We start from the raw sequence: 144179 nt of genomic DNA, 5'->3' as shown, positions 1-144179 counted from the left end.
GATGCTCACACCCCGATAGATTCTCTTGACAAATTTTTTCATAACATTGCAGATGAGAAGTCTAAAATTGCTGAGGCAGTGGTGGACAGGCAAGATTCTGATATTGCGGGATTGGCGAAATGGGCACACCAGAAGGCAGGACATTTCGGAGAGAAGGCCACTAGCAGGTGGGCTGCTGATCGAGGAATTTATATTCCCCTAGATCTAATTAAAAATGTTATTTTACACTGCCCCGTTTGTCAGCATATCAGACAGCGTAAGGTGCCCCAAATTGTTAAAGGTCATTTACATCGCGGGAAACTGCCCGCTCAAATTTGGCAGATTGACTACATTGGTCCACTTCCCCTGAGTAGGAATTGTCAATATGTTTGCACTATTGTTGATACATACAGTGGCCTGCTGGTAGCCCTTCCCTGTAAGCAAGCTACCCAATTGAATACCATTAAAACATTAGAATTGATTATGATGTACTATGGTGTGCCATTCCAAATTCAATCTGATAATGCGTCCCATTTTCGTGGAAGATTGGTACAGGAATTCTGTGCGGAAAATAATATTCAATGGATATTCCATATACCCTACTACCCACAGGCCTCGGGCCTGGTGGAGAGATTGAATGGCCTGCTAAAGGACCAGCTGCGTAAGTTAACAGATGACAAGTATAAAAATTGGCGAGACTTTTTGCCCCAAGCACTATTGATTTTGAATAATCGTCCTTTTTTAAATGCTGAATCTCCACTTATGCGTTTGTTTCCCCCGAATGTTGAGGCTATGCCTAATGAAATCAGAGAAACTGTGATGTATTGGGAAATTACTCCCGGAGCTTTGGCTCCATGTAGAGCGACCCCAGGGTCGGCAGGTTTAGACTTGCATGCTATGGATGACATTGTTATAAAAAGTAGAGATCGAGTCATCATAGAGACAGGTGTTGGTGTTCAGATACCACCTGGAAATTTCGGATTGATCGCCCCTAGATCGGGGCTGGCTGTAAAAGGCATTCAGGTGCTTGGAGGAATTATCGACAGTGATTATCAGGGAGAGATTAAGGTGCTCCTGCTGAATAGCAGTGAGGTTGACTTACTGATACATCGCACTGACCGAGTGGCTCAATTACTCATAATGCCTGTTTTCAGTGGTGTATTAATGAAAGGCACTGCTCCAACGTTGCTAACTGTACGTGGCCAGAAAGGTTTTGGCTCCACGGATAATCCTGGGGCCAGAGTTTGGGTGCAGTCGCCTAAGAATCCCCCTGAACAAGCAGAGGTCATTGCCACCGGTCAGGACAATACCATTTTGGTTATGAGACCAGGGAAAGATAGCTGGGAAGCGGTCCCGGCTGATAAATGTTATCTACGAGAATGATTAATGCCTGTATTTGGTTCTTTTTCAGATCATTCTTTGGATTGTTGCTGCAGGATGTGTCGGAACCGGACTGTTTTCGGACTGGTACGACGAGAAAGGAGGGATCCTATCAACCCGGGATGAACTGGGAACCCGAATGTTGCGTTCCTTCACTGCATGGGATTCATCATCGAACTTCTGGATCGCACTAGCTAAGAGGGTGACTGACGCCCCTCACTTCTGTTTGACACCGATGAGATCTGTACATGACATTCTGGCGACCTGTCTGGTTGCTGTCCCCGCCTCATTGGAAACTTTAATTCATATTTTTAATGTCTCGAAGGCCCGTCCCAATATTCTCCTGGGTGATTTTGCTACCCATGTATATTGCCCCCTATGTATTGAATTGCCGAACGAGCAAACCCCCATCCAGTCCCAAATACTTACTTATAATATCACACAAGGTGATTTGTGCTTCTTTCTTACGTGTAATCCTAGTGCGATCTCTGAATGTCTGCGCCTAAAACTAAAAGGCGCCACTTCGTTTACAGCTCACGAACGGACTTTGTGCTTTCAAAGGACACCGACCACATGTGTTTCAGTTCAGAACAATATGACTTGTAATAGTTTGGTAGTTACCCCCAGTCACTATCGCACGATGTTACTACCTGCCGGATGGCTTTTCTCCTGTGGTAATACTTCCTGGCCATTTGTCCCTGCAAACATTTCCGGAGGCCCTTGTGCCATTACGAGACTCAGTTTGTTGATGTTCGCATCACATCCGAATGCCAACTCTCGTGTGCTTCGAGATACTGTAATGTTACAGGAGGATTGTGACCCATCTTTGCATTTATATTCCAAGTCTGAATACCTTAGCTTAGCTGTTTCAATTATTGGTGTTCCTGCTTTGGCGGTTTATAATGCCAAATCTATTGGGAAAATGGCCTGCTGGATGGTGAAATCTATTAATCATACTTCTACAATTTTGTCTGACATGCTATTAGACGCCCAGGGTGAACGTAGGGCCATTTTGCAAAATAGAGCAGCCATTGATTATCTTTTGCTTAAACATGGACATGATTGCTCGGACTTTGAAGGTCTCTGTTGTTTTAACTTGTCTGACCATACACAATCCATTCGTGCTCACATCGACAAGTTGCGTGACTTAACAGAAGAAGTTAGAAAACACATTGATCAGGGCTGGTTTGACTGGCTCTTTAATTGGTTACCCGATATACACATGCTACGCCAAACATTAGGTGGTATTTTGATTGCTGTTGCTGTTTTGATTTCTATCTGTTGCTTTATTCAGTGTATTCCTTCACTACTTCAATTCTGCACACTTGGTACTAGACATAGATCAGTTAGCTTTGTTTCATATTATTCTTCCACAGATGTTAGCTCCATTTAATGAATGTATAATAGACTGAAGTCAAGGGTGAAATGTACTGCTCGATTTTTCCGGTCTTATTGTGTTGAAGGGTGATTTAGGTGACTTCAGTCTCTTTCCATTCAAGTCTAAGGGTTAGAGTAGTGTATAGAGCCTATTTATTAGGCACTTCGACATGATCCTGTGTTCTTCCCCATAGATCAGGGTTTGCATACATATCCTAGGGGATAGATTCGTTAGCATTAGAGGTAATCTGTTCTGTAGTGAGGGTATTTCATGGAGCCGTGCTGAATTCAGGCTTGGTAGGCCTTAAACGGGAGAGACTCCATCTTTCCTCCTGCTCTGGCAGCTTGGGATGTTTCTAGGTCATAGGCAGTGTTTTAGTTAAGAAGTGTTATTCGCTTGGAGAGAACCGGTTCAGGCCGGCCCTTATCGAAGGATTGTATTTTTCTTCATGCCGAAGACACTACATCAGGCCGGCCGGCTGGGAACGTGTCCTTGGCACGGGGAGGTACAAGAATTTGGTGGGCGGCAGGTTACGGGCTGGAATTTTCCAGGAGGAAATGCACATCTATATTAGTGAAAGTTTGAGGCAGATACTGGCACTTGCTTTTAGACCATAGGCGGCACCTGGCCGTTAGCAGTAAAACTACTAACTATTCCAGGGAAGACAGATGACAAACTTGAAGGTGGAGAAAAACCGAGAAATAGATATTCCAAAGAGAAGGGAGTAGCCGATAAGGAAGAGGTCCCAGTGACTCGGAGAGGGAGACGGGAGTAAACCCGTGATTGTGTGACTTCCAGGCGAAGCCGAGGCGCAGACGAGAAGGGAACCTAGATGACCATTGAGTGCAGGCTACATACGACCAAGGTGATGTCAACCCCTTACTATTAGAGTATACAACTTAATCTTTCACTTTTCTTTGCAGGTCATGTGATATGTATTATGTTCCGAGAGTGTGCATGTAATAACTGAATAAAGTATTAAAGCAATATGTGCTACGTGTTCTTGTGTAAGAGGGTAACCTATTCTTCTAGTCAGCTGTGACCTGACATGAACAGATGTTAATCCTGATCAGGTAGGTGGTAACTGAATAAGGGAGAAAGGAGCACCTCGAACTGGGGAACAAGTTGTGCTCAACTAGCTGTCGGTGTGTGATCTGATATATATATATATAGTCCCGTGTTATATGTCGTGGTAATTATAGGATGAACTCGTGCTAAGGCTGTCGTCTGGGCAGGAAGTCCTGGGTCCGTTTGGGACCGCGAGGCTGTGGCTGCCGTCTGGGCAGGAAGTCCTGGGTCCGTTTGGGACCGCGAGGCTGTGGCTGCCGTCTGGGCAGGAAGTCCTGGGTCCGTTTGGGACCGCGAGGCTGTGGCTGCCGTCTGGGCAGGAAGTCCTGGGTCCGTTTGGGACCGCGAGGCTGTGGCTGCCGTCTGGGCAGGAAGTCCTGGGTCCGTTTGGGACCGCGAGGCTGTGGCTGCCGTCTGGGCAGGAAGTCCTGGGTCCGTTTGGGACCGCGAGGCTGTGGCTGCCGTCTGGGCAGGAAGTCCTGGGTCCGTTTGGGACCGCGAGGCTGTGGCTGCTGTCTGGGCAGGAAGTCCTGGGTCCGTTTGGGACCGCGAGGCTGTGACTCGTAGGTCTTGATATATATATATATAGTAGGAATTCCCTGTCCTTAGGTGGTACATATATGTGGTTATTTAGGTGTGAATAGGCCCTAGGGAGGGGTAACGTTCTGGTTTGGGTTAGAGAGGCTCTGTTGAGCAGGTTCTATCTGATCCGAAAACCCAAGCAGAACAACCAACCACCGCTCACATTCATGCGAATCTCAAAGATGCTGCCGACGATATCTTACGACAAGCACCAAAACACAGCAGACAACTACACCCAGTGTCTTCTACACTGTAACTTGACCTTACGTCTCTTATCCCGAGATCTTAGGCTTCAACAGAGTCGATCACCACTTCAACTTCTCTCAATTAAACGCCACATTGACACATCAACTTATTTCAACTCCATTTGACGCCACATAGCCATTACAAAACACCACAATCTAAGCATAAACAATTGCAGTGAGAAACCCTATTAACACTCACACTGCTTTGCTGCTACAAGTCGTTTCCGCGTCAGTGCGACTCCATTAATCATTGGGGTTTGCACTGGCTTGGTCAGTTTCTAGATCAGACAATGTAACTCTCTCACTTCAGTGGACAAACCATCCAACGTGCTAGCAGATTTGATCCAGCATTTGCTGAGCCCACTTGTTTACTTTTTTGTCCTCCGATTAACCTTGCCAGTTGCACTGAGGGAAAAGAGAGTTAGTCTTATGTATGTCCTTGCCAATCAAAATACATTTAACAGTGCAACCCATTGACTACACAATGAGGACCAGGAGTCATTAGCCAAGTTCAAAAACATTTATTACAAATTAGTAATCAGGTTCAAATAAATCACTCTCAAGACCATACTATAAAGTTAAAGGATAACAACAGAGAGTCCTAGCCTCCTGAAGAAATTGAGGCAGACAAGTATCAAAAAGACAAGTAATTGACTTGCTTTGATACAAAACAATAACATCAGGATCTGATGTTCAGAAAACAATCTCTAGTTATCTTTTCAATATATTAGTAGTCTAGATCTTCCAAGCACAGTTCACAGCTGGGGATTATTTGTTTATCTAAAGTGTCTCAGAAATAAAAGAGTTCCAGGTAAGAAATCGGGTAAAGGTACAAAAGCTTAAGTAAAACAAGCATTAGCATCTCAGAAGTTCGGCCATGAGGCTTCCGTGGATCAGGAATAAGTGTTAGCCTATTACACACTTAAGGCAGGATTCAAAGGGAACATAACTAAACCTCTTAAAGTCCATTCACGGGGCAGGTGGGAACCATATGAGGGATTGGGGAAGGACTCCAAGGAACGTTTTGCATAGAGTCTGCAGATAGGGATTCAGCAAAAATGTCCAAGGGAAAGTCAAGGGTCCAGTCTGCAGTCTCAGTTTCTAAAGTCAGCCAGGATGAACACTATTTTATAATCCAAAAAGTTTGTATTTGACACCCCTATTGGTCACATCATCATCAAATGTCCATTGACTTTGTTTAATTTTCTGGGTGGCAGACTACAGCATCCATGCAAATTCCCACACTAAACATGGGAATGACATCTCTTTCTCACACTCAAGTCCATAAAGAATAGTCCTTTCATTTGCCTGCAAGTTTCCCATGTACTTGTCGTCAAGGTCTGTTTCTCAGGCTACGTATCTATCTCTAGTACAGAAATGTATCTATTCTAAATAGCAATGCATCTGAATACCTGCAAGAAAGCCACATTAGCAGAACTGGAATGTACTTTTTTCTAAAACGCAGCATAGAGAAATACAGGCCTAGACTATAATGTCAAGTTAACCATTAAACGTTATGATGCAAATTTAATATGTGTGTGCGCAATTTAACATAAATTAATACAACTCTTTAATTGCAATTTCGTTCATATTGCATAAAATGCACTGTAAATCATCAACTTATTCATAGTTAAGTATGACTAAGAATTATGCTTCAATGTGCATACATGTATCACAAGTACATACATTGCACATTAATTATCATTTCACTTGCATAGTATCCTACATGTGTAAGGATGATTATTAATGACTTTTTAAATTATTACATGTTTTAAAGTCAAAGTAGTACACGTTTAGGTTTCTTCATCAGGAAAAGTAAATTAGTTGTTAAACGAGAATGATTTCTACATTAGTCAAACTTCATTAAAACATATTAATCAACATGGTTTAACATATTCCAATGAGTAAATTCTCTAATTCTACAAAAAAGCACTCTTTAATAATGTTGAGTGTAACTTTTCTCATTAACCATTAAATGTATCAAAAAATGTGTGTAAGGTGCACGTTCATGTGACAAGTCTGGACACTTTCTGTCATATTTTCTGAAGTGTAAAGAATGGACAGCTTTGTGCTGCACCGATTACATTTATGAGCTGATGGGGGATTGCAGATTCTGGGTGAGTATTGGTGCAATGTTTGATGGCTTTAAGGTTGGCTTTTCTAGGGCATCTAGGATGGGTACCTTTTTGTATTTTGATTATATGGAGAATAGTGTCTCTTAAAATGGTGAGCTGTCTGTCTTTTCTGAATTATAGAGGGGTGGAGAAATTCTGATGTCACTTGAGATGCTACTCCATGTCCCAATAGCATAGATGAAGAATGCCTGCCTTCTGGGCTGTTTTCTTTCTTTGCACATTTTATATCCAATGTTGTGATGCTGTGGCTTTTGGTATGGTGTTGTCAGCCTGAGATGGTTAGTTTCTTAATTAGGTATGTCAGGGATTGTTTCTGATGGCCTATGTTTAAGATAGCAGTCAACCAATGTTTGTACTACTATTGTTCAGTACTGTTTGAGCCGTAAAGACCAATCTCACTGCTGGGGTTGTTGCAAATAAGCAGTAGTCCAACAGACATTCAAAATATACAATAAGCATTTCTATTGGATTTTGCCAATTTCTTTTAGCCATGTTGTACAGCGGCACGCACGGCTGTGCACCATGGCTAAAAGTAATGTTTAAAAAAAGCGCTATGATGTGGCCAGTGCTGGCTGCGTTAAAGTGCTTTTTAGGTCTCGCCTGGCGTAGCTGCGCGCATGCGCAGTCTCGCTGGCGAGATTTAGTGTTAACAGGTATTCTCTGTAAGGGGCATTAAGCCCCGCCCCTCTTTTCCATTGGCTGGCGTCCCCGTTTATGCTAAACGGTGGCCAGCCATTGGAAAAGAGGTGTCGGTGACGTATTTGCTTGGCTTTTCAAGCCGTCCCATTTGGACGGACTCGCTTGCTTTGCGCTGGTCGCAAAAGGTTTCTTATCTTTATGGGGCCAAACACATGGCCCCATTAAGACAAGAAACCTTTTGGCAGGCGAGGCCGGCAGGAAAAGCCAAGCAAATACGTCATGGCGTCTTGGGTGGGGGAGATACGTAGGGCAGGCGGGGGTTTGCTGGGGCCTGGAGTGCGGCACAAGGTGGGGAAGAAGGGGAGGGAAAACACCCTGCCGCCCGACTGACGGCCAGATCCCCCACTCCCCAGGATCAAGCAAGCGCCCAGGCTCCTCACCTCTTTAGCGGCTGCCAGGAAGTGCGACAGTCTGTTCCCAGGCTCACCCCAGCTCCTGACTTGCAGTCACCTCCTAGGAGGGGGGCCTTGTGTCTGGCCCAGGATCCCTGCAGTGGCAGTCCGGCCCCGGCACACTGGTGCAGACCAGCTTGGGGAGGGGACGTGTATGATTGGGCCGCGCAACCCTCTGCCACTGTCTGACTTGCCGTAGGGCCCACCGCCACACCAGGCCGCCAGTCACAGGCCCATTCCGCCGACCCAGTAGTTTGTGTGGGCTCCATCTATGGCAAAGCGGCACAAAAACAGTAGGGGGAAGCAACATTCCTCTCCTTTTGTCACCGCCCGATCAGCGGCCGAGCGTGTATCGACTGTCCGGTGCCACACCTCCTCCAGTCAGGTCCGCCCAGGGCGTACGGCAGGTAGGATCTCTCTAGGTGCTCCCAGCGCCTCACAATCAGGCGGGTGCTCTGCCGGTGCCAAGGAGGGGAGGCGGCACCACTAATTCAGCCGGAGCAGCACCAGCAATTCTCCAGGATCCTCCTCTCTCCGGGGTGCATTAGGAGGAGTACCGGAGTTCAGGGCCTCGGAGCGGGCCGGGAGATCACCAAGGCGGAGCCGTCATCTTGGGATCGCTGTGAGGCCGGAGATGCCGCAAGGGCTGCCCGCGGCATCAGGGTGTCACCCCCACTACTACCAAAGAAGGCTCAGAGGTCAGGGAGAGGCAGGCAGGCGGCGTGTAAGGTGGGAACTCCCCGATGGCGATGTGCGGCACAAGGGGAGGGGGGGGGATCGTTTTGCTTGAGATCAGCACATGTCCTTCTCGGTGACGGTTCAAGGGAACAAGTAGATGAACGGTACGCATGCAGAGTGGCAATCCAGGTGCATAGACACAGCAAGCGGTAAAAGAGTGGGTGGGGCATTCACCACAAGCGCAGTATGGTATATCAAAGCAGAGCTATGGCAGAAGGGAAATAAAAGTTTGTATATATGTCACTCCCCCTAATAATAATAAAATAACATTAAAAAAAAAAATCCATTCAGGAAACCCCCCACCCTGCACAGCACCCAGCAGACAAACCCAGGCGTGGGAGCGCTCCAAGGCCGCAGCTGCAGAGAGGGCTGGCGCGCCCGTGGTGAAAGTGCCAGACTCCACACTACAAAGTGTGCAGGAGGCCTCCGCCTGTAAAATGCAGTACCCTGAAGGTCATGAGTTGAAACTCTACTCAGCCTTCCGTCCTTACGAGTGGTTTAAATTGGGTTACAGTGTCATTGTGTTATTCATAGTTCCTAAAACAGCTGAAGTGTGGCACGTAGCGCTATGCAAAAAAAAGATTATTGTCAGTTAACCCATGAGTTGCCTTAGCATTCAAGCCGTGTTCCAGCAGAGCATGCTAATGGCAGTGATTATGCGGTTATCGGCGTGAGGTGGATTTCCAGCCACCTGCCAAGGATGGTTGCGCTTGGCGGTGTGAGGAGTTAAGCGAGTTATCGCTGTTTTCGGAGCTCCTCTTAATCGTACTATGTGCAGTCGGAGTTGCAATTGGGGCTTTCAGAGAGGCGTGATTTAAACGTTCATTCAACCTGCCTTAGTTATTACGAACGGCTGCAGGGGCGGGCTTAAGTTGATTTATGACCAGAGCACCTGAAATTATGTGGTTTGGCTGAGTAAATTATGCGGTAAAAAGGCACATGATGCGGCTTAATGTGTAAGATTTTGTGATACTATTACTTTATTATTTTGTCCTTTACACACTTCTTAAGACTCGTCTGGGCTTTGGTTGCACCTCATGAGTACCAGTTTAGAACCCAAATGCAGCAATAAGCAACAGAAATGTAACCAGTCAACCTTTGCAAAAGGCTTTCCATTGCGCGCAAAACGTGTCACTTCATTGTTATTAACTTTTGAACAATTTGCGCAAGAAACAACATTTTTGTTTCTTGAAATCTACAGATTATGCAGCAAATGATGAGATGTGTGGCAAATGTGTCAGATCTATAATTATGCGGAAAAGAGCAGTGGCCGCACACTCCCATAATTCCAGTGGCCCTGCTTATAACAGTGTGTTATGCTGTTGATTGATTTTGCGGTTTTCCTACTGGAGACATTACTGTCTGTGGTTCATGAAAGCCCCCATCCGTTGAGCCAAAAGCGCAAATGCGCACATCGATGACGTCTCATTTTTGTTGTGCGCTGGTATTAGAGCGTGCCGTTTGCTAGCTGACATCAACCTCAGTAATAACTTCTGAGGTGAATCTGTTTCATGCACTTGTTTATGTGAGGGAATAGGTGTGGACAAGTTATTAGAGATACATTTCCTTATTAAACAAGCATTTGCAATGCAATAGGTCTCGCATTTACGCGAGTTTAGGCTATTGGCATTGTAAATGACGATGCCTTTTATTTATGTTTTAAAAACGAAAACACAAATAAAAGGCATTGTTATTTGCAATGTGAATAGCTCAAACTCGCGTAAATGCGAGACCTATTGCATTGTAAATGCTTGTTTGTCTTATGGCTGGTGGGGTCTGTTAACATGGACAATTGGAGTGAGGGTGGGAATGTGTAACACGGACAATGGAAGGAAGCGTTGAAACGGCAATGAGATGATAAAAAAGCACAATGATGCGGACAGCGCTGGCCACATCAGTGTTTTTTTTTCTTATGGCAGGTGGGAGGGGCAACAAAGACACCGGGAGGGTTGGGTGTGTGACTGAAGAAGCAACATGGACAATGGGACGGTGGGGGTCAGGCGTGGGAGGAAAGAAGCAACACGGGCAGGGGATTGGGTGGGAGGGTATGAAGCAACATGGACACGGATGGGGGTGATAGGGTAAGAAGCAAAATGGACAAGGGTAGGAGGGGAAGAAGCAACATGAACAATGGTTGGGGGTCAGAGGGAAAGAAGCAATGGGGGTTCTAGTGGAAGAATCAACACAGATAGGAAGAAGAAATAAAATATTTCTTGAATCACAACGAGCAGTGTATGGACAGGGGAAGGATACTAATCAAACTAAATCAATCAGTACCTGGTCCATACTTCGAACGAACAGGATGTGACATCGACAAGGGCTGCCCATTAGAAGGCAACAAATAAGAGTGACAATGAAGCCAATTAATGATAAGCAATGGGCGTGCTCCAAGCCCCTTACATTAAACAGTGCGCCTCACAGTAACAGTGCATGCACTGTCGGTAGACAAGACCTAAAAAGGGAGGGAGAGAAAATCACTATGCCAACTTTGTGTTAGTGCAAAATCACCAAATGTGCTAGAAAACCAATGCAAAGAGTTGCTTTGTTATTTACTCTAAAGCAAGAAAACACGTTTTGCACCAAAAATTTGCATGAAAGAAATGCAAAGATTAATTTGTGCCACTTTGCATTACCATGCATTATGGGAGCGCCCCTTGGCTGGTACAAAGGTGTTCCCATGATATCAGCCACGGTTTTTGATGTAAAGTCCTACTTACTAACATTTGTAGAAATGGTTTGCACCAAACAATTATGCTTCCTCAAGGCAGACACAAAGAAGAAGAACATTATTTTTTTCACCAAACTGTTCTAACTGTGCATGTATATAGTACTGTCAGCACATGTACAAGGTGGTAAACTTTAGAAGTATGAGCATACTACTTCTACTGGAAGTGTAAGCTTCAAGTAGAAAACGTATTCTAGAATCACGCAGACAGACACATTTGCTCTAAAATGCAATGGTGTGTGTATGGTGCTAGGCAGCTTAAAAATGTGCCTGTGCTTGGGAAGACATGGTTCTGTCCTGCGTTTTCCCTTACATGCATTGCCACACCACAACATTGGTGTCTGTGCTATGTTGCAAGAAAATATAGCATACATGCAGCCTAATGCATACAGAACCTCCTCTTTCAATTATTGAAATTACCAATGTAACTGCACTTAGAATATGGTAAGATATATGTGTCTCTTTGAACACATGTTAAAAGGGGAATGTGACTATTGATTTTGATGGTATTAGTTCATTAAAAAAGGATAGGATTCCCACATCTTCTTAGCTGACATACTTCATCGTCAGGCTTTTTCCTGACACCAGTCTTGCCTTGCCGACTGAAGTGAGCTCCAAATAAAGAGCTATTTGAAATCTCTGATGCCAACTGGGGCTTCCAATATTGGGGGTAAGTGGTCCCAAGGTTTGCCTGTTAGGCCGTTTCTTTGGAAACACTATCTCAATGCTTTAAAAAACATTCACAGAGAGATCCAAAGTGATACCAGGACCTTGTAGGTCTATCATAATCAACCTGTAGCCTTGCTGGTGAATTCAGTACAACAGACATAATTATTGTCTTTATTGTGGTCTCCTGAGGCATCTAAAGAGATATGTTGATACTAAACTCGATTCACAAAGATAATGAGAAATGTGCATAATAGAATTCTACGTTCGGAGAAGATAGCCAACTTGAGGATTACTTCTGAGAACCTAAGACTTTTTCAGAGATACAGGAATACCTGCATCAGTAAACAACTTCCCCGTTTAGAACCCCCTTCTATGACACCCCCAACCGGTTTCGTTGGTTTTCGCTCCTCCCCCAGCAAAAAGGGTTTTCTTCTGCTCTTGAGGGATTAAATCTCTAACGGTTTTCGAGGTAGACAACCAAGTTTAGTGACTACCCACAAACTTGGGAGTTAATGGATGTTTAAAAATGTTATGCCGGTGTCCCCCATCCTGATATGTCCACTATCTGACTGATTACATTTACTCATACTTAAAATGACAACCTGACTTGAGTTTTTTCACATATGAGTAAATCCTGTTGCGAGTTAAAATTCACCTTTTAAGAATAACAAAGTTAGCTTTGCACTCCTAAATTATATTATATCTAGGTGTTAATGTTCATATGTTCCAACTAGTTCCTATGCACATACTTCCCTATGTCATATGAAGGAGATGACACATGGGTAATAGTTTATAAGACAAGTTGTAAAAATCGCTCTATTGTCGAACAATGGAAGCAAGGTGAAAGTGCAAAATCCTCTGTATCATCCACAAGGCAAGTAGGGGCAATAGACCAATACACCTTCACTGATGTGCAACACATTGCAATCTAAACAGAAACTCCAAGAGAGCAAACTTCACCGCTCCACATCCATACAAAATGACAAATTATGGTGGGAGATAACTGGGAGATCCTGGAAAGCAATCCATGTTTAAAGGTAAAGCCAAACTCCATGCAATTATGAAAAGGCCTTAAAACTGAACTGTTCCATAATGCATTTACCTGAATTCCTGACAAGCAGGAGAAGTAGTCAAATATATCATACTGAAGACCTTGACACCTGTTACACTCTAACACATGTTTCGGATGACAAGGTGTACATGCAACTGCTATCTGATCCGACTGCATCTTTCAAACAAGTTCTAATAAACATTATAGATAAAGCTCTTCAATCTGGAACAATCAATGAAAGAGACAAAAAATTTCTTATCAAACAAAACCCTAGTACACCCTACTTGTACATGATACCGAAAATACACAAAAATTTACGACATCCTCCATTCAGACCTATTGTGAGCACCCGGAACTCTATTCATGAACCAATTGGAAAATACATAGACCGACATTTGCAACCGATAGTACGACAAATGACAACATACATCCAGGATACAACTGATTTTCTAACAAAACTGGACAAAATCAAATTGACAGAGAACGTTGATCATATACTCTGTACCATGGATGTACAGGCACTATATACTTCAATTCCACACAATTCAGGACTTGAGGCACTTGAATTTTTTCTTTTAAGAAGCAACAAAGACAACAACCTCAGTATTTTTCTGTTGGAGTTAATGCACTTTACGCTATACCATAGCTACTTCACATGGAAAGATCAATATTACACTCAGTTGAACGGCACTTCAATGGGCAATTGCGCAGCTCCTGCGTACGCAAATCTGTTCATGCACCATTTTGAGATCAACAATATCTTATCGCAAAAACAATGAATTGATAATACCATCTTATTTATCCGTTACATTGATGACATCTTTCTTATCTGGAAAGGAGCAGAAGTGGCATTACTAAATGCCATACAAGAGCTGAATGAAACCGACAGTCGAATTCAATTCACACATACCATTGACAAACAGAACATCTCTTTTCTAGATGTTGAAGTCATGATAAAAGACCATGAATTGGTAACTTCACTATACACCAAAAGCACAGACAGAAACAATCTGTTACATTTCTCAAGTTTCCACCAAATGAGTTTGAAACAGCATTTACCATACTCTCAACTGCTTAGAATCAAAAGAATATCATCAACAGAAGAATTGTACCAAGCTAATAAAGACAAAATGATGATAAAATTCAAACAAAGAGCATACCCTGAGTCCGTGCTACACCAAGCCAATGAAAGAGCAGACAAAAAAAATAGACAGGAACTATTAATGGTCAAAAACTTGGGAGTAAGACATGAACACAATGTTTTTGTATCAAAATATTCAACAAAAAGTCAAAAGATCAAACAAACCATCAAAAAATATTGGCCAATGCTACAAGCAGAAACTGAGTTCAACGGCATTTTCAACGAAAATCCTATATTCGCATACCAACGCACAACGAATTTGCTACAACTGTTGAAACAAAATAAGAAAGATGTAACTGCGACACATAAGGGCACTATCCCCTGTCTCAATTGCGGAAGTTGCAATAATATCATGAAAGGCCCTATACTGACACATCCCACCCAGGGGACTCCAATCAAATTACAAGTAACAGCGACCTGTGATTCAAGCTTCGTGGTGTATCTGCTTAAGTGCCCATGCGGTCTTACTTACGTGGGTAAAACGGAACGCAAGATAAAAATCCGAATAACAGAACACAAGAGCAATATAAGAATAAACAACCCTAAATCCGTTATTGCCACACACTTCAACAAATTTTCACACAACATTAGCCAACTTCGATTCCTCATTCTTGAACAAATTCAACAACAAAACGGGAGGGATAATAAAAAATTCCTTCTACAAAGAGAATTGTACTGGATTTTTAAATTGGACTCTTTACACCCAAAAGGGCTGAATGATCGGGTGGAGTACAATTGTTACCTGTAAATTATTATCCATTGTTCACCTGTTAAGCATAATTTTGCATTCACTGCGCTGACATAGCGACCAAGTTTAATTTCTAATCAATGAGTGTACATTTTTTTTTTTTTTTTGTAAATGTATTGAGGCCTTCATTTCTAACAATGTTTCTAGATTTGTTTTTTGGTTTTTAGTTCACGAACATTCATGTACCGTATTGCTATGATTATTTGCATAATAAGTGGGTCAATATTGCGCAATATGTGTGTGACAGTCAATAATGTGTACACGGGTGATAGTCTTTCCTCTTTAGTCTTTCTTCTATAGCCATTAGCAAAGCCCGCGCACGCTTCACTATTTACTTCCGGGTCACACCAGAAACAGTTCAGATTCTAATGAACACTGAACGCGAAGGAGTTACGTCCGTATGGCGGGTTTAAGCAGGTATTCTTTTCAATTTGACCGATACCACTGAGGCTACCAACTTTGCACTGATTTAAGGCATGAGCGATTGACGAGTAATTTTAAACACGCGTTTATCACATTTTACCGAGCACCGCGTCTTTTCCACTAAGGCACCTCGTCTATAAAACACACGCTAAGTCTGTCACCATCCCAAACACTATTTCTGGGTGAGTTAAGCATAGCGTTACATTTTTAACATTTTACCAAGCACCGCGTCTTTTCAATTGAGGAACCTCATCTACAACACACTCACACACGCTAAGTCTGTCACCATCCCAAACACTATTTCTGGGTGAGTTAATTACAACGTCATTTCATGAACCCCGCACAGTCATTATTCCACTCGTTGCATGGCGCAATTTATGTTTTTACAGTTTCCTTTTGCTTCGGTAATCTCGTTTACATTCTGGCGTAGTAATACTAAAGAGAACACATTTTTGTTCATAGGGAGTATCCCCTGAGGAAGGGTGGACCCCGAAATGCATTGGGATAGAAAACCCTGTAACCCGAATACCTAGGATTTACATTTGTAACCCGAGCACCTATGGTGTCAATATGGAACAGTATTCACTGTACAAAACGACAATGAAACGTTGAATTAACATTTTGATCAGCCTACTGTGAAAATAAAACAGTTATGATTGCAGAGATACACTTGATTACGTATTATTAAAGAGTGGAATTTAAAGGAGTGCATATTGGGATAAACCTTCCATTGGAGAGGGAACTTTATTCTGTATTTTTGCCACATCCCTTCGGACAGGGGATAAGATCCCACAGCACCCAAAGCGAGTTAAAAGGATTACTATCTGATTCACAAGATAAATTCAGGAGTGCGACCGACACCTTCACCTCACACTCTAACACCTGCCATTAGCATAGTGTACAAAGGCTTGTTCACCTGCACAGGTATGAAACATATGAGAGGTGATAATAAGAATAAAATGAATAAATAGATCGAACTGAGATATTTTTTCTCTTCTGATAGAATACTAACAACTAAAGAGAGTACAAAAAGCCTCCATTGTGCTAATGTCTTGGGCTCCACTGCCACAAGTCTCCATGATTTATTTCCACTGAATTGAAGAAGTAATTTATTACCATTGATCACTAACTCAGACCTTTTGATCTTAGGAGACTTTAAAATCTAGGCGGAATGGCAAGAAACTTTTCTAGCATTAAAAATCTATAGTAACTTTGAACTCCAATTCGCTTACTCACAAAGCACATCAGATGCTTGAATTATTCTGACAAACTCAGACAGAATTAACGTAGAACACATGTTAGAACTACCATGGGCAGACCATTTTCGAATCATCTTTCAAATCATTGATGTAGAAAAAGTCTACACCGTACATGAAACACAAGCTAACAGTTGCAAATGGAAATGGATAACACCATCTGTGTTTAAAAAACACTTTGAGGAAACTCATGCTAACAACACCTCATTAATTCCTTCCAGGAATGTTGATGCTTTATTATAAGAATGCAATATGTCTTTAGCTACAACTTTAGACCTCATGACACCAGTAGAAGCTAAATTGATAAAAGCTAGAGTTCTTGTTTGACCTTAGTTTTCAGCCACCCTATAGAAGGAAAACGAGAAGTTAAGACAATTGGGAAGGCCCTTGTGCAAACATCATAGTAGCCAAGACAAAATTGAATAAACCAAACACATGAGAATATACAATCAGTTGATAGGAAAAGCAAAACATCCAATTGTTCTCAAAAGATTTTACATACCAATATGTCTATGCAAGAACTCTACACAACCTTGAGCAAATTACAAAATTCCACAGCCACCAGTCTTAATATCTTTCCTTCCCAAGAGTTGGGGGACTCACTTTCCTGTTTCTCCACAAAAATGTAATGAAGATTAGGACTGACCTTACATGAAGTGCACCTATTGTTAAAATAAGGTATTGCCCCCCACATCATCTTAGCCACCTTTTCACCTTATCTCATATCTGAGAAGAAAACTGCCTCAAAGTACTTAATTCTATTAAACCCTGTGGTTACCCATTAGTCACTTGTCCAGCCTCCATCTTGAAAAATGGTAGTGATACCATTGCACCAGCAATTACATAAATTAGCCATGCATCCCTTCAATTAGGTTAGGTTCCATCAGCCTTTAGAAGGGAGATAATTAAGCCAGGTGACCCAGTTAATGGTCAGCGAGGATCGCAATTGCAACTTTTAGCAAAATCTTAGGGAAGGGGGTCACTATCCAATTGTAAACTTTTGTGAACTAAAATAAAATCCTAGACAATTTACAGGCACACAGACCAGGTTTTGGCACAGAACCCGACCAATAAACATCCTAAGAGAGATTATTGACAGGGGAAAGCAGGAGAAGTCATTCTCTTAGAGCTGTCTGCGGCTTTCAATCTCATTGACCACATGAGTTTGGTACAAAAATTGGAAAATCGGAATATCCATGAAACACCACTTTGATGGTTAACATCCCACCTATCTAGTAGGTCACAGAAAGTCCAACTAAGCTTGTTCTCCTCACCTTCTAGCTACTTCGAATTGAGGGGTTCTCTGTGTCGCAGCCCTCTCCCCACTACTGTTTGATCTATGCATTATTCATTTGGCCATCCTACTAGTACTAATGCAAGCCTATGTGATCTTTACGACAATCCGGATCATCCTACAACAAGCTTACCTGTCATGTAGAAGCCACTTGTGCATGGATGAATAGAAACTATCTTAGGCTGAACACACTCAGGTCTGAGTATGTACCTATCTCTAGTAAAGTCAATCTTTTGGAACCTTCAGTGTGGCCTGGCTGCATGGCTTAATCCTGCTTTGCAGCCCAACCCAAACACCAATCTCCTTGGAAAGAAACCTTGGCATGATCCTTCTCCATTGAATATGCAAATGTAAATAGCAGCTATCACCAAGTTTATTTTATTCATATCTGCATGCTTAGAGATGTATTTTCGATATGCTATCTTCACTCACAGGATCATGCTATTCAATGCTTTTGTGCAGTTACACACTGATTAGGGAAAATCAGTCTACCTTGTCCTGCCCTAAAATGCCATCACCCATTTGCAAAAACTGTCCTAGTCAGAGCTGTCTGTAATATGAAAAGATTTGATCCTGTTTCATAACATCTAAAACGCTGGCATTGGCTGCCAATGGGCAAACGTATTATGTTGAAATCAGCCTACATGATGCACTGAATATGAATAACGACAAATGTCGTAATAAGTTTAAAAAATAAAGACTATTTCGCGATCTCAGATCTACAAATAAAGCAATGTTTTAAATCTCTCATGCGAGACATACAAAATGGGGCCTTCCTTGTTCAAGTGCCCCGTGCCGACATCGGTAAAAGCATCCCACTCAAAATATGCCTTGTTTCACCTCTATTAACGTTACAAAAGGCCTTAAAAACTCTCTTTTCTCCCCGGAAATTCAGTAAATTCAGCACTTTCCCTCAGTCATCAGCTGCATCTTTAACTCCAAGAGACTCCAGTCCATACACTTTACTAATATCCTATAATGAATAACTACATTAATGTTGTCAAATGTCAATACCAATTTTTGTGACTATCTACTTTTGTGCATTAAGTGAACTACAAGTAATGGATTTATTTCTCCCATCAAACTGATGTCTAACTTTTTGCCTGCATTATCATACAAATGAAGTGTGCTCATCTATCTCTTCTGATTCTTTTGCACATTTAGTGGCAGCTACCAGTCAAAAATTAGTTTAATTTATTTTTAACTCCGAAGGCTTCCTTTGGGATTACCTGCTGGTACACCAAATCTTTATTCTTGAAACATAGCTGTTGATTGCAATTAATTAGCTGCACTAATTGCGTTTGGAAAATAAATCCATCATTCATTGACAAAATCTTATCCGGTTGTTTGTCACTTCCATTGGATTTGGCAGGCTATTGATTTTTTGGCACTGGCTCAAATGCAAAATAGTGCATTACCCAGGAGAGCTGGACATTCAGCCCTGCGGCTATATAGGATCAAAGATTCTGAGCACAGTCCAATTGCACTGTCAACATGTTCTGAGTACTTAGGGGTTGATCTTTCTCAAGATGGTACAATTCATAACAGCAGTGTAATCAATGCTTTAAATAGCCCTGACATACACATTGGCTGAATCTGAAAAACAAAAACGGTGTCTCTCTATTGTAGGTCATGCTATGTAAATAATCATCGGGAAACGTCCTTTAGGATGAAGCCCCAACCATGCTGTGCCTTTACAGCAATGGCAAAAGAATGAACGCGTCTTTAGCACGCATTCGTTCTGCACAAAAGTCGTTAGAATGACTTGCTTTAGGGAGGTGCATTGGTGTAATGATGTTGGAATTAAAGTCCAACAACTTTCCTGCTCTTGCGCAGACTGGAGTTGGAATAGTAAATTAAACAATTCCAAAATACAGCACTCACCTAAGGCAAGTCGTTATAACTACTTGTGTGCATAATGAATGAGTGCTAAAGACATGTTCGTTCTAATGATAGCGTTCCCTAGGCATGTGTGATAAACGCCTGCGGAATACCGTCATACATTCTAAATAATCAGCATCTCTCATTTTAGAATTCAATCACCATTTCTTAAGATTTATTTGTTTAAATCAACAAAAAGGTGAACAGAAATATAGAGGTGGGCTAATTTGCACAGACAGCATTAACAGAATTTTTCCTTTCCTAAGATTTCATTATGCAGCCTGACGAATCTTTCTTGAACATGAAAACTTTCAGTGACCTTTGTTGGAACAAGATGGGTGGCTTAATTGTTTGATGGCATATTCATTTTTTCAAAATCGTAATGCTTATGCTAAGCCCACAAAAGGGGATCCAATTTTCCAAGCTCTTCTTATTTCTATATTCTAGCCCTACTCTCCTATATGGAATCGGAGATCTTTGATCATAACATTAATGTTCTTACAAGATTTAAGAAAGTATGATTTAGAGAACAGTGACAACTTCATGGAAATAACTGCCTAAAGATATATGGTTAAAAAATAATAATCTAAACTTCAGAAAATGGCTTAAATGTCTTGGAAAGTGTAAGGAGGCACACAAAGGTACCCACACAGAAAGCAAGCAACCATCCCAATGGGAGCCACCCAGATAAAAGGCAGAGGCTCCTGTGGTACATAGTTTGTCTATAAATCGGTAGAAAGAGAGACCCAGTCAGACAGAAGTACTTTGATGAAGTAAAAAGCTAGGGGGAACTAGGGCACAATCCCAGTAAAGCCTATAAAGCAGAGAAATGGAGGGACTGCTAATTGTGGTATTTATTAAGCCTGGGCGGAGTTCGCAGAGTTCTGCTATGTGGAGCTCCACAAAGTGAAAAACAAACTGTGCCGCACTCCGCGGAGCTCCGCAAGCGGCGGAGCGTGTTAGATAAATGCTATACGCAGTGATTTTCAGTGCCAGGTGCTTGTCCGCACTGAGCAATCATCGCAAATGGCCTCATGCACAGTGCAAGTGGGCACTGCTTCCTTTCTGCTGCTCGATTAGATTTTTACTTGAGCTGCAGCTTTCTCAACACGAATGGACAGTTTCTCAACGCAAACGGTTGCGACCACTCGCAATGAGAAATCTGACTGCCCGCATTAAGAAATATCGCCAGGAGGTTGATTTTCCACGCTCACACTCGCCAACTTGATATTGACAATCACAAATGAGGAAAAATCTCACTGGGAGGTGGATTTTCTTCGCTTGCGCTCGCCAACTTGACATTGACGAATGCGAGCGAGCAAAAAACCTCAGCGAGTTTTTCGGAACTTCCTGAGCTCTGCATAACGCGGAGTGTGGAAAACTCCACAAACTCCACAAGCGGAGTAGAGCTCACAGCACATTCTTATCTGGGAAGCCTATATGTTTCAGTTGAAGGAATTCCAAGACCTCTTTGAGAGAAAGAGAGACAAGGACTAACACCTTGGTCTGATGGAACTGTTGGAAGGGAGATCAGGGACTGAAATGGGGAATATGGAGACTGATATAACCCTTAAAGACTGGTGTAACAGTCGCGATAGGACTCTATTTTCAGTACATAGACTTTAATAGTAAATACCTTTATAAGTGTGGGGTGCTTCACGAAGGAAATAAATACTTACTTGACATATTGAATAGAATCCTACTCAAATGCAAAATTCACGTTGTGAACCTGGTGATTCTTTACAAAAGGTAGAAAACAAAAATAGGGCCACAAATAGTAGGTAAGGGGGTGAAGAACCTGTTGAAAAATACACTTTAACTGTTTTGCGATGCAGTAAGTAGCATTTTGTCATGCCTTAAATAATGCTGAACTGGCTCAGGAATTGGCAAACAGGAAATTCATCAGCCATTATGGATTGGAAAAACCTAATAACAGCAGTAAAAGCCACCATCTAAGAATGGGGCTCATGGAAGGTTCGTGTGTTAAACAGGCTGAGACTTGAAACAAGTTTTCAGTTCTTGTTTACTCTTCCCAATGAGGCTCTCAGGTGAAAGTTGCCTGTATCTTGGCCTGTGTTGCCCCACTGATCACACTGCAGAGAAACACTGGTCACACATAAAAGAGACTACTGCATGGTGTCTCCTGAATAGAAAATTAGAACAGTGGGGCATACGCGCTGCAGCCACAATAGCCTTACACCTGACCTGCATTGCTGCAAGTCCTCACTGCCCTACAGAGATTGCAATGCCTTCCCACTTGGCTGAGGCAGCCATGAGTTATGCAATTCATACAGTATAGCTTTTATTAGAAACATTAGGAGTATCACAAGACAGTGTTTACCAATATAAATAGATGTTGCTGTTCTCTCATTGCGAGGATTTTTTAGATTTCATTTCCTCCCCTCTAGCCAAAAGTATTTATATTCGTTTTCAACTCAGCACTCTGCCTCTGAGATCAGTAACGAGTCAATGGCACAAGGACCCTGGTATGAGTACTTCTCCGGCATGTGGCTTGGCAGATGAAGATGAGGCACACATATTATGCTTCTGTCCGAGTTACCATGACCCGTGCCGGAAATGGGTTATTCCTGTATGCGAAAATTGAAATTAACTAAATATATAGTGGCGTTTAGAATATTAAGGAGTGACACCACTCCACTAATAGCCATTGCTACAAGCAAATATTTACAGGCAGTACGGCATAAACGTGGTAGACAAATTATTTTAATGACTGTTTTATTCTATCAAAATTGGTTTTATATAAATATATATATAGCTTTCATGCATTTTTTAATGTATTTATTGCTTGATTTGCACACAGTTTTGTTTGACTTCTGCTTCCATTTTGCAGATTAGTAATGGCTAAAGAAAATGAATTTTTGAACAGCGATGTTTTTTAATTCATTGTGCTGTGACATGTCTTAAAATGGTTTTATGATATATCTTTGTAATGATTTTGTACATGTGCACTTTGATGGTACTCGGTTACCGAATAAAGTTCATTACTACTACTCTCTTAATACTTGGTGTATGTGAGGAAACCTAGTAATATCTCTACCTGAAAAATAAATGTGGTTTGTATCAGAGCAGGTTGCAATGCTGCTTGCAAATGATATGTGAATCCTGATAAAAAATATTTGACTGTACAAGAGCCAAAAAGGTTGGCATCGCCAATGCGTAATACTGCAATAGTGACATGCCATGGGGAAGTTGGCATTTTTTATGTGAATGATTTCTTACGACTGCCCAAAGCATTTTTGTGATGTAGCACTCTGTTTAATGTAGCCTATTTCAAGACAGAAGTGGTCGCGTATTTGGATAAAAACCCACTTACAGGTATGTTTTTCAGTTTGTGGATGTCTATATGGTTACTCATATTGGGGGATGTCTATATGGTTGTACCATTGATCCTCAATTCTGGGACTTTCACAAAGTACCAAATCGCAGTGAGTCACAATTTGACCAATCGCATGAATATTATTGAACGAGGTCACAAAATGCGACCCATTAAGTTTCTTTGCTATCACAGGAAAAGTGGCCTGCGGGGTCAGCTAAATACCTTGTTTGTGAATGCTTTTAAATAAAAAAAAATGTTTTCAGATGCAGCCAAATTTTTTTAAAGGAAAACGAAGTGCTCTCAAAAAAAAGTATAAAACTATTTTTTCAAAGAAGGCAATATACTCCTAAAAAATTGGTTTTGGGCAATTCACAAAGGGGAAGGGGTCTCTTGTGGACCCTACCTGTTTGTGGACGGGTTACCACCTCCTTTAAGGTGTCAGTAATATATTAATGTTTTGCTACCAGATTTCAGTTGTAAAACAATAAAACATACCATAAGGAATCACTATTTGGAAGGAACGGACTAAACACGCCCTTCCCAAATACTGATTTCTTATGAATTCCTAGACATATTTTTCGATTCATCAAGTTACCGAATCACTCTATGGGTTTAGAACATTTGAAAACCACATTTTCTTGCCACAAACCCTGCGATTTACTGTATCGCAAGGTTTCGGAAAAGAAAATGTTTTGGTGTATGTTGCCCTAAGAGAGTATTTGTATGACCACTCTGTTTTATAGACACAGTTATCTCTAAACAGCCTTTCCTAAGAATGTTCTCCCTGGTTAATAATTAAATGGCTTCTTCTTAAACATGTCACAAGACAGTGTCCCTCCTCGACTAAAGATATGCAGCATCTGACTTGTGGTCCTCCCATGGGTATCCAATTGCTTTAACTAGTCTGATTTGCATCAAATGCAAAAGAAGAACCATCCAGCTCCATGTCACTAATTTTCCTCTTCATACACACGAACACCTCAAGACACAGATACACCCTCCCCTACTTGATGCATTAGCACTCAGCATCACTCCCATTCTCATTTCAAACTAGGTCACAGAGATGATGTGTTCCTCCTGTCAATATTACCTATCTCTAGTGGCCTGTCTAGATGGGATGTGATTGGGTTACTGCTCCCTCTTTCTTAAAAAAGAGGTCGTTTTTCCTCTTTCTCTTGTTTGTGTGGGCTCTGGGGACACACTACTGTCCACCTTCCAGACATTCTTATTTTTTATAAGATTTTCTTCCTATTTTTGAGCATGCAAAAACATTATGATAAGAGTTTAAACAAGTATTGGCTAAGACAATAGCTCCAATTTGAATTTTAAGTACTGTGCAAAATATTTTTTTTAAACCTGGTGCTTTAGAAAAATAAATCAAAAAGCATTTACATAATAGCCTTCTGCAGAGTAAAAAGGATAGCGTTCAGTTTACACTTCATCAACAATATAAAAATTGTAATGTCTGACGATTCAGTGTACTTTTGGGATGTGAAGTTTTTCCTCATGCATTGCAATGCCTGTGCTTCGGTGGCGGAATGATACACCAAACATCCAATGGCTTTCAAAGTGCTTTGCTGATAAAGTCTGTGCCCTCAACCCCATGCTTTGACTCCCTTCCAAAGCTGTTCTAGTGTAATATTCCATACGTAAACAGCCCCTTTTTACTCTAGAAATGTTAGGGGCGTATCATCATGGGCCGGCGTTAAAATTATCGCCGCTTTTGAGTCCGTTTTCTGGCGAAAAGCAGCGATAATTTTAACGCCCTATCAGCATGGACACGCTAACGCATGAACCCATGCCTTACCGCCCATTATCTTATCGCCTCACATCGCTAATGAGATACGAGGTAGGCATTCCCCTGTGAAATACAGCAAAAATAATCGCTAACAAAGGTTCTCCCTACCATCAAGGGAATCGCTAAGCAGCTTAGCGACATTAAATCTAGCGCTAACCTGCTATATTGACGGTTTCTTACGCCTGCTAATTTTCCGACTTAGCCATGTTTATCATGGGAGGTGGATTGTTATGCTAAATCAACATCTCCCTATCAGCAATGTTTTTTCAAACGCTGTTTTTTATCGCAGATATTGCTGCTTATCGGCGCTCTTGCCGGGATTTCTATCGCCTCTGCGATGCGCGTTGTAAATATTGCGCTGACTGGGTGATAGAATCCGGCGATAGGCGGCGTTAGGATTATGCACGCTAAACGCGGCCAGCGATAATTATCGCTGCTGCTTGCTGATATGCCCCTTAGTACGGCAATACTGGCCATCACTGAGAAATCAGCAGAGGGAAAGCGATAAGAAGAAAATTACATTTTGTTAAAAATGTATATAGTTCTACTCAAGATTAATACATAAACAAGGGAATCGAAAAAGAGGAAGTACGAAAGCACAATACTTCAATCCACGCTCATTTCGGCGGGTAAAATCTTACACTGTGACTGAGCATGCAGAGAATTCATTCTTTGCACAAATCCAACCAATATTTGGATAGGTTGGAAAAACTGGGCCCTGATTACATTACAAAACAATTTGTCTGACGTCACCATCGATACACTCACCTGCAAACAGATGGCACCATGTGGAAACATGCACCACAAGCAGCAGTCTGCTGAGCAGGCATGGAACAGCAGGCAATGCCCACTGATGGAGCAGTGCTTGTGTGGTTCAGGCATCCCTAATATTGGAGGGGGCTTGGTGGCCGTGGTGAAAGGCCAGGTGCGCACTTGCACATTTTGCAGTCACTGTTACTTAGGCAGGTATTATGAAGTTGTGTTCCTGGCCTAACTCTGGACATGGGCAGGCCCTCTCAGTTGTGGTGGGGAAGGTGGTGCAATCTGGAGCTCTCCATGGCACACCAGACGCCCACCAGGGGTAAAAGACTTCTAGCCTCTTACTCCAGGGTTGGAGGCCATTGATTTAATTAATCAGGGGCTTCATTTCCGACATATCCCTTCATGAGAAGAGCATGCCCAGGGATATTGGTAGGACCTCATTTCCACAGGGCATGAGCAAAGAACATAAGCAAACAATTCCTTTTGAATGTGAAAGCTATATTTCAGAAGACACCCATTCAGTATTGCACCAGGGTCCTGCCGTTTGTGCTGAATCCTGCACCTCAACATATAGAGTGCCATTTGCATAGGGGCCATTATACAAGTGAGAGGCATTTAAGATAGCTGACACATTCTCCAAGTTTTGAGAAGTGAGGATTGTTACATCGCGGGAAGCGTGCCAGGAGCTGGTGGCTTTGTGCAATTTAACACACAGTCATTTTGTGCAATGCTTTCAAGTGCTCCTTCAATGGAGTAATGCAATTCTGCTTAGGTTCTGCACAATCTTGCATACTACGTATTGTGCACGTGCACTGCAAACATTTACATAATAGGCAGCATACCCTCTGCTTAGAGAATTATGCAATTAGTAAAATGGGAGTGCCTAAAGTGCTTGATGCCTTTGCAGTTTTACAACCTGGACAGTATCCATACTCTTCGGTTATTGCATGATTCACACAACTGGATAATATATCAAATTTGTTCAGGGTCAAGAATAACCCGACTGATCAGATTTGGTCTTTTGGGAATATTTACCACGAGCCTGTGACGATGTGCACTTTTACTTGATGAGTAGCATGAAATTTGCTTGGTCATTGTGCAAGTTTTACAAACTCAACTGAAGATGAAATGCTCTGGGCACTGAGGGGCATAATCACAAGGACTTAGCTCCCATTTATCACCACCTTAACGCATCAAAAGTGGAGATTTTTTATTTATAAAGTTTTATATAGCGTGAACATGACCCACGAGGGTATCAGAGCGCTTTACAGTACACAGTATAAAAACAGAAGAAAAAAAAAGAAAAAAAAAAGATGAGGTTGTATATAAGCATTTGATATTTGTTATTACTTACAGAAGGGGTGTATAGTATACAAATAACATAGATGACCCGTCTCCAGCGGGACATTGTCCTATATACAGTTATTGAGCATTAGGTGGTTGTGATAATAAACATACATATGATATTCTCCTTCAATCCACCATAGGTTGCATTAGCCAGTTCCATGTTCCAGAGGAGGAACTCCTGATAACAACAGCAAGAGGAATTAAATCAGGCTCCCCTAGGGATCCTGCACCGGCCAGAATATTGGCTAGCTCTATGAATTTTTTAGCCCCCTATGTTAGACACATACTCTCCCTTCACACTAGCCAATCGGGCTTTCGTGCTCACCACTCCACGGAGTCAGCCCTACTTTTTTCCACTGAGGCACTGAGGAAACATGTGGATGAAGGGCAAGTAGCAGCATTGATACTCCTCGATCTCAGTGCCGCCTTCGACACTGTGGCACATCATACCTTGCTACAGTGTCTGAAGAGAGGAGGAGTGACTGGAAAAGCGTGGCTATGGCTGGAATCATTCCTGACTGACCGCAGCTTCTATGTGGAGCAAGGGGGTAACAGATCTGATGTCTTTGATCTTAAGCAGGGAGTTCCTCAAGGCTCTAGCCTCAGCCCCACCCTATTCAACTTATATGTTACACCTGTGGCGCTTATTGCTGAACAATATGGGGTTGAGGTAGTAACATATGCCGATGACACTCAGCTGGTTGTTGCTCTGACCCAGCCAGCTGAGCAGGCTGCTAGAAAGTTCACTTCCTGTCTCCAAGACCTTTCAGGCTGGATGGCCAACAACTGCCTCCGCCTGAATGGAGACAAGACTGAGGTACTCATCGTCGGTAGACCCCCCTCAGTTTGGACCTCGGCCTGGTGGCCTCAGGCCTCGGGACCTCTGCCGATCCCAAGGGATCATGTGAAGAACTTAGGCTTCTGGATCGACTCCAACTTGACTTTTGATTACCACTCCCGGTGTGTCTCGGGCACCTGCTTTGCTATCCTCCGCAAGCTGAGAAAGACGCTTGATTTGCTCCCGGAATTTGCTAGGAAATCCTTAGTACATGCCTTAGTCACTTCCAGGCTGGACTATGGGAATGTCCTTTATCTGGGAGCAAATGCAAGCTGCCATCGTAGACTACAGTCGATTCAAAATGCCGCCGCTCGCCTGGTGCTCCGGCTACCAAGAAGAGCTCCCTCAAAAAAAGCCTTAGAGAAATTACACTGGCTTCCTATTAAGGAACGCATTGATTTCAAGGCATTATGCATTGCCCACAGGATAGTCCAGGGGAAATGCCCGGGCTTCTTGCGCAACTTGCTCCTCCCCTACACTCCTGCTCGACAGTTGCGCTCCTGTGGAGTTGGACTCCTCTCGGCCCCTAGAGTTAAGAAGGCCAGGATGGGAGGAAGATCCTTCCGATCTCTAACTGCCCGTAGATGGAATACCCTTCCGCCCCGACTACGAACGGAACCATCAGAACTAACTTTTCGGAAAGAGTTGAAGACGCTTCTCTTCCCTAAAGGCTAATGCCCTTTGTCTCTTGGACTTGTTGAGTAGGTGCTGTTGTAATCCTTATAGCGCGGGGACACACTGGTAAGTGTAACCAGGCGCTCTACAAATTCAGAAATAATAATAATAATAGGTATGAGGGCTATGGATAATATAGGAGACCCGTGGCCAACAGAGCCTTACACTGACTATAGTTAATGAGCATCAAGTGGATGTGGTAATAAACATACAACACCCCATTCACAAGCTGGTGCAAACTGCAGACAACGCCAGTATTCCCGCGATAACTGCCCCAAAATGTATCTCCACGGTGGACACCTCCAACTAACCCTAATGAGATGCAGAGTAGGCGTTCCCATGCAAAAACACACAAAAAAACCAGAACACCACTTTTACAACGAACTGCCAGATCTGCGAAGCGAACCAAAAACAGGCGATAAGCCCCGGCAGCCGCAGGTATTTAACACCTGCCTCAAGCAGTTGTAAAGACGGACGACTACCTGCAGTAGGCAACGGAGCCCCGCACACAGCCACACCGAAATACAAACAACGCCATGGAGCTACTCATCATGTAGCTCGGAGCCCCAACAGGGCCACAACACCCACCGCCACCACCCCCAGGACCCGTATCCGACCCCCCAGACCATCACAGAGGCAGCGCAGAGTAAGACAGCGGACCTACCGAAAACGCACCACTCTCACAGACCTAACACTCGAGGAAGTCATTGCTCATTAAAGGCTCAAAAGGGTAACTATCCTCCGCATCATGACCCACATTGCCCACAGGCTGACGGTCCCAACACAGCGGAGAACCAACATCCCTCTGCAAACAAAGCTGCTGGCTGTGCTGCACCTGTTGGCCTCTGGTACCTTCCAACCAACAACTGCCAGAGTCGGAGGGGTCTCACAGCCAGTCCTATCAAAGTTCATCACACCTGTCCTGGGTGCGATTCTCAGCTTCATACCCCAGTACCTTCACTTCCTCAACACTGCGCAGGAACAGCTGGAGACAAAGCAAGGCTTCTACGCCATAGCCGGATTCCGGGACGTGTTGGGGGAATCGACTGCACACATGTCCCACTTGTGCCCCCTGTGGATACTGCACACCACTACCGCAACAGAAAGCATCAGCATTCCATCAATGTGCAGGCAATAGTGGACCACCGGGGACTCTTCACCAATAATGTCGGCAACTACCCAGGCAGTGTGCATGATTCCTTCATCTTCTGACAGTCCATCATCAACCAGCACTTCCAGGATAGCACATATGGAACGGGACTGCTCGTTGGTAAGTGCAAAATCGACACATCACACACCCCAAAGCCACCAACACACAATGCACAACTGTGGGAATGCACACGTGACCAAACCACATACAACATGTCAAACTACATGACCACCTACCAGACACAACAACACCACTCCATGGTCATCCTGGGCTACCCATGCACCCAATACAGACATTTCATGGCACCACAGCCGCACAACAGCTGAACGTGTGGAGATGCTGAATGCAGCCATGTGCGAGGATGCAAGTGACCCGTGAATGGGAATGTACACAAGTGAGGTGTGGATGTGCAGGACAGACATGGGTATGCAAACCACTGATATGTCCATGCAGACCACAGCTGCTGTTGACTGGAGAGTAGTGAGCAGTGGAAGCAACCATGTCACCCCAGGCTGTGGGACAGATAGCAGAAGTGTCGCATTCTGTGTCCCCCCCATGTGTGTGTGAGGGTAGTGGGTTGGCCCTGAGTACGCCAGGGCTGCGCAGGGATGTGGTGAGAAACCCCGTTGCACAGAGCGTGGTTCACGCCCGGGAAGGCCAATGTCACTGAGAGTATGGCGCCGCGTGGCCTGCCACGAGGCCGACGCCATGAGCAGTGGGACTTGCGACCCTGTGCACCTGCAAAACACCCCAGGACGTTGATGCACAGACCAGGCCTGCCCGCCCCAGCGCACCAGGGCTGCACTGCTCACCTGCCGACACCGTTGTGTGTCAAAGAGGGCCCAACACGTGCTGGTGCAAGCTCCAAGCCCCAGTCCCGCGACCTCTGCAGCCTCCGCAGACCATCGCTAGCCTCCCCAACGCTGGTCCACATCACTCCTTACTTATTAACATGCTCCACCGGCGTCCTCTTCGGCCCAGTAGGTTCCACATGTAGAACAGTGTCCTGAGTCCTGAATGGCAATCACCCCAAGTCCGTGGCAGCGGCCACAGCACCAGACTCCCTTAGATCAGTGAGGCATAATTCCATATCTCAGGCCAGCGACACGTGGTGCCACTAACCCTGTGCACCATGAGTGACTGCCATCCTCCGGCGGAATATCGTTGGTGTCTGAGCCTGTGGCCTGGGGGTTGTCATCAGCAACAGACAGGTACAGACTTGGTGTCTGGCTTGGGTCTGTGGCATTCATATCCGCCATGTTGCCGGACACAGCTGGCATGTGCCCTCTGCATCATGCCCTGGGGGTAGGCCTTCCATTCTCCCCTGTGACACTCCGCAGAAGACACCTATGACACATATGACATGCGAGGCCCTGTTTTGCCCTCATGACCCTAACCCAGTCTCCCGCAGGTCAGCGTCCCGTGGTGGTGGACCAGTGTCGGCCACTAGGCATCCGGGGCCACTAGCCCTGTGCGACTCGAGTTATTCCCCCTTGTACTGACATTGCATTTCTGAGTGCCTGATGACTGTTGGAGTTGTTGCCAGCACCAGCTACTTACTGAGGGCTGGCTTACACTCACCCCACACACAGCCAGCACAGGCGTCACTGTATTAGTGGGCCTGCCTTCACATCCCGCCGAATCAAATATTGACTCTTTTCTCCCTGCACTGTCACAGCTGATCAAGGATATGCACTCTGCCCTTGGATGATGACACCCCTCCGAGACCCGGACACACCCGCCCAGAGGCAGTATAAGGCAGCCCACATATGCACCAGGGGCATCGTTGAACGCACATTTGGCGTGTTAAAGTCACATTTTAGGTGCCTGGACGCACAGGTGGTAAGCTCCTGTACAGCCCGCACATCGTGTGCAAGATGATCATTGCATGTTGTGTGTTGCACAACATCTGTGTTCACACCAATGCCCCATGGATCCTAGTTCCAGAGGTACCGGACGATGATGGTGACGATGGGGCAGGTGGCACACATCCCACTTCAGCTGCGGCAGGTATGGCCGGTAGGAACTCCATCATTGACACTTACTTCTCATGAGCACGTCACATTGTAGCCGTCCATGGCAATCATGAGACAATGGAAGATGTCCAAATGCACTGCATGTTTGATTAAAACATATTTGCAGGTTACAGGCTGTACTTGTACATTGTCATGTTACATTTTCCTGCGGTTTCAGATGTGATTTGCCATGTTGTGCACATTTACAGAACCAGTTGAGTCCTGTGTTCTGTTGTGGAGGGATTGCTGTTTGTACCGGGATGTTGTCAATGTTGAGGTGCACTTCTACCTATGTGCGTATGCTGCACGGTGGGCGAGTCGCTCCTGCAGCTCTGATTTGTCTGCCACTGGTCTCTTTCATGCGGTGTGCCTGTCGGTTCTGTTCTTCCACGGTACTTGGATGTTGTGGTGTACATGTTGTCCTCTGCAGTCGGTCAGGGTTCACCTGTGGTACTCCGCTGTTGATATATTTTGTTCTGTGGCATTTTCTGTATGCTGTTCTTGTGCTTTTTCCTGCATTATGCGTGAGTATTGCTGCCCTTGCGCTGATTATTACTGTTTTCTTATTGCGCTTTTGGCCCATCGCAGGTTTTTTGGCGTTGGGGTTTGTGTTTTTATCTCCGTCGAGGTGGTTGTATCGCGGGCATTGGACGCAGTTTCGGCACACTATCGCATGGGGCTGCCTTGTTGTGAATGCCACGTTGACACGGGGTTATTTTCCCACGATAGGCTGTGATGTGCAGAGTTACGTTAACATTTTTTGGTGATGTTTAGCACACGTTCTTGTAAATATACCCATGAGTCTTTTTTTACCAACCATGCAGTATATCATGTACATAGGTTATTGCATAGTTGACTGTTTGCTTCCACCCTGGGTCATTAATTATACACTTTTGATCATGTTCCAGCACCTCCTGCTTGTTGACAGATTCAGAATGTTATTTCACCCTGCCAATGTGCTGAAGTATTCAGTTTTTTTACTGTAGGATTTTGACCCAGCTGAGAGCAACGATCCACTTTGAATATGGGTGCCAGGTGTACAGCATTCAAATTCTCAGCAGTACTTCATTTTCTATAAGGTGATGTTTGGAGTTCTTTGTGTGTGCACTAGTAACTCCTGTAAACAGAAGTCTTCCATCCTAATAAACCACCTCGACGGAGCTGCTCTCTTCACTCCCTCCCATTTAGAGAACAGAGTACATCTACCCTATTTAGGATTATTGTTTACTTTGCTTGTTTTCGTTTGCTGTAGTACTTATGGAGTATATAGTTGCTATATGTACCACATGTATTTTTCTCTGAGATAGGCTCGGCTGCATGCGGCCAGAAGTCTTGAATTCCTGCCTGGAAACCTTTTACCTAATAGGAAAGATACCACAGCCTCTTCTTCACATAGCTTAACAATCTGATTTCTTACATCACTCCCTGAACCAATGAGCCATGTCATGGGCTGCCAGATCATGACAATGGGATTGTGGCCAATACCTAGTATTGCCCACTTATCATGATCTTGCTGCTTGGGGGTCACCACAAGCTGCTGACAAAGAAGCTGTGTGCACCAGAAGCACACTTGACTTCTTAAACACACGCATCGGAAGCACACATTGCTGCATAGAGACATTCCACTGCTTGCACAGGAGGTTCATGTGGCAGCCAGAAGCCTCAGTACAACTTTTAAAACCTCAATGAACATGGAAACATTTATTACGACCCCACAAACTACACGATGAGCTAACTACTAAATCTCATAACATTTAGGGGCATATGTATGAACAAACCGTTTTGCGAGTCCTTAATAGCTATTTTTTGCGAATCGCTATTAAGGACTCGCAAAATACAATGTATTTAAGAATCGAAATAATAATTGTGATTTCTTAATGTTCCTTAATTGCGAATCGCAAATAGCAATTTGCAATTAAGGAATACCATCCCATTCATTCCTATGGGTCTAGAGGCCCATTGGAATGAATGGGATAGACATTCGCAATTTGCGAGTACCCATTAGGTACTCGCATATTGCGAATGCAATTTCAAGGGTGCCAAAAGGACAGCCTGTTTCACCCTTGAAATATGTATGTATACACATGTGTTGCCCTAAGGGCATGTATTTGCGCCATATGCCACTTTGAAAAATGCAAAAAAGTTTTATTTTTTAAAAGAAATCGCAGATTACCACCAACTTGAAGTTGGTGGTAATTTGCGATTTCTTAGGGCAAAATCGCACAACTTGGGTCCTTCCTGCATTGCATTTAAGGAATCGCAATTTGCGATTCCTTAAATGCATTTGCAACATTGGGAATCCCAAATTTTGCGATTCCATATATTGCGAGGACCTTTTGGGATGATACATCCCAAAAGGCTTTTCCCCTTTCGCAAACGGGCCGATTCTGAGAATCGGCCCATTTGCGAACGGGAATTAGGCTTCAAACATATGCCCCTTAGAATGTGTTCCAGTTCGCACACCACCAATGCATTAAACAATGTTTTGGTTTTACAGCCTTCTTGTCTGTTGCCCTCCATGGTCTCTTTCACCACTGGGCAATTTCATCAACCTGGAAATTAGGGTCAAATTTGATTTGCTCAGACACACTCTCCGTTGCCACACAAAAGGCAGGGTGCTCTGTGGCAAAAAAGGGCAATGTACAAATCGCCGACAAATGTTTTCGGGATACTCCACTCCGTCTCTAGAATTTCTTGCCAATACACTAAATATGACTGTTTTTATATATTTGCACTGCAATTCTCTGTGTGATTTTGAATGGGCCAATTTTCTACTTCCTTTGTTTTTAAGGCATGTTACGTGTAAAGTGCCTTAATACGTTGTGGTGCAGGAGCACTTGTTAAAAATGTTAAACAAATACAATGTAGAAAATGGAAATTATCTTCATTTACTGAACTCACAGTGGCAATTGATTCTTAGTGTTGCGGGTCTAATATATTTTTTACAAGGACTTATCGGATGGCTAGGTGTTATTTAGGCCGAAGGCAGTTGGCCTAACACTTGTGTAAGTTCTATGCCCTCTACTTAAGGGTGATGAAAGAAAAACATTTGGGGGCATTTTATCAATAGACGGCGATAAATATCGCAAGGCGCGCTACGCGCTTTTTTTTATTTATCGCCGTCTATTGCTGGAATTTGTCACCCGGTTAGCACGTTGTTAACAACGCGTATCACAGAGGCGATAAAAATTCCAGCGTTAGCGGCTTTAGCGAAGGGATATCGCTGGAAATCCAGCGAAATTACTACATAGATGGCAATAACGTTGCTAATAGGCCAAGGTGCACTTAGCCTTATGATCCACCTGCCATAGGATAACTAGGGTAAGTCAGCATTTAATCAGACGTTAGTTATTGCCGAAAACCGCAGTTTTGGCCAAAAACTAACGTCTGATAAAATGCTGTGGGCCGCCTTGTAAATATCGCGATGTGCACTTAGCAAAATTTTGCATGTCTTTCTGTGTGAGGTACGCCCAGTGACGCCCACTTTGCATCTCATTAGAGATGCAAAGCGAGGCGTCTGGAAAATGGCTGCTAACATGCGCTAATGCATGTTAGCAGCGCCTTGTGAATAGGGCGAAAAGATTATCTCCGCTTTTTTGGCTTTTCAAGACAAAAAGCAGAGATAAGGCCCTTCATTATATGCTCCTTGGAACATAAAAATATGCACTAAATATAATTGCATTTTTCTGACAATGTTCCTCTGCTATTCACACCGGGGGGTTACCCTTCAAAAATACCTCAAATAAAATACAATAAATAAATAAATACATGTAAGAAGTGTTTCGAAGGGGTCATGAACCAGGGCCTACAACATACCCTCACAGTTCTCCTGCTGACTAGAGATAAAACAGATCATTACAGATTGGTGGGGCATATTATCAAGACAGGCGATACAATTATCACCGCTTTAGCGGCAGAAAACTGCCGCTAAAACGGCGATAATAGGCTTGATAATATGCTCTATGGAATTCCAATTGAAGCCCATGTTAGATGTGAAGGACATCTAACATGGGCTTCAATTGGAATTCCATAAAGCATCATATCAAGCCCCTTATCGCTGTTTTAGCTGCAGTTTTCTGCCACTAAAGCGGCGATAATTTTATCGCCTGTCTTTATAATATGCCCTGGTGCTTTGAAATAAACTGTGTCTCATGCCTGGGGCTTTGATATACTTTGCAATGTGGGCAATGACATGTGGTTTAAATTGTACTATGTTATGCGAATTTTCTAAACACGCACAGCCCAAAACACTCTATGAAGTGGAATTTGAAATGCTATCCTATTTTTCCTAAAAGGATCATTAGAGGAGTAGGCTCTATTAAGCGATTTTTAAATAATATCTGATGCGGAACATTGGTGCTGTGCCCTTATTGGTTGTAGGAAAAACCCGCCCAAGGTCACGCAGGGGCATATTATCAAGCATGGAGTTAAAATTATCGCCGCTTTAGCGCCAGAAAACTGCTGCTAAAGCGGCGATAATGGGCTTGATAATATGCACTTGAGAATTCCAATAGAAGCCCATATTGTCACCAAAACATGGGCTTGTATGGGAATTCTTAAGGGCATATTATCAAGCCCATTATCGCCGCTTTAGCTGCAGTTTTCTGCCGCTAAAGCGGCGATAATTTTAACTCTGTTTCTTGATAATATGCCCCTATGTAAGTTACTCGCACATAATAACCCCCTTCCTCAATATACACAAGATTCAATTCTTGTTCTCTGAATTTGATGAAACCCCAAAATGTTGCCATGGCCTGTGTGACAGCGCCGAAAGTGATACAACATAGCGTCATTTGTGCAAATTGCCTGGGAGAAGTTCACTCTTGTTTACCAGTAACATGAGTTTTGAAACCTGGGGTCAATCTATGAAAGCGCTTATCCGGCCTTCTCATGTTCCGTGCTATCTACGACGGGCAGTACATCTTTTGGAGAAATAACCCGCATTTAGCAAGTGGACAAACAGATCCATATTCCTCTGCCCACCATTCTTGCTGTCCTACAATTCACTGTAATGATTACTCCTTGTTTCCTGTCATGATACACAAGTGCTCTTTATTTTACTGGTATGGAATTGTCACAAAATGTTTTTTTTTAAAGTGCACTATTTTGTCAGAGTGACAGTGCAGGACTTGTTAGATGATTAATGGCTGCTCCAGTTTCTTTTCCTTTTGTCAGAAAATGACACAGGCCATTGTATGAAGTGCCTTGACATCTCAAAGAGGACATCAAGCACCCAGAGCACAGACACTAAGTGATGGCGATTGACCTGAGGCTCAAAGGTGACTTTGTGGTCTCCGTTGTGTTGCAGTGATGTGATGGGTGTCTTCGCCTGTAGACCGGTTGGAGAGCCATGTGCTGCCCCAGAGGAAAGTCGCTGCGCTGTGCTTGAGGACAGAAAGCTCGACAGCTAAAATAGCCTCGGTATTTCACGACGTAAAATAAAAACTGAATTTTGAGGGGTCGGCAGAAAGGGGACAAAAGAAACGATTCCCTACGCCTATTTAGCAGCTGACTTTGCAGGACATCAAATGTCATTCCATACGAACACTCGGGCGTCGATGGATATTCATTTAATAAGTAAAGACTTCAATGCATTCCTACCTTAGAATAAAGGATAACTATCAATAATGTTATGAAACAACCCCTACCGTGCAAATTGGGCAACCACAAGTTCTATTTATATTATGTGTTTTTCCATTTTAAATTGCATATGCAAGCTATTAGGTCATCTTAAGTTTAACCAATTGTTAAAATTCCAGTTGAGGAGTCCAACAGTTACCAGAGACATCCATAACCAATGAACAATGCTTTTAAAATCAATTGGAATGTTGTAAATAAAGTAAATCTCATGAAGATGTCTGTGTGCATGCTAGGGCCTGCTGATTTCCAGTACATTTTAGTACTACAAAACTGTGGGACACCTTTACAAAGAAGTTACACAACGCAGTGCTGCAACCAATGTTCCTGTGATGCATTGCTTAAAAGGGAGAGAGCAGAACGGAGTCATAGCTACTAAGATATGGTGCTGTTTTTCTGTCTTCCTGCACTGGCATACTTAGGCTGATTTGCTCTTACACACACGATAGTACAAGGGTTTGTGTGTGTGATCTCAAGCATAGGCCTTGTACAAGATACTTTGCTTTAGCAAAGTTTAACAGTTTTTTAATTTTGTATGTGAGCTGTACAGTAAAGCACACACGCAAAGAGAACCCTGTCCACCAAGCCCTTGGCCCTCCCGATTTAGAGATGGGTGGACCTTCAGTGTTCCTTCAACTAATCCCCTGCCAGCTTTGTCGATGGAAATTTTCCCCCAGCGTCCCAACAGAGTAGGGGCCATCAGAGGAAGGATTTTACACCACCCACTCTATATGGGTGGACATTGTAATGTCTTTATTTCCCTATCCATCACCAATAGGATACAACTGGCAGTGAGGGACAGAATAAACTAACATAATAACCCACACACCCTGGGAGAAGCCCTCCAGGGTGTAGGGGACATTAGTTGTCTCTGAAGGAAACTCCGGTTTCGGGAGTTTGTTTCATAAAAATACAAAACATTTAAAAAAAATTGTGAACAACCATCAAAACTAATTGGGCCGTCCACAAATCTTTTTGTGTGCCTATGCTGCAGTTATGATGGTGGTTACTTTCAATGTACAGAGATAACCACTGGGCTAGAGGTCATCCCTAAACTTAATGGACGGTAGTTTGTTAGAATGGCGGAGATAATGTCCTCCGCCAACCTGACGGTTGGAGCATCATTCGTAAAATCCTAAATCAGACCCTAAAATCATAAAGATTTTTCATATTGTATCTGATAACTTTGTATAACAAAGCAGGGCCCAGTTGTTCTTTCAAGGATAAAAGTTTGATTTGACCTTATAGCCTGTGATCCTTAAATCTGCACAAACCGTACAGTATTTATTTATTTAGTTCATATTTTTAAATGCACTCACTGTGCCTGGGGAATGAGCCTAGGAAGATTTCATATAACCAGAGTTTGATTTAATTAACAGAGGCAAAGACAAGACAATTTGTCAATGGTGTCCAAGATTTCTGGATATTGTTGTGGTCCAGGGCTGTATCACAGCTCAAATTCACCATGGGCATAGGCATAGGACCTGGTTCAAAAGAAATAGCACTGTGTATGGTACTGTATTGTATTATAGCATTTATATAGCGCCTACTACCTCTGTGTGGGGCATTGAAGCACTTACCCACACAGAGAGCGGGCTACTCCATATAGGGTGTGTGATTGGAAGGGTGTTGTTTTTGTCTTGAGTCTAAGTTTTGATGCCAATGTTTCACGTTGTGTGTTGAGGCACGATTATCCTTTTATGGAACTTGGGGCATAGTGGTATGATGGGTGAGGGTATGTTAGAGATAGACACACACATTATAATTTTAATAAGCACTTATCAGCTTAGCCACAGGGGCAGTAGGATGCTTTTTGCCAGTACACCAAACAGATGGGTAATCAGAGAGCACCCCAGTAATTCATATGGCAATATGCCCCAGCCAGAATTATTGGTGAATGAGTAAAAGAATGATAAAAAGGGTGAGAAAGAGAATTGGTGATATAAGCAGTAGCCATGCACTATTTGAATTTATATTTGTTTATTTAAAGACAGGGATACTGCATACTGCTGAGCAAATACACCCCATGAAGGAGGAAAGAAATGGAAGTGCAGTTAAGGCTGGCAACCTGAACAGAAACTACACAAACTTTAAAAGGCTCAGATTCCGTGCACTTCTGCTAGGTGAAAGGAAGCTATTTTGTGGAGCAGGTTCACACCCAAGACTCAGTCAAGCTTCTGAAGGCTCCCAAAGGTGGACAAGCAGCAGCCAGGTGAGCCCATGTTGGGTTGTGGCTCAGACAGAAAAGAGACTGGCACCATGCAAATGCAAGAGTGAGAGATAATGCCGAGGTTGATGACCTCTGAGCACGATGTCTCAGGCTAGCTTTGCTGAGTCCTAGGAAATAGGCAATATCCTGCTGGCGAATCCTGTTATGACCTGCAATCTGCCTTTTTTGGTATTAGAAGATGATAGTATGCTGAGCCCTGCCTACCCTTTAAGGCTGGTCTCAGTTAGTGCACATGCTGCAAACAGGGCAGTTCACTGCTCTCTTTGAGAGCTGTACAGTCTGCCGGCACTGGCATTATTAAGCCCTGCTCCATAAATTGCAACAGATGGAGAGGTTTGTCATAGGGTCTGCTAACAAGTCTATGGGGCACATGTACAAATATTAGGAATAAAGATTTACACATTGCAATTCTCACCGAATCGCAGTTTGGGCATCACAATTACTAATGTACGAAAGAATATATTTTAGAATAGGGATTCCTACACTTTTTGTGACACACCGCTGGCACAACCTCCTGCCCCATATTTACAAGGACACGTAAAGCCACTCTGCGTGGCTTTTCCTGTCCTTGTAAATATGGCCCCTTCTCACACAACACTTTGCGTGAAAGGGGCGTTAAATTGGTGTTGCTGTGGGTGTTCCTAAAGGGGTTGCAAATCGACCTACCCCATCGAAATTAAGGAGGTAGGCCGCAATTTGTAACCCCCTAGGAATCACAGCAATCACAGGGATGGGGGACTGTTGGGGTCTACAGACCACCATGTCCAAAGGGAATGGTAAAATAATTGCTTAAATGCATATGTTTATCATACAAATGAACAAAAAACAAATAGCACCAGCACTCCCATGCGAACACGAAACTATATGTGTACACTAATATGCAAATTAAATGATCAACAGTAAACAAGGAATTAAAATATGAATTAATAGATATAGCTGCCTTGAGAAATTAGCCAGATGGACAATGGTCCAAAGTCCAATCCTCAGAGGTAAATAGGATTTTCCAAGGATGTTTAGGCTGACATTTGGTGGCTGAGCAGAGAGACAATTCCCAAAGAAATTGTATGATTTGCTTTACATGTAATTGCAAATCCAATCAAGTTTAATCACTGTGCAGTTATGAAAAAGAAAAAACCTAAAGTTCACCAAAATTAAGTAAACATATTTCTGATGTTGCTATTTTTTTTATTTATATTTAGCTACATTTGATCCATGTTTTAACATTGATTAGTTGGGAGTGAAATAGTAAATGTAGCACCCCACAGAGTTCAATGTTTTTCTCAATACTAGTCAGTCAGTAAGTCAGTCAATACTTTATTTCGGCTATATGTAGCCATAAAAGTCAAAAATACATGAACAACAATACATATGGGCCATGACATACAAATTACATACAATTGGTAAAGGTGAATATTTCTCCATGATTAAGCAATACCAGATAAAAAATAAATAAGCACATTAAATTAACTAAAAGCCAGAATTCTTAAAATGAATAATACTAAAACTGAGGTAGACTTAATAGAGTGGAACTGTTAGCCAGGGTAATCCATAATTCCTCCTTCTGCAATTACAGTTTATAACCGTAACGTTTCCTAATGATGTACACATTGAATAAAAATCTACTTATGCCATATACCATTACTTGGGACGAATTAGATATTAATATGCGCTCCGCTACTTTGTATGACTCAACCCCCATATTTCTACAAAGGGGTTTAATCCAGGAGGTCCTCGGTTTCTTATAAGCCGGACAGAAAAAGAGTATGTGGGGAATATCTTCCCTAGCCCCAAGGGAACACATCATACACGCATCCGTTCCATTTTCCCCAGCCCACCTACATGTGTAGGAGTTTATCAATAAAACCCCATACCTAAATTGTAGGTAAAGAGATTTTGCTAAGGGAGGAGCAATCTCATCCATAAATTCCTCAAAGTTAGGTGAATCTTTTACGTTTAAGAAATTCTGAGACAAAATACCAATACGAGAGCCCAGAATTATTTCACCATTAACATGGGACCAAAAGGTATCCTTGAGGAGTTTTTTGGAAGACTGGGTCAAATTATGGGGCTCCTCCCAAAAATTAAGGAGCCCTAATCTCTTAAACGACGTGCAAATATACTTCAACCATGGGGTTTTCAAATACACGTCCAGCTTAATTAGTTCGATCAAACCATCCTTGTAAGCTATCAGCTCAGGGGTTGACCATATCCTGATCCAATACAATAGTGGTCTTAATGAAGCTAAGTGCTCTGTTCTTTTAAGATTGATGTCTAAAAACAGGGGGACAACTGGAGTGCGAGTCGGTATTTTAAGTAGACTACGCACACATTTATTTTCTATCAACGCAAATTTGGTAGTGTTACAGTATCCCCATATCTCGGCACCATAAAGGGCTGCTGATTGAGCCTTAGCTTTAAAAACCTCCAGTGCTGGTGTGATGGCTTTGGAACTACTTGCTCCGTGCACCTTTAGGATAGGGAGTGAGTTTTGTTTGAGGGACAATAAACTTTTATTCTGCTGGCCTTGCCAGGTCAATTTATTATCCAACATCAAACCCAAATAGTTAAAGCTTTCTACCTGTTCCAGTGTGCGGTTCTCTAAGAGCAAGTTTTTCCTAAACGATTTGGTTGGATTTATAGCCATGTATTTTGTTTTCGTTGGGTTAATTTCTAACCCCTTTTCCACACAATAATTATGGAAAGAATTAACCAAATTTTGCAAGCCTCTCGGGGTCTGGGAAATAAGGATAGTGTCATCGGCAAAAAGTAAGGAGGTAATTAATTCACCAACTAGCTTCGGAGAGTCGTGGGCACAATTCCTCAGGTATATTGGGATATCATTAACATACAATGAGAACAATGTGGGTGCTAATACGCAGCCTTGATGCACCCCTCTATCTACAGAGATCGCTTTAGATAGTTCTCCAGCTTTTCCCCATCTAATTTTTGCATAGTTCCCTGTATGAAGTTTAATGAGTTCATTAAGTAGCTCGCCAGGGATGTCTAGCTTCTTTAATGTAGACCACAGCAACTTACGGGGAACGAGATCGAAAGCAGCCCTTAAATCTATAAATGCAACGTAAAGACTACCCTGCCTGATCTTTATGTATTTCCAGCAAATACACATAAATCTAAACACCTGGTCAACTGTACTTATTTTTGATCTGAAGCCGGCTTGGTATTTAGACAGTAGTTTTGTCTCCTCAATCCAATCTAAAATTCTGTTTAAAATATGTCTGGCAAAGATTTTTTGTAAAACATCAATTAAACTAATGGGGCGGTAGTTGCTAGGATCATGGCGATCACCTTTTTTAAAAATTGTTATGATTTCTGCCCCTTTCCATGATTCTGGAATTGGTGTACCGGCCACAATTGAGTTACTTAAAAAGTTAATGTACGGCCCCCATACTTTAACATCGTGTTTCAATAAGTCGCCAGGAATTTTGTCGGGGCCAGGGGCCTTACCTATCTTAACAGCTAATAATGCCTGTTCTGTTTCTTCTAAAGTAAAATGTAATGGTGTAGTACTACTAACTGGATTGATTTCTACATTATCTAGGGACAGATCATCCTTACTAATCGTGTAAAGTTTAGAAAAGTGATCACACCAGGTCAATTCGTCCAAAAAGATATCCTTGGGTGATCTACCCTTCTTATTTCCCTTAGTAATTAGATTTCAGAACGTACTTTGGTCATGTAACTTAGCTGCACTCAGTAGGTCATCCCATAGGTTAGCATCCCATACTTTTTTAGCTTGATTCAAGGTGTTTTTGTAAACCTGTCTTGCATTTTTTATGTCACATTGGCTCCCATTTTTTACTGTACGGATCAGCTGTGATTTTGCAACCCTACAGTCTTGGTTATACCACTGATTTTCTAACTCAACATGATCCATAATTTTATTCCCTTCTTTTTTATAGACCTTACTTAGAAGGGGGGATAATGCGTCGACCAACTTCAAATGTAGATCAAGAACTCCCCGGGTGCCTAAGGAGGGTATTTGGGGAGTCCCAATGATTTCACTGAATTTATTATAAATGTTGGCCAGCGCTTCTCTTTTACCCGCAATGTAAGACCATTTTATGGCACGTCTATTGTTAGAAATCTGGATGTCTCCAATCGGGGAATTTAATGGGCCTTCTACAGATAATCTAAGAAGGAAGAGAGCAGAGTCTAACCATAATTGGAGAGGAAAGTGATCACTCTCCATTCTGAGGTCGACCTTAAAATCAATTAATGATCTCCATAAATTTCGAGAGGCCATTACAAAGTCAATATTTGACCTAAGGCTTCCCTTGAAGTAAGTGGGAGCTGATGGAGTATCTGAAGGGAAGCGGCCGTTACATGATCTTAAATCATGTGACACAGTCATCTGTAGGATCTGTGTGGCAGCTGTTGTGCTTTTAGCATAACTTAAGGCCTCCAGGGGCATAATGCCACTAGCAGCATCTTGTTCATCAAACAATCTATCAAGAACCTGAATAGGTTCGTATTTACAGTTAAAATCTCCGCAAATTAAAAAGTAAGCATTGTCTCCCAATCCATCTAAAGTGGAATCCAGAATTTCTATCACCTTGGATTCTCTATTAGATGGATATGGTCTATTGTATATGTTTAGTAAATAAATAACACTTTTGTTACAGGTCACAATTTTTAGTCCTAACAAGTCCGGGCAAGGAATAGACAGCTGGCTAACCTCTATTTCTAGGGAAACTTTAACCCAGATAACCAGCCCCCCAGATGCCCTTCCCCTATTAGATGGTGTCGCTTTAGAGCCGAAGGTTTTATATCCTACTCTGTGGGGGGGTTCTACCATCCAGGTTTCTTGAAGGGCAATTATATCATGTTTTTCAAAAAATGAACATACTGCCGCATCCATCAGGTTCCTAGAGAGGCCAGCAATGTTCCAGGACAATAGGCTGACATTAAAATTCTCAATTATCATTGAAGGAAATTCCCTTAATCCAATGTCATCACTAGCGGTATCAGACACTGGAGAGCTATCTGGTACCACTTTATGGTCATCAATGACAATTTTATTGCCTAATGACTTTACCCGTGCTGTAATTAACTTTGGAACTATATCTAAGCCAGCTTCAACTTGCACTCCCCGCTTATCTCCAGAGGACCCAGCTATTTGTGACTGCCCATCCAGTGGAATGAATGGAAACCTCAGTGCCACCGTATTTTTACAACCAAGGATTTCACTACCGTTAAAAGTCTCCATTGGGTGAGTAACCAACAATGGGACTAGGCTTTTATTTTTGTCAACCTCTGGGAGTCAATCATTTTCGTCTAGGTCACTCAACACTGCATATCTATTTTCCATGGGGATTTCAAATTTTAATGGATTATTAATACAAGTGGGGCTTCCCCAAGTTGTTTTTTGTAATAATCTATCTGGGTGTCTATAAAAAAAGCCCAAAGGGTGTACACGCACAGCATTGTCTCCTGATACAAGAGAAGCTGCCCTTAAGAGGGTAGTTGCCACATGTTGGGGATGTCTGAAGTTTATTATGACACAATCCCCCTTGCATGTTTTCCTTGTATTACCTAACCAGGCGACTCGTCTGGTGGACAATATTTGGTTTGAAAAATTCGTGGGAAAACCACAGTTTTTATTTAGCCAGGCAACTGATTTCCTCTTAAGTGAATCATGCGATTTAACCCGAAGATTTAGGAGTTACAGGGACAAGTGGAGGAACATTAGACAAAATAACCACATATGGTTCGCAGGCTGGTGGGAGATTGACACAATTTGGTTTTTGTGCTATAACTCTAGGACCCTTGCTACTAGATGGATCTATATTAGTTCGAATGCACCACCAACTGGTTGCAGTGTTGTCGTACAACCAGTTAATGTCAATGTGGGCCTGAATCGACAACATGGCGGCCCAGCGAGCCCACTGATCGCCGCTACGCAGCGGATGACAGGCGTAGGTGTCCGTAACTAGTGGCCGTGCCAGCTGGTGAGTGCGTGGAGGGAGGCTAGGCAGACAGAGCAGTGCTGCCGGGGCCGCGAACAATTCCCCTCCCCCGCTGGCTGGTGTGAGGATTCTGCGGCCAGCATCAGGGGCGGTTCGGCTCCCTCCCGCAATCTGAAGAGGCAGCCAGAGTGGTGCTGAGGCCACAAGTGATTGCAGCAAACTGCCCGTGACTCGCTGAGTGAGTGCTGCAGCGCAGGCAGAGGGCAGCGAGGAGGATCCAGGCTGCCAGCACCTGTACTCGGACCCACAGCTGCTGCACGGCGAGGCCTGCAATCAGAAAACAGCGAGTGCCCTGGCAACAACGTGAGGTAGATCGCGGTGCACCCCTGTGGCAGGCAAGGTTCAGAAACGGCCATAAACGGTAGAACGCACTGGATGTGCATGAGAAATCCTCCCACTGCACTAGATTATGGACTGACTACTTGAGCCAGGCTGTTGACTATCTAGATGGTTACTAGGCACCCCCCATGCATTTATTATGGTTAGCACTGAAGAGGCCACGAAATATAAGGGCTAACTGGGTGGATATCTTGGGGCCCCTGTTGCAGTGAGGGCCAGTTACACATAGTACAGTGCCTTTTCATGTGAGGATCCTGATTGGTAAGACACTTGTAGATGTCGCTATCCCTGCCAGCGCTGGGGTGAGAGAAGAAATTTTCAACACTCAGGGGCCTACTACGTATCCTAAGCTGTTGAATGGAAGACTGACTGTACACGGTGCCGTCGCTGATATACAATACTAGTGGGGGGGTCTCTTAGGAGCAGTGGTGCCAAGCAGTCTCTATCTTACCCCATTCTGAAGAGCACGATGTGCAGCGGGTGAGCCTAGGTGGTGCACACTAAGAGGGTTTACTACTGTTCGCTCCTTTAGTAGGGCTGAGTCTCCAGGCTGAGTGAGAGGGGTCCTGGCACTGGGAGGATGATGCTTTGCTGTTGGGGTGCGAGTCCTCGATACATGGCAGTCGTGCACTGCGGCACAAATATGGGGAGAACCGAGTGCAGCCAATCACGCCTCACGGTTGAGACATGGAAAATTGGCACATCGCAGCAGCAAGCCGCCTTTGATTCAGAACTAGAGAACCCCGGTGACAAGTTAACCTCCATTGAAAAAACGCTCCAAGCCATGCAGACCAGCCTGCAATCCATTGATGGTAAAATAGACAGTTTGAATCTAAGGATGGACCACATGTCAACAAAGCTGGACAAGCATGCAGTGCGACTGAGCAAAGTGGAAACACGCATATCGGATGCGGAGGACGGCTTGCAGAAAATGGCCTCAAAGACACTCGACATGGAAAATGTGCTGGCTGTTTTTCAAGCAAAAAATGAAGACCTGGAGGCCAGAATCAGATGCAATATCCTACGGAAAACTAGCCTTCCGGAATCCACCAACACTGGTCTTCTGGAGACAAATATAGAAGCACTTCTACTAGAGATTTTCGGGACGGAACATCTGTCACAAGTACTGATTGTGGAGCGGGCACACCGCTCACTGGCTGTTTGCCCTCACGCGCCCCATAATCGCACGACTTAAATTACAGGGATCGGGACGCCATTCTGCACTTGGCAATAGAAAAAGGCACAATAAATCACAATGGGAACAACCTGGCTTTCTACCCCGATTTTACCGCAACAGTGCAAGCGGCAAAGAAAGAATACCAGTCTGTCAAGAAGCTTCTAATGGATGAGAAGGTCCCCTACACCAGGCTCTATCCGGCACAGCTGCGCATTGAAGTGGAAGGAAAGTCAAGAATCTTCACCACCCCAAAGTCTGCAATGGATTACTCCAAGTCTCTCATGCGCAGGCACAGAGAGTCCTCCAGCACCATGGAGAACGAACATTGTGAATCCCTAAACAATGCGGACAAAGGATAAAATGGTTGTCTGGGAGTTTAATCTGAATCCTGCCTACTGCCTCACGGACAGCACGAATGAATGAGACGGCTGCGACATCGTGCCGTTGCTCACGTAGGGGACTGGGATATGGACTCTAACCATTCAGATAAGATATCACATAACTGTTTAAATCAATGTTAGCCACTGCATTTTACTATTATCTATAGTAATCAAGATGGGAACTTTTGTCATTGTAGTTTGGCCGCCTCCCTTTGTACCTGGGAGGTTAACTGTGCTCCAGCATTCCCCCACAGGTGATCCCCACCGTACTTATAGATCTGTTTTGCATTTGGGGATTGTGTTGAGAGGTATGGGATGGCTTTAGCAAGTTGGGGTTGCTGAAGTGGGTGGGGGGTTCGGGAGGTCGGGGACTGAGAGATGTTTTTACATGGCTAGATATGACTCAGATGTCAAAATGATTTTCGTTTGTATGTCTCACACCTCAGATATAACATGCATAATGTACAGTACAAATATATGTCATAACTAGACTGTGAAGTAATCAGCTGCTTGATGTGGAATGTACGTGGGTTGAATTCGCCCAAAAAATTACGACAGATGTTTGCCTATTTAGATCGACATGATATAAAGATAGCTCTTATTCAGGAAACACACTTTACGAAGCAAGTGCGATTGGCGCACAATGGTCCGGGTATAGATTGGCATCTTTGTATTCTACATATGCTAGAGGGGTGATCACTCTGATAAAAAAAATCTTCCTTTCCCTATGATCAAAAGTTGCACAGATGCGAATGGACTATATGCAATTGTACATGGTAAACTAGCGGGTAAACTACTGACTATCATGAATGTTTACGGCCCTAACACAGACAATCCAGACCTATTTGAAAACATACTATCTATACTGCAGGACTGGCCTGATGCTGAAATACTCTGGGGTGGGGGACCTCAACACACGCTTAGACCCCAGTAAGGAGAAGTCGAGCGAGAGGGGCGGGCAATCACCCAACACAGCTATGGTCATCAATGAGGGGATAACTGAACTGGGCTTAATAGATGTGTGGCGTCTGCATAATGCGGAGAGACTAGTAGGAACTCACACATTCACGGCACACAGTAGCTGGTCGCGACTGGACTACTGGTTGCTGACTGAGGGCGCAAATGCCTGGATTTCTGCAATTGAGGTGCTGCCTAAAACGTTATCTGATCACAACCCCGTTCAGCTTAAGCTGGGCATCCCACAAACTGTACATCGTCAATTTAAATGTCGCTTTTGCTCCGAAGCGTTCGTCAATCCACTGCATGTTTCAACAATAAGGGAAGCAATAATACAATATTTTGACCAAAATAAGGGCTCTGTAAACAGCGCTGCGACTCTTTGGGAAGCTTTTAAGGTCACTATAAGGAGCAAATGCATTGGCACATCAGCAGGAATACTAAAGGACATCCGGGGTCAACTGTCCAAAGTTGAAAACACACTGCCCCGGCTTGAGTGGGAATATGAGAACCTACCCTGCACACAGACGTTAGCAAACATCAAAGATCTGATGTTGTAGTATCAGGAATTGGTGGTGGGAGAGATACGCTAGCTATCAGAAAGGCATGTAGCTCGCACATATGGAGAAGGTGGCAGACCAGGGCATAACTTGGCCAACAAGATCAAAATCCGAATAGAGAAGCATACAATCACTAAGATAATGGAAGTGAGTGGAATAGACCATTACACCTCACAAGACAAGACATTGTGGCACAGTTAAAAAATACCTATGCAGAATTATATCCATCAAAAGGGGGGGCTGCTGTAGCAGACCTTGACCACTACTGATTGGACTTGGCTATCGCGTGGCTGTCTGACGGGCAAAGAGAGTATCTTTGTCAACCAATTACTGCAACTGACATTCGTGAAGCGATTCGATCCCTCCCAAATAAGAAAGCACCAGGCCCGGACGGCCTTACCTGTGAATTCTATAAGGAATTTGCAGACAAACTGATACCCATCTATTAGAATTGTATGATGAAGCCTATGAATCGGTACAACTACCACCAACACTTAGGGAAGCCTTAATAATCACCCTATTGAAAAAAGACAAGCCACCTTCCTGATGCCACTCACATCGGCCACTGTCGCTTATTAATATAGTTGTGAAAAGTTTAGCAAAAATTCTGGCCACGAGACTCCAACCCCTGATGCCAAACTTGGTCCATCCTGACCAATCCGGATTCATCCCTGATAGGTCCACATCATATAACATACGGACACTCTTTGCAATGTTTCACATACTAGATCCCAACTAACAGGCTGCAGCTGTGATGCTTGACACAGCCAAGGCCTTTGATTCAATAGAGTGGAGCTACTTATTTCATATACTACAGAGGATGGGGTTCCCTCCCATGTTTAGCAATTGAGTACGATTGCTATTCACTGCCCCCACTTCCCGCATTCGCATGGAGGGAAACACATCGGACCCTTTTCAGATATGCAGGGGAGCAAGGCATGGATGCCCCCTTTCATCGTTTCTTTTTGCCTTGATGCTGGAGCCTCTCGCCTGCATTATTAGGCAATGTCATAGAGCTGCGGCGTTGCATTTTATACACCGGCCCGTGAGCATATCACTCTATACGGATGATATGTTGCTTTTTATCAGGTAGCCGCAAGCCTACATGGCACCAGTACTGAGGGGATATATCCAGTTTGGACTGTTCTCGGGCTTAAGCATTAATTGAGCCAAATCAGTGGTAGTGCCGCTGATGGAGAATACTCCCCCACATACACTGGATTTTTCTCTTCTATGGTCAACAGAGCCTGTAAAATATTTAGGGGTGTGGGTACACCGAGACCCCAAAACAGTTATAAGAGAGAATTACGACACAGCGTGTACTGTGCTGGAGCAACAGGTGGTCAACACTGCCTCTATCGCTGGCAGACTGCATAGCCCTCATCAAAATGTTTGTCTTACCGTGTTTTTTATATTTGATCAGCTACATACCTGTAAAATTGAAAAAGAAATTTTTTTAACACGGTGCGATCACTGCAGATCCGGCTGGTCTGGGGGGGCAAGCAAGCCCGAGTGAGCTGGGAGACCCTTACATTAGATTACAATTGGGGCAGTTTTAGCGTGCCCAACATGTACATATATTACCTCTGTGCTCAAGCACAGTACGCACACTACCAAAAGGGAACTCAATACGATCGACACCACAATAGCTGCATGGCAGCGCTAGGCTGAAGGACTACGACTATATGCCCCCCTATTACCAATTGCATGTCATGCGCACTTATCAGTGACACAGGAAACGGAAGCCTTGCTCACCCTGATGTTAGCAGGAATGAATAAAATGCAGGATGTTTACCCCAACTGCGTTTTTCTCTCGGAAGACGGCTTAACCTATGTCCAGAACAGGACCCCACTTTTTGTCTGTATTTTTCACAGATTGAAAAAGGCAATGCAGGCACACTACACCACATATCCCGCCGAACCACCAGCGCTACAGTCTCTTGAGACACTGCTGGTTAGCCCAATGCGACACAAACTGGTTACCAAACTGTATCGAACAACCAGGGATGAGAATCACATGACCCACAACAAGAGCATGGAGCAATGGAACACGAGACTGTATCCGTAGCTTACGCTCAAAGAATGGGAACATTGTTGTCAACTCACAAATGCACTCAAGCCCAACGGAAACTTGCGCATAACCCACTTCAAATATATCCACCAGGCTTATCACACACCTCACAAACTGTTTAAATTTGGTCTGAGAGATAACGATGCTTGTAAACGTTGTGGTACACACAAAGCTGACATCTGGCACTGGGCCTTGGTGTGCAGACGGGTAGCTGAGTTCTGGGCTGAGGTACCTCAAAGACTGCACGTTATGACTAACATTGAAATAGAGTGCACTCCGCACATATGTTTGCTGTGCTATACACCATTCCTGAAAGGTGGTATGGGTAAATTCGTGAGAATTGCTTTACTGTTAGCCAAGAGGCGGGTGGCCATGAAATGGGAGAGTACAGCTGCCCCGACCCCTGACCACTGGACACAGGACATAGTATATTGTAGGGAAAATTTTGTATTACACGCAGAAGAGCTACCTGCCCTTTCCAGGCCCAAGGACATTTGGGAACCCCTACTGCAATATTTACGTTCCACTACACATATCACGTCATCTGACAATGGAGAACAGTAGTACTGGAGATGTAAGATGCCATGGATGGCATCCCACCCCACCTGTATACGTGGGTATCAGAGGGCAAATGACTCTGTGTAAAGTATTGCCACGTGTTGTTTATACTGTTATGTTTTCACTGAATTATATGCAACTGCTTTGATTCTGTAACTCATGTCTGCATAAGAACCAATAAAACCAGCAGACAATGGAGTTTGTGCATATGGGAACACCCATAGTCCACCCATGATACGCCTCCCAGGGGAGAGTGAGGCACGCCAGCAACTTCCACTGCCTTGCCTTACTCCACATGTACTAAGGCATGCAGGGCCATTCTAGATGGCCTTGTGTGGCTTGGTAAATGTCATTCTAGGCTTTGCATCGCCCCTGTGCCCCCTTGCGTAGCGCAAGGGCAATGCAAATCGATGATAAATATGACCCTAGAGTTCTTTTAAAGGCCTACCAGGTCCATGATTAGGTGCCACTGTGGCCCCATTGCATCACATTGCATCTGGTCTAAAACATATCTCATGGTTTCCACTATATTGATAGGAATAACAATGCTTCCTAATTATCAATCTGCTTAAAATCCTACACTGTAAAGAAGTGCCTTTTTTGGCTTCAATCTAGAAGGCTGTTAACAAACAAAAATTAACTTGAGTAAAGAGTCATTTTCAGAACAATGATACCAAAGGTAGGCAAATGAACTACCATTTAAAGCGTTCATGTCACGCTGATTAGTCAAATCCCTGTGATCAAATGTTTCTCATGTGTGTGTAGATGTAATAGACCCAAAAATTAAACCTTTACTGGTCAATAACTGTCATTCTTCCAACAACAAAATCAATTCAGCAATTTAAGCTGGACATTCACTATATTGTCTATTTATTCATAAATCATGTAAGTTGCCTCTCCTTACATGAAAAAGACATCCCAAAGAAGACAAAAATTGATTATAGCAACATGGGTTGGTCTAAATAAAATATCCAGGCAACTGTTTGCATTGAAAAAAATATCAGCACATTGTAGCAAGCTCATTGCATATTAGAGGTTGGTGGATTGAACACCTGCTGCAGGGATTTGTGTGCAACATGCAGCTCAGACTTTCAGATCCTGCAAGGTATAGTGCAACTCCAAATCCTCCAAAAGAAACCAGAATAAGCAATTTTGAGTTGGGCAAATTAGCCCTTTTTGTACATCGAAGAAGAGACAAATCAGTTTTTAGCTAGTGATCTGTTTATAAGCAATGCAATGCTGTACTTTAAAGCACATGTGCCACTGAACAATAAACATGTTCAGAGACAAATAATATTAATCTCTGTCCTCTCATATCACAGTGAAATCTGCTGGTAAAGTGTATTGTACAAACATCCTCATAGACATATATATATATCTTTTTATTTATTTAACAGAGTTTTATATAGCGGGAACTTGACCCGAATCGGGAATCAGAGCACTTTACATAGCACCAGTCGCATTACATGATAACAGAGTCATTTTTTGTTAGGCACGGGGAGATTAAGTGATTTGCCCAGAATCACAGGATGTTCAGCATCATTGCTGAGACTAGAACACAGTTCTCCAGATTTGAGGTTGACCGCCCTAGCCATTAGGCCAACTCCTCTCCCCACATTAAGTATCTAGAGTAACAGAGAGATTAAACATTGTTCCTTATTCCATTCATTGTTCCTTCTTGGTGGAGAAAAGTTAATTACAATCTGCTAGCAATCTTCAACAAGCTTTAACATAACAAAGGTGGATGAGAGTTATAAAACAATCTCACATTTACATTGCTAGATATTGGGCAGTTAGGGAGTGAAGCTAAAGAACATGAATTTTAGGGCCTGTCTCAGGAGCATGAGTTTTCAGTTTCATTTTGTTACTGGCTGGAAAATGTTTCTCTTACAAAAGCATATATATGACGCTTCTCTAGTTGTGGCTTGTCATGAGGGAGTGGAGGGTTTTACTAAGCCTCAAAGGTATTGACAAATCTTATTTTTCCTGAATAGCTGACAATAGAATATTTTGCTTTTCAGTGATTCAGCTTTGCCACACTGTGCTAAGGATTGTAACTCAACTCAAAGATGCCAGAGGACTAACCCACTAATCCACCCACTCTGGGTAGCTTACAGGAAACAGAGGGTGAACAGAAGGATTCCAGGACCAAGAGAATTTGATGGAGATGAGAAAGAGAAGTGTCTAAAAACTGCAATTTACAAAACTTGACCAGAGTCAAATGCTTGCCAGAATGTGTGCAGGAACGTGAGAAAACAAAGTAGGTAAAATGGAAGGGGTGGTGGATGCAAACATCAATGTACAGGTCTCTTGCATTGTTCTGACTCAGTACAGCCTAGCAGGGGAATGTGGTGTGGATAATTGTGACCTCCATCCAGTGTACAATGTCTGCTGCCCTCTTGAAACAGTTATGATACAGACATCCCAACCTCCATCTCCTGAGCAATCAAAAATGATGTCAAGGGCCGTGTGTAGAGAGGGTCTGTTGGGTATCCTTTTCGATTGCCCAAGGCAACTACTCCCACTATGCCACTCTGCATAGAACAATATATATTAAAGGTGACAAGCATCTCCTTTAGAGAGTCACAGTATGAATAACACATAAATGAGAAAAAATTGCTTTGCAAATCTATTAATTATTGATAGAAGATGACGGTAGCACTGGAGGAAATCTGCAAAGTACCAAACTGTTCCTGACATCATGACATCAGGAAGGATAAAAGAGTTAAGCTATGCCATGTAAGGATCCAGAAGGAGAATGATTCACCTTTTTAGAAGCAAAAACTATGGATAAATATGTAAATAAACTCACAGCAATGGATGAAGATCACAAAAAAGGCTTTGTGGCACATCTTTCTCTTATAAAGCCTCCTTTATATATGCTTTAAATAGGGACTGACGCCATAGAAACATGTTTTTCCTGTGACACCACAGGAAACTCAGGCATTCTCCTACGGACAGACCTAAATCTTGGAAATGGCTATTTATAAGATTTCTGTCTGCCACTTTCCAGGTACTCATACACACATTCAACTAGGAAGAAGATCATCAAGTTTGACATCCTGCATTCTTCCTAGAATTCCTAAGTTCCATCACATCCCTTCATGCTCAGCTCTCCAGGCAACTGGTGGAGTACCTCTCTGCTGCACCCCAAATGTTGATATGTGCATGTGTCTCACAACACACTAATGGAGAGCACATGGAAAGATTCCTCTCCAGTCTCCCGTAAGATCTTGGAACTGCTCTCTGCACAGATCTTGATATGAAGGTAACAGATGCCATTATACAATCACACTCTGTCACAGACTACTTACTCCCTTGCAGAGAGGAAATGGAAGTATAACACTACCTCATTTCAGAACTAAGGGGTATATTCACAAGAACGGGTGATAACTACCGCAAGAGTAGCGTAATGGAACTTTCAATATCGTGGCACATCGCGGGAAAATAACCCTGTGACAACGTGGGATTCACAACAAGGCGGTACCATGCGATAGTCAGCAGATGATGTGCCAAATGTCCGCATCAAAATCAATGCCACACAGCATAAATGCGATACGCCAATGCAAAAAAACATGCAATGAGGCCAACCGCGGTACAAAAAGTAGCGAAAACTGGCCACAGTCCTGCAAATCCCATGTGTCTGGCGGAACTATGTCCTAAAAAAAACACAGAAAAAAATACACCAAAAACAATCAAAAGGCGTACCAACATGGATGCATCCTGACACAGTGCAGGGGCCAACCCGAACCCCACAATCCCCACAGACTAGCAGCAAGGAACAATGGGGTCTGGGAAGGCCAAGGAGATGAGGGAGAGGAAGACGGGGTTCAGAATGCAGGAAAACTAGACCAGCGCCACAGAGGTGACAGAACACTACCAGCAACTGACCCACTAGCAGACCACCTGGATTGCAGTCGGAGTGCCCAGGAGACCAATCTAGGAGGCCAATAGGCGCTGGCATGACATGACCACCTAAACCAGGCACAAACCCGCTGTGAACTGGAAGGCAGCAACTGCGACAGGAGGTGGCAGTCCAGCTCCACCGGAGGAGCTGAAGGAAACCTGGTCTACAGTCATCAGTGTGGAGACAGTGCAAGGAGTAGGGAGTATGGACACAGCTCGAGAGGACCTGACACAACATCAACAGGGATTGGGGGAACGGGGGGAGTGGGGGGAGTGGGCATAATGGCATACAGACAAAACGAGGTGTAGCACATTGCACACCCACAATCACCCAGATCCATGTGCCTGATCCCCTTGGCACACTGCAGCACACACACATAGCACGAACAGCACACCCACATTGATGATAACGAGGAACAATGCACATAGCCGACACTGCAGAACAGAGGACACAGCTGGCACCGCACATGCACAGAAACATGCCTACTACATCTGACGGAGCCGGAAACTGTGAAATGGAAATGTCCGCGTGCGACATCACATCCGTCATGTAGATTAAATGTACACTGTCCCGCAGAAGAATCCAGCACCCCCCAAAGAGTCACAATGTACATTGCCATACAGTCAGCATGCAAACCTGCACAATGCGCCAACATATATGTCAACGCAAAGTCAATACGCACCTCCCCTTCACATCGCAGAGGGGCACACAACACCTTCAGCAGAGCACAGAATACAACACATCAGTGATGCCTGAGAGGACCACCACACCGTCGACACCGACGCCCTACAACAGCACATGGATATTGCTCGCAACCCCCCACCAGGACCCGGACTGCCAAGCTACTCAGAGGAGAACACCCAGCCTGCAACAGACCACACAGCAGGAAGCACCTGCAAGCACAGCTGGCTCACGACACTTCACCCACCCACACATCGCACCCCAATGCCATGTTCCTGCATGCCAAAAGGAGGTGTCCCAACAGGTGTGGGTGGGGGCTGAACCCATGGAATGTGAACCAGGACACATACGTAGGTGTCCATCACCCTTCAGGGGCCACCTACACCCCAAAACGGAGACCCACACTGCCATAGAGACACATGCAGTTGCACATTCACAGTACAGAACCACGTGCAGGGGTGCTCAAATTCCAGTCACACACCCATTTTGGCTCTGCGTACGATGTCCCTGGCCACTCCCCTTACGAATTGAGTGGGGGATGACAAAGCTACAAGTCCAAGCTCCAACCCGCTGCCTGCGGTGACACGTCTGCATCCGATGTACCCAGCACAATGTAATGTTGTCTGGCCCAGGGCCCTCATGCATACAAGACCACAGGGACACATGCAGATACCATGTTGAACTGGCTATGGGCACATGCGCCCAGCCCCTTTATTGGCAGGGCCACATGTACAGTGACGCCTGTGCTGGATGTGTGTGGGGTGGGTGTCAGCCATTCCGCACGGAATGCCTGCTGCTGGCAACCACTTGAACATTAGACACCAGTGCTACGGAAACAGAAAACACATGCACAAAAATTCAACTGCTGAGCAACATGGAGGCAGCCAGAGAAAGTCCAGAGGACAGCCAACATGCAAACAAAAGTGTCCATGAGTTGCCGTGCACTGGGGATGGGACACTAGAGATGAGCACACACATGTGTAGAAAAAGTCTCGGATCGTGTCCCTCAGACAGACACCTGATGCAGATGCAGTGGGGTGTGTCATACCTGCATCATCTTCCCCATCAATGTCTCAGGGCCCCCATACTGTTTGAGGTGACATAGCTGCGCAACCTCTCCACAGCTCATAACTCAATCAGCAACGGACAATGGCCTGCGGTGCACTGAGTCACTGGCACCTGGAGTGCTGAGCAGGGTATCAGGCCAATGATGGCATCCACAACAGGTATGAGCAGCTCCGCAAATCTGTCAGGACCACCGTTTTGACTCTGGCAGATGGCTGTTGGAGGTGGTCCTTGCAGTGGTGGCATGTGCCACCTGCGGTGATGCCACGTCCGGGCCGGTCAGGAGTCGATTTGGTGAGTGAGCCCTGGTGGGACACTGTTGGTCCCAGAGGCTGCGTACAGCGCAGGGCCACAGAGAAATGGTGTTGATGACCCCAAGGCCAACGCTTCAGGGGCCATCCAATATCTCAGAAGAAGGGGTCCCGGACCTGACTAGCACAGAGTTAGTGGCCCCGGATGCACAGCAGCCGGCACAGGCACCCAGCCATAGGACGTTGACTTGAGGTGCAGTCAGATGGGTCATGCGACCTGAGCGGGTCACCATCAATGTCCAAGGTGTATGTTGCGGAGGGTATCGGGGGATAGTGGAAGGTGTACTCCAGGGCGTGACGCCGAAAGGTTTGATTTTATCCGGAAGCAGCAAATGGAGGAGTGGAATGCGACAGCCTCGTTGCCACCACCAATTAGGTATCAGCTACATGAGGATGAAAACTCCCCCCTTGGCCATAGGCTCAGACGCCATCAAAGTTTGACCAGAGAGTGTCCATGAATGTCAGGGAACAGACTTAATGGCACCGGGGCTGAGAGGGAATGCTGTCAGCGATGATGCCGGTACGCTGATATGAACTCAGCCATTGCAAAATGAAGACTCTTTGACCTACTAGACTGCAACACGTAATGATGATCTTGTTCCCTCTGGACTGCAACACGTCATCCTCTTACGCCTCTCCGTGCGTGCGATGACATGTTTTCTGCCTTTTGAATGACCAATGTTCGGTTCCAAATGTGTGACCTAACTGATCGTGGTGTAGGCCTGACGCAGCGGTCAGCACGGTCCATTCACCGAGTGTCGCCGGCATAGGTTGGATGGCCCCACCGGCCTGCGTAGTTCAGGTTCAGTGGTGCCAGTAACCCTGTTCAACGCCAGATGGCGTTGAACAGGGTTACTGGCACCACGTGTCGCCGGCTGGCATTGAACAGGTTTAGTGGCACCACGTTTTATAAGAAGCCTATATGGAACTATGCCTCACTGATAGATGGGAGTCTGGTGCTGTTGCCGGTGGCCCGGATTTGGGGTCACTGCCATTCATAACTCAGGACACAGTTTCATACATGGGACTTACTGGGGCGAGGAGTAGGCCTGAGGCGTCAGTAGAGTACGTCAACTAAAAATTAGTAAAGCGGGCCCGTGTCATGGAGACCGTGATGGTCTGAGGAGGCTGCCAAGGTCGCGGGACTTGGGCCTAGAGCTTGAGCCGGAACTTGGTGGGCCCTCCTTGACACACGCCGGTGTCAGCAGGTGATCAGTGAAGCCTGGCTGCGCTGGGGCGTGCCTGACAGGTTCATGGTCAGGCAGGCGCACAGCTTCGCAGGCAGCTCCACTCTAGAGGACGGTGTCGGCCTCGTGGCGGGGTGAGAGGCGCCGCCCTGGCAGAGACGTTGGGCTTTCCAGAAGAGGACCATGCCCAGGGCTATGTGCTACTTATTCACACCCCTATGCTGGCGAGGCGTACGCCTGGCCATCCCACTCCGGTCAAGCTTAGGGGGGCATAACAGGCAAGATTTCCTTGAGGTCCCCCACTGGCTGTGGTGACATGGTTGCATCCACTGTCCACTACACTCCATACACCAGAGGTGTATGTCGCCATGGCTATGGGTGTGTGCTGCATACGTCTGTCCAGCACATCTCCGCCACTCTTGGCATTGTGTACTTTCCCAATCATGGTACTACTGCATCCTTCACACATACCTGTTTGCCACCTCTCCCCACATTAGGCTGTTGTATGGCTGAGGTGCCATGCCATCGACGGCTCATGTTCACGGCTTGGCCAGGTAACCATTGTGAGTTGTTCTGTCGTGTCTGGTGGGTGGGCATGTTGTTGTGCATGTTGGTTGTGATTTTGTGACGTGTGCATTGCCAGAGTTGTGATTTGCATGGTTGTGGAGTTGAGGTGAGTGGGGTGTTCATTTGGAACTTGCCAAGGGGCTGTGCATTTCCTTTAGTGCCATCCTGGGAACGCTGGTTGCTGATGGACTGTCGGAGGATGGAGGAATCATGCACACTGGCTCTGTATTTGAAGGCGACATTGTTGGAGGTTCCACGGTGTTCTGTTGTTGCCTCCACATTGGGGTGGGACGTGTGCTTTCTGTTGTGGTGATTGTGTGCTGTGTCACCAGGGGGCACAGGTGGGACATGTGTGCTGTGGATTGCCCCCAACACGTGCATGCATCCTACTATGGTGTATGATCCTTGCTTGGTCTCCAGCGTGACCTGCGCATTGTGTTGGACGTATAGGGACTGGGGTACCAGGGTGATGGTGATGTCCAGGGCAGGTGTGAGGGACTTGGATGTGGCTGGCAGTGAGACTCCTCCAACTCTGGCGGGTGTTGGTTGGGGGGTGCCAGGGGACTACAGGTGCAGCCAAGCCCACAGCTTTGTGTGGGGTGGGATGTTGGTTGTCCACTGTGTTGGTGCCGTAGGCCTGTTGGGCGATGATGGTCGGGATGCGTGGGGCGGTTGTCCCTTTCAGCCTATGGTGGACGGTAACATTGTCAGAGGTTGGGTCTGGGCGGCTAGTACGCTTCCTGATGTTCCGCTATCTTTGTGGTTGTCTGGGGGGGGGGTTCTGGGTGTGGGGGAGGGTCCTAGGGTGGTGTCAGTGGGTGTTGTGGCCCTCTTGGGTGTCCGGGCCACATGATGAGTGGCTCCTTGACATCTGTTGCACTTCCGATGTGGCCCTGGGCTGGTCTCCCTTTTGTGGTGCTGGCCGCCGTCCGACTTAACACCAGGTCAGAGCAGGTGTAGATTTCCTGCTGCTAACGTGCCTTATCGCCTGTTTTGTGTTTTTATTGCAGATCTGTCAGGTCGTTGAGAATGTTGAGGAGTGGTGTGGTCGCTACTTTTGGCACGGGAACGCCCACTCTGCATCTCATTAGCGATAGTTCTGGGGGGCCTCGGTGGCCATGTTTTCTGCGGCTGCTATCGCGGGTAAACTGGTGCTGTGGGCTGTTAACAACAGCTTGTGAATGGGGAAGTAAATTTATCACGACTTTGGCTGCGATAAAGTGCCGTTAATTTGGTGATAGCTCCTTGTGAATATGGCCCAAAGTATTCAATCTGTAATGTGACAAGCTCTAGTCAAGTATAGAGAGTTAAAAAGCATTGGATCCTCCTCTCTAGTGATACTATGGTATGCTACAATGGCAATCTTAAAGTCGGATACAGTGTTATAATGGTCATGATTCTTTCCGTCTTCTAGATACATTGCTATTAAACCATCCAAAGAATGGGACCCATCACAACATATTCTGAGCAAAGCAACACATGATTACAAGATTTGTCTGACTTTTACAGAGGCTCATTTCTGCCTTCATCATGGCAAAGTTTCTCTTTAGAGAAGATGGTAGTCACTTTAAGTTTCTTGTTATTAGTAGGGATGGGCGAACAACTCCGTTCCGCCCATGGAATGTGCGGAGATTTGCCCCTTCCGCCTTCCGCGATGTAGGCGGAGAAACAAGGCAAATCTCCGCACACTCGGGCGGAACGGAGTTGGCTTCCCGCCCACCTCCCGCCCGCAGTATTAACAGTTTACAAAACCTTATAAATAACAATTTAAATAAACTTACCTTGCGCATGCGCAGTTGCCAGAATAAGACGCGATGGAGACATAGGGAAGTCCGGGGACGCTGCGGATAAGGTAAGGTTATTTAAAATGTTATTTATAATGTTTTGTAAACTGTTAATACTGCGGGCGGGAGGCGGGTGGTGCGTAACGGAGCTATGCGGAGAGTTCGGAGATTGGTTCCATCTCCGTGCCTCTCCGCATAGACCTCTTAAGCAATTTCCGCCCACCCGTAGTTATTAGAGCTATTGTAGAAGGAGATGACTATAGCATGACAATAGTGTTGTGTTCAGAGTTGTGTAGATGCAAGTTATTTTTTGTTAGTGTGGGACATTCATTATGAGTTTTTGAGTACTCAATAGATTAAGGAAGGTATACCAGTCAATATTGCACTGACAAAGAATATTCATCGGTAGCTAATTCCAGCCCACTTGAAAAGGAGTACCCATGGATCCCTCTTCGCCAACATCTATAACCACCAACCAAAGGCTGTAGTGTGGCACAACTTGGGTCACATAAAGAACAAGGTGGCAAAATGAAAACTTCCAATTGGAAGGAATTGACAGGTATTTTCCCCTGTTGATCCCTGCACCTTGTGGCAGGTACCTTGAGTGCAGGTATGAACAACACCTCTCATTTCTCAATGGGAGCTTGTGTTTCGGCTGTATGAGAAATGGGAAAGTGTTCAGTCGCATTGTAATTGGCTGGTCTGGACCGCTGACTAGAGGTCGGTCGGTCCCAGGACTGAGTCGGTGTTGAAACCAGCCACTCAGTGTTCCAAGTGTAAGATATATGTCAGGGAACATGTAGCCCAAGGTTGTCAAGCCCCTAACTTCTTACAGATTATGACCCATCGGAGTCTGATGGATTCCCTGGCCTTGTACTGTAGTTCAAATTTATTTTACTTTATTTAGACAGTCAATTCTGCTTAAGTACGAATAGGTTTTGAAAAGTATAGAAATGAAACATGTTTCTCATTTCCAATGTGCTAAAAACATATGAAAAGTAATTGCAATTACCAGTACAAAGTGCAAATACGTAATTGCAATAACATAATTATCAGAAAATGATTTAACAAATAAAGTGCAGCATGTCTGCAGTTTTGACCCAGAGTTTCCAAGGCTGATTAATAAAATTTATCAAATCTATCGTCGCCTGCAAAAAAGGCATATGTTGATGCTGTTATTTATAGTATTGCAGTATTTTGTAAAGTGCTGTGCTCTGCAGAAAGTAAATTGCTATGTCAAGTGCAAATCAGAAGATAACAACAAACATTTCACAAGACAGTTAACTGTTCTAAGTAAACAGTGGCTAAAAGGTTTAAAAAAAGATTGGCTAAAAGTTACTTACCTGCACCTATTTTTGTAAACAAAACATTATAATTGTGGGGCATTGTGCTTTCTATACCGTTCAATTTAAATAATAATATTTTTTTTTAAACCAAAAAACGAAAAAAATGGAAAATGTACATAGAGGTGTCCCCACATCAAAGTGTGTATCCTTGTCCACCACTGACATTATTGTGTGAGCATGTATAAAATTACAAAGTGTGGTGTGCTTTAAACTGTCTTTGATCAGAGAAGCTATGAAGACAATTGATGTGAAAAAGATTTTTAAAGGATTTTAAAGCATTGTTGCACTAAAAGATATGCAGACTGAGAGGAAAGTAATCGCTCAAATGCAATAAACAGCTGACTGTGCGATGTGTTGCTTATGACGACAGGATAGTTAGGGTCATCAATTTGAAACTGACATCAAAGAAATTCTTTATGAGTAGGATGACAACCTTCCACAAGCAGCCTGAATACTATGTCCACATATGCACCTTTGTTCAGAGAAGGTCATCTGAGCCGGGATGTACTAAGTTCCTGCAGATAAGTTGGCAAAACTGCATTCCTTAGTGCTCTTTCTGCTGTATTCAAAATCTTATGAGACTTACTATCACTTGAGGGTGTGCTCTTTATAAAAGTAAGTCAATGGTCGCCTGAACCAACTGTAACCCCTGATTGATGAGGGGCCATCAACTGAAATTTAAGCATTCATTAATTAAATACAAACAGATGCAAAGGAGGCGTGGCAGCATCTCCTGGTACAAGCCGTGTAGACTGCACATTTTGGAGGCTGATTGGGTCACCCAAGGCGGCAAAAGATCTAACTAAGAAAAACATCCTATCTATATCTGGCCTTGTACTGTAGGAGAAGCAGAAGATGTCAGTATTTAAAGACAATTGTTTTAGAAGGAGACGAGAACACAGTTTCATTTGCTTGGAGACACATTGCATCCGTTTTTTCAGCCGCTTCCACTGGCTCACCTCCTCCATCATAACGACAGACACATGGACAATGACAGATAATGCTGCCCACTGTTTTCGATGCCTCAGGATGATACATGTTCCTGCTGGGAGTGACTCAGCTTGATGCAAGATTTTAAATCCAAACAAACACTACAATGCTTTCCAAATTTCAATACCCTACGTTTTTCCTATACGTGTGGTAACTCTTGAACACTATGAAAGGACACCTCCACCTTCAGAGAAATGCATCACATCTGTGCTGCAGTTTAGGAGCTCCAGCTCATCTCTTTTGTAGCCAGTGTTTCTGCTACACTAGTTCTCTGCCTATCTTTTGGTCCTGTTTCTGATGATTTGGCTATAATGCATGTTTATTTCCTCTCTTCATTGTGACCCCCACCTGTATTACTACAACCTTTTGCTACGTACCTCCTATTCCAGTGCTTAATCTACAGTCTGCCTATTGCAAATTATCCTGCTGTTTTGCATTTATTTTGTCTTTCTTCCTATGCAATTCAATGTGTCTCTGCAATTGTATCTTCCTTGTCAAGGCATTTTCAACCAGAATCAAGTCACAATCAGCTGGAACCCCACTTTCTTTAATTTAGGCTGCCATCTTCCTTACAGAACATGCATTTTGTTACCGGGGGGATACTCAACCTAAGAGTGAGGGTTGTTGTACTCTCGTAATCAATAGGGGGAGAGAGAAGCTGAGATCCATTTGGCTACCATTCAATAGGCACAGAATCAAAAGGGGAATGGATCACTTGATTAATAAAGTGGTGACCTCACTTTGATCCATGCAGACCACCGCAGAGTGGCTGATAAGACCCGCTCCATAGAACACACCTTAAATGACCTTACTCCCAAAGCTCATGCACTGGAATTCTCTGTGCAGACATTAATGGAGCATGTGAACGTATTAGAGTACAGAGCAGGTGGCGCTGAAGGACGTTCCAGGAGGAATAACATCCATATGGTGGATCTGCCGCAGGGCGTGGAAGGAGATGGTGAGATGGATTCAGGAGCTGACCCATCTGAAGCACTCACGCAGTTTTTTTCCATCGAGCAAACCCATCAGGTGCCGGCTCGCCCCCAACCGCCTGGATAGAATCCAAAATTGCTAAGATAATGATGTTCCGGAATTACACTATTACTTTGCAGAAGTAGAGACGCTCTTTCATGTCCATGAAGTGTCAGTTGCACACCCTCAATTTGAAATACTCTTTTCTCTTCCTTGCACGACTAAGGGTTGTAGCCCAGGGGAAAATACAATTCTTTGACACCCCTGAGGCTGCCTGAGAGTGACTGGACTTGGCCGACCTGGCCCACCATGCCTCGGTGCCCAGGGCCCCAAGTTGATAAAAGGAGCCACTGCCCCACTGCTCCCGATGAGGGGTCGCAAGCGTCTGACCTGGAATAAATCATCCAAGATCAACGGAGGGCCTTGCAGACAGCAGCAGCTATCAAGGATGTGGTAAAGACTTCAGACCTCGATGGGGGCACTGCCAGGCATGACGACTCTCTGAGTAATGCCCCCCCTTCCAAGGCTAATTCTGCAGTCCATCCTAATGTAACACTGCAAACAGCAGATTATATTATTGAGTTGACTGTTATTTTAGAACTCCAAATGCATATGTTGGCTGATATCTTCTGTTGATAATGATTCTTCGTAGCTGTGCTTGTATTCTATTACTATATAGTCAATAGTGTTATTCTACATGTTAAATGATTTGCCTAAAATTCCATCTCTTTTCTACTTGTCCTTTCTCCTCCTCCTCCTCTTCTTCCTTCCCCCTTCTCTATAGTGTTTGCAGCTAATGCTGGACTTTGTATTTATCCAAGTATCATGCCAAGACATATGCTAAGTTTAATATTGTGTGTTTGCCTGTGCATCTGTTGTATCAGGGGCTTCTGGCATTGGGCTCCCCTTGACCTGCCTCTCCCGTAGGTAATTTCTTCCTCCATCTTTCGTTGTAATGTACTATATAGTTTGGTTGTCTGGGTGGATACCTGTTGTCCCTCCACTCTGCGGGAAATTCAAATCTTTGTTTTATGGTTTATGAAGTGTTTTTGGTCGCTATTAGATGAAGCCTGACTTCACCCACCATGCCAGCATGGACTGTCTGGCAGCTGCACGTAATGCTGTGGTCAGGGTGTACTTGTTCTTTTCTGCCTTGCAACACTTGCATGTCTGATTAGATAGAATCCTCTGTACTGACAATCTGACAATCTGATACCCATCATATCGCAATCCGAGTACTTGGGGCGGAGTCACTCCGATCAACATCACAATTTTTGGAAATGGCATGGGATAACACCACTCCTGTCATTCCCACTTGGCGGCTGCTGTCAGAGGCGCTGGAGGACTCCTCCTTCTGTGCATCCCTTGGAGCTGCCGTAACTGAATATCTTGATCATATTCATGACACAGCATACACAAGACTACTTGAGTGGGATGCATTCAAAGTCACTATGCAAGGACATTGCTTGGGCACGCAAAGGAATATGCACAGATCTACTGAGTGCGAACTTACCCACATTGAAAGCCCACTTGTACACCAAGAAACCCACACGGTACACGATCCCGCAGAACGGCGCTGGTTGGTGGTTAGACACCAGGACCACCTGGCACTACTGAAAAAACAGCATTGCCTCAATTATGCATCCCACTCAGCCCACACACATCCTGCAACCGACAGATCGGGCTGTTTACTGTGTTGGCTTATTCACCAGGACCAATCTTGCTCCCCTATATCATTATGGCGCTCCACCGCCGGCTCACTGCTTCACATCCAGAGTGAGATACACAACAAACTCAGGCTCCAGTATGCCTCCTTATTTCAATTGACAGTGATGGCAAATCCAGAGGCTCTTGGTGCTTTCTTTTCCTCACTTTCATTTCCCCGCCTCACATCTGAGGAGCGGGAGCAGTTGGAGGAACCTATTACTCTGTTTGAAATCCAGGAAAGTATACATGCACTTGCTACTGGTAAGACACCGGACCCTGATGGCCTACCCGCCAAAAGTTTATAAAACTTATACCGCCCTGGTTGCTCCCCACCTCTGCCATTGCCCTACCCGCCTCCCTGTGGGAAGCCCTCTTGATTATTCATCACAAAAGAGCTGCTCCTAGTGTGATAACCCAAGCGAGTTACAAGAACGTCGTAGGTGTGGGCATCTCACAAAAAGATACGGACTGGTCTCACACACCTCCTGGTGTCATGCTTCATCATTGACCAGTCCTCGCCCTCCAAAACCTTCGTTTGATGGAGGGCGGGCATACACTTGATGACAAGGATGCACTTCTAAGTGGAGGAGTGGGGGCCCGTGACTATGTGAGTGAAGTTAAAAATCATTATAGTAAACAGTAGCAATTCTTTAATGTGAGATGAATACTATATGATATTAAAATATAGGTGTGACGGTAGTTGGGACGGTTATTGTTCCCAACCGTCTAGTGAATGGTCTAATGGATGGTCGACATGTTTCTGCCTGGATGACCCCGAAGGGTCCGTGGCATTCATCAGGACCTAGAAAAAGAAATAAAGGGCTCCGTTCTTACCAATATAGGTAATGTGATACCACTGCGGGAGTGTGGCAAAAGGCACACTTCACCGTCTTAGAGCTGCTTCCAATAGTGTAGCCTGAAACAGAGGTTATGAGAGACAGTAATGTAACTCGTTGGGTCATTTGTACCTGTAAAGGAAAAAAGGAGAAAGAAAACAATGCATGCATTGATTGTCGTGCGTGACAAAGATGTGTACGTGACTTGGTGGCACTCTATTTGTGTACACTGGTGCGGAAATGTGGTGGCAGACGGTGCTGCTACCAAGCTTACCCTAGTAATTTGGACAACTTGTCCCATGGGGGAGGGGGCGGGGGGGAAACCACAGTTGTGTTTCCTCTGTAAGAGAAAACATGAAAGAACAGTTCTTTGGTAAAGGCGTTTTGGTTGAGAAGGAATATCACAGGACGAGTTATATCAAGAAATTCACCAATCTCATAAGGTAGATAAATATTGTTGCATCTTTCCACATCCATACTGTCTCACACGCTCCACCATCATTCAATGCACCCACACTCTTACTGTAACTTGAGGTCAATGCGTCCCGAAGCCTATACGTCCGCTCCCGGTCCTCCCGAATGTAGAAATGGCAGGGAGCGGGCGGGGTATTTAAACGTTCCTCCCGGGTGCCTAATTACGGTAGATTGGAACTAATTATGAGAATTGCCTGCACGTGGGCGATTCCCGGCGTCCCAGGTTACTGCTGCCTGGAGAAAAAATGTCCGTAAGAGGCGTGTGAAAGCTCGGAGGAACGAGCTTCATTCGTGGAGAGAAAGGCTGGGTGATGTTAGCCAATGGGCGGGACCGGACGGTTTGTGCGAACAGTGGTGCGCTTATTCGTGGAGAGAGAGGCTGGGTGATGTTAGCCAATGGGCGGAACCGGACGGTTTGTGTAGGCAGTGGTGCGCTTAGGAGGGTAGCCGTCATAGGCTGGGCCGTGAGCGGGATTGTTAAACCCGCTCCGGTTGGAAGAGCAACTACAGTGGGTGTTGTCAAGAAATGGATACGGTCCTGGCTGTATCGTTGGCATGGTTACGTCTGTCTAGTTAGTATTCGTGCAATGGTGGCGCGATCATCCGGATGGTGGGTTCGGAGTAGAGATATCTCTGTGCTCGGTAATTAATGAGACAAGGATAGTATTGGTCTTTTGCTAAAGCGATTAAAATGGACATTTTACACCATAAGGGTAAGTTATGCAATAAGTTAAAAAGAGTCATAATAGGAGGGCAAATTCCTTCCGTCCTCAGATGCATAAGCCCAAAACATACCTCTATGCCATGAACATTCTATGGCCTCAGATAAACACTTCCATACTAAGGGAAACATTCACCAGCCTGAATGCGCTGTGGTGAATAAAGACCCTTTGACCTGTATTCAAACAACTGTTTCATAATGTATGGTCGTACATCATTCAGTGGGCTTAGAGTGTGTGTGTCCCACAAATTTTTGAAGTTCAAACCAGGTATATAATACGAGATTCTAACGTATTAGGTGTGGAAGGAGGAACAGTAGTATAGTTGTAGGCTCAGGCCGTGATATCACGTGAGTCAGTGTGAAAAAGACGTGTATATCATGGTTGAAGAATGGTGTATTATCAGTTCATCGTCCTTTTATCGTGTCAGCTGTAGCCAGGGGATATCATCGTTGAGACCTTTCTCGTGGGTATGGAGGCGATAAACCCATCGTTGCTCTCTGAAATGAAGGTCTTTTGTAAGGTCAGACTTCTCTTTTTTCATGACCTCAAGTATAGTCCAACTGAGGTCTGTTTCTTTGTGGTTTGCCTCGGTGAAATGGCGAGTCAGCTTAGTATTAGTTTTTTTACACCTGATTGTACTTCGATGTTCGTTGATACGGGTTCTTATCTTCCTGGTTGTCATGCCTACATACTGCAGCATGCATGGACACGTTAGGAGATATACAACATTCTCCGTATTACAGTTACTGAATGTTTTTAGTTTCCAAGGTTTCCCAGTGCCTATGTTTACCTCTTTGGTGTTCTTAGTGAGGTTACATAAGTTGCACATACCACAGGCAAAATGTCCCACTACACGTGGTTGGTCCCAGAGTCTTGGTTGTTCAGTGTCGTCCATTGTGGTCATCTGGGCATGTAGCAGCTCGTCCCTTAGGTTTCTGTTGCGTTTAAATGCAAACATGGGGGCTTCCCATTGTTTCCCAGCGCTATTCAGTATATGCCATCTCTTTATGATGATTTTTTGGATACAGTTTGATGCTGGTGTGAATGTGGTGACACATACTTGTCTATTCGTTTTTGTTTGTTCGGTGTCTTCCAATAGGGCTTCTCTGGGGTTATTGCTTGCTCTTTTATTGGCCCTCTTCACCATCTTTCTAGGGTAGTTACGTGCGATGAGTTTGTTCTCAAGATGTTGCGCTTGTTCTTTGTAGGACTCTTTTTCGGAACAATTTCTTCTTATCCGTAGAAATTGTCCTACAGGAAGATTCTGTCTGAGGGCTTTTGGGTGGTAACTTTCATATAGAAGTAAGCTGTTCTTATCTGTAGGTTTATTATGGACCTTGGTTGAAAACCCTGTACCAGTGAGTGTAATGTCCAAGTCCAGAAAGACAGTGTGGTCCTTGTGGATGGAATGGGTGAACTTGAGATGTCTGTCTTGAGAGTTCACCCAATGTACGAAAGCGGTTGCATCTTCCTCTGTCCCATTCCACACAATCACTACATCGTCTATATACCGTTTCCAAATCTTGAGATGACTTAGAAACGGGTTCACCGGGTTGTTGATGAAGTCATCCTCAAATTGTTGGACGTACAGACAGGCCATACTGGGGGCAAAAGTGCTCCCCATCGAAGTACCTGTTATTTGGTGGTAGATGGTCTGTTCATACTGAAAAAAGTTTTCTGTTAGAGCTAATTCAGCGCATTCCATAACAAAGTGTTGGGGGGTGATGAAATCCCATTGCCTGCGTAGAATGATGTTCTCTACGACTTCCAGTGTTCGTTGTTGGGGTATACTCGTATACAATGCTTCGATGTCCATAGTTATAAGCCAGTCGCTGGCGGGATCTATCTCCAGGTCTCTTAGGAGGCAGAGGACATCTTTAGTGTCCCTTAGGTAAGACGGGGCCTCCTTCACAATCGGCCGCAGGAACCAATCACAAAATTGTGATAGAGGTTCTAACACGGACCCAATCCCAGATACGATGGGTCTCCCTGGGGGGGCATCCGGTTCTTGTGGATTTTTGGGAGGATGTAGAATCTTGGCATCCTTGGTTCAGTATTGGTCAAGAATTCTGCTTCTTGTCTCGTGACCCAATCGTTGCTGAGTGCTTCTTCCACTATGTTCTTTATTTTAACCATGATTTGTTTAGTGGGATCTGTTTGGTGTATGGCATAGCTGTTGGTATCTGCTAATAGTCGTAAACATTCCTCCTGATACATCGTGCGATCTAAGAGGACTGTGGCTCCCCCTTTATCCGCTGGTTTTATAACGATGTTGTGGTTATTTTTGAGTTTTTGTAGAGCCGTGCGTTCTCTCCCTGTCAGGTTATCAAACCCTTTGATATTTTGGAAGTTTATGTTCTCAATGTCTCTGAGTACAGCCTGTTCGAATGCAAGTACTTCACACAAGATATTCTGCATAGGGGGTTGGAAGGTAGATTTTTTACGTAACCCTGTTGATCTCCTACCGTGTTCAATGGTTTCTGTTGTGTCGCCAAAGAAGTCGCGGAGTTTGAGTTTGCGAAAGAATTGGGCCAATTCCATGTTTAGGCTAAAGGGGTCATTTCTCGGTGTGGGAACAAAGCCCAGACCTTTCTCAAGGACGGATTTTTCTTCAGTTGTGAGGGTGTATGTACTGATGTTAACAATATTTGTTAATCCCTGCTGGTCGAGGGCATCTCCGTTCTCCCTCTGCTCCTTGTTGTCATCCCTTGTGGTTGTTGTTGTTGATCTTCCCATTGGACCCTCGCGTTTCTTCTTTTTTGTCGTCCTCTCCCTCTGCCCCTGCCCTGGAATAAAAAAGAAGGGGGGCCGGGAGGATAGCCAAAGCCTGGTGGAAAATAAGGTTGTTGCCAGTAACCAAAGGGAGGGTGTTGCGGTTGTTGAATTGGCATCAGAGGTTGGTAATGGGGTTGTCTTCCGAAAGGTGGTCCCGAGCCTTCATCGCTGCTGGAATCACTTCTTTCATCTCCTGAACTGAACGTCCAGTTCTGGGGGGTTGGTCTGAGAAAGGTCTGGGCTTTGTTCCCACACCGAGAAATGACCCCTTTAGCCTAAACATGGAATTGGCCCAATTCTTTCGCAAACTCAAACTCCGCGACTTCTTTGGCGACACAACAGAAACCATTGAACACGGTAGGAGATCAACAGGGTTACGCAAAAAATCTACCTTCCAACCCCCTATGCAGAATATCTCGTGTGAAGTACTTGCATTCGAACAGGCTGTACTCAGAGACATTGAGAACATAAACTTCCAAAATATCAAAGGGTTTGATAACCTGACAGGGAGAGAACGCACGGCTCTACAAAAACTCAAAAATAACCACAACATCGTTATAAAACCAGCGGATAAAGGGGGAGCCACAGTCCTCTTAGATCGCACGATGTATCAGGAGGAATGTTTACGACTATTAGCAGATACCAACAGCTATGCCATACACCAAACAGATCCCACTAAACAAATCATGGTTAAAATAAAGAACATAGTGGAAGAAGCACTCAGCAACGATTGGGTCACGAGACAAGAAGCAGAATTCTTGACCAATACTGAACCAAGGATGCCAAGATTCTACATCCTCCCAAAAATCCACAAGAACCGGATGCCCCCCCCAGGGAGACCCATCGTATCTGGGATTGGGTCCGTGTTAGAACCTCTATCACAATTTTGTGATTGGTTCCTGCGGCCGATTGTGAAGGAGGCCCCGTCTTACCTAAGGGACACTAAAGATGTCCTCTGCCTCCTAAGAGACCTGGAGATAGATCCCGCCAGCGACTGGCTTATAACTATGGACATCGAAGCATTGTATAAGAGTATACCCCAACAACGAACACTGGAAGTCGTAGAGAACATCATTCTACGCAGGCAATGGGATTTCATCACCCCCCAACACTTTGTTATGGAATGCGCTGAATTAGCTCTAACAGAAAACTTTTTTCAGTATGAACAGACCATCTACCACCAAATAACAGGTACTTCGATGGGGAGCACTTTTGCCCCCAGTATGGCCTGTCTGTACGTCCAACAATTTGAGGATGACTTCATCAACAACCTGGTGAACCCGTTTCTAAGTCATCTCAAGATTTGGAAACGGTATATAGACGATGTACTGATTGTGTGGAATGGGACAGAGGAAGATGCAACCGCTTTCGTACAGTGGGTGAACTCTCAAGACAGACATCTCAAGTTCACCCATTCCATCCACAAGGACCACGCTGTCTTTCTGGACTTGGACATTACACTCACTGGTACAGGGTTTTCAACCAAGGTCCATAATAAACCTACAGATAAGAACAGCTTACTTCTATATGAAAGTTACCACCCAAAAGCCCTCAGACAGAATCTTCCTGTAGGACAATTTCTACGGATAAGAAGAAATTGTTCCGAAAAAGAGTCCTACAAAGAACAAGCGCAACATCTTGAGAACAAACTCATCGCACGTAACTACCCTAGAAAGATGGTGAAGAGGGCCAATAAAAGAGCAAGCAATAACCCCAGAGAAGCCCTATTGGAAGACACTGAACAAACAAAAACGAATAGACAAGTATGTGTCACCACATTCACACCAGCATCAAACTGTATCCAAAAAATCATCAGAAAGAGATGGCATATACTGAATAGCGCTGGGAAACAATGGGAAGCCCCCATGTTTGCATTTAAACGCAACAGAAACCTAAGGGACGAGCTGGTACATGCCCAGATGACCACAATGGACGACACTGAACAACCAAGACTCTGGGACCAACCACGTGTAGCGGGACATTTTGCCTGTGGTATGTGCAACTCATGTAACCTCACTAAGAACACCAAAGAGGTAAACATAGGCACTGGGAAACCTTGGAAACTAAAAACATTCAGTAACTGTAATACGGAGAATGTTGTATATCTCCTAACGTGTCCATGCATGCTGCAGTATGTAGGCATGACAACCAGGAAGATAAGAACCCGTATCAACGAACATCGAAGTACAATCAGGTGTAAAAAAACTAATACTAAGCTGACTCGCCATTTCACCGAGGCAAACCACAAAGAAACAGACCTCAGTTGGACTATACTTGAGGTCATGAAAAAAGAGAAGTCTGACCTTACAAAAGACCTTCATTTCAGAGAGCAACGATGGGTTTATCGCCTCCATACCCACGAGAAAGGTCTCAACGATGATATTCCCTGGCTACAGCTGACACGATAAAAGGACAATGAACTGATAATACACCATTCTTCAACCATGATATACACGTCTTTTTCACACTGACTCACGTTATATCACGGCCTGAGCCTACAACTATACTACTGTTCCTCCTTCCACACCTAATACGTTAGAATCTCGTATTATATACCTGGCTTGAACTTCAAAAATTTGTGGGACACACACACTCTAAACCCACTGAATGATGTACGACCATACATTATGAAACAGTTGTTTGAATACAGGTCAAAGGGTCTTTATTCACCACAGGTCATTCAGGCTGGTGAATGTTTCCCTTAGTATGGAAGTGTTTATCTGAGGCCATAGAATGTTCATGGCATAGAGGTATGTTTTGGGCTTATGCATCTGAGGACGGAAGGAATTTGCCCTCCTATTATGACTCTTTTTAACTTATTGCATAACTTACCCTTATGGTGTAAAATGTCCATTTTAATCGCTTTAGCAAGAGACCAATACTATCCTTGTCTCATTAATTACCGAGCACAGAGATATCTCTACTCCGAACCCACCATCCGGATGATCACGCCACCATTGCACGAATACTAACTAGACAGACGTAACCATGCCAACGATACAGCCAGGACCGTATCCATTTCTTGACAACACCCCCTGTAGTTGCTCTTCCAACCGGAGCGGGTTTAACAATCCCGCTCACGGCCCAGCCTATGACGGCTACCCTCCTAAGCGCACCACTGCCTACACAAACCGTCCGGTTCCGCCCATTGGCTAACATCACCCAGCCTCTCTCTCCACGAATAAGCGCACCACTGTTCGCACAAACCGTCCGGTCCCGCCCATTGGCTAACATCACCCAGCCTTTCTCTCCACGAATGAAGCTCGTTCCTCCGAGCTTTCACACGCCTCTTACGGACATTTTTTCTCCAGGCAGCAGTAACCTGGGACGCCGGGAATCGCCCACGTGCAGGCAATTCTCGTAATTAGTTCCAATCTACCGTAATTAGGCACCCGGGAGGAACGTTTAAATACCCCGCCCGCTCCCTGCCATTTCTACATTCGGGAGGACCGGGAGCGGACGTATAGGCTTCGGGACGCATTGACCTCAAGTTACAGTAAGAGTGTGGGTGCATTGAATGATGGTGGAGTGTGTGAGACAGTATGGATTTGGAAAGATGCAACAATATTTATCTACCTTATGAGATTGGTGAATTTCTTGATATAACTCGTCCTGTGATATTCCTTCTCAACCAAAACGCCTTTACCAAAGAACTGTTCTTTCATGTTTTCTCTTACAGAGGAAACACAACTGTGGTTTCCCCCCCGCCCCCTCCCCCATGGGACAAGTTGTCCAAATTACTAGGGTAAGCTTGGTAGCAGCACCATCTGCCACCACATTTCCGCACCAGTGTACACAAATAGAGTGCCACCAAGTCACGTACACATCTTTGTCACGCACGACAATCAATGCATGCATTGTTTTCTTTCTCCTTTTTTCCTTTACAGGTACAAATGACCCAACGAGTTACATTACTGTCTCTCATAACCTCTGTTTCAGGCTTCACTATTGGAAGCAGCTCTAAGACGGTGAAGTGTGCCTTTTGCCACACTCCCGCAGTGGTATCACATTACCTATATTGGTAAGAACGGAGCCCTTTATTTCTTTTTCTAGGTCCTGATGAATGCCACGGACCCTTCGGGGCCATCCAGGCAGAAACATGTCGACCATCCATTAGACCATTCACTAGACGGTTGGGAACAATAACCGTCCCAACTACCGTCACACCTATATTTTAATATCATATAGTATTCATCTCACATTAAAGAATTGCTACTGTTTACTATAATGATTTTTAACTTCACTCACATAGTCACGGGCCCCCACTCCTCCACTTAGAAGTGCATCCTTGTCATCAAGTGTATGCCCGCCCTCCATCAAACGAAGGTTTTGGAGGGCGAGGACTGGTCAATGATGAAGCATGACACCAGGTGGTGTGTGAGACCAGTCCGTATCTTTTTGTGAGATGCCCACACCTACGACGTTCTTGTAACTCGCTTGGGTTATCACACTAGGAGCAGCTCTTTTGTGATGAACATTTAGTATTGGAGGCTGCTGCTCCTAGAACCCCATGCCTCTCGTTCCCTCCTCCACACATCCAGTGGAGCTCTCTTGTGATTGAAGCCCTCTTGATTGCCCTTCCCAAGCCCGGTAAAGATTCCACAGAGCTGAGCTCATACATGCCTTTAGCGATACTTAACACAGATTATAAGGTCCTGGCTAAACATTTTTCCCAACACTGGTCCACCCGGACCAGAATGAGTTTGTCGCAGCTCGCAGCACTTCCTTGAACCTCAGGCGTTTTTTCTGTGTCATGGCATACTCCACAGTGCTGGCTGGGAGCTGGCTGCCTTGTTCTTGACCTAGAAAAGACCTTTGATTCACTGCAATAGCCATTTTAGCTTGAGGCGCCGGGTCATTATGGCCTTGGACCTCTATTCCTGAGGCAGGTGCAGCTGTTGTATGTGCAACCTGTGGTTAGGGCCAAAACCGGTTCCGTCATCTCCGGGCTGATATTGATTGGCAGGGATACCCAGCAGTGATGTCCCCTCTCCCTGCTGCTCTTTTCATTAGCAATGGAACCACTGGCAGCAGAGTTTTGCCATCAGTGCAAGGCATGGGGTATTCAGCTTGGAGCCGGGATGCACATTGTGTCACTCAATGCGCATTACCTTCTTCTATATTTCAGAGATATCCACAACATCCCAGGTGAAGTCACTGAAGTGCTGCATCGCTTTGAGTTACTCTTTGGCCTCCGAGTCCATTGGGCCAAATCATGCTCATTCCCTTTTACACTGGATGTGCTACACCCAGGACACTTTCTCTCCGAGATGCCCATTCCATGGTAGTCGCAGACATTTCGCTATCTAGGCATCCGTGTATATCATACTTTGGAAGATTTGTACAATGGCAATCTCACCTGTGCAGCTGCATCTCTTCGAGCCCAGATGGCTTTTTGGCAGACACTCCCATTGCCGGTGATAGGGTGTGTCACCCTTCTAAAAATGGCTGTCCTACCCAGACTATTTGTCAGGACTGAGGCTGTAATGGTAAAATTCCCCAGGTTAAGTATCCAACCTAGGAGTTGGTCTAAGCGTCTGGTGGGAAGGCGAAGAAGCGTTTCAGTGAAGTCGCTCTCCGCTCTCCTACGATCTTTCCAGTTCTAGGCTCCTTAGTATTCTCTCCCCCTCCTCTCCCCTCAAGATGGCCGCTGGTTAGGTCCTCACTCCCCTTCAGTGGTTCAATTGGTTAGCAGTGCAGTTTACCTTGGTTGATGTGCGTGCGCGCGTGCAGAGCGCAGCGCACTTCAACCGTCTATTTTCCTGTGGTGAGTCGGAGTTTGTCGAGCTCCATGTTTTAGAGCAGGTTTCCAGTCAGGGAACCTTCCGTTTTCCAAGCGGTTTAGCCGCTTACCTGTTGGAGCTGAATTCCGTCCCAATATCTAGGATTCCCAGCATATTGCTTCACAACTTTGGTAGGTTTGAATTTCGAGTCTTCTGGAGGGAGACAAGCCTACAAGTTCGACGTGAAGCTGGTGCAGAGAAAGCTAAGAGGCAGGTCAGCTAAATCTCAACAGTGAAGTAAGTGAAGCATTCTTTTTTCCCGTTGGTAGTCTGCATTTTGACTGAAACTCGCAGACACAAGGCTATTTGAAAAAACGACAAGAGGAACTCCCAGTTGTAGAGTTGGATAAAGAGAGTCTCATATGAACTAATCTTCAATTCCAGTAAACTACAGCGGCAGGAGTATTTCAAGCAGCAAGAACAGAGTTCTTCATAAAGAGACTTAAGAGAAAGGAAAAGGAAAAAAGACTTTCTAGAGCGCAATTGGAGTATATGCTGTAGTATACATATATATATATATTTATACATAGGAACTTTCCTTCTAACCTTCGTCAGCAAAGTTCTGGAACTAGCAAGAAGAATAGTCAGCAATTGAACACAAGTATTTTACACAGAAAAGACTATAATCTTCTAAGTGGTAGTCAGGTTGGTAGACATAAGTCATTCAGAGTAGCAGGAGGGGTATTTTGGCATAAGAAAAAAAAAGGGGTTATATGTATTTCTATTTTGCAGGAGTCCTAACACGCTTACAATACAACTACTTCCCCACTTAGAAGTTTGCCACAGAACGAATCCAGAGAGCAGCTACCCACTGTGTCAGGACAGGTATAGTTGAGTAAAGAAAGAAACTCATTAGTGAAGAAACGTTAGAATTGTTGCTGAGTAACTCTCATTGCAGGAATCAAGAGGAAGAAGCTCTGAGTCCAGTCCCAAAGAAGACGCAGTGCAGTCTCTCTTTTCTGTCCAATTCCCCTTTCCCCCACTTTGCTGCGTGCGAGCTTTAGTTTGCGGTTGCGGAGTGGCGGAGTGGAGATCAAGCATCGGCTCCTGTGGAAGAGGCACGTTCAGCTAAGGTATTGACAGATTGAAGTGCCAAAAAAGTAATTTCCACCCGAGCTCGATGGCTGAGGGAATTGATGTCAAGGCTCTAGCCACTGTTTTAGATAGCATCCAAAAGCAGTTAAGTGATGCCCTGGAAGATAACAAGTCCCTTAGAGAGGAGGTTAGGAAGTCAGCCCAAGATGCTCATTGTTTGCGTCAACAGTTTGAAGAATTTGCCGGGGGTTCTCGTCCTACAGTAAAGGAAGATAAACCTCCCTCTTTTGCCCCAGCCCCATCTGCTGCAGAACTCACTACACAGATGATTCATGAAATCTCCCCAACAATTCCGTTAGCAGCTCCTGAAAGATTTAGTGGGGATCCAAACAAGGCCCAAATTTTCCTCACACAATGTTCCTTACACTATCTCTGTCGGCCCATCATTTTTAAGGAAGACCAGTCTAAGGTGGCGTTCATGCTGTCGTACCTGAGTGGAGATGCTGCCGCTTGGTCCATGCCGTTGGTGAACAACAACGATCCCATTTTGTATGAATTCGAAGGATTCAAAAGAGAATTTCTACGGATTTTTGATAGAAGGTCAATTTCTCAATCTACAGACAATGAGCTATTAGACCTTAAGCAGGGGAATCGTGATTTAGTGGCATACCTGGCTCAATTCAACAAACTGATTGTGGAGACAAGTTGGCCTGAGGCTAAGCGAGCTGCAATTTTTTATCGCGGCCTGAAGGATGAGCTCAAGGATGGTTTATCTCAAATCCCAAGGCGTCCCACAGAGGTTTCTGAATTAATTGACTTAGTATTACAGATTGATCAGCGACAAAGTGAAAGAAAGAACGCGAGGCGAAAGGAAACTAGGTACTTTCCACCCCGTTTTGACAGAATGAAACCAGAAGGATCTAGGCCCAAGGAATCTGCATCTGAAGATGAGCCTATGCAGATTGGCTCTGTGAGAGGACCTTTGTCGAAGGAAGAAAGGGAGAAGAGACGTCTGGGCAAGTTATGTATGTACTGTGGGAGCCCGGGTCACTTTGTGAAGGAATGTCTTAAGAAGCCCAAGAGCAACTTTGGGTTAAAAGATCGGCTCCACCAGTAGAAGGGGTTGCCCTGGTGGAAGCGAAGGAACAGTCAACTCCAGATCCAAAACTAGTGGCTAATACCTTGCAATCTGCGGCCCCACATTTAATTTTGTCTGTTCAAATAAGATTTGGAGGTCGAATCAAGGAAGGGATTTCGGTCATGATTGATTCAGGGGCTACGGGAAATTTTTGCGATATTGGTTTTGCCAAGGCTCTCGGAATTATCTTTTTGAGGAAGGAGCGGCCAGAGCCAGTGCGTGCAGTGGACGGAACGAGTTTGACCTCTGGGCCGATTGTCTTTGATTCCGAGGAAATCTTGTTGTGTGGACCCGGTCAACATCTTAGTTCCTTGCAATTTAGTTTGATCGATGCTCCACAATTCCAACTAATCTTGGGTCTGCCTTGGCTCACCGAGCATAATCCTCAAATTGATTGGGCCAAACGATCAATTCGCATGAACTCTGATTATTGTCTGCATCATTGTTTTCACTCAGCTTCTGGTCCATCTGAAGTTTCGCAATCCCAACTTTTGGCAAGTTTTTCAAAGACAATTTGTACTTTAGACACACAAGAAATTCCACAAGAATATGAAGATCTCGCCTCGGTATTTGATGAAAGAGAAGCTGAACGTCTTCCTCCCCATCGAGAGTATGACTGTCGAATTGAGTTGGAGCCTGGAGCCTCCTTGCCTTGTAGCCGAATTTATGCGCTGTCGGAAGCTGAAAATGTCCATCTCAAAGAATATCTAAGCAGATATTTGGCCAATGGGTTTATACGCCCTTCCCAGTCTCCAGTTTCATCGCCACTCTTTTTCATTCCAAAGAAAGATGGCCAATTGAGAACTTGCATAGACTACCGCGCTCTTAATCTGGTGACCAAGAAGAATCGATATCCTCTACCCTTGATTTCGGAGCTTTTGGACCAGGTCAAGGGAGCAAGAGTATATACAAAGCTGGATTTGAGGGGGGCTTATCACCTAGTGCGCATGGCCGAAGGAAAAGAGTGGAAGACGGCTTTTCGTACACGCTTTGGGTTGTATGAATATCAAGTCATGCCCTTTGGTTTATGCAACGCACCGGCAGCCTTCCAGCACTTTGTAAATGATGTATTGCGAGAATTTTTGGATCGTGTCGCAGTGGTTTACATTGACGACATCCTCATTTTCTCGGCAAATTTAGAGGAACATATCCAACACGTTAGATCCATTTTGAAAAAATTGCTTGAGAACCAACTTTTTGTAAAATCGGAAAAGTGTGTGTTTCATACCACTCAAGTTGAGTTTTTGGGGTTCGTTTTGTCCCCAAATGGGGTAACCATGGATGAATCAAAGTTACGGGCAATCAAGGAGTGGCCCTCTCCGCGTTCTGTGAAGGAAGTACAGAGTTTTCTTGGCTTCGCCAATTTTTATAGGCGATTCATAATCAACTTTTCTGAACGAGTATGTCCGCTCACTCGATTGTTGAAGAAGAAGACTAAGTTTGAGTGGAATGCAGAAACAGAAGCTGCGTTTAATGATCTCAAGAAAATTTTTGTATCATCCCCAGTCCTGCTCCATCCGGATCCGGGAGAACCATTCTTTGTGGAAGCTGATGCTTCCAATTTAGCCATCGGAGGAATTTCGTCTCAGCGCCATAAGCAGACAGGCCAGTTACATCCAGTAGCCTTTCGTTCAAGGAAATTGACTGTGGCAGAGATTAATTACCCCATCGCAGATAAAGAACTGTTGGCAGTAAAGGATGCGTTCACTGAGTGGAGACATTATTTGTTGGGGGCCAAGCATGTGGTGACAGTTTTTACTGATCATCGGAATCTCCAGTTTTTGAAATCCGCCTGTACCCTTACCCCACGCCAATTGAGATGTTCTCTATTTTTTGCAGATTATGATTTTGTCTTAACTTATAAACCTGGATCGGCAAATGGAAAGGCAGATGCCTTATCTCGCCTGAATGTGAGCGCCGAAGTCAAATCCACAGAAAGAGGGGTAATTATTCCAGTTGATCGAATCATCGGAACACTCTCCTACACAGACATTGAACAGAAGCTACCGAACTCGTTGTCTCCAGGAGAAGAGAGGGATTGGATCGCTAAAGGAAAAGAATATCAAGTCAAGAATGGAAAGCCTTTCTACCAAGACAAGTTGTTTGTGTCAAATGTGGAACTGCAAAGACAAATTATAGAACACTTCCATGACGAGCCACTGGCTGGACACAAGGGTGTGAAGAAGACTATGGAGCTGATTCGGAGAGAGTTTTGGTGGTCAGCAATGGAAGCTCAGGTGCGGCAGTATGTAGCCACTTGTGAGTTGTGTATCAAGGGAAAGACTCCTCGAAGGGCTCCTCAAGGGTTTTTACAACCAATGCCCCTAGCTCCGTACCCATGGCATACCATTTCCATGGATTTTATTGTGGATCTTCCGTCCAGTGGAGGCCTTTCCGACATTTGGGTGGTGGTAGACCATTTCTCCAAAATGAGCCATTTTGTCCCTTTAAAGGGCCTTCCAAATGCTACACAGCTGTCCAAATTGTTCACGCAGCACATAGTAAGGGCCCATGGTATTCCAAAGATAGTCATCTCAGACAGAGACCCTCAGTTTGTTTCTCGTTTTTGGCGCTCCTTTTTTTTTTTTGAAAATCTTTTTATTGAAAAATGTCCACAACAAATCAACATACATTGGCATTGAGTTAGGCAACAGTTCGGCCATTGGCGTGTGTACAGACAGTCAGAGAGCAGCTTAACAATAACTTAACATAGCTGTTATGTGGGGCGCCACAATGGCCTTCCGTTGCATCCCGGAGTATACCGACAAGTCTCAATCCACCTGATGGTCAACGGTTTAGTATCAGTCACTTAAGTCCGAATCTGAGGTTTCACGTGGGGGTTCACATACATTCCCTCTGTACGTATTCCACCCTCCCCATACCTGTGCCCACTTTTTAGGACAGCCTCTATGAATGTACACCGTTTTTTCCACGACCATTGTGGTATCCATATCCTTACACCATTGGGAAAGGGTAGGGGGCTGCCTAGATCCCCATCTTTGAGCTATGTTGCGCTTCGCCAGTAGTAGTCCCAGCGTCACCCAGAGTTGTGCCGTGCGGCTAAGGTCTGTAGGTTCCCATACATTGAGGAGACACCTCCTCGGCTCCGGAAGCGTTGCGACTTTAGTCACCTGGGAGAGTGTGCGCAGGATCGCCCTCCAGTACTGGGCTATGATAGGGCATTCCCACAGGGTGTGGAAGAGACTGCCATCTGCACCACATTGCCTAAGACATAGCGGCGAGTCTGTCCGTTTAAGTTTATATAGAAGTGTGCGTGTATAATATGTGCGGTGCAGTATCTTCAATTGGACCAGCTTCAGTTTTGATGAAATCCCCACCTCCTTAGGAGAGGAGAGTGCCGCCTGCCAGTCTGTCTCGTCGAACATTCCCAGGTCTAACTCCCATTTAGCCCTAAGGGCTAGGAATGGATCTGGCTGATTATTTATCACCTTCCGATAGGTCAGGGACGTAGCCCTCTTAGTCAGATGCTCCATGAGGAGCCTATCCTCCAGAGGCGAAGACTCCGCAAGCCGGGTCCCAGGCGAGATTACCGCCTGGAGTGCGTGCCGGATTTGCAAATAACGAAAATTCTCGGTATCCGCCAGATCATACTCCGCCTGCAGGTGGGCAAACGTGACTATGTCCTCCTTTTTCCAGAGATCACCAACCCTCGATATTCCAATCAAATCCCATTTTTGAAACCCCTTGGTAGTACGCAGCACTCCCAGCTGTTTCGAGTCCCAGAGCGGTGTGGCCTGAGTTATCCTTCCCTCCCAGCCAAGTGCACGCTGCGCCTCGAACCACACCCGCAGAGTATGCGCCGTCGGACCTGTAGGGCCGCGTCTCCGAGTGCGGTTATAGAGCGCCCCCATAACTCCTCCAGTCCCCAGCAGCTGACGATCCATACGATAAGCCGGATCAGTCCCCGGCGCATGCAGCCATTGATTGATTACCATAAGCTGTGAGGCCCAGTAGTATATCTTAATATTAGGGAGGGCGATACCTCCGTCGTACCATCCTCTGGTCAGTTTATGAAGCGCTATCCGTGGAGTCTTATCATTCCACAGTAAACTAGTCACCTCTGCGTTTATGGCCGTAAAGTATGCAGGAGCAACCGGAAAGGGCGTATTCTGGAGCAGGTAAAGAAATCTGGGAAGGGCCATCATTTTAAAAAGGGCAGCGCGTCCCAGCAGTGTCAGAGGCAGGGAACGCCAGTGCTTAACATCGCGCCGAAATCGAAACAGGGGTTGCGTTAGATTTTCGGCGACAAATTTCGCTTTGTCTGCCGTCACATATATTCCTAAATACTTAAAACCGTCAGCTGCCACCTGAATTTCACACCCCCTGGGGAGCTGCGGCGGGGAGCCCTGGAGCACATACAGATAGGATTTTTCCCAGTTTATCGTATAGCCGGACACCCGCCCGTACGACGTACAGATGTCCAGGAGGCAGCGTATCGAGCGCGCCGGCGAAGCCAAGTATAGAAGGACGTCGTCCGCGTATAGAGAGATGCGGTCCTCCCATTCCGTCGTCCACTTTAGGCCACGGAGGACCGGGTCCTGTCGCACCCAGGCCGCAAGCGGCTCTAGAACAAGGGCAAAGAGAAGTGGGGAGAGGGGGCAGCCCTGCCGCGTCCCCCGCCCCAGAGGGAAGGTGCTCGAGATATGTCCATTTACGACCACCTGCGCCATAGGCCTGGTATATAAGAGTTGGATCCAAGCGCAGATCTTGGGGCCAAAGCCCAAGTGGCGAAGAACAGCAAAGAGGAAAGGCCATTCCACCAAGTCAAACGCCATCCGCGCATCCAAGGAGAGAATGACCGCGTCCTCCTTGATCGAGGAGCGGTGCGCCAGCACGCCATGCAGCCGTCGCAGGTTAAGGGCTGTATTCCGGTTTGGCATGAACCCGGATTGATCAGGGTGTATAACAGTGGCGAGGTGGGGCTGCAGCCTCGTAGCTAAGACTTTTGCCAGAATCTTTGCCTCAGCGTTCAGGAGTGAAATCGGACGATAGGAGGCGCATTCATGTGGTGGTTTATTAGGCTTGGGGATGGCTACTATGGTGGCCAGTCTCTGATCGTGGGGTAGCATCCCGTTCTTCAAGCTATCCGCGTACATGCCCAATAGATGTGGCACGATGTAAGGTGCAGCTTTCTTATAGAATTCCACTGGAATTCCATTGGGTCCCAACGCCTTCCCAGTACGGAGGGAGGCGATTGCGAATGCAATTTCCTCCGTGGTCAGATCTTTGTCTAAGGCCTCCATCTCGGACGGGGCCAACGTGGGCATGGCAATATCTCTGAGGAACGCCAGATTGTCCGTAACAGTGGATGTGGCCTCCGGAGTATAGATCTTTTTATAATGCATCGCCAGGGCCTCTGCAATACGCTGAGGCTCAGACGTAGAACCACCAGTTTCTAACTGTATCCGTGCCACCCATCGGGCTGCACGCTCCTTTTTCTCCAGCCAGGCTAATAGTCTACCCGCTTTATCCCCTAGTTCGTAGATCGTATGTTGCGTTGTAGCGTGTCTGGTTTTTGCCGCCTCCCAAACATAGGACTTATATTCTTGTTGAGCCACCAGTAAGCTATGTGTAGTGTCCTCCCCAATGTGTGCTGCGTGGTCAGCTTCGGCCCTCGCGACCCCCTGTTCAAGGTCGCGTATCTCGCGTTGCTGGTTTTTCTTGTGATCGGCCACCATCGAGATGGCCTGCCCCCGAAGGACCGTTTTGTACGCCTCCCACAATGTCGTTGGGCTAGTCACTGAGTCTTTATTTTCTGCAAAATACCGTTTTGTTGCTACAAGGAGAGCTTTGTTAATTTTGGGAATTTTAAGGTATCCAGGGTAGATTGGGAATACCCTACGTCTCTGTGGGGTGAAGGTGGCATACGTGATAAGGACTGGGGAGTGATCTGAAATGCCCCTGGGTAGATGCGTTATGTCTGTGATCCCCCTCAGCCCTGTCGCCGGTGAAAAGATGTAGTCTATTCGGGAGAGACTGTTGTGCACCCCTGAGTGAAAAGTGTACTGCCGCTCCTCTGGATAGTGGGCTCTCCAGGTATCGACGAGGCCCAACGCCTCCATAAAGTCAAGCAGCTTGGGGGTAGTACTACCAGGATCCCTGGCGGGCAACCTGTCAATTGCCGGATCCATCGTCGCGTTAAAATCCCCGCCCATTATTAGTTCCCCTTGCGGCAGCGTCAGCAGAAACTCTCCCAATGCCTGGAAAGTAGCCTGATGGAGTGTAGGGGGGACGTACACTGTAACTAAGTTATATATGGTCCCCTCCCACTGGCAGGTCACCGCCGCAAAGCGCCCGTGATCCCCTCTGCGTGAGTCGACAATGATTATGGGGAACCGTTTATTGACTAGTATGCCCACCCCACGCGAGCCCGATGTATATTCAGAATGTACAACCATTTTATACCCCCATCTATCCAGTGCCTTTGTAGCCGTACCCACTAGATGCGTTTCCTGCAGGAGTGCCACTGCTGGCCCCCTGCGCTTGATATATTGTAAGACCAGCCCTCGTTTGATTTTATCACCCAAGCCATTTACATTCCAGGACAGGACTTTAAACACAGGGCTGGACGAATGTGGACTCCCCACTTCTGAGCTAGTATGAACTTCGAAAGTGGGCGTTTGCGCTCTTGTCGCCATACAGGGTAACATGAAATTGCATGGAATGTACACTTATCCACTGGCCCATAACAAACATAGCATGCATCAATCGCCAATGTGTAACCGTAAAACGAAAAACAAAACATAGAACGACTTCCTCCTGTTGCCCCCAAACCACCACCCCCCTCCCTGCCACCCTGCCCAGCGGATTTCGAACTACCCGCCACCCCAACTTAGCAGAGCGCTTAGTTCCCATAACTTGGTACTTGCGTATAGGGGATGAGCTGCTCCCGGCCCGTCACCCTCACCCTTTATCCAATTGTGGGCAATGCGAGAAACCAGTTTTTAATGACAGCAAAAAAGGTCAGTCATCCAAAGTCCTGAAGGATGCCCCCCGCTCGCGGCCCCAGGGATCCCCCCAAACCCTTTACCTCCAACACCGTTTAGCAGTCAAGTATGTCCCCTTCAATTCAGTCCAGCGGTGCGCTCTCCAGGTCCTCTGGGCCAGCGTTCTCCGGAGCTCTTGAGGATCGAAAATGTTGTTTAGGGTCTCGTCCTCCGCGGCTAACGTCCCTCGCAGGGCGCCACCCCTCCAACCACTCCGTAGCCTCCGCCGGTGTGTTGAAGAACCATGTTCGCCCCTCCGCCTCTACCCGCAATTGGCGCTCCTTTTTAAAGAGGTTGGGTGTGGACTCCCGTCTGTCTTCCAGCTTCCATCATGAGACGGATGGACAGACGGAAAGAGTAAATCAGGAATTGGAGCAATATTTGCGCCTGTTCCTGATGGATCAGGAGGGAGAGTGGCCAGATCTGATTTGGGCAGCAGAGTTCGCTTATAATAACGCCGAGCATGCCTCCACTGGTTACTCTCCGTTCTATTTAAATTCAGGTCGACATCCTAACACTTTGTTAGATAAGGAGATCAGTGATGTGCCTGCAGTGGAGACTGTAGTGCAAGACTTACATGAGGCTTTTCAATTAGCTTCCAGAAATCTGTCTAAGGCTAAGGATTCCTACAAGAAGCAGGCAGACAAGAAGAGACGTGCAAATCCCGTTTATGAAAGGGGGGATTTGGTTTGGGTTTCCACTAGAAATTTACGTCTGAAGGGGAATCGGAAGTTTCAGCCTAGATTTGTAGGCCCCTTTCAGGTAGAACGAATGTTGAATCCAGTCAGTGTAAAGGTTTGTCTTCCCCCCAGGTTGAAGATACATCCAGTTTTTCATGTTTCTTTGCTCCAGCGTAGTCCACAGGGACTTAGGGCCAGAAATTCACCCTCCTCAGTTTTGGTGCAAGGGAGGGAAGAGTTTGAGGTTAAGAGAATTCTTGATTCTAGGTTTCAAAGAGGGAAAATATACTATCTAGTGGATTGGAAGGGTTATGGGCCGGAAGAGAGATCCTGGGCGCCACAGTCCCACATTCATGCTCCACGATTGCTCCGAGAGTTTTATCGCACACATCCCACTAAGCCCAAGGTGGTGAGGAGGGGGGGTTTGGTGGGAGGTACTGTCAGGACTGAGACTGTAATGGTAAAATTCCCCAGGTTAAGTATCCAACCTAGGAGTCGGTCTAAGCGTCTGGTGGGAAGGCGAAGAAGCGTTTCAGTGAAGTCGCTCTCCGCTCTCCTACGATCTTTCCAGTTCTAGGCTCCTCAGTATTCTCTCCCCCTCCTCTCCCCTCAAGATGGCCGCTGGTTAGGTCCTCACTCCCCTTCAGTGGTTCAATTGGTTAGCAGTGCAGTTTACCTTGGTTGATGTGCGTGCGCGCGTGCAGAGCGCGGCGCACTTCAACCGTCTATTTTCCTGTGGTGAGTCGGAGTTTGTCGAGCTCCATGTTTTAGAGCAGGTTTCCAGTCAGGGAACCTTCCGTTTTCCAAGCGGTTTAGCCGCTTACCTGTTGGAGCTGAATTCCGTCCCAATATCGAGGATTCCCAGCATATTGCTTCACAACTTTGGTAGGTTTGAATTTCGAGTCTTCTGGAGGGAGACAAACCTACAAGTTCGACGTGAAGCTGGTGCAGAGAAAGCTAAGAGGCAGGTCAGCTAAATCTCAACAGTGAAGTAAGTGAAGCATTCTTTTTTTCCGTTGATAGTCTGCATTTTGACTGAAACTCGCAGACACAAGGCTATTTGAAAAAACGACAAGAGGAACTCCCAGTTGTAGAGTTGGATAAAGAGAGTCTCATATGAGCTAATCTTCAATTCTAGTAAAGTACAGCGGCAGGAGTATTTCAAGCAGCAAGAACAGAGTTCTTCATAAAGAGACTTAAGAGAAAGGAAAAGGAAAAAAGACTTTCTAGAGCGCAATTGGAGTATATGCTGTAGTATACATATATATATATATATTTATACATAGGAACTTTCCTTCTAACCTTCGTCAGCAAAGTTCTGGAACTGGCAAGAAGAATAGTCAGCAATTGAACACAAGTATTTTACACAGAAAAGACTATAATCTTCTAAGTGGTAGTCAGGTTGGTAGACATAAGTCATTCAGAGTAGCAGGAGGGGTATTTTGGCATAAGAAAAAAAAAGGGGTTATATGTATTTCTATTTTGCAGGAGTCCTAACACGCTTACAATACAACTACTTCCCCACTTAGAAGTTTGCCACAGAACGAATCCAGAGAGCAGCTACCCACTGTGTCAGGACAGGTATAGTTGAGTAAAGAAAGAAACTCATTAGTGAAGAAACGTTAGAATTGTTGCTGAGTAACTCTCATTGCAGGAATCAAGAGGAAGAAGCTCTGAGTCCAGTCCCGAAGAAGACGCAGTGCAGTCTCTCTTTTCTGTCCAATTCCCCTTTCCCCCACTGTGCTGCGTGCGAGCTTTAGTTCGCGGTAGCGGAGTGGCGGAGTGGAGATCAAGCATCGGCTCCTGTGGAAGAGGCACGTTCAGCTAAGGTATTGACACTATTGTATTATTTCTCCAATCTACCTCTCTATGTCCCAACCAAATTCTTTCGGGACCGCGAGTTCCAAATCAGGGAGTTCATTTGGAACATGGGTTGCTGTAATTAATAATTAATTATAATTCTATTTGTAGAGTAACGCTGATGATATACTCACCCCTAGATCAGGGCGGCCTTGCTGTGCCAAATATCAAACACTATTATCTAGCCTCTCATTTGCAATGGGTAGCAGATGACTCTCTGTGTTGCAGCTATCTAACACGGCCACCACTCTACTTCCCTTGATGCTGTCTAATATACTCCACCTGTTTCATCAGTTTACACAGGCTAAGGCACCGGACTCCTTGCTGTTAGGTGTTGCGCACCACTGTTACCGTTGTAGCCTCTGCCTTACGCGTGCAGTGGTTCCTTATGCACCATCACTCGTGGGTCCCTTGCTCACTTTGCCACTGGATTCAAACTAGCCTGGCTGACGAGGGGTGTTACCCCGAAACCAGTCCCAGGATGCTTGTTTCCGGTCCAAGGAAGACCTGGTTTGGCAGTTCAGTCTGGACTTTTCCCATGAGGCACAGGGTCAAGACTGATTTGCATATGGCTGGTTCTGAACTGGGGTGGCAGAGTGAGCTAAAGAACGATGATCGATTCAACCCTGATCTGTGACAGGGGGTGAGTGTCTGAAAAGTTTCAGTGGTCCGTCCATCATCTCCTTGTGTTCGTTTTAAGTTGGCAGGGATTGCCAAGACATGGGTCCCTTGCTAACTTTGCCACTGGATTCAAACTAGCCTGGCTGATGAGGTGTGTTACCCCGAAACCAGTCCCAGGATGCTTGTTTCCAGTCCAGGGAAGACCTGGCGTGGCAGTTCGACCTGCACTGTTCCCATGAGGCACAGGGTCAAGACTGCTTTGCATATGGCTTGGTCTGAACTGGGGTGGCGGAGTGAGCTAAAGAACGATGATGGATTCAACCCAGATCTATGACTGGGTGTGAGTGTCTGAAAAGTTTAAGCACTCTGTCCATCATCATGCTTGCTTTGTGCATCCTACTAGGCACTCCCAGAACAGCTACATCTGCATCTGAGGTGAAGTTAGAAGCCTGGCATGTGGTGGGACTGCACACGCTAGGTGATCTTTACAGTGATGGTACCCTGATTCCACATGACACTTTGACAGCTGGCACTGGTCTATCGCTGGGACAGTTCCTCTAATATAACTCCTTGCTAGTGGCGCTGACCCGTTGCTGGGGTGACCTGGTTGGTGAACCACTGACTCTTTTGCTGGTACAATATTTGCATGTCATGGGGATGGGCAGGCGATTGGTGCGATGGCTAGCTCCTTGTGGACACATACTACACTCTCACATGCAGCATTGCATGCTCACTGGGAGGGAGACCTTGCCTGACCCTGTTCTGATAGGAAGAGGGCTGCAATTCTGGAAGGCCCCACTAACATACCAAGCAATACGGGGTTACGCTTGATACAATTCTATCTAATACACAGGGCCTACCTCACTCCCACCAAAACCAATCGATATTTTGGCCAAACTGATGCGGCCTGCCCCAGATGTGGCCTGGTGCAGGCAGATATACTTCATATGCTATGGTCCTGTCCCTCCTTACACACCTACTGGCAAGGTGTTTAGACCTGGCTGGCGCTGTGCACGGCACAACCCAATTTGCAGACCTGAGGGGCATGTATATTGGGTTTGTTCACTAGGGCCAAGAAATATAAAGCAACCTCCAGGTTCCTTGATTTGAGCTTCTTGATGGCTAAACGTCTTGTACATCCAAGGAACGCCCCATCACTTGATGCATGGGCGCATTCCTTCCTGTGTGGGCACAGACAGAGGGGGTGGCACTGCGGAGGGAGGACACTATGGGACTGCTCAAATATTTGTTAGCTCCCATCTGGATGGTATGTTTTCTGCTCTTAGAATGTTTCTGCATGGGTAGGGTGATGATGCCCCCTCATCGTGAGGCTCTTGGGGACGCCATAGGGGGTGACAGACTTGTAACATGGCCAGTGATATGTCACTTGGCTATGCCTTCTCTCCTTAGAATTAGTTTGGATTTTGCTTAGCCCTGGCGCACTGTTTTCACGATGTTGTATTCTGCTTGACAGTGCGGGATGGGGGGGCGGGGGATTGTTATGATTTGAAGACATGGGCTCCGGTTGTTTTTGTTCTTATATAATGGAATCTTTTATCATTTTCTGCAAAGATATGTATTATCAACCCTTGTAGAGTTTGTCTGCCCTCTTTGATGCATTGCATGGTTAAACGTCCAGTTAAATGTTTACATGCGAAAGTCATTTACTGTTCCCAGCATTAATCAACCTACTGCCCCCCACACTTGTAATCTGATTTCGGCTATTCTGTAACAACGCTTGCTTACTTTTTTCTGACTGTACTTGGGACTGCGATCCCACTTTGCTTTGTTGCTGATATTGTGGAATAATTGTACTTACCTTAAACACGAATAAAAATAGTTTTTTTGAAATGGGTACTGCCTATATTATTTATCGGCATATTTTATCAGTACTAGTCCTAATTTTCTTCATCATGATTTTGATCACGAATCCAATTGCAAGCCAAGCAAATTGTTTATGCAGATGTACTTCTACTGCCAGAAGCCATGCGGTGGGACATGAAACTTGAATGAAGCTTTCAAATTCTTGTCCCAGGGGCATAGTAATGCTGGGTGTGTCATGTGACCAACAACTTTGTGATTGTGGAAACATTTCTATATTTCTCTAAACCAGAAATTGTGTATATGGCAATGTAAATGTTAACTGCCCTGTGTACTGTCACAAGTACATTTGTCGATCCTCTACCACTCTAATGATATTGTTGGTTTTGTAATCTGCTTTCAAAAGACTGTCCTTTGAACAGCACTTTCAGGTTGGAAATAATCTTGCTGATATACAAATATTCTTAGTAAATGCTCTACTGGAATTAGGTTCCCACCATAATCAAACATAACAAAAAACAATTTTGAGATTTATTTATGGAAGTACACACACACCTTCTCCATCCCAGTATTGAATGGAAAGATATGTCATCATTTACAATTAGACAGCGCTTTCATTTAAATGTGGTACTCAACTTGTGGTCATCTATTATGATATCCCCTGTTACTTTCCACATTTCCAGAGATTGACAATCACATTCTGATCCTAGTCAAGGACTAAGGGCCTTATTATGACTTTGGTGGTGTGGCAGCAGGCCTCCACGCCAGCGCCCCGCTGCCACAAAGCCAAAGCTGTTCGCTTGCCAGATTAGGAGTTTTCTCCTGGTCTGGAGGAGGGTGCTTTGGCGGTCCCCGTCGGTGAGCCTTAGAAAGGCACTGCAATTGGAACGCCAAAGCATATTCCTGCACGGACAGAAATGTACAATAGTGTGCATTGTGTTCCATGCAGAAGCGTGGGGGTGCATACAGACAGGGGGGCATGTCATGTGCCCCCCCTGGATGCACTCCATGCACAGAGGCACCAGGGGGCCCTATACAGCCCCCTAAGTTTCCTCACTGTAACCCTTTTCATGGCAGGCTCACCACCATGAAAAGGAGGGCAGTGAGGAAACTCATGCTCTGTCAGCATATTATGGCCTCTGACCTCTGTGCCACTACAACGTGATCAAGGATCGTGGAGGTAGCAGCAGTCGTGTGGCGGTCCAACCTCATAGTCTTAATTCGCGGGTGGACTGCCAGTCTGGTGGTCCAAGGACCACCACCACAGGTTCAAACTCACAATTAGGATCTAAGTGCAGTGGTCCTTAATAAGTAAAAATTCTAGCTACATTAAATGACAAACAATATTTTAAGAATAAAAGTATTAAAATAGTTCCATTTGAGGATTATAGTCCCTAGATCAGCCATATATAGGGTGACCAGACGTCCCTGTTTTCCCAGGACGGTCCCCGTTTTTGGGGAAGTGTCCCCGTGTCCCGACACTTTTCTCCAAGTGACTCAAATGTCCCTGTTTTCAAACAGTGTCCCCGTTAAACACAGAAATGTCCCTGTTTTTCATTGTTCCGGTTGAGCATGCGTGCGCATGCTCTCTTTGCACTGTTTACGGCATGTGTCGTCACTGAGGTGAGCGCTGTAGCAAGAAGGGAAATCCTTTGAAGAGAGACATTTTACACGCAGCGCCACCTACGTCATCGTGCCAGCCAAAGTTTCTACTTTGGATAAAACAATATTTCTTCATCCTGTAGCTTGTATTCATAGTCATACAAACTTTTCAGTAGCCCTTATGCATACCGTGCAAGGATTAATGCATTGCTCATTGCATGTTTTATTCATAACCAATTGATGCATGCTTTGTGTTCTCCATATCAAAGCTATGACTTGACCTTTTGACTGACCTTTCAGATCACGGCAAACTGTTTAGCTGGAAAGGACTTAAAGGAGCAGGGTTAACGCCTGTGGGAGAGGCGAGCAGCGCTGCTCGAGCTTTTTGCTCAGGTCTTCACACTATTGCATTATGAGATGATACCAATGGTTAGAGTGCACTATACATACCCCAGTAAGGTAACATGACATCTCAGCAGTGACTACGCAAATGTGGGAGGACAGTGTGGTCGGCCAACCTTTGCCACCCTTAAGACCCTAAGGCAGTAATACCTGGAGAGAAGTTTTTTTTTTGTACATTGGTCCATGGCTGCCATTTGGCAATTTAGCATTCCGCAGTTTACCTCCCATGCTTTTCTGTCATGAGCAACTAAGCAACATTGGTGAGTTGTACTTTATGTGGTGCTGACGTGCAGCTATAGAAACGAGCATTGATAAAGCTAGTAAATCTGGCGTTTGCTAGCCTGTGATGTTTTATTGATTTTTGGCAAATATATGCTATAGTCCTTAAAAGTGTAAATGTAATTAAAAGTACTAATGCTGCTATGTGAAGGAGAGGGTTGCCAATAAAAGACCGCAGATTTGTTGTCTGTAATGCTTCATCTCGGTCTGTGGAGGGAGCTGTAATTGTAGTCCTTTTTCTATGTCTATGACAGCTGTCAAATAGTCCTACTTTTATGTCGATGGTTACTGCAAACCGTAGTCCTACTTCTATGTCTATGACCTGTCCCCGTTTTTTATTTTGAGAATCTGGTCACCCTAGCCATATAGTATGAGTTAATTCTACAAGAAAATAATTCTCAACACACCATGATATTATATTCATTCTGTAATTATTGATATTAAAAGAAACTGCAAAAAAGTTTCACAAAATCTTAAATTAACGTAATGTTTGGAATTGGTGGTATTTAGACAAAATATTGATTTCGAAATATAAAGCTACAGAAATATTGATTTTTAAATATTGTTCCACATAAATATTATGATGCAGAAATGTCGTTGACAGGATATGGATTTTTAGGTAAGTAATTTTGTTTTCAAGAATATCTGTGTGTTTAATAACACTTTCAATGGCATAGTTGTAAAAAATCGTTTTTTAAATTATCTTTATTTGTTTAGTTCATATATTAATTTTAAGTGTTAAATATTGTTTCTATAATTGTTGAAATATATTTTTTAAATATAGTTTGTGATTTAAGTAATTTATAATTTTTACTTTAATTGTTAATAGTAATTTAGAGTGTTGTACCGGGTTCTGATATTTGTAGGGGTACAGTTTGGGAAGTTAGTTAAGTATAGTTAATGAGAATTAATTTTTAATTCATTAATAATTATTAAATTGATAATTGATTATGTACTTTAGGTCTGGGTTTTTGGGTTTGCAAGGGTATGGGGTGGGGAGTTAGTTAAGTAATACTTGATTAATAATTAATTTATTATTATATTTTTAATTGATTTTAATTATGAAATTTGTGTAATTATATTTTTCAGGGTATTTGTTAGGTTCGGGTTGTTGGGTTTGTAGGGGTATAGGGTGGGAAGCTAACTAAGTAATAATTAATTGATAATAACTATTATTTCATTATGAATTTTTATTGAATAATAACTATGTAAACTGTTTGATAATTATATTTTCCACATTTTATTTTAGGTGTGGGCTGTTGGGATTATGGAGGCGTAGGGTGGAAAGCTATTTAAGCAATAATGAAATAACAATTAATTCTGAATGTATTAATCATTTTTTAATTGATTATTAAATATGTTAATTGTGTTATACTTCTTTATGTTAGTTATATTTTAAGTGTGGACTGCTAGGTTTGTGGGCGTATACTGTGGAAGCTTTATTAAATAATACATTAATAAAGTTTTTTCTACATTAACTAATAAAATATTTAATGATTATGTAAATTGTTTAATTGTTTTTTGAATTTTATATATATAATTTTTATATTCAGAGTTTTATATTTCTGGTAAACTAATAGGGTTATTAAAATATGTTATGTGTTTGAAGTGAAGTTCTTTCCTTACTGCTGCACAGACTTTAATGGGAATAGTAAATATCACCCATCTGGATTCCAGCACTTTCCCTACTGTTGCACAAACTGGAGGGGAAATAGTCAACGTAACCCCTCCGAAGTCCAATGCTTTCCCTACTGTTGCACATACTGGATTTAGAATAGTAAATGTTGTCTTTCCAAAGTCCAACAAATTCCATACTGTTGCACAGACTGGAGTGTGAATTGTCAATTTAACCCCGCTGAAGTCCCACGCTTTCCTTACTGTTGCACAGACTGGAGTGGGAATAGTACATTTAACCCCTCCACAGTCTAACACTTTCACTACTGTTGCACAGAATGGAGTTGGAATAGTAAGTTTTAGCTCTCTGAAGACCAACGCTTTCCCTACTGATGCACAGACTGGAGTGGAAATAGTCAATTTGACCACTTTGAAATCCAACACCTTTCTACTGTTGCACAGTCTGGAGTTGGGATATTAAATGTTACCTCTCTGAAGTCCAACACTTTCCCTGCTGTTGCACAGACTGGAGTTGGAATAGTGCATTTTACCTCACCAAAGTCCAACTTTTTTCCTACTGCTGCACAGACTAGAGTGAGAATAGTAAATGTAACCCCTCCAAAGTCACACGCTTTCCCTAGTGTTCAACAAACTGGCATGGGAAAAGTAAATTTAACCCTTCGGATGTTCAACGCTTTTCCTACTATTGCACAGACTTGGAGGAAAACCGTACATTTTACCCCTTAGAATTTTAACGTTTTCCTTACTGTTGTACAGACTGGAGTGGGAATACTAAATTTAACCCCTCTGATGTCAAACACTTTTCCCACTGTTGCACAGACGTGGGGGGGGGGAATAGTAAATTTTACCGATATGAATTCCAAGCTTGCACTACTGTTGCACAAACTGGAGTGGCAATAGTAAATACAGGTCAAAGAGTAAATATAGTTAGTAGGAATATTTTTATATTTTTATATATATTTATATTTTATTGAGGACTTGGTAGCTCTAAAAAAAGAAGTTCAAATATCTAGAGCATCTCTGGCACAGAGAGTATGACCTCACTTGTTAATAGGACTATAAGGCAGCAATAAAAACGTGTCATTGTTGCATTAAAAAGTCTTGTTGTGATTACTTCACCAATAAAATGGAGGCAGCCCAAAACTCTCCTCGTGAGTTATTCACTGTTGGGGTCACTATCATCCTGAGCTGCAGTCTCAGCTACGACCACTCCAACAGGGGATGAATACAATGTTTTGGCGCAGTTATTCCTGGAAAAGGTAGCTAATATATATTACTCCTTTCCTGCAGGAGCAAGAGACACCCCTGCTTGAATATTTGTTTCAATTGATCTGACCATAGCTCTAGACAGCTCAGCTACACGCCCATTGAAACTGAAGAGCTGACCGCAATATATGCTTCTGTGAAGTCAGGTTCTCCATTAGATCCAGCTTCTCCGTCCATTCTGCAATGAGTACTGGAGATGAACCACCCAGTTTTAGGTGAACTGATCTACAACTCCCTTAAACATGCAGTGGTGGTTCCACTTCTAAAAAAGCGCTGCTGGATCCCACCAAGAGGGAAAAGTTTCATCTGGTTTTGTTACTGCCATTATTCTTCAAGATTAAAGATAGAGAGCCTTGACCTATTACACAGCACCCAATCATCTTGGTTTCCGTCCCTCATACAGCAGAGACTGACAGCCTTACTGCTGGTGACAGAGTCAATTCGCCAGATCCTGGATGCTGGGAACACTGCGGCACTGTGGTTGTTGGATCTCAGTGCCGCTTTTGACACTGTGTCCTACAATATATTGTTAGAAAGACTATGGAATTGAGGGGAAGGACATAAGGCACTGCTATGGGTTGCTTCTTTTTTGCAAGGCCGCACCTTTTAGGTGTTATAAAAGGTCCACCGGTCGATGGTGCTCCCTCTGAAGCAAGGGGTGCAGCAGGACTCCTCTTTGAGTACAACCGTGTTCAATGTATATGTGTAACCATTGATGGATGTAATTGAGATCTATGGGTTCACAATCATGCCATATGCAGATGACACACAGCTCATCATTATGCTGTCAAAATATTCCACTCATATGGTCACCTCCTTATGCCTCTGCATAGCAAAGGTGGCTAAACAGATGGACTCAAATTGTCCTACGCTCAACACTGGAAAGACAGAGATTCTGATCTTGAGCAACCATTCGGACATCTGGTCAACTGCATGGTGGCCTGTGAAGCTGGGTCCAGCTCCTGACTCCAAACCAAAGGTCGAGAGTCTCGTCCTTTGGATGAACAAAAAACTGTCCTTCGACAGTCAAATTACTGCAATGGCAGGACAATGCTTCAGAATTCTTAAAATGTTGAGGACAATTCTTTGCTTCTTGCCTGATGCAGCAAGAAAGACAGTAGATCAGTCCTTGATAGTGTTAAGACTAGACTACTGCAATGTCCTAGATCTTGGAGTGACACAGTGCAGGGCCAACAGACTACAAAGAGTGCCGAATGCTGGCGCTAGACTCATACTGAATCTGCCTAAGCGAGCATCAATGGATGCTGCACTGAAGCATCCCTGTGGGACACAGATCCTCATTTAAAGCCTTGTGTTACTGTTGAAAAGCCCTGAATAACAAAGGTCCATGAGATCTACAACCATTTATCAGACCTTATGTACTGCTGAGGAACCTTAGATGAACAGACAGATGCTGACAACTGTAACCAATTGGGCGTGAGATCACTGGGCTACCAGGCATCTAAATTGTGGAATGCTCCTTCGTCAGTCCCAGTCGGAAGACCTGTGTAGAAAAAAATGGAAAGAGCCTGTTTTATTAACCTCAGGATGTAGGATTTTGATAACTGCATTGAGATGGTGGACACTTGTACCTAGCGCTGGTACACATCAAATGAGGTAGCTATGGGCTTTATAAATCGCATTATTACTGTTATATTTATGTTTTTTTTAATAATAAATCAAAAAATAATCATTACATTTTTTTATATAAATTAAAATATTTATTTTTATTAATAGTGTTACATTATGTATATTTAAACATGTATATATCTATATATGTGTGTGTTTTTGTATGCGTACATTTTTATATATATATATTTAAATATTTTACATTATTTATTTTACATTATTTTAATGTTATATGGTAAAATATTTTAGATTTACTATTTTATACTATATCTACATAATGAAAATCAATACTTTTTATTGGTTCTTAACAATATTAGTGTCAGCGATATTTTTGTTACAATATTTTTGTACTCACCATTATAGACGATAATTTTGTCATCAATATTTTTGACTCGATATTTGTGTAGCACGATATTTGTTGTTGCGATATTTTTTGTCAGACATCCGAATTGGCCTCAGCATCCACAAGCGTGGTTTTCTTCTTACCATACAATCAATTCATTTAACTTGCCTGAGAGGTACTGCCCTCACAATCTTTGAAGTGTTGCCCGCCTGAATTTGAGAGAATATTACCATATTTCAGGCCACCACATTTTATAATATAATGACATAAATATGAAGATTTCCTTGATTGGTCTATGCATTAGCAGAAGCATTTCGTTGAAGGCACCGCTGTTGAATGTGGCCTTTAGGCGTGCATTGTCCCATCTTCTCTCTCATGTATTTAAAGAGGTGAAGCCAGGACAGGCCGGTCAAGATGGTGGTAGCCTCGATGTCAAAGCCGAGACGGATGAATGGCTGTGAAAAGGGAGAAAGGAAGCAAGTGTCAAGACCACTAAAGACACCACCGACAGGACGAATCTGGCAACAGAGGAAAAAGCTGTGGAGAGAGATGGCACTCATATGCTTCTGGTAAGGAAACAGCTCTTCTGCAACAAGAAAACACAATAAGTTATGTTAAGTCTAGCCAAACCGGCACGCAGTGTTATTCTGGCTTGCCAATGAACATCTAACACTTGCAATACTCTGACTCACAAAGCGTTTTGAACACGTCAATTCTACAACTAAACAAACACTTATCACTTCACCCTGCGATGCTTAGCAAGATCATTACGTGCAACGTTAAACAAAATGATTGCTTGATACCACAAAGGGTAAGGCTCAGAAACCAGAGGCGTTCTCGACTCTCAACTACAATCTCAAAAGAATCACCTCAAGATAAAAACGTGAACATGTGGCTTGATACAGCAAGCCTTCACCTATATGTATAATTGGCAACAAATGTTCCTTCTCCTTTGCCTTGCCTGAAAGCCGATGCAATGGCCTAACAGTCTGTGGATGCAAGAGTAGGGTAATAGTAGGGCCGCACATTCACACCCTCACATTTAATGACATCGCCACAGCATGTAGAATTACATAGAACATGATAAACAGACAGATAGAGATGGATGGATGGATGGATGGATGGATGGATGGATGGATGGATGGATGGATGGATGGATGGATGGATGGATGGGTGGGTGGGTGGGTGAATGGATGGATGGATGGATGGATGGCTGGATAGAGAACTGAAATAAAGTGGATGGCTAAGTAGCAAATATTACAAAATAAAAGACAAAATTGTTGAAATATTATAACCATGCTACACAGGATGAGTCTACTCTGTCTTTTGGCAGGCCCATGCTCACAGAATATTATGTTCCGTACAAGTAAGCGCATTATAGCTTCAGCGGTAGGTCAGTGCATAATTTGTAACAATATAAGTAGAGGGACACAAGGTTTTTTTGGGAGCCTACCTCCACCTTCACCAAATGCCCCAGTTGCCTAAAGCTATGGTTGCAAAGTCTAATTTGCATCTCCTGCTTCTTTCTTTCACCACTCTACATGCCTCTTTATGCCGCTCTTGACGCTTCCATTTCATCCCTGCTTTATTTCTTTTATGCTGTGTTCCTATTTTACTCTTCCTTGCTCCCTTTTCTGCCTTTCCCTAACTCGCTCTTATTCTACATCTGCAAATAAAATATGAGGGTGTGCACCACCTGCAACCAGTGGCACAAATGAAGCACTGATGAACGTGAGTCAAGCAGAGCGGGAATTCTGCTCTGCCTGATCACTAGTGGGTCAGTGTTCCCGCACCTATTTTCCTCAGGTGCCTGAACACCAGACCCAACTTCACTGAGCAGTAATTCCACCCAGAAACATTGCATGAGGATTTTGCTACAGCAGAACCAGAGCCTTGTTCTCAAATGTTTTACTAGCTAAGGGCTGCATTCAGTGCTCCCCACTGCCAAACCTTAACCTCCCATTCCATCTCTCACTTCCCACATGCCCAACCCTCCTCCCTTACCCCGCACAGAGGCCACCACATACATTTACCACCTGTTTAGAGTTGCTGGTGTGGAAGCATTTTAATGTAATTAGTTCAGCCTGTAACTTACAAGAGTAGATTCCAAATCCGCGCCTTGTTTTTCTTCAGTCAAATGTATCTTTCCCACCATTTTAGAATGGAGCATAAATTGAAAACATCTCAAAACATCATCAATTTAGTTATTTAGTTCAGTCAATAATGAGAGCTTTGGATGAGTTTGAAAACCTTTATTTTATCAATAAGAATTTAGAATATTGTTCTTTGGCTCCTTATTCAAATTAGCAAATCAGACAAATCCATTTACAGAAATATCACAAAAATAAGGGTTAGAGTCAATTAAGAAAATAACAGTTTGTTGCATAAAGGAAATTAAGTAACTATTCTACTCTAGCGGATCCTAACATACGCAAACCCATAAAGAGTGCTTTTGGAAAGGAGCAAGATTTAAAGGAGGATTGAAATAGAATCAGATTGAAGTCGAACCCCTCATGAAGTGTAGAACTAGAAACTCGTCCAAATCTCTTCTCTTTAACACCATCAGCAAAAAGTCACAGTAACAACTATTCAAATTGAGCTAAGAAAATTGTCCCCGCAGTAGCCATATCGTTTTAAAAAAACCTGATACCTACGAAATAGTATGCAGAAGGAGCAATTGATGGACAGAATGCGGAACAATGTCATACTTTCACCCCAGTACAGAGATCTGGGCCTAAATCCATCATTTTGTGGTCCCCATGCTATTCCAGTTTGAACCCAGCCACTTCTGCGGGCTTTAAGACTATATGAGAATGCGTAGCTTAGGAAAAGAAGAAATACATTTTAAAGTCAGCATATGTGAATCATTTATCAATATACTATTGCACAGTTTAGCATTTCCTAAAAGCATTTATCTATTAAAGAAGAAATGTAACTGCAAAATAGAAAGATGAAAGAAAAATGATGCCTAGTCTGATCTGATAACGTAATTACGATAGAAATAAAACAATAAATCACGCTACATGTTAATTTGCACATTTAAGAAAAGGCACATTTTCCTACATTTCATTGTTTTAAGCATTTTCGTGTTAATGTCTAGTGTAAATTATTACACTTATTTTGAGCAAATTATCCTGCTCTATCAGAGTGGTAAATGTATGCATTAAACCCCACTGAATTGGGAATTCTGAGTGGTATTATGACTTAGTACTGTTGTGATGTTACCACATGGAAACCTACATTTTGCATGCAAATTTACCACCGACATTACTGTTACTCATATCCGTCGCTTAGTGGCTAACATAATGCTGTTTTCCTATAATGATTTTAATAAGAAATATGTCTTTCAACCAGGAAAATTGGCAACTTATTCAAGAAGTAAATTCTTGGTTTAGCACAGCACAGGACAACACAATGTGCAATTCACACAGTTCAAGCTGTTAACAAGTGACAAGCACAGACATGCTGGATAGCATCACTTCATCCGAAAGGGTTAATCCTCATCAGTGGGGAGCTGAACATTGGCATGGTGATGTACATGTCTGTGCAGTACACGGATTAAAGAGCCATGAGTGCTTGTAATTGACATAACAATAAACCATGTTTGTCTTCTCACAATTAGAAAGGCTGCAGTCTATTTTTCAATAAATCTCTTGAGAATGTGTATTGATTTGCATCTATTCCTGTTAACCTAGCAACAGACCTGTCCTTCAGCAGTCTCAGCAGCAGTGCAAAGACTTTTGACAAATCGAATCCTCTCAAAAAGCTGGCTCTGCTAATTGGAGAGCTATGAGAGAATGCTTTTGCTCTGGTGAAGTAAAGCCCGTGTCTACATGTCACCACACACAGAAAAGGCCTCCAATGGGCATTCAAACGGACCAACCAAATAAAGGATGACAGGTCGTTCTTTGCATCAGGTCAAATTTTACCAACTTAATTTCATTTAACCAACTACCGCCTGCATAGCATTATGATTGCCTGATGCTTTGAAACTTTTCTACTGGCGAAGATTCTTGAGGCAATGGATTTTTTACTTCCACTTCCCTTGTATTAAATAATGCATTTTCAAATAACAAAATGCATGTGTAGAAAAACGAGAACTGCCTCATGTAATATCTGTGCAAGAAAAATGATCTCACATTTTCAAATTCTCAAAGATGCATATATTAAACTCAAGGGCCAGAGGGTCTGCTTTATCTGCCAAGTGGTCTGTCTTAGATTGTCTTGCTTCTTTACCTATAGCGCATTCCTAAACAGATCACATGTTAACTTGCAGTTTTCCTTCCACTTGCCTTCAGTTTCCCCTGGGTACCATATCTTCTCCCATGATCTTTAGTCTGTAGAGAAAGCTTTTGGGAGTCCCACGTAAAGAAAAAAACAGTGATATACACCAGTATATCAGTGGCATAAACCTTTCCATGGTAACTTTCCCCAAACTACACCCTTTACCTAAAAGTATGCATTTCGCTAATTCAACATGGGATTTCTTCAAAAAATCTGAAATGAAACCCCACAAAACCAAGGGCCAGATTTACTAAACCGTTGCCTTGCCCTTTTATTATGCAAGGTGACGCAAGGCAACGTAAAGGCTTAAGTGAGATTTACTAACCCATGAAAAGCCACCTGTGTGGCTCTACGTGGTTAGTAAGTCCAGAGTAACGCATGTGTTACAAAGTGGGTTTCTGGTTGGCAGAGGTATGCACCCTGTCCAAGCAGAACCCACAATCCTTGTCAGGATAAGTCAGAAACACACTTTAAATTAACCTGTGCTCACCCTCTGGTAGCTTGGCACAGACTAGGCAGGCTTAACTTAAGAGGCAATTTGTGAAGTATTTGTGCAACGTTTCAAACAGTAACATAGTGAAAACACCACATCCAATAAGTAGAATTCGAGGTATTCATTTTTGCACAAAAAAATTGAAAATTGCGCATAAGCAGTTAGCGCCTATGGGATTATTCTGGTCATGCTGAACTCCTGTAAAGTAATGAGTTCAGGCTGACTGCGATGGGGCATAGGCCGGATACAAGAGCCACTCACGGCCAACTGAACAAAGTACCTTGATCCTGGTTGCAACAGCGAGATGTGGGGCACAGCCGAGTGGTGTCGGCAATGATGGTGATGCGCCGGTGATGAAGTGCAGAAGCTGAGATGCCTTGGTTCCAAAGCCTATACAATGGGCTCCTCCACGCAGTTGAGGGGATGTACCAATCTTCTCAAACTGCACTGGTGGCAATGCGGCCATTCCAACTCATCGATTTCTTGAGGTGATGCCCTGCTTCAGAGTGCAATGTACCAAGTGTGTGCCCGCAACAGCGTGGTTCTGCTTCACACAACAGAGGATGCATCAGTTGCATTGGAGCAAGCACCTGCATCCACATCCAGTGGACCAGGTACAGGAGGAGGAGGTGAGACTTTGATATCCCTAACTCTCGAAACAGGAGTCAAGACAGCATGCCCTTGGAGACCACTCTGGGTTCAAGCAAGAGTCCAGTCTTCCTCAGCAGAGGCAGAGGGTAGCAGGCAGCAGAGCGGAAAGGCAGTTCTTCCAGAGCAGCAGTTCAGCGGAGTGGCAGTCCCTGTAGCAGCACAGCAGTCCTTCTTCCTGGCAGATTTTCTTTACAGGTCCAGAAGTGTCTGGTTTGGTGGGGTTAGAGGCCCATTACTTTTTCCCTGGTGTGCTTTTGAAGTGGAGGTGCCTTCAAAGAGGGACGCTGAAGTGCACAGGGATCCCCCTTCCCAGATCTGGCTCCAGACTCACTACAGGGGGGTAATCAACCATTTGTGTGGGAACCGGACACTGCCCTTTCAGATTTAAGTGGCAGCTCCTCCCTTCCATCCTGCCTAGGTTGAGCCATCAGGATGCAGATGCGCACCTGGTCACACCTACCATTCCTTTGTGTGTGGCTGTCTAGAGGGAATGCTCAAAGTCAAGCTTTCACTGACCCCAGACGTGTATTGGAAACAGGCTACAGGCACACATAGCAGAGCGATGCTATTTTTCTAAAAGTGGCATTTCTAAAAGAGGATTTATCATCACCTTTCCAATGATATTAAACATGACAGAGTTGGTCCTTAAAAGTGTAATAAGGAATTCCCAGTGTTAACCTATGAGATGGGTAGGCCTCACAGTGGTGAAAAATGAATTTATGTGTATTTCACTACCAGGACATGCAAAACTTAAAAGTAAATGACCTACTTTTATTTACACAACACCCTGCCTATGGGCTATACAGGGCCTACCTTAGGGATGACTTATATGTATTAAAAGAGGAGTTTACGGCTTGGCAAGCACTTTTAAATCCCAATTCGACATGGCAGTGTAAAGAGCACGCACAGGCTCTGCAGTGGCAGGCCTGAGACGTGTTTTAAGGGTTACTTGTGTGGGTGGCACAATCAGTGCTGCAGACCCACTTGTAGCACATAATTTACATGCCCTGAGCAAATGTAGTGCACTCTACTATGGTCTCACAGATAAATTAAATATACCAATTGTGGATAGGTCAATGAAACCATGTTTCGGGGAGAAGCACATGCATTTTAAGCAATGGTTAGCAGTGTTAAAGTGCTCAGAGTCCTAAGGCCAACAAAAAGAAAATAGCAAAAAGTGGAGGTAAGCAGGCAAAAAGCGTGGGGCAGACCACCATAAGGCTGTCCGGTCTAGCAGCAGGTAGGGAAAATCACTGCCTTGTGTTACTCTGCATTGGGAAGGTGTTTTGTGGGTGGACCAATGCCATTCTCATGCATCCACCCAAGGATTTTGATGCAATCCCACATTTGCTCAGTGTAGTAAACCTGGGATGCATCAAAATGGTTCATCTTTCCAACAGGGGTGCAACAAAGAAAGCTTTCTTAATTTCTCCTTGTTGTTTCCTCTTTCTACATGTGCTGCATTCTGCAGCACACATAGAAACAGTAAAATGCCTCTAAGGATTAGTTTTGTGCAGGAATGTGTCACTTCCTGCAAAGAAATAAGCAGGCACCCTTGGACCATGTCAAAAGGGTTCCTGTGTTGGCGCCATGTAACACTCGGTGTGGCAGCATGGGGAGAGAGCTGGGTGCATCATATCTTACGAGACATGGTACATTCCTGCTCCCTAACATGCAGCCAAGCGAAGTGCAGCAAGTTGTCTTGTAGCATTGCGTTGTGTGACATTTTAATAAATCTGCCCCCAAGTTTGGTCAAAATGCATAAATCTTGGTGGAATCTCAACAAGCATCGTATCCTGTTCCAAATCCTTTGCTTTCTGCAATGACTCATGCCTCTACGTCAAAGTCCATGTTAATGCAACCTGTGTCAGCCACTTAGGGGCATATGAAGGAAGGGGCTTGCATCGCACTTGCATCACGCATTTCTTTGTGCAGCATAAGAATGATACTCACTGGTGCTGTTACATCATGATAACCCCCTCACCGTCATTGTGTGTTTCACTACTGCACAGGGCAATTTAAATGCACATGGGGCAGTAAGATTATTCCCCACACGGGGGGTCATTTATGAGCCCCTGCGTCACTTTTGCTCCACTGGTGCATCACCTTTTGTGACGCACCAGTGGCGTAAAACATGTGCCATGTCGCGCCATATTTACGAAGTGACGCATCTAGGTAGATGCCTCACTTCGTAAACCCCTGCGCTACATTATACCTGCGCCAGGTATAATGTATGCAGGGTGGGCGTACCCCCGGAAGAAAGGGTCGTAGGAGTGGCGCAGCGAAATCTATGAGATTTCGCTGCGAGACTACTAGGACACCAATGCGTCAAAACCTTACGCCTGCCTCATGGCAGGCGTAAGGGTGACGCAGGCCCTTTCACATGGGGCTTGCCCCATGTGAAAGGAACATTGCTGGAGTTGCGTCAGGCTTCCGACACAACTCCAGCAATGCGCCACTTTTTGCACCGACAGATACGTCAGTTATGCTGACGTATCTGTCCTTCCTTGCGACATGATGCGGCATATTATAAATATGACGCATCATTGGTGTAGCAAGGAGCGCGCTCTGAGAAGTGACACATCGCTGCTTTCACGCAGCGATGCATCACTTCTCATAAATGAGGCCCACAATGTTTAAGCATGTGAGCCCAGGATAACGGAAGACAGACAGGGCCAAAGTTACTAAATGCTTATGTTGCCCTTGCGTCATTCAAGTCGTTGCGAGATAACACAAGTCCTTTTGTGGAATTTGCTAAGCCACCCAAAGTTACTGTGTGTGGCTCTGTGTGGTTTAGAAGATCCAAAGTAATGCAAAGCAGCGCATTTTGCTGCCTTGTGTTACCATGAGGTGTTCCATGGGTGGAGTATGGGCATTACCACGCATCCAAACGTGGATTTTGACACATTCCCAAATTAACAAGAGTTGTAAACCTGGGAATGAGTCAAAATGATACAGCTCCCAGCAGTGGCAAATGCCAAATGGTGCCCCCCGCACAATGTGAAGAGGAGCCTCTGAACCTCCTATATCTCTTAGTCATTGCCTTGGGCTGAATGGGGGTCCTCGGCAAATTAGGGCCCCCCTGCACCACAGGGACTGCATTGGCCTGCATGACAACCCTTGCTCCCAGAGCCATGCGTAACAAGGAAAAATATCTTTAATTCTCCTTGTTGCTTTCTATGTGCAATACATTCTGCATCACAAATAGTACAAGGAAAATGGTTATTTATGTGAAGAAAGATGTTCCTTACTGCACAGAAAATGCAGGCAGCCTTGCACCATGGAGCCAAGGGGCCTGCATTGTCACTAGGCAGCACACAGTGCGCCAGTATAAGTAGGCAGCAGAAATGCACCATATCTTTGTAAATATGTTCCATTTCTGATGTCTCCCTTTCACACAGCGCAGCAAGTTGCCTTGCTGCACAGCGCTCTTTTGCATAAAATGTTAGTAAATCTGGCTTGAAGTGTCTGTACTCCTCCACAATCACAGGTAGCCCAGCTCCTGGTCAGAGAGAGACTTTGAAGTATGTTTTTGCCTGAAAGAGATGATTTGTCCATACTGTTCTTGATGGTGACCACATTGATAACTTGGAGTTGTTTGTGAGTGAAAGAAAGCAGCATGGCCTCACCGCTCAGTATTACCCAAGGCATAAAACCATAATAAAAGGACTTTTTGTACACCAGACCTTCTCCCAGAATAGGCCCACACTTCACCTTAGTCATATTGCTTAGCATTTTCCTTACAAGTATATCACCAAGTGTTTTTCTCATATGACCTCTAACAACGACCTCTTTTTTCTGCCTGATTACCTTGATCGGGGATATTGTTTACAGTATGAAATCAAATATTGCCAAATGATTGCAGCATGCAATGAAGTAGAATGAAATGCGAGCAAGTGCTACTGAATTATTTACAGAGCATTTACTTTGCATCGGTACAACAGGAGTGAATGTATGCTTCAGCAGCTTTGTCTTCTGTTCTGCACGTTTTGTTGTGCCCCACATGTTTCCTTTCTTTGCATTACCAGCTTTTGCTTAATTTTATTGTTCACAGTGTTTTTTCTCCGATTTGGTTTATTTTTTCGAATGCATGCAGCTCATTGGTCTTTTTCTGCATGGTCACCACAGATTTGTTTGCCGTTTTATTGACTTTATGTTTGCCGGAATTATGACTGTGTGTCTTGTAGCACTGCTATTCACAGCCACAGTGCATGTGCTCTGGCCCTCAAACGCTATTGGTAAATTTACGTTCCCCAAATCAGTCTAACTAACTTTCAAGTCAGTTCATGGTATATGATGCAGGAATTGCAAAAGTGGCATGGGCAGCTGTGTTTATTTACACCACCGTATATGTCAAATGTGTATAGCTGCCTGGAACACCTCTGGCTAGCCTTCAGTTTGAAGGAACTACAGTAGTATGACAAAAAAGTGCCTTTGCCGTCTAAGGAAATGTATTCTTATATATTATTATGTTATCTCTAACATGCACCTTGTAAGCCTCAAAGTGCACACTATGGGGCATATTATCAAGCACGGCGTTAAAATTATCGCCGCTTTAGCGGCAGAAAACTGCAGCTAAAGCGGCGATAATGGGCTTGATAATATACCCAATGGAATTCCAATAGAAGCCCATTTTCACACCAGAACATGGACTTCTATTGGAATTCTCAAGGGCATATTATCAAGCCCATTATCGCCGCTTTAGCGGCAGTTTTCTGCCTCTAAAGCGGCGATAATTTTAAAGCCGTTTCTTGATAATATTCCCCCAAATATTTTGAAAGTGTGCTTTCACAGTGGCTAAAGGCCTAGATGCCAATTACATTGTGTAGGCTCAGCTACATGTTTTAATAGGAAAGGCCTAGGTATGATTACATTATTTATTTCCAATATTCGTTTGGGTAAATTCAGGCAAAAGAATTCAATGTTATTTTCTGCTTAATTTTCAAAATCTGATTTAATGGTGAAGTCAGATTTTTGAAAAATGTACATGATAAGTACCTGGGTATCTATGTACTTTGGTCTGCCTGAGCCAGAAGTGCCTTGATACCAGTACTGTCACTCATCACACCTTCACAGCTGGAGTATACATCTTGGGCTGGAAGAGTTAACAACATTGGCTCAGAAGACAATAGTCTGCCTGTGAGTCCCAGAATAAACAGGGTGATGTTAACTACTGGGTACGTAGCAGGGATTAGCCATCTGGGAGGGGGTGTAGTACAGCTGAAAGAAATCCCTCATTTTGTTTGTCTACTGCAGTATCCTCTGTGGGAAATTCCTTTAAAATGTACAGCTTTAATTCCATCAAGATGGATGTTAGGGGGTGTCATACTTTTGTTATAGATACAGATCTAGTTGTTCATTAGATATCTGGGGTGAAGCTTTAGGGCTCTAGTGCTCCAATGGTTGGACTCCTGAGTACCTGTCACGTGTCCCTCGAACTGCCATTATGGCACAGAAGTTCAAGGTGGACAATCGGGGGATGGAAAGGAAGGGAGCAGCGGGGAGGGAGATCTGAGGAAAGAAAAAACACCTTATTGTAACTATGCTTGTGGCACACATCGTAAAAGTGGTTCTACATTCTCTCAGGGTGCATATCTCTCTGTATATGTAAAGAAAAATAAACACGCTCTGGCAGTAGCTTCAAGAAGGACGATTTAAAGACATCAATACTCTTCCTAGTGGCTAAAGCCTCTTTCAGAAAGTACTGTGAACATAAAACAGAGGATTAGGCCAAGTATAACAAACAACTGACAAAACACGATTGATAGTCTTATCATTCAGTGAGAACCCACCAACGTTGGTGTAAAGCCCCACGTCACAAGGGAGGAAGGATAATGCCTTGTTTCATCCTCTCACTGACCCCTGCTATAATGGGACAAACAAAAAACACACAACATGTAACATATACTGTAGTCAATAATTGTTCAGTCTGAGGATAGCTATGTGTGCATTATTGGATTCATAACACACCGACACGTTAGTAACAGCAGTTACCTCAATTGGCAAAGTACTTGGTAATTGTTATGTAGCAAGCAGATAATATACCACCTGGTATATTTCAAGGTTTACCGTACTATAGTTTCATTTACGTGCAGATACACCAAGATAGACCCCTCTTGGCATACCCTCAAGTCGAGAGTTACAGTTACAAGGTCACTCTCATTTTAACACAGGGTAGGTTTGCAGAAACGTAAAATACGGTTTGCCCCATCTACCGGCCACACAGGAAGGAACAGGGGAGGCGGTGTCAGTGACGCGACGCCCTTACCGCACCGGACACTCAGCAACACCAAATTCTACGTCCTCAGCATCTCATGGAACTGGATAATCTGCGCTGGTTTCTCCTCAAGTGCCGGCTTTCATAGACCTCGGCGTTAAGGATCGACGTCAGTTCCTGGGCGCGCGTGCACGATGCACTGCACAGGTTTCTGGGGACTGTAGTTACTGCTGCTCATTTACGGATTACGGTCGTCTTGTCTTCACGGCCACCAAGCTCGCAGCACCCGGTAGACTGCGGCATATCTTCTCCAGGTTCCCACCTGTCTTTCCAGCTGGTCGGACGAGGTGTCAGTGTCCAATTAAGGTATGTGTGTAACAGTAATGATAATCATACAAAAAGAGGGTGGAATAAGAGCAAAGTTAGAAAGCATGAGGTCCAGTATCCATGCTCCATGTGTGTAACAGTACCACTTCCCTCTCATTAGTGGTTATTCCCCATTCATTATAGGTAGCATTCAGGCTAAGACCCACTTGTGGTACAAGCCTCACAAGTCCCACTCCAACTTTAATTGAAGACAAAAGTGTTCCAGCTGTGAAGCACTATATGGCAGGAAAGTTCCCCCAGGGCCTTCTAGCCCTTCAATCAGTCTTAACCGCATCAGCAGAACCTGCATGAACAGAGTCTCCATGAGTGACCCTTGTTTGGGTGCAAAGGCTGCAGCAGAAGTCTAGAGGGTGAATGCAGGGGCAGTGGTCGGGTGTCCTCAAGTTCCTCACATGCGGTCCTGCAGGGGACAGAGGCCAGGTGTCCTTATCACTCCTCTGATGCTGGTAAGTTTTCTTGGATCCTCCCCACAGGTGGGAGGAGGGAGAAAGTTGAAGCTCCTAGTGCAGACCCTTAGTCAGGGCTGAGCCCTGACCAGGTTAGAACGGTGACCTCTTCCTCTCAACAACAGTCTCGACCACACCACGCTCTGTCTTTTTCCCAGTGGCCCCACCTGCATATGAGGTCACCATTGTACCTCTGCACATGGGCTGCTGCCTGTTTGGCACAGCAGTACTATTCACGGCGGTCCCACCTGGTGCACAGGGTTGTCGACTTCCCTCTGAACAAGGGCTACAATCTGATTGGTGCAGACGCTGGCTCCTAAGATCTCATTTCAGAGGTGTAATCACCAGGATCCTCCACTGGACTTCATTCCCCCCAGCACCCGCCTCTTCCTCACAGGGAACACTGGTCTTGGCAAGCATGTGGGCACTGGTGTTCCATGTTCCAGGGGCAGGCGAATGTGGAATCGCTGGTTAATGTCCCCTCACCCAGTTGGAAGACTCTTAGGGCCCGATTCACAGAACTAACTTAAGACAAAATCCTAAACTTACTACCATTTTGGTATTCACAGAATGCACTTACTGCTTTTGGTATTCACAGAATGCACTTACTACTTTTGGTATTCACAGAATGAATTTACGACTACTAACTTTACGTCCGCACTCGGGCCGGAGCTTCCGACCAGGAGGCGGAGCTTCCGACCAGGAGGCGGGGCTTCTGGGCCGGAGGCAGAGCTTCCGGCCCAGAGGTGGAGATTTTGGTCATGGCTAAATCTCCGCCGCTGGCCGGAATCCCCATCTCCGGGCCGGAATCCCCACCTCCGGGCCGGAAGCTCCGCCTCCGGGCTGGAAGCCCCGCCTCCGGCCCGGAAGCTCCGCCTCCGGGACGGAAATTCCGGCCCGAGTGCGGACGTAAAGTTAGTAGTCGTAAATCCATTCTGTGAATACCAAAAGTAGTAAGTGCATTCTGTGAATACCAAAAGTAGTAAGTGCATTCTGTGAATACCAAAAGTATTAAGTTTAGGATTTTGTCTTAAGTTAATTCTGTGAATCGGGCAGAAGTCTTCCAGAGTTTCTCCTCCAGGCACAGCAGACTTGAAAGGCTCAAGCTCCCCGTCTTATAGTCCAATTGAAGGCACCAAATGTGATTTAGGCTCTGAGACTTTGAAGTGTATGTTTGGGGTCTTCTTCCTTTTGATGTATCCTCTCCTTTGCCCTGCCCTGCCTCAAAAACGCAGTCTGTCACAGCAGGAGTGGCTCCAAATCTGATAGCCCCACACAACAGGCCATGGGAGTGACTAGAGGTACACACCGAGATATCAGCCACAGTGATATATGCGTCAAAACGCTTCAGCCCTACTCTTCATGATTCCCTTATTAGCCCTTCCTTGTTCCTGGGATGTGTCCATGCCCACTTCCAGTGGCTTCTCTCTGAATCAAAGAGCACCCTCTCTTTGAAGTATACTGAAGAGCCAAACTCTCCTGTTCTCCAATGTGCCCCACCCAGCTCACAGGAATGAAGCAAGTCACGAATATGTCTGGCGATTCTTCTTCCTCCTCATGCTCCTTAAGTTAGCCCTGGGACTCCCATAATGAAACCCTGAACCCTCCAGGTATTGCACCACTCACAGGCACATATACAGCCAACACACACATATAACACATATACACTGCACAGGAGTGAAACTTTCTTGTACTGCACCATTTACATGGAACACACACACTCAGCACATGCATATAAGACACAGGCACTGCACAGCACTGCATTCTAACCTGATATCGGCCAAATGTGAGTTAATCCCCCAGCAGCAGATCTTTACATGAGTGAGCTGTGACACTTACAAAAAGCTTCTTCACTTATATTAATCATTACATGATATGCTGTTACCACCTCACTCGTGCTACAGAACTCCTGGCAAAGGCTGTGGTCTTTAACCACTATGAGGGTAGAGTTTTGGGTGCCCCTTTTAGGTCCAAAAAAGGCTAAGGAGTTAACTGACAGACTACTGTTGGTCTTGGAAGTACATATTTCGGTCTGCATTTCAGAATGCTTCGCTGACCTATGACGAAGATTCTTTTATGGAGAAGGTCTGTGTCATGGACCACATACATAATTTGTGTTCGACCATAACAACAAACATCACCACTAGGGTTTGAGACATCATTAAAGATGGGGCAGTAAGGGCAGGGGTACACGTCCATCACCATCTGTGGGACTTTCCCGTCCCAACATTCATATTATCAGACTATATTCTCCTTTAATGACTGCTACAGTCCACTACCCTAAGTTATAAATGTGTATTAGGGCTTACCCACTGCAGGTGGGTGTTACCAACATTGAAAACTCACTCCCTTGTTATAGACATTCTCTTTCGACACAGATTCATAACATTGGAGTAGGCCTTTAATGGCTTGTATAGCCTGGTAAGTATATATGCATTCCGCTGTCATGGGCCAGGTTGTTCTAACATCATTGTGGCTTGCTGTCACTGCATTTTGTGTCTATTAAAGTGCTAATCCCTTGTTATAGGTCTTTGCATGTAGGTTGAGCCCATAACATTGAACTGGGCCTTTAGTGGTCAGTTTCTCTGTTACCGCAGGCTGTAAGGCTCTATTAACATTATGTTTGCTTGGCCCATAGGAACAATGGGCAGCAGGAGTAAACAGCAATTGTGCTACCTCTAAATTGGGACCAGCTAGAAATATGATAAAACCACCCTTCATGATATGTATTAAAAGCGCAAATTAATGGTAAAGTCAGATTTTAATTAAATATAAAGGAAAAGTAACTTTTAGAAAGTTACCTTTTGCCTGTCTGAAGCCCCTGGACACTAATCCGCATTAGCTCTCCAGCAGTAGCCAGTGGGTGATTATCCCAGATGAAATGTGAAAACTGCGACCAGAGTAGAGACAATGGCTTTGGTGTATGATGGTGCTTTCTCTTCCCCTGGCAAGAAGACCAGTTGGAGTGTATACAGGAATTCAATTTACTTCAAAGGTACCTTCCCTGTCACAAATAAATATTAGCTGACACCGTGAAAGGCCTAGCATTTGTCCTTCCAGTGAGACAGGAACCAAAGGATGTGGTGGGGTAAGCTGCCCCAGACCTGATTGGGGGTGATCATAGGGGAGGGGACAGTTTATTACCCTGGTCAAACCTCTGGATGGATACACATGCTCAGCACAAGGGGAGAAAGCTTTCCACATCTTAGATTTTAGCAAAAAAGGATAAGAGAATCCCTGAGTCATGAAGGCGTTCACCTTCTCCCTTTTGTACCCAGGACAAACAAATGAAGTCGGTTGCCTGATTTCATATATGGCTAAAGAGCTACAAAAATCTGCAAGAGGCCTTTTTCCTAAAGTGCTGAACTAGTGAGTAGCAACTGGACCTGACCTGATTCCTGCTGCGGACCTCTGCTGGAGTGAGTCTTGACCCCCACAGGTGATGTTGCTAACTTGAGTTTTCCTACCACCACCGAAAAACAGGAACTTAGTAAATATTTGGATTTCCAGACCTTAGAGGAACTGGGGTAAACCACCCCAGTCTATTTGTCCAAGGCATGACATTTATGGGCTAAAAAGTCAGATTTCACCCACTACCAGCATCTCTGTAGCAGCAAATCTGATCCAGTGGACGCTAGGCGAGAAGGTATATCGTCTTGTGGAACTCAGGATCGAATACAGCTGTAGCAATTTCTCATTAAAGGATTCTGAGCTCCAAGAAAGAGACTAAGTGCCAGATTTACTGAGCCCTTAGCTTGCCCTTGCATCACACAAGGAGATGTAAGGCAACACAATGGTTTCCATGAGATTTACTAAGCTATGCAAAACCACGTTGTGTGGCTCTGCATGGGTTATTAAATCCAGAGTAGTGCAAGGTAGTGCAAAGCACTGCCTTGCATTACTCTACATTGGGAAGGCGTTTCATGGGTGCAACATGAGCATTCCAAAGGTGAAATATCTTCAGTTCTCTTTAGTTCCCCTTTCTTCTTATGCTGCATTCTTCACAAAGAGGAAAATGCCTCTAAGTTTTGTTTTTTCCATTTGTGAACAAAAACAATCCTGCCTGTAAAGCAGGCACCCTTGCATCTTGGCTCAAGGGTGCCTACATTGGCACTAGGCAGCACTCAGTTCAGTAATGCTTCTGTCGGGGTTGGGTGCAGGGCTTTCACCCTGCAACATGCTGTACACTTTCAAAGGCTATGTGTGGAAGGGTTTGGGTCCCTGCGGGGTTTAGGCACCAGGGATGGCTAGAGGCATGGCCCAACCCCACACAGTGCACAGTGATGGAGATCCTAACTTACATTACAAAACACATTGAAATTCACTGAAAAAAACAAGGTTGAAGTGATGTTATAGTTAAGAATTGCTAGAAAAGCTTACTTTACATTAAAAAATATATCAGAAATCCACTGAAAAAACTAAAGGTTAAAGGGACATTACACTTAGGTGAAAAGGTTGGTTAAAACATACTTGGCCCGATTCTTAGATGTTTGGTCTATATACGAGTACTATCTTTATGTCTGCACTCGGGACCTGGGACCCGAGTGCAGACATAAAGATAGTACTCGTTTTCCAGTAGTATCTTTATGAGTGTGAAGTCTACACGCATAAAAAGATAGGACTGTTCTATCTTTTTGTGTGCGTTGACTGCACATTTGTAAAGATGCTACTCGTGAAGTACCTTTATGAATAGCAAACAACGTAAACTTACACTTACCATACCTAATTAGGCCCTTGCTTTTGTAGTACTCCAGGACATAGAGCCTGATTACGAGTTTGGCGGTGCGGGTGGCATGCCACCACCCCACCACCACCCCACCCCCTCACTGCCAAACTCGAACACCAGCCACCCGCCAGATTACGAGTTCGCTAGTTGTCCGGTGGGCAGTCCTTAGGCATTCCCATGGTTGTGCCTTTGCAAAAGGCACAGCAATGGGACTGCTAAGCTCTTTTCTGCACAGCATGAACTGTTAAGGCTATGCCATGCAGGAAAGGGGGTGCATGGTTACAGAGGGGCGCATAATGTGCCACCTGCATGCACCCATAGCCCAGAGGCAAAAGGAGGCCCTGTAGGGCCCCCTTTGTTTCTTCACTGCCATGAAATCCTGGTTTAGAGGAAAACTCGTAACATGCTTGGTGAACTGCGGTGGTCCCGCCAAGTATATTGCGGCCTCAACACCGCTGCACCACCGTGCGGAGGTGCAATGGCGTCCGACTGCCCAACTTGTAATGGGGAGGTCAGACTGCTGGTGCGGCAGTGGCTGCCCACCGCCGCACCACACAAGTCTGACAGTCCTTGTATTGCCAGCCTTGATAATCAGGCCCTTAGACAGGTGTAATGAGGAGTACTAGAAACAGGTCAATCACTAGCATTTTAACTAAAGCAAACTTATATCTAGTATCCAGTAGTACTTCAGCACAATTTGGCTCAAATCTACTACATGATTTGGAGTGAGTAACATGCCACACCTGTTTGAATAAAACCACCAGCAAAAAGTCCTACTTCTAAGAAGATAATATAAATAATGAAAGAAAAACATGGTCATATTACTTTTGACGTTGCAAACATCATATAAAATACATTGTACAAAAGATTTTTTTTTTAACAAAGTAAAATAAATTACATAAAAATACAATAATAAAACATAGGGGTATATTCACAAGAACGTGTGCTAAACATCACCAAAAAATGTTAACGCAACTTTACACATCGCAGCCTATCGCGGGAAAACAACCCTGTGGCAACATGGAATTCACAACAAGGTGGTACCATGCGATAGTCTGCCGAAACCACGGACACTGTCTGCGATACAAACACATCGATGGAGATAAAAACACAAGCCACAATACCAAAAAACATGCGATGGGCCAAAGCGCGAAAAGAAAACAGTGACAACCAGCGCAAGGGCAGCAATACACACGCGCAATGCGGGAAGAAGCACAAGAACAGCATACGGAAAATGCCACAGAAACAAAATATCAACAGCGGAGTACCACAGATGCACCCTAACCTACTGCAGAGGACAACATGTACACCACAACATCCAAGTGCTGTGGAAGAATAGAACCGACAGGCACCCGCCTGAAAGAGACCAATGGCAGACAAATCAGAGCCGCAGGAACGACTCGCACACCATGTAGCATATGCACATCAGCAGAAGTGCACCTCAACATTGACAACACCCGGTACAAACAGCAACCCCTCCACAACACAGGACACTACAGGTTCCGCAAATGTGCACAACATGGTAAATCACATCTGAGACCGCAGCAATATGTGACATGACAATGTACAAGTACAACCTGTAACCTGCAAATATGTTTTAATCACACATGCAGCGCTAGTGGACAGCCTCAATTGTCCCATGATTGCCTTAGATGGCCACAATGTGACATGCTCATGAGACGTAAGTGTCAATGATGGAGTTCCTACGGGCCATTCCTGCCGCAGCTGCAGTGGGATGTGGGCCACCTGCCCCATCGTCACCATCATCGTCCGGTGCCTCTGGAACTGGGATCCATGGGGCATTGGTGCGAACACAGATGCTGTGCAACACACAACATGCCACTATCTTCTTGCACACGATGTTCGGGCTGTACAGGAGCTTTCCACCTGTACCATCCAGGCACCATAAACGTGACTTCAACACGCCAAATGTGCATTCAACCATGCCCCTTGTGCATCTGTGGGCCCATTGTACTGCCTCTGGGCGGGTATTTCCGGGTCTCTGAGGGATGTCATCATCCAAGGGCACAGTGTATATCCTTGATCACCTGTGACAGTGCAGGGAGAAAAGAGTCAATACTTGGTTCGGCAGGATGTGATGGCAGGCCCACCAATACAGTGACGCCTGTGCTCGCTGTGTGTGGGGTGAGTGTAAGCCAGCCCTCAGGGAATAGATGATGCTGGCAACAATTCCAACAGTCATCAGGCACTCAGAAATGCTATGTCATTACAACAAGGGGGAATGACTCGAGTTGCACAGGGCTAGTGGCCCCAGATGCACAGCGGCCTACACGGGCCCACTGTCACAGGACGCTGACCTGCAGGAGACTGGGGTAGGGTCGTGAGGGCATAGCAGGGTCTCGTATGTGTCATAGGTGCCTTCCACGGAGTGTCACAGGGGAGAATGGGAGGCCTACCCCCAGGGCATGATGCAGAGGGCACATGCCAGCTTTGTCTGGCAACATGGCGCATACAAATGCCACAGACCCAGGCCCGACACAAAGTTCGTACCTGCCCGTTGCTGATGAAAACCCCCAGGCCACAGGCTGAGACACCAACAATGTTCTGCCGGCGGATGACTGACACTCATGACGCACAGGGTTGGTGGCACCACGTGTCGCAGGCCTGCTTCATGGAATTATGCCTCACTGATCGAAGGGAGTCTGGTGCTGTGACCGCTGACACGTACTTGGGGTCACAGCCATTAAGGACTCAGGACACTGTTCCACATGTGGGACCTACTGATCCGAAGAGGACACTGGTGGAGCATGTCAATAAGTAAGGAGTGATGTGGGCCAGCGTCGGGGGGCCAGCAATGGACTGCAGAGGCTGCTGAGATCGGGGACTGGGACCTCGAGATTGCACCGGCACGTGTTGGGCCCTCTTCGACACACGACGGTGTCAGCAGCAGAGCAGTGTGGCCGTGGCACGCTGGGGTGGGCAGGCCTGGTCTGTGCATCAGTATCCTGGTGTGCAGCAGGCACACAGGGTCACAGGCCCCACTGCTCGTGACGTTGGCCTTCCTGGGAGTGAACCACGCTCTGCGCAATGCTGTTTTCCACCACACCCCTGCGCAGCTCTGGCGCACTCAGGGACAACCCACTACCCTCATGCACACAGTGGGGGATGCAGCGTGCAACACTTCCGCTATCTGTTCCACGGCCTGGGGTGACATGGTAGCGTCCACTGCCCACTACTCTCCAGTCACCAGCAGTTGTGGTCTGCATGGACATATCTGTGTTTTGCATAACCATGTCTGTCCTGCACATCTTCGCCTCACTTGTCATTGTGTACATTCCCACTCAAGGGTCCCTTGAATCCTCGCACATGGCTGCATTCTGCATTACCACACGTTTAGCTGTTATGTGGCTGTGGTGCCATGATATGTCTGTATTGGGTGCAGGGGTAGCCCAGAATGACCATGGAGTGGTGTTGTCGTGTCTGGTAGGTGGACGTGTAGTTTGACTTGTCGTATGTGGTTCGGTTATGTGCGCATTCCCACAATTATGCGTTGTGTGTTGGTGGCTTTGGGGTGTGTGATATGTTGATTTTGCACTTACCAACGAGCTGTCCAGTTCCATATGTGCCATCCTGGAAGCGCTGGTTGATGAGGGACTGTCGGAAGATGAAGGAATCATGCACACTGCCTGGGTAGTTGGCGACGACATTGGTGAAAAGTCCCCTGTGGTCGGCTATTGTCTGCACATTGATATAATGCTGATGCTTTCTGTTATGGTAGTCATGTGCAGTATCCGCAGAAGGCACAAGCGGGACATGTGTGCAGTCGATTGCCCCCAACATGGCCGGGAATCCAGCTATGGCGTAGAAGCCTTGCTTTGTCTCCAGCTGTTCCTGCGCAGTGTTGGGGAAGTGAAGGTACTGGGGTATGAAGCTGAGGATGGCATCCAGGACAGGTGTGATGAACTTTGATAGGGCTGGCTGTGAGACCCCTCCGACTCTGGCAGTTGTTGGTTGGAAGGTACCAGAGGCCAACAGGTGCAGCACAGCCAGCAGCTTTGTCTGCAGAGGGATGTTGGTTCTCCACTGTGTTGGGACCGGCAGCCTGTGGGCGATGTGGGTCATCATGCAGAGGATGGTTGCCCTTTTGAGCCTGTAGTGGGCAATGATTTCCGCAGGCATTAGGTCTGTGAGAGTGGTGCGTTTTCGGTAGGTCCACTGTCTTACTCTGTGGTGGTCCGGGGAGGGGGGCGGGTCTGGGTCCAGAGGGTGGTGGAGGTCCTGGGGGTGGTGGCGGTGGGTGTTGATGCCCTGTTGGGGCTCCGAGCTGCATGATGAGTAGCTCCATGGCGTTGTTTTTTCTTCGGGTGTGGCTGTGTGTGGGGCTCTGTTGCCTACTGCAGGGAGTCATCCGTCTTTACACCTGCTTGAGGCAGGTGTTAAATACCTGCGGCTAATGCGGCTTATTGCCTGTTTTTAGTTTGCATTGCAGATCTGGCAGTTCATTGTGAAAGTGGTGTTGAGTTTTTTCATTTGTTTTTGCACGGGTACTCCTACTCTGCATCTCATTAGTGTTAGTTGGTGGTGTCCACCGTGGTGTTAAATTTTGGGGCAGCTATCGCGTGAATACAGGCATGTCTGCAGTTTGCACCGGATTGTGAATGAGGTGTTAATTCTATCTCCACTTTTGGTGCATTAATGTGGGGATAAATCGGAGATGGGTACTTGTGAATATGGGCCATAGTTTCTAGATTAAATACACATATATATATCACTTTGCACAAAAATCGAAAAATAATTTTAATACAGTTTATTACTTGTTGACTCGTTTTAATATTCAGGACACCTGCTATTTAGCTCGATTATATATTGAGACTCCAATCATCTCAACTTTTTTTTTCGGACTCCACATGTTAGGCAAAACTCTACCCTGTCAATGCCAAAAAAACCTAACAGGTCAGGGCTTTGTTGGTGTACTTTCCGGAGATACATTGGAACTGGGTAAGTTTGATAAGCTTCCATTATGGCTCTTAAATGATCTAGAATGTATTTTTGATGTGAAAGATTGTACTCTCCACATACTGTAATTTACATGTACACTCTAGAACATATACAGTGACCAACTGTTCAAGAAATCAATTTATTAATAGTCTGTTTTCCCATTTGGGAAGGTGTATGTTTTCTGATTCTGAGCAAACTGTACAATTTCCACACTTGTAGAGTCCATCTTTCAATCCCAACCAGTTATCTCCATCTTTTCAGGAAAAATGATTGTGTACCAGGATGTCGCTTAATAATGTAGATTGACGACAGTTCGGCTAAACAGGTGGGCCGACAGTTTTGCCTATTATGGGCCCAATTTTCAAAGAATTCATGCAATGCAGCGCAGCAATTAAAGTTTCTGTGCTGAATTGTGTAAATGGGAGAGAGCAGACCTGCGCTTTATTTACTAACAAGTGGTGCAGTTCTCCTCTGTCCTTGTGCTGGCACATTATTAAAAGTATTAACAGGATTAACAGCATCCGTGCACCATAGTGAAAGGGTTTCTGCACTGTGGTAAGCATAGCTTGGGTGCAGGAATATGCTCTTAGGCATTTTCTACTTTGTATGTGTGCTGTAGAATTCAGCACGCATACAAAGAGGAGAACATGAGGAGAAATGAATTCACTTCTCCTTGTTACGCCTGTCTCAGGGGGGTACCTTATTTTTGCACAAATCCCTGTCTACAATTCTTTTTAGATAGGAATTTGTGTCAAACCCCATGGGAAGTTGCAAGGTAACACATAGTAGCACATTGAGCTGCCTTGTGTTACTTTGGGTTACAATCCAACAAAAATAATGATTTGGATTGTAAATTCCACAGGTAGACTTTTGTTTCAGGCCTGTGTTAAAAAAGTAACACAAACCTGATGCAAAGTCTTTGTAAATTTGGGGTCAAGTTGTCACTCTTTACTAGGTGCCAATGCTTGCCAATAATACTTACGTGGTTCATATTTAAAGGTAGTGATGAATCTGGCCTGGTCCTGATTTCCTTCTTTATCCCTCATTAGATTATTTTTTAACAAGAATGTTTCCCTAGTTTGTGTCCTAACCTTGGCACTTGCAGTTTTTAATACTTCATTAGGTTAGCCTTCGGCTTTAATTACAAATTCGTTTGGCTTTTAAAAGTGCTCCATATGGGTACTCCACTTTAATCTCTTGAATAGTTAAGTGATTATATAATTTCGTCTGGCTCTCTAAAGTGGCCCATATGGGTTCTTCACTTTCATATCCTGAGATGTTGGCTATGTGATTGCGAGACACTATTCCCCAAGGTCTCCTTATGACAAGGTTTGGTTATGTGTCCTTCCTTTATACTGACTTTGATACCCAAAACGTCTACTTCTATCCTACTCATTTTATGTGTAAAGGACAGTTTAAGGGTATTATTTCCTAGAGATTGTCGAAATGTGTTCGCAAAAATAGCACTGCCTTCCCATGATATGAAAAGGTTGTGTAGTGAGTTCGTGAGACAATATGCTGTGTCATGTTATACTTTCCTTATGTCCACAACACCAGGTTCTCCCACCAAACCATGAATTAGTTTGAGTAGCTGGGGACGAAGCAGGTGCCAAACATGGAACATGCAAACTGAATAAATGATTAACTCGTTCCATTTATAATACCTTGAGACACCTGTAAAATATATACATTATAAAGTAAAAGCAAAGTCGATCTAAGAAACTAAGATGTACATCTAAGTATATGTATGGAAACTCTGGTATTATCAATTACCATTTGTTATTATGTTGTAAAAGTCTTGCTTCCATTTCCATTAGTGTTCGGATAACAACAGTGAACTACATTTCGTGCCCTAAGGTGACCAGAACTCGATCCCCCACCATGCACAGTTTTCTCATCAATAATTTAACTGCAAATGTTGCAGTGATATTAACAATGCTGTCACAGAAGCTGTTTGAGTTTGGTGATGCCAATACATTTTGTTATTCTGGAGTCCCCTTGAAGTGCAGCAACACACTTTGTTGTTTGGAGTTGTATTTTCTTAGGGAAAGGTGGTCATATCCCTAATGCTCGCACCAGCAGCCAGAGTGTGCCATTTCTATGTTGCAGTGATATTAACAATGCTGTCACAGAAGCTGTTTGAAGTTTGGTGATGCCAATAAAATCTGTTATTCTGGAGTCCCCTGAAAGTGCAGCATCACACTTTGTTGTTTGGAGTTGTATTTTCTTAGGGGAAGGTGGTCATATCCCTAATGCTCACACCAGCAGCCAGAGTGTGTCGTTTCTATGACTACTTTGCTTTGGGATATATATATATACTGCCCAGAACTGCCCAGAGTTCTCTGCTTCTTTTTTGTGTGTGTGTATATATATCTATATATGTATATATCTATCTATCTATATATATATCTATATATATATATATATATATATATTCACTTAAAAAACCATAGGTTTCACACATGTTATAGTTAGCTGGGCATTTTCCTCATGAAAAACCAATGAAATTCCCCCGTTATAATTAGTGCAGGCAACTATAACTCACGTGACCGTAATCCGCTGCTGATGACGTCAGATATTACATCACTGTATTTACACATTTATATACCCATGTCTTCTTCCTTTTTTTTTAGCTATACATATATATATTTTTTTTTTTTCAGAAAGACACATATGTCATCAGTGATGTAATATCTGACGTCATCAGCAGCGGATTACGGTCGCGTGAGTTATAGTTGCCTGCACTAACTATATCGGGGGAATTTCATTGGTTTTTCATGAGGAAAATGCCCAGCTAACTATAACATGTGTGAAACCTATGGTTTTTTAAGTGAATTTGCAAGGTTTTTTAAATGCTAATTCCTAACTATAACGTGTGTGAAACCTATGGTTTTTTCAGTGAATTTGTACGGTTTTTTAAATGCTAAGTTACTTTACGCCGTTCGTGCCGTGCGCGCACGATGCGCTTCGCGCACGTTGCGCTCACGGTGGGCACACGGTGCCCTTTGCGCACCGCGCGCCCACTTCACGCAGTTCGTTCCGTGCACGCACGGTGAGCACGCGGTGCGCTTTGCGCACCTCGCGCCCACTTTACGCAGTTAGTTATATACATGTGTGAACAAGGGCACAGGGTGCTCGAAACGCGTCGCAGAGGGAGTCAATAAAAAGATCTTACCTGCCATATATCCGGATCCGTCTCTCTCTGTTCACCAGCAAGGAGCGTGGAGGTTCGGAGAGTGTGTTGGGAGGGAAAAAAATATGGATTGCGCATTGGAAGCGGAATATTAGGACATATACATATATATATACACACACACACACACACACACAAAAAAAGAAGCAGAGAACTCTGGGTAGTTCTGGGCAGTTCCCAATTTTAGGTACAGACCAGCTCCTGTATAGAGCACCCCACAACATCAGTTACACTCTGAATTTACTCACCTCAAATGTATGCTTTGCTATCAAAGTTTTCAAGCATAGGATTAGCACATTTTCATCCATGCAGAGATAGATGGGGACAAAGTCTCCTGCCGATTCAACAGAGAAGTCCTTAAGCATAGGATTTTCACTGTGCAATCCATGCCGAGCTGTAAAATGACAAAAGCCTTTTACTACTCCAGGCACAGTATTACAGCACACAAAATAACAGATACTGGAGTTGAAACGTCAACGTAGTATTCTCTCATCTCCTGAGTCACTGTAACCATAAACTCATAGACATTGCGGGTTACTGTTGAAATCCAAAATAGGACAGAGACTATTTATGTTTATGTTGTTGTCCTGTTTTGTGTGAATTTCACATAATTTTGTTTGTTTCACCATTTGCCACACCAGTCACCAATTATTGTGTTATTGTTATTTGGTTATTATATGTTGAATTTTGTTTGTCAGCTGACTTGAAAATGTAATATATAAAAAATTATTTTTGACTAAAAGCCAATAAGGAATGTTCGTTTATCAGGAATTCTTGTGTGCATATTATGGTAATTGATTTATCATTTGAATCCTTCTCAAGAATTATTGAGCTCACAAAAGTAATTTTTGGTTCTACTCAACGGAACCACTTGTAGTTTATATCATTATTACCCAGGTTCCGAGGGACACAGGGCTCCTCATTGACTTCAATATTATATAGGTTTTAGAAATCTGGACACTTTACCACTGCTGATCAGTGCTAAAGTGCACATGCTTCCTGTGTAAATTGAGAATATGATTGGTTATTCATTATTGGCATGTTTTACTTCCTGTTATGACCCTAGTAAAGTGCACTCTGTGTGCCCAGAGCCTGTAATTAAAATGCTACTAGTGGGCCTGGAGCACTGATTGTGCCACCCACATAAGTGAAACCTGTCTCAGGCCTGCCACTCCAGTGTCTGTAAGAGCAGTTTTAAACTACCATGTCGACCTGGCAAGTGCACCCACTTGCCAGGCCCAAACTTTCTCTTTTACTACATGTAAGGCACTGCTAAGAGAGGCCCAAGGTAGCCCCATGGGCAGGGTGCACTGTATTTGAAAGGTAGGACATGTACTGATGTGTTTGATATGTCCTGATAGTCAAATACTGCAAATTTTGTTTTTCTCTGTTGCAAGGGCTATCTTCCGCAAAGGTTATCTTTGGAGCTGCCTTGTAACCTCTTATCAGTGCAACTTCCAATCGGGAAGAGTTCACGATTTGAAGGTCCCTGAACTCACAATTTAAAAATACATCTTTTAGTGAAGTTGGTTTTTAAATAGCATTTTTTAAAATGTCACTTTTAGAAAGTGGGCATTTTCTTGTTTTACCATACTTTGCCTCTGCCCTGTCTGTGGAATCCACATCTGAGGGATGGTGACAGTTGGGCTGTTTGTGCATTCACTCTAGACAGTCACACAAAGGGAGCTAAGGTGTGCCCTGCATATCATGATGGCCCATGACCAGGCTGATGGACCTTCCTGAGCTAGAGTGGTGGGAGGAGTTGTTACTGACTCCTAAATAGGGCCATTCCTGTCGTAACACAAAGCTGCCTCCACCCCCTGTAGGGTATCGGGCACCAGGCCAGGGAAAGGCGGGGTCTTGTGCACTGCAAAGATTTTCATTTGACATTTGCCTACTTCAAAGGCAGAAGCTGGTTTAAGAACTGGAGCTGTGACACGATAACATCAGAACACTTCTTGACTAAGAGGACATTCTGCCAAGAAGAAGAGCTGGAGAAGGTGTCAGGAGGGACTACCACTTTGCTGTGTGCTTTGCTGAGTTGGCCTGCTGCTAGCTGCTTCTGGCTTGGACAGTGAAAAGACTGGACTTTGCTTTCTACATCCTGCTTTCCAAAGTTCTCCAGGGGTTTGTTAGGAAGTCTCAAGGCTATCAAACACTTCATCTGCAGCCCCTGAACCCCTATGCTGGGAGTTCTGACCTGCCAAGTGGTGCCAATTCCAGTTCTGGGCCCTTGGAGGTGGCTTTGCTGCAAAGAACCAAATACTATCCATGCATCAACTCTCAACTCTTGTTTTTCCTGACACAGCACCGCTGTGCAGCTGAAAAATCAATGCATGGCCAAAGAAGTGACACAGCGCCTGCCATGCGGATAAAAGATCACTGCAACCTGAGTCCCAGGCACAATGTCACCACTGTCCGTGGTGCCCGCTTTGACTCCTACGCAGGCCCTGATGCAGAGCTGAAGAAAGAATTGCATTACCTGCTTCGCAGCTGGGAAATTGACACAGCGCTGGTTCCTACATATCGACCCAGCACATCTCGTTTTCGATGCATCGTCCCTGTGCGTCAAGTTCTTCATCGATGTAGACCAACAATAAGGAACTGAGACCACGGGTCCAGAGATAGATGCATCACCTCCCCTCACAGTAAAGAATCGACGCATCACCTTCCCTCAAAGTAAGTATTCGACACATCACCTCCCCTGGGAGGGAGGAATTGGTGCATCACCTTCCCTGGGGGAAAGGAATTGTACCGCTTTACTTTTCCAGCTTCTCACCTCCCCTGTGCCTGTTTTTGTCTTTGATTTTGATTAAGGGTCCCAGTTATCCATTTTTACTGATGTTTGCAGATAAATACAGACAGAAAACAATGTGTTTCCAAGCTGTAGTTATTTTTAAAAGTAGAAAAATACAGAAAATACAGAAAATAGTGCTTTTTTTGAATCTCCATGGTGTCCTTCATGAATTCCAGGACGACAGCTGAGCAGATATACAGCTTTGGCAGTTAAAACACATGATTAAATTTCCTTAAATACAGGCATATCTTAATATATATTTGTATATAATGTTAATATTTACCTTTGGATGTAGAATTTTGTTGTATTTGTCTGTCTGAGTGCATGTTTATCAATTGAATAAATATGGAAATACAACATTTTTCCCACTTATTTAATTCTGAAAACACAAAATAAATATTCAGATACACATTGGTCATTTTTCTAAATTGTCCATTTGTAGTGTTTTCACTATGTTACTGTGTGTGTGTGTGTGCATGTGTGTGCATGTGTGTGTTTGTGTGTGTGTATGTGTGTTGTGTGTGGGTGTACAAGTACTTTAACATTGCCTTTGAGATAAGCCTGACTGCTTGTGCCAACCTACCAAGGGGGTAAGCAGGGGTTGTCTTGGCCATACAAAAGAAAAGAGTACGTCCTCTTCTTTCATATACTGTATTGAAGAATCTAATCATAGTTGTAGTGTTCCATAGTACAATAAATCCAAGATAGCTTGTAAGACATTTTGTTTAATTGTGAGTTTTATTCACAATGAGAAATGTTCTCAATTCATCATTATTAGAATGTTCATCATCATAATAAGTGCCAAGACTTTCCAGAGCAGCCTACAAGTGCTTCAACCCCTTACGACCCTATTGCCTGGGGCTTTTTCAAGGCTTGTAATACAATGAGCTTTAAGTTTTCATGAATCCTCATTTAGATATTCACAGTAATCAGTAGCAGGTTTGATGAGTTCCATCCAGTCCCGGGTTCAATCCCTTATTTGTGTCAGTACCATTGGAGTTGTCTTAGCTTTGTAATTCCCTTAGCCTGACTAGAATAAGGGTTCCTACTTGGAAAGGGTACAAACCACTGCCAACTAGAGACCCACTTTTCTAACACTTACTTACAAAAACACTCACACACCTATATAGGGACTGATACAGTCATTCAGATATGTATTTAGGTACAAGCATACCCAAGTCACTCATCCAGATAAGTAGCCATTTATTCATGTCTCGGGCCTGCTACTGTAGAGCTTTTGTGTGCAGTTTCACTGCCATGTCAACTTGGCATTTAAAACTCTTTGTCAGGCCTTAAACTTCCCTTCTACTACATGTAAGTAAGGCTTAAGGTCAGCTGTAGGTAGGCATAGGACAGGGTGCTATTTGCTTAAAAGGTAAGACATATAGTTAAGAGTTTCAGAGAGTTACATGCACACTTACAGACACATATGCTCAGTTATACATCCCCTCTCTCACCCACGCTGCATTTAAAATATGCCACTTTGATGACCGCCATGTACAGATACCAGCAGCTAAATAACGGTCAATCAGAATATACTCAGAGGATCCAAGGTTTCAGCAGTGTATTCCCTATATATTCCATCTTCAGTTTGAGAGCGACTTGTCTGGAATATGATATGCTGTTTACCACATACTGAAGACAGGAGCTAATCTTCAAAATCTCTCTGCAAAGGAATTCATTGACAAAGTTCATGCCAAGTATGAAAATTTGGAGTGCAACTTGATTAATTTGATGACGTGCCAACGTGGCACCAATGAGTATTGGTAGCACCATCATGGACAACAAAAATGTATGTCCACCTACTTGGTTTCTGACACTCAGTTGCGGTGCGTACACCTGGGATGACCTGCTAGAATTTTTGAGCGATACGAACTCTAACATTAAGGAAAGTGAAGACAGTCAGAGAAATTTGCTTTTTGGAAGCCGCAAATGTTTGCAGATATTGTAACCACAGGTTTCATGCTATGATGTCTTTCATTTGCATCAAAAGAAATCCTCCTCTTGACGAAGTAACTGATTTCTTTTGGCTAAAAGATCATCAAGCAATAGGTTCTCCTCATATTCACATGCTGTTATAGATAAAATATACACCTGAATTCGGAATAGACAGTGATAAGTCTGTCTTGTCTTTGAAGACAGTATGTGACATGCACCATCCCAAAAGACAGTGGTGAAAAGAGCTTGAGACAACAAGTTCTACGCTGTCAAGCTCATAGATGTGGGAAGTGCTGTTGTGAAAATACAGATACAAAGGAAAATTTTACACATGATATCAATTTAGATTTACACGACCTGTGATTTCTCAAGGAAAAGTGAACAGAGTTTTGTTTGCAGTCAGAAATACACTGACACGGAAATCACCGAAAACACATACAACCCGAGAAGAACTTCTTCCAAGTCTATTCATAACTACAATCCTGTGATTTTGAAGATGTGGAATGCAAATATCTATCTTCAATTTCTTGGAGACAACTACATCGTTGTTGTTTGGTATGTCACTTCATACATTACAAAAACAGATAAGATAGAGATGAAGGCGATACAAGAGGAGATTTCTGCAGAAAAGAGTCTATCTAAAATAATGTCCAGCTTCAGCTTGAAAATACTTTCCCATAGAGAGATGGGATCCTATGAGTACTGTGACCAATTTAGCTCTGCCACTTTTTTCTCAAAGTCAAGGGGAATTGTATGGGTAAGTCTAGGAATAGCAAGGACACAAAATAGAGTGTTAAAGACTTTCCTAGAAAATCAAGACATAAAAGCATTTGACCCAGAAAGTACAGAGATTGTAAAATCAAATATGTCAGACACATACTATCCAAGAAGGAGTCCACATCTAGAACAGATATACCTTTATGAAGTACTTCAACACTATAGATACAAAAGTAATGTAATAGAAATCATGGAAAAAGGAAGAAAGGAAATATGCTGTAGTTGGATGTGATAGTTGTTTGGTGAAACATGCAAAGGGAAATCGAATTAACCACAAAAAACTTGGTTGCCAAACTCCAGATAGAAGAGAGTTTTTCTATTTAGCACTTCTACATCTCTTCAAGCCTTGGTGTGCTGAATCGAAATTATTTGGAGACAATGGTTGCTAAGAAGATTCTTCCATTGGTGTGAAAGACAGCATTCAGTATTCAGTCTTCAAAAATGTTAAATGCTGAGATAGCAAAGTAGAGCACACAAAGCAGCCAACGTTCTGTACCACTGAGCCAAGATTCTCATGGACAACCCATTATTAAAAACAAAGCTGCAATAGCTATGAATGAAGTGGAAACTGCAAAGGAGCAAGCAAGAAAGGACAGTGTTGATTTCAAACAGTTAGTTAGACAATCAAATGATGAGCAGAACAAAATTATCATGGAGGAAAAAGAGAAAATAGAGCACTGATTCCTCCACAAGAAGAAAGAATGCAAATACTCATCATTTAAGTCAATACTATTATAGATCAGTGGTCAAGCTGGCACCGGGAAAAGCTTTTTAATTAAAGTTCTCACCTCTTACCTACAGGGGACTGCAGAATCAAATGTATCATGTGGAGTAACAGCACCAACTGGATTGGCTGCTCACAGCATTAAAGGATTTACTCTACATCATCTACTCATGCTACCTGTTGAAAATACAAAACCAAATTGCAATACCAAAAGTTATCCGGTGAAGCTTGTCATGAGGTATCAAGAGTGGTGAAGAAACTGAAGCTATTGATCATCGATGAGGTGAGCATGGTCTCAAACTTAATGCTTGCCTTAGCTCACTTGAGAATGCAACAGATTTTAAAAGCAGCGTATGATGTGCTGTTTGAAGGAAAGCGTGTAATTGTCTTCAGTGATCTACTACAACTTACCCCAGTCAAAGGGCAAGCTGTTTTCAAGACACTGTTACATGATGAAATTCAGAATTCGTTGGGAAGTATTAGCGATGTAAACATTTGGCTAAACTTCGAATTCAAGGAACTACTGAGTCAAGCATTCAAAATGGGATGTGGAACTATTCTGAAGGACATTAGATTTCTAACACAGGAAGGGAAACGTACCTTTGAAAATCGACTTGTCAACAAACATTTCTCCCCTAAGAACACAGCAGTACAGCTATTGTTACATTTTACCGAAGAAGGCAAATCTAGTTTGTTTTATGCCTACACATCAAGAGTGCTCCAAGTTTAATGAACAATTACTGATCCTGGAGAAAAAACAAATGTTGGAAGTTATAGCTATTGAGAAAGTGGAGCATCAGGACGTAATACTACCGCTAAGTGGAATGCTACATGCAAAATTAGATTAATTGGAGAAATCTGTATTCAAGACTGCAGGGCTAGAAAAGTGTTGCACATATGCAAAAATTGCAGAGTATTTTTGTGTAGAAAGGAAAGTGTTAAGTGGGGATTAGTAAATGGTGCTATTGGTACATTTATTGGTTTCATTATTTATCCAGATAGGGATGAGGTTTAATACTTAGCCATAAGATTCGATCAGACCGATGGCATGAAGCAGATTGGCTGATGTCAAGTGCGTTTTTTGTTTGTAAAGGACTAATATGTCGGGCGGTAGCAATTCCAAGTGCCTCTAGCGTACACGTTATCCATAAATCTCAAGGCTTAAGTGTAGATGCAGCTTTTATTAATATTGGTAATACTGTGTTTAAAGAAGGTATGGCATATGTTGCATTGTCTTGAGTATGAACATTGTCCAGATTGTTTTTTGTGATTTTGATGACAGGAAAGTAAGTGTTCATGCAAGTTGTGTCAGAGAGTACAATCAGTTAAGAACTGTGTGTGCTCCTTATTTAGGACAGTATCCCTTTTATGAAAAACAGAAAATCTGTCCAAAGTGGAAGCTCACAAAAGAATTTACAGATGTTGCTGAAAAGATGGAAAACAAGGAAGATGTTAAGAAGAGAAAACTGGATAATAAGGGAGAAATTGTAGGTTAGTAGTTGTCAATACTTCCAGTGTAAACTGTTATGCAAATGTTGTTCCCAATGTACTCTTTCATTTACCATATCTTATAAATGTAATACAACAGAAAGCACATAAGAAATTATTTTATGCAACAATGTTTACTTAGTGATAGGACAGTAAAACTTTGTGCTTCAGGCATTCGAGACAAAGTAGATATATGTAGTGGATCAGTACTATTAACTCAGAACTCTCGACAAGGCACAGAGGAATTTAAAATGGTTCTGCTAGGAATTTTAGAAGGGGAAATAAACAAAGATGACTTATTTGGACAGAGTTACAAATAGAACCATGACTGTAAAGATTGCTCTTTTATGTCTATAACTCAATTAAATTCTGAGAGATTTCTGTACATTTCGAGAAACACCAGGTGACCCAAGCAAGCCCCTCCTTCTTACCTCAGGTTCCAACAATGTCTACCTCATCTCTGTCCCCGCCTGACCTGTAAAAAGAAAAGAGAGACTGAGCAGAAAACCTAAATATTTAAAAAGGAGTACTTAGGGGAGGGGAGAGATTAGTCGCAACGATCAATCAGGAGGCTGGACGGGAGGTGAAAAGGAATGTCCCACCTGTACCTAGCCAGGTTGGGTGCGGAGGGAATCGGTGATTGGCATATCTCTTTGTTTGCTTGTCTTTCCTTCCGTTCCACTTTTAATCCCAAACAATCTCTACTGTGGAAATAGGCATATGAAAATATTTAGCTGCCTAACCTTTTTCTTACTCTGGAAGCAATTCCCAAAAGTGAACCTACTCCACAATAATCATGGGAAGTCATTAAGCATTTTTTTCTCTTTTCTCAAGTCACACGGTAATCTTGTTGAAAGTAAACATTGACCTGTAGGGAAACAGCTCAACGGTATCATAGCTAAAAATACAAATAACCTTAATAGAGGACGAAGTCAGCCTGACGTCCTAACTATCAGCCTAAGAGTAGGGTTTTTTTTTGCTTTCCTTTCCTTTTCCTTCGTAACTATTTTTTCCTTCTTTTCACTTTATTGAATAACGTTATCGTAGTGAGACCCCCCACTAGGTGGGGTGATGGTATCTAACCCTATAAGTACTGAATCAAGTGCTTTCACTTACTGCTGCTCATTTCTTTTTATTTTGAGCCTCCGGGTGACCTCTTCCCACATTGTGTGGCTGCTCTAGATGGAAAATTAGAATCATTCCACCCAAATGGCTTTACATAAAAAAAAAATATTATCAAGGGCTGTTACCACAATAAAAAACTCCACCATTAAGAAACACGTTCAGTCTCCACGCTTCTTTTTCCACCCATTCCTTCCACAGTACTTAAAACTAGCAGAACACTACCGGATTTTAAAACTGTGCCTTTTGACAGATTGGTTAAAATGGCTAACCAAAATATAACTTGCCCAAATTGTAGATCAAATGTTATTTTTTCTTTTCATTTACATAGAAGTGGAATACCTTATATTACTTTTGCAATGATGCAGAGCAGATGGATCTAAATTGGAAATCAAAAATACAAACTTTAAAAGAAGAGTAATATAAGTTTCTGGAAGAACTTATACTACTATGGCTATCATCTTTCATGAAGGACTTAATGTAACATTTGGACACTGTACTGTCTACTAAAAAAATGAAACTGAATGGATAGAATGCTTTGTCAGCAACCTTAAGTTCCAACAAAAACTGCCTTTCAAACTACGACATTCTTACATTTTGTTTCTTCAAGCAAAATTCTAAGGAGTATTTCTGTGAAACAAATAACATACGGTGTTTGTTCTAAGTGGATCATCAGTGTTTTAGACATCATTCAGCCCATCAGGAGTGATAGATTTAAAATGTTCTCCAAAATTCATGAGTTAATTTTTCTTCAGCAAAGGAGTTAATAGAGCAACTAAATACTATATCCTCTAATTAATTGTGAGATTGGATGGATACAATGAAATCATATGAAGCTTAAAATTAAACCAAAACTGCCTTTCAAACTACATAACTGTAGCCCTTTATTTCTTCAATAAACTTCTGTGCACTATTTCTGGAAGAAAAGGTAATCCATGAGATTTTTTCTACATAGATCATCAGCTTTTTAGACATCATTCGACCTACCAGAGGTGAGGATTTCAACAGGAGCTCCAAATTTCAAGTGTTGTTTATATTTATTATAGTATTGTACCAGGTATAAAAATAAAAACTATATTTTCAAGGTAGGTGATAGGTTTGGTTAGAGTAGTGTAGTAACTGTTGGTAAAACAACTGATTATGGAATTGTAGTGAGGGCAATGCATAGTGTCATATAATTACAGTGCAATCTATATGATTGATTTTCCCCACAGTTCAAGGATGAAGCTTCATACAGTACATCATTAATGGTGAACAAGTATCAAAGCTGAGTATAGTAAAAAAAAAAGGGAAAATTACATCTTTACTATATTGCGATATACAGTTACAGCATAAGCAATGTGTACTATTATGTTTCTGGAATTTATTTCAAATACTAACTTATATTTCTATTCTTTTTGTTTTACAACAGTGATTGCAGTGATATGTCTTTAGATGTGTCCATATACTTGTAGTGCCACAGAAATACTTCTTTGACATAATCGTTGAGGGGGTCTTCATGTATAAAGACCCCTTGATATATTTTGCCAGCATTTTCTTATGACTGTAGGAAATGGTGGAAAAAATCCCATGCAATTGATTGCAACTTTGCTGTGGCAAATTAACCTAACTGCCATCAGATGCCACTTTATTTAGAATTTTATAGAAAGCAACAAATTTAAATTTGCAAAAAGAAAAGAATGGGTGCTGAATTTTGAACAGGATAATTTTATTAAACACTCTTTATGTTTTTTTGCTCCCACTGTTAAAAAAATAAATAGATATATACAATCCATTGATTATGGTATACATTAGATTTGGGGGTCTCTAGTTGGCACAGGTATGCACTTGTGACAAATAGGGACCCTTGTCTCTAGTCAGGGTAAGGGGGTACATTCCCAAAATAACCCCTGCTCACCCCCTTGGTAGCTTGGCACGAACAGACAGGCTTATCTCAGAGGCAGTGTGTAAAGCATTTGTGACCGCATACAGTAATCCAGTGACAACACTACAAATGGACACCACACAGGTTTTATATCAAAAATACATATACTTTATATAGATTTACCACAAGACCATAAACAACAAAAATACACAATACTATTACTTTAAGATGATAGTTTTTAGCTTAGTTCACTTCAGTTCTTAAGATGCGACACTTTGAGTCAATGTACCTTACGATGCATTGCGCTTCCACGACAAGTAATGTCGCAGTGATGGAAATGCGGCAAAGTTCTGGTGCAAAGAAATAAAGACGTGAAGATCTTACAGATGCGGCACGCTTCTCCGGGGATGCGAGAAGTTCTTGGTTCGATGCGTGGACTGCAGCGGCGACGCCCTTGTTCAGAAGTGCGACGGCAACAGCTCCAACTGCGACACTCTTCTCCCACGATGCGTGAAGCTTCCGCACGATGCGACAACTACAGCGGCGACATCCTTGTTCAGAAATGCGAAGGCAGCAGCTCCGACCGTGGCGTGCTTCTCGGGAATGCGAGGCGCTTTCTCCGATGCGATGCAATACGACAGTTCCAGCGGCGACACCCTTGTTCAGAAGTGCGACGGCAGCAACAGTGACAGCGACACGCTTCTTCCTCGTTGCGAGACCCTTCTCTCGATGGGGTGCAGTGCGACAACTCCTGCAGCAACACCCTTGTTCAGAAGTGCTGTTGTGAAAATCCAGATACAAAGGAAAATTTTACACATGATATCAATTCAGATTTACACGACCTGTGATTTCTCAAGGAAAAGTGAACAGAGTTTTGTTTGCAGTCAGAAATACTCTGACACGGAAATCACCGAAAACATATACAACCCGAGAAGAACTTCTTCCAAGTATATTCATAGCTACAATCCTATGATTTTGAAGATGTGGAATGCAAATATCTATCTTCAATTTCTTGCAGACAACTACATCGTTGTTGTTTGGTATGTCACTTCATACATTACAAAAACAGATAAGATAGAGATGAAGGCGATACAAGAGGAGATTTCTGCAGAAAAGAGTCTATCTAAAATAATGTACAGGTTCAGCTTGAAAATACTTTTCCATAGACAGATGGGGTCCTATGAGTACTGTGACAAATTGAGCTCTGCCACTTTTCCTCAAAGTCAAGGGGAATTGTATGGGTAAGTCTAGGAATAGCAAGGACACAAAATAGAGTGTTAAAGACTTTCCTAGAAAATCAAGACATAAAAGCATTTGACCCAGAAAGTACTGAGATTGTAAAATCAAATATGTCAGACACATACTATCCAAGAAGGAGTCCACATCTAGAACATATATACCTTTATGAAGTACTTCAACACTATAGATACAAAAGGAATGTAATAGAAATCATGGAAAAAGGAAGAAAGGAAATATGGTGTAGTTGGATGTGATAGTTGTTTGGTGAAACATGCAAAAGGAAATCGAATTAACCACAGAAAACTTGGTTGCCAAACTACAGATAGAAGAGAGTTTTTCTATTTCACACTTCTACATCTCTTCAAGCCTTGGTGTGCTGAATCGAAATTACTTGGAGACTATGATTGCTAAGAAGATTCTTCCAATGGTGTGAAAGACAGCATTCAGTGTTCAGTCTTCAAAAATGTTAAATGCTGAGATAGCAAAGTAGAGCACACAAAGCAGCCAACGTTCTGTACCACTGAGCCAAGATTCTCATGGAAAACCCAATATTAAAAATGAAGCTGCAATAGCTATGAATGAAGTGGAAACTGCAAAGGAGCAAGCAAGAAAGGACAGTGTTTATTTCAAACAGTTAGTTAGACAATCAAATGATGAGCAGAACAAAATTATCATGGAGAAAAAAGAGAAAATAGAGCACTGATTCCTCCACAAGAAGAAAGAATGCAAATACTCATCATTTAAGTCAATACTATTATAGATCAGTGGTTAAGCTGGCACCGGGAAAAGCTTTTTAATTAAAGTTCTCACCTCTTACCCACAGGGGACTGCAGAATCAAACGTATCATGTGGAGTAACAGCACCAACTGGATTGGCTTCTCACAGCATTAAAGGAATTAGTCTACATCATCTACTAATGCTACCTGTTGAAAATCCAAAACCAAATTGCAATACCAAAAGTTATCCGGTAAAGCTTGTCATGAGGTATCAAGAGTGGTGAAGAAACTGAAGCTACTGATTATCGATGAGGTGAGCATGGTCTCAAACTTAATGCTTGCCTTAGCTCACTTGAGAATGCAACAGATTTTAAAAGCAGCGTATGATGTGCTGTTTGAAGGAAAGCATGTAATTGTCTTCAGTGATCTACTACAATTTACCCCAGTCAAAAGGCAAGCAGTTTTCAAGACACTGTTACATGATGAAATTCAAAATTCTTTGGGAAGTATTAGCGATGTAAACATTTGGCTAAACTTCGCATTCAAGGAACTACTGAGGAATATGTGTCAAGCATTCAAAATGGAATGCGGAAATATTCTGAAGGACATTAGATTTCTAACACAGGAAGGGAAACGTACCTTTGAAAGTCGACTTGTCAACAAACATTTCTCCTCTAAGAACACAGCAGTACAGCTAGTGTTACATTTTACCGAAGAAGGCAAATCTAGTTTGTTTTATGCCTGCACATCAAGAGTGCTCCAAGTTTAATGAACAATTACTGATCCTGGAGAAAAAACAAATGTTGGAAGTTATAGCTATTGACAAAGTGGAGCATCAGGAAGTAATACTACCGCTAAGTGGAAAGCTACATGCAAAATTAGATTAATTGGAGAAATCTGTATCCAAGACTGCAGGGCTAGAAAAGTGTTGCGCATATGCAAAAATTGCAGAGTATTTTTGTGTAGAAATGAAAGTGTTAAGTAAGGACTAGTAAATGGTGCTATGGGTACATTTATTGGTTTCATTATTTATCCAGATAGGGATGAGGTTGAATACTTAGCCATAAGATTTGATCAGACCGATGGCATGAAGCAGATTGGCTGATGTCAAGTACGTTTTTTGTTTGTAAAGGACTAATATGTCTAGCGGTAGTAATTCCAAGTGCCTCTACCGTACACGCTATCCATAAATCTCAAGGCTTAAGTGTAGATGCAGCTTTTATTAATATTGTTAATACTGTGTTTAAAGAAGGTATGGCATATGTTGCATTGTCTTGAGTATGAACATTGTCCAGTTTGTTTTTTGTGATTTTGATGACAGGAAAGTGTTCATGCAAGTTGTGTCAGAGAGTACAATTAGTTAAGAACTGTGTGTGCTCTTTATTTAGGACAGTATCCCTTTTATGAAAAACAGAAACTCTGTCCAAAGTGGAAGCTCACAAAAGAATTTACAGATGTTGCTGAAAAGATGGAAAACAAGGAAGATGTTAAGAAGAGAAAACTGGATAATAAGGGAGAGATTGTAGGTTAGCAGTTGTCAAATACTTCCAGTGTAAACTGTTATGCAAATGTTGTTCTCAATGTACTGTTTCATTTACCATATCTTATAAATGTAATAGAACAGAAAGCACATAAGAAATTATTTTATGCAACAATGTTTACTTAGTGATAGGACAGTAAAACATTGTGCTTCAGGCATTTGGACAAAGTAGATATATGTAGTGGATCAGTACTATTAACTCAGTACTCTCGACAAGGCGCAAAGGAATTTAAAATGGTTCTGCTAGGAATTTTAGAAGGGGAAATAAACATAGATGACTTATTTGGACAGAGTTACAAATAGAACCATGACTGCAAAGATTTCTCCTTTATGTCTATAACTCAAATAAATTCTGAGAGATTTCTGTACATTACGAGAAACACCAGGTGACCCAAGCAAGCCCCTCCTTCTTACCTCGGGTTCCAACAATGTCTATCACATCTCCGTCCCCGCCTGACCTGTAAAAAGAAAAGAGAGACTGGGCAGAAAACCTAAATATTTCAAAAGGACTACTTAGGGGAGGGGAGAGACTAGTCGCAACGATCAATCAGGAGGCTGTATGGGATGTGAAAAGGAATGTCCCACCTGTACCTAGCCAGGTTGGGTGCGGAGGCAATCGGTGATTAGCATATCTCTTTGTTTGCTTGTCTTTCCTTCCGTTCCACTTTTAATCCCAACCAATCTCTACTGTGGAAAATAGGCATATGAAAATATTTAGCTGCCTAACCTTTTTCTTACTCTGGAAGCAATTCCCAAAAGTGAACCTACTCCACAATAATCAGGGGAAGTCATAAGGCATTTTTTTCTCTTTTCTCAAGTCACACGTTGATCTTGTTGAAAGTAAACATTGAGCTGTAGGGAAACAGCTCAACGGTATCATAGCTAAAAATACAAATAACCTTAATAGAGGACAAAGTCAGCCTGATTTCCTAACTATCAGCCTAAGAGTAGGTTTTTTTTTTGCTTTCCTTTCCTTTTCGTTCGTAACTATTTTTTCCTTCTTTTTCACTTTATTGAATAACATTATCGTAGTGAGACCCCCCACTAGGTGGGGTTATGGTATCTAACCCTATAAGTACTGAATCAAGTGCTTTCACTTACTGCTGCTTATTTCTTTTTATTTTGAGCCTCCGGGTGACCTCTTCCCACGTTGTGTGGATGCTCTAGAAGAAAAATAAGAATCATTCCACCCAAATGGCTTTACATAAGAAAACTACTATTATCAAGCGCTGTTACCACAATAAAAAACTCCACCATTAAAAAACACGTTCAGTCTCCACGCTTCTTTTCCACCCATTCCTTCCACAGTACTTAAAACTAGCAGATCACTACCGGATTTTAAAACTGTGCCTTTTGACAGATTAGTTAAAATGGCTAACCAAAATATAACTTGCCCAAATTGTAGATCAAATGTTATGTTTTCTTTTTATTTACATAGAAGTGGAATACCTTATATTGCTTTTGCAATGATGCAGAGCAGATGGATCTAAATTGGAAACCAGAAATACAAACTTTAAAAGAGGAGTAATATAAGTTTCTGGAAGAACTTATACTACTATGGCTATCATCTTTCATGAAGGACTTAATGTAACATTTGGACACTGTACTGTCTACTAAAAAAATGAAACTGAATGGATAGAATGCTTTGTCAGCAACCTTAAGTTCCAACAAAAACTGCCTTTCAAACTACGACATTCTTACATTTTGTTTCTTCAAGCAAAATTCATCAGTGTTTTAGACATCATTCAGCCTATCAGGAGTGATAGCTTTAAAATGTTCTCCAAAATTCATGAGTTCATTTATCTTCCGCAAAGGAGTTAATAGAGCAACTAAATACTATATCCTCTAATTAATTGTGAAATTAGAAGGACACAATGAAATCATATGAAGCTTAAAATTAAACTAAAACTGCCTTTCAAACCACATAACTGTAACCCTTTATTTCTTCAATAAACTTCTGTGCACTATTTCTAGACATTATTCAACCTACCAGAGGTGATGATTTCAACAGGAGCTCCAAATTTCAAGTGTTGTTTATATTTATCATAGTATTGTACCAGGTATAAAAAAAAACTAATATTTTAAAGGTAGGCAATAGGTTTGTTCAGAGTAGTGTAGTAACTGTCGGTAAAACAACTGATTAAGGAATTGTTGTGAGGGCAATGCATAGTGTCATATAATTACAATGCAATCTATATGTGGAGAAGTGTGGCTCAATGGTTAGCGCAGCAGACCCTGATGCAGAGGTCTGGCCTGGGACCAGGGTTCAATTCCCGCCTCGGCGGGTCTTGGGCTCAATTTCCTCGGACCTGATATTCAGCCTCGGTGCCTATTCTAATCATGGGTCCCACTCTGCAACTCTGGGCAATAGCTTGCTTAATCTCCACAATGGCCCCAACAGTGCTGGGATGCCTGTCTTCACCTTGGGGGTGCCCAGGAGTGGACATATCACAGAGAAAGGCCAGGAAGGGTTCCACAGCGGTATGAGTAAAAGCGCCAGGACACTCCAGCTGGGGTAGCAGTGTGCTATACAAGTACAACACATATACATATGATTGATTTTCCCCACAGTTCAAGGATGAAGCTTCATACAGTACATCATTAATGGTGAACAAGTATCAAAGCTGAGCATAGTAAAAAAGGGAAAATTACATGTTTTACTACATCGTGATATACAGTTACAGCATAAGCAATGTGTACTATTATGTTTCTGGAATTTATTTCAATCAAATACTAACTTATATTTCTATTCTTTTTGTTTTACAACAGTGATTGCAGTGATATGTCTTTAGATGTGTCCATATACTTGTAGTGCCACAGAAATACTTTTTTGACATACTCGTGGAGGGGGTCTTCAGGTATAAAGACCACTTGATATATTTTGCCAGCAGTTTCATATGACTGTAGGAAATGGTGAAAAAAATCCCATGCAATTGATTGCAACTATGCTGTGGCAAATTAACCTAACTGCCATGACATGCCACTTTATTTGGAATTTTATAGAAAGCAACACATTTAAATTTGCATAAAGAAAAGAACGGGTGCTGAATTTTGAACAGGATAATTTTATTAAACACTGTTTATGGTTTTTTTCCCCCACTGTTAAAAAAATGAATAGATATATACAATCCATTGATTATGGTATATGTTAGATTTGGGGGTCTCTACTTGGCACAGGTATGCACTTGTGACAAATAGGGACCCTTGTCTCTAGTCAGGGTAAGGGGGTACACTCCTAAAATAACCCCTGCTCACCCCCTTGGTAGCTTGGCACAAGCAGACAGGCTTATCTCAGAGGCAGTGTGTAAAGCATTTGTGACCGCATACAGTAATCCAGTGACAGCACTACAAATGGACACCACACAGGTTTTATATCAAAAACACATATACTTTATATAGATTTACCACAAGACCATAAACGACAAAAATACACAATACTATTACTTTAAGATGGTAGTTTTTAGCTTAGTTCAGTTCAGTTCTTAAGATGCGACACTTTGAGTCAATGTACCTTACGATGCATTGCGCTTCCACGACAAGTAATTTCGCAGCGATGGAAAAGCGGCAAAGTTCTGGTGCAAAGAAATAAAGATGTGAAGATCTTCCAGATGCGGCACGCTTCTCCAGGGATGCGAGAAGTTCTCGGTTCGATACGTGGACTTCAGCAGCGACACCCTTTGTTCAGAAGTGCGACGGCAACAGCTCCAACTGCGACACTCTTCTCCCACGATGCGTGAAGCTTCCGCACGATGCAACAACTACAGCGGCGACATCCTTGTTCAGAAATGCGATGGCAGCAGCTCCGACGGCGGCGCGCTTCTTGGGAATGCGAGGCGCTTTCTCCGATGTGGTGCAATGAGACAGTTCCAGTGGAGACACCCTTGTTCAGAAGTTTGATGGCAGCAACAGTGATGGCGACACACTTCTTCCTCGTTGTGAGACCCTTCTCTCGATGCGGTGCAGTGCGACCACTCCAGCAGCGACACCCTTGTTCAGAAGTGCGACGGCAGGCAGCAGCGACGGCGGCACGCTTCCTCTTTGTTGCGAGATGCTTCTCTCGATGCGGTGCAGTGCGACAACTCCAGCGGCGACACCCTTATTCAGAAGTGCGATGGCAGGAGCAGCGACGGCGTCACACTTTGGCTTCGTTGAGTCGCTCTTCCAGCTCCTTGCAACACGCAGTCCCTCAGAAGGCCCAAACAGCAGCAAGCACTTCCAAAGAACTCTGGGGAGCTGGGGGTTGAAGTCTGTTGTCCCTGGGACTTCAGCAGGAGGCAAGCTCTGTTCCAAGCCCTTGGAGATCCTTACAAGTTGAAATAAGCACATAAAGTCTCTTCTCCTTCCTTTGGCAGTCAGGCAAACCACTGCAGGCCAATCCCCCAAGCAGCACTTCAGCTTAGGGATAGTCTCTCCTCAGTTTCTTCAGATTCCGCTCCTCAGTAAAGGTTTCTTCTTGTTCCAAAAGTGATCTAAATTCTAGGGATCAGGGTCCCACTACTTATACCCCAAAATCCTTTGTTCGCTGAGGGGAGAGGGGCCTTTGCCCAGTCCAAACCAGTTCCTGAGCACTCTGGTTACCAGACTTCTCCTTTCCTTTCACAGTGTAGGGCAGAAACATCAGACGCCCCACATGAGGTGGAGCCAGCATTGTGGAGGGAAAGCCCAGCCCTATTCAGGTCCCAGGTGCAACTCCTCCCACTCATCTACATGTAGATCTCTCTATTCAGCCCTGTGCTGACTCACCCTGTCTCTGGGAATTCCCCAGCCCCCTGGAATTTCCCAGCCCCTGTCACTCAAACTCCAGACAGGAAATACACAGCCTAAGAGAGGCAGGTTTGAATGGTTAGACAAGAAAATACCTACTTTCTAAAAGTGGTATTTTCAAACACAGAATGTTAAAACCAACTTCACTAAAATATGTATTTTATCATTCTGAGGTCAGGCATACTAAATTTGAATTTCTACCATGTTCCCTGAGTCAGTTTAGGATTATAAAATGTAATAACCAAACTGCCCATTCTGGCCTATGGAGAACAGATAGCCTTGCAATAGTGAAAAAACGAAAATGGCTGTAATTCACTATTAGGACATGCCACACACATCAGGGCATGTCCTACCTTATACTTACAATGCACCCTGCCCTTGGGCCTACCATAGCGGTGTCTGATATGAAGAAAAGGGCAGGTTTATGGACTGGCAAGTGGGTGCACTTGCCCAGTCAGCATGACAGTACCAGACTGCATGCATGCTCTTCAATGGCAGGCCTTAGACACACTTTTACAGGCTGCTTCTGTGGGTGGCACAACCAGTGCTGCAAGCCCACCAGCAGCATTTGGATTTACAAGCCCTGGGCACACTCAGTGCACTATACTAGGGTCTGACAAGTAAACCAAATCAGTCAATCATGGAATCACTAATCAATACATTCATTTTACATTAGGGAGAGCATATGCACTTTAGAACTGATCAGCAGTGGTAAAGTGCCCAGAGTCATAAAACAGCCAACAACAGGTCAGAAAAAGTACAGGAGGAAGGCACAAAGTTCAGGGATGACCCTGCGAAAAGGGCCAAGTCCAACAGTATACATCTAGAAATCCTGAAAGCAGTTAAAAAGGGGAAACAATTGATAAGTAAAATGTAAAATTCTATTACAGCATAGAACATATCTACTGTTTTGTTTGAAATGTGAAAGTTGAAGTCTCATAGAGCCACTAATACAGACAGTCACACACTAATAAACCCATTCATATACCCAGCCACTTACCCACTCAGTCACTCACACACCCATTCACTCACCAATACAGTCGATAATAGACCAAGACTCTTACAGATACATTTATAACTACATATACTCACTTTCTCATACACATACTGACACATCTACTCACTCACTCATATAGGTATTAACACATGCCCTTACTCATCTGTACAGCCACTGACATACTCATTCATACAGAGTCTCATGCACCCACTCACTCACTGAAGCAGTCGGTCATCCATCTTCTTATTTACGCATATAATCTCTAACACATCCGGCCAGTCTCCTGTCTAAGGACTGGTACACCCAACCACTGACTGATAAAGCTACAAACACATTCATCCACATACTCACACAGCCACTTGCACACACTCACTCACTCACACACCACTAATGCACTCACTCATCCAGCCACTCACACACACTTTCACTTATCCTATAGATACTCACTCACACAGTGATACAGCAACTCAGAGACTCACTCACCCAATTACAGACCCTGGCACTAACTCATATAACTACTTGCACACATTTACTAAACAATACAACTACTGACACACACTCTGTTTGACCCATTCAGCTACACACACATTCCCTCATCCATGCACCTTGTCATGTACCCACTCATTCACTTATAGAGCTACTCATAAACCCTATTACTCACCCGTACAAACACTCACACAGTCACTCACTCATACAACCACTTTCAGTCAGCCACTCACTATACACACACTCAGACACCCACTAATATACCTATACAGCTACACAAACACCCACTCACTCACCCATATAACTACTTAAATGCCAACTGCCTTACCCACACAACCACTCAT

Source organism: Triturus cristatus, chromosome 6 (assembly GCF_964204655.1).
Source record: "Triturus cristatus chromosome 6, aTriCri1.1, whole genome shotgun sequence".
In the NCBI taxonomy this organism is placed as follows: domain Eukaryota; kingdom Metazoa; phylum Chordata; class Amphibia; order Caudata; family Salamandridae; genus Triturus; species Triturus cristatus.
This window is presented reverse-complemented; position numbering follows the sequence as displayed.